At 40.1% G+C, this 144,179-nt stretch overlaps 2 protein-coding genes and 1 long non-coding RNA gene across 4 annotated transcripts in view; all 3 read left to right on the top strand.

Moving 5' to 3' along the window:
• The window catches only part of LOC142104580 (uncharacterized), a 19,964-nt gene extending 19,883 nt beyond the window's left edge, over window positions 1-81 (top strand). Inside the window, exon 3 of the long non-coding RNA XR_012679603.1 lies at window positions 1-81. This exon is cut by the window's left edge and continues 350 nt beyond it. This is a non-coding gene — a long non-coding RNA (uncharacterized LOC142104580).
• Window positions 82-76,757: 76,676 nt separating this feature from the next.
• LOC142104572 (uncharacterized) lies at window positions 76,758-83,742 on the top strand. Of its 2 annotated transcripts, none has more exons than XM_075189332.1 (12): window positions 76,758-77,425; window positions 77,507-77,578; window positions 77,689-77,742; window positions 78,216-78,278; window positions 78,366-78,428; window positions 79,162-79,224; window positions 79,387-79,455; window positions 79,627-79,726; window positions 79,848-80,646; window positions 80,978-81,049; window positions 81,274-81,331; window positions 83,686-83,742. In XM_075189332.1, exons 8-11 carry the CDS (start codon window positions 79,690-79,692, stop codon window positions 81,308-81,310), a joined length of 945 nt encoding a protein of 314 aa, XP_075045433.1. In that variant the 5' UTR covers window positions 76,758-77,425; window positions 77,507-77,578; window positions 77,689-77,742; window positions 78,216-78,278; window positions 78,366-78,428; window positions 79,162-79,224; window positions 79,387-79,455; window positions 79,627-79,689; the 3' UTR covers window positions 81,311-81,331; window positions 83,686-83,742. The 2 variants fall into 2 exon arrangements, with proteins under 2 accessions (XP_075045433.1, XP_075045424.1); XM_075189323.1 differs by having other exon boundaries at window positions 81,223-81,331.
• A 7,191-nt stretch (window positions 83,743-90,933) lies between these two features.
• On the top strand, window positions 90,934-117,106 carry KDR (kinase insert domain receptor). The gene is made up of 30 exons (XM_075195756.1): window positions 90,934-91,197; window positions 92,605-92,677; window positions 93,309-93,505; window positions 94,808-94,947; window positions 95,728-95,896; window positions 96,070-96,209; window positions 97,101-97,269; window positions 97,823-97,937; window positions 98,022-98,179; window positions 98,525-98,681; window positions 100,084-100,207; window positions 101,983-102,091; window positions 102,465-102,797; window positions 103,472-103,618; window positions 104,799-104,930; window positions 106,584-106,690; window positions 107,083-107,218; window positions 107,378-107,482; window positions 107,573-107,686; window positions 108,435-108,523; window positions 110,020-110,173; window positions 110,753-110,847; window positions 111,457-111,579; window positions 111,676-111,787; window positions 112,750-112,849; window positions 112,950-113,055; window positions 113,196-113,341; window positions 114,334-114,427; window positions 114,513-114,598; window positions 115,883-117,106. Exons 1-30 carry the CDS (start codon window positions 91,131-91,133, stop codon window positions 116,094-116,096), a joined length of 4,011 nt encoding a protein of 1,336 aa, XP_075051857.1. The 5' UTR covers window positions 90,934-91,130; the 3' UTR covers window positions 116,097-117,106.
• Window positions 117,107-144,179: the final 27,073 nt, after the last annotated feature.

The raw sequence follows: 144,179 nt of genomic DNA, 5'->3' as shown, positions 1-144,179 counted from the left end.
ATAAAAACACTTATGTTAAAGAGTTATATCAGAGACATCTATTTGTACATGTGAAAGTGATAAATGAGGTTTATACACTGACTTATATCAGTGACTCAGTCTTTGCTTTGGTCAACGATGGGCTGTCATGTCATGATGTCTCTCAATGCAATTAGTACCATGCTTTATATAATAAGGGCAAAGATTGAGGGCCTGAGTCATTAAGGAACATAAATGCAGGTACATTGCATATTTTGCTTAAAATCACTCTGCACAGACCCGGAACTGGAGCATACACCAGTCATAACACTTACACCAGCTACAGGTCGGGTGTAAGTGCTGATTACTAGTGATGGCGGCTATGTATACATGCTAGAACATGTGTTTGCAGTCAGGAGCAGCTGTAAAAATGTATTTTAGGTACAGTAGACATTTATAACATCCTAATATATGTATTTTAAGGAGAAAAGAAAAAATAACTGTTTTTTATTATTTCAGTTTTGTAATTAACGGCTATATTAATAACAGATGAGAGTCATTTTTTTTTCTTTGCGTTCTGTGACTTTATATTTCATATATGTAGTGGACGTATCCTGCATAGTATTATCTGTTACAGCAGAGCAAACCTAGACCTGCATTTATCAACAGAGGTATCTTCACATCCGCTACTTGCTGAACATGAACGTGCGTAAGTCTGATGTATGTGCGTTTTTTTGTACATCATGTTTGTTTTGCGTTTGTTAATGAATCAGGCCCTGTCTGTTGTATAGAGGTTAACAGAGTGAAGGTAAAATCTGCTGCATCCTACATTTCTACGCAGTTTATCAAGCTGGGTACACACTACAGAAATTTCGACCAACTTTTTATGCCGAGCGATTTTACATGCGATCGATGGTCCGATCGCTCGGTCCATGGACTGCATACACACTAACCTTGTTTAGAACGAGAAAGGAAAGAGCGAACCTCCCTTTAGCGACTTTTTACAGCCATGTTGTCGTGAGCAATGACTGTAATTTCGTACTCACTGTTGTGGATCGGTCGGAAGTTTATACACACTACACAATGGAAACGAGATTGGAACGAAAATATTAAACGGTACGACCAACCAAATGAGGCGATAATCGTCCATTTGGGCAGACTTTCGACCATCGTGTCACTACACACACTGACCCGACTTTTGAACGAGCGGTCGTATGTCGGCTGTTTCAGCCGATTATTGGACGAAAACAGTGTAGTGTGTACCCAGCTTTAATTGTCAGTGACTTGTGTTCTCAATTAATGTTCCAAGTAATGTGCTAATATGCAATGAACAACTTTGTAGTGATTTTATAAATAACCACAGTGTTGTGATATCCAAAGAAAGGTAAAACATAGACATTTGACCTGAGCACTGACCAAGTGGATTCATGTCACTTTATCTACACAGTGGTGGTCACTCAGGTCAACCAGCTCTATCACGAGACCAGGAACTGTGATCGGCTGATGATTGCACATATTGGCAATTTGTGGTAATTGGCAATACCAGGTTTTCCAACAAACATTAATATGTGATTTATCTGTATTAGACATTGATTGATTGCCCATACACACAGTGATCTTGGACTAATTTGGTCTCCAACAATCAAACGGACTATCCACATTGCTACATTTGTGGTTCCCTCTATATGTATAAAATAAAATATTATTAGGTGCTTTTTTGCTCATCCTGGTACACTTTGAATTTAAACTACAGGGCACAACAAGCAATATTAAAGAATGAATATCATAGTGCATTGTTCTTTTTAGTGTGATAACACTTATGCTGCTATTCACTTATTGGTGGCACTGTCTATATATCAGCAATTCTGTTTATTTGGGTGCCATTTCCCCCATTGATCTATTCCATTTCAGCTCCAAGGATATATCAGGATAGATATCCCCTATTATCACTCTACAAGATTGTTGCCTATCCTACGTGTATACCATCATAACAACAGCAGTTCTGAGAAAATATTTCCAACATCCTCACAGGCTTCATCCAGTTGTTGTCACTTGGTGACATTCAATAAATGGGAATGTTCATGTTACATATATGGGTAAATGTATCAAGCCGTGAGTTTCCGGCGGGTTTGAAAAGTGGAAATGTTGCCTATAGCAGCCAATCAGATTCTAGTAATCTTTTATTTAGTACATTCTAGGAAAAGGTTAACTAGAATCTGATTGGCTGCTATAGGCAACATCTCTGCTTTTCAAACCCGCAGGAAACTTGCAGCTTGATACATTTACCCCATAGTCTCTCATAGATCAGTGTATGAAATGCCCACCATTATTTTCTCTTCACTTACCAATATTGGCTTAAAATATCTGCAGTGTGACGACCTGCATTGACTCACTCTGATCGGAAAGATAAAACATAGCATACCTACACTCAATGTAGCAAGGGCAGCTTTCTCAGCTATTGGATTATACATGTTGGACCTCATTACCTCAGACTGAAGGCCTGGACATTACTCTGTCTCCAAAACATTGGGAGGAAGAGAACGACAAAGGCTGAGTACACACTACAGGTTCAATATTGCATTAGTGTGTACGTTCCCAAAGCACATTGTATCATTTGATTTGATCTTATAACCGATCTAAAAATCTCTATAAATCATGGAACGAGGCCGGGCAAATTCTGCAGTTTCTATGCACTCACGACCAGCAGTGTAGACAGATCTCTACAGAGTCATGATCTTTTCAGCACATAGTTATGACAGATGAAGAGCACAGATCTGAAGGTTAATCGTGTAAAACGTGTATAGTGTGTACACATGAATCGGCATGCTGATCGGGACTTCAGCCTTCTGTAAAATCGTTAACGATATCGCATCGGGAGACATTTTCTGATGTGTGTACCCAGCCAAAGAGTATCAGGCCATTGGTCAGGATTAGACTCATCATAACAGTAATCAATGGAGCATCAGCAAATCATTCTCTAACTCCTCGTTGTTCTCAGACCAGAGAACCAGAGGATCCTGCTATGACATATTCCTGAGTTTACTCAACAATTTGGGATTTTTGCAATTAAAAAAAAATCTAATTTTATTCCCTTCATCTCTTAACGCAACAATAGAGAAAACCTAGACTAATACTACACCAAGCGGTCCAGCACAGCCCTCACTAAGATACACTGTAGAGTGGGAGAGGGGGGTGGATGTTCTTACTCACCTCGTTAAGGTCAAACTGATAGATAAAAAGCTTCCTGCAGCTGCTGCTCTGGCACACGACATGCACAGAGAACATACTTAACAGATAAACATGTCAAACTGCATCTTCTATTACAATTATCTTTTTTTTTAATCCGCCTCTACATTAGCCCTTACCATACAGTGTATATAGAAATCAGTTCTAAAATAAGGAAAACAAAGTAGGAGAAGTTAATTCAGGTGTGTTCGGGGCCAAAATGACTAGTTAATCCGTACACAGTATTCCTGGGATTAATCAGACATGCCGGTGCTGTCATTGGAACATCGTATTCGTTGAGCTCCAAATAATCCTGATTGCAAATTTACTCTATCTGTGAAATTCTGTCATCCGCAGGTGTAGCCAAACTGGTCACAGAGGCAGTGGCTTGGCAATTGGGATGGCTATATGTGCCAATGTGTGGTCTGCACAACTCCAGACCACAAGGGTATACAGATAGCTAGATTGTTTAGGTATCTCCATTTAAAACATACTTATAACAGGCTTTGACACAGCTATTTTGAATGTTACACTTGCGGAAAAAAATATCCCAAAAAAATGACCTTACATTTTTATGTTCTTCTTACCTACATTTCCTCTATATGAAAATAAGTCTGAGTTGTCCTCTGTGTAGCCTAGCAGAAGGTCTGAGAAAGAAATATTGTATAGGCTTTTTATCAGTTTATATAATGACACTATTTTCTTGCATTATCCATTACATGTTCTATGGGATTTAACTGTGAATTTTAGAAACTTAAATTGGACTATTATGTAATGACCACTAGGCCTATTGCAATTTTCCACGACGTTCCTCTTCATCCAGCCCCAACTTCCTAATTTCTTGTATGTGCCAAAATATAGAAATAATGGTTTCTAAGCAATTTTGTTTAAAAAAGTGGAATTAAGGTTTCCGCAGTAGCTTATAGCAGGGAGGAGACAGAGTATGAAGGAATAAAAATTACTTCCTGTTCCAGAGATATTGGTGCTGAATTATCATTATGGGCAGCATGGTGGCTCAATGGTTAGAACTTCTGCCTCACAGCACTGAGGTCATGAGTTCAATTCCCGACCTGTGTGGAGTTTGTGTTTTTTCCCCCCGTGTTTGCCTGGGTTTCCTCCAGGTGCTCCATTTTCCTCCCACACTCTAAAAACATACCAGTAAGATATTTGGTTGCTATTAAATTGACCCTAATCTGTCTGTGTTTGTGTTTTAGGAAATTTAGACTGTAAACTCCAATGGGGCAGGGACTGATGTGAGTGAGTTCTCTGTACAGCGCTGCAGAATTAATGGCGCTATATAAATAGCTAATGATGATGTTTATTATATTATTGTTTTTTTAGTGCAATGCAATCGGGATATTATGCATTATATAAAATTTTGTTCAATAAAATGTAGTTCAACAGTAAACAAAGTACTGAAATAATTAACAAAAAATATTGTACAAACATAAACCATATTACAGGACATAAAAGAAGAATTTACAAGGATGCACATCTTGAGATGGGAACAGACTGGAAGAAAAGATAAAAGAGGGCCCTGTTCCTGGGAGCTAACATTCTAATGGAGAGCAACAAAGCTGAAACAGGAGGGACAGGTACAACATAGAGTTAGGGAATTAAATGGAAGACTGATAGGCTTCGATGAAGAGGTGGAATTGAAGACATTTTCTAGGCTGGGGAGTGCATTCCATAAGTGGAGAGTGGCACAGGAGAAGTCTTGGAGGTGGGTATGGGCAGTCAAGGAACAGGTCGATTACAGAACGAGGAGGGTGGGATGAAGTGAATAAGGAGATGAGGTTAGAGATGTAAGGGAAAGAGAGATTGGTTTAGAACTTTGTAGGTGATGGTGAAGAGTTTGGATTGGATTCCCTAGGACAGGCTTGGCTAACCTGTGACACTCCAGGTGTTGTGAAACTGCAAGTCCCAGCATACCCTTCCAGCAATAAGCTGTCATATATTGGCAAAGCATGCTGGGGCTTGTAGTTTCACAACACCTGGAGTGCCACAGGTTAGCCAAGCCTGCCCTAGCATATTGAAAGCCAGTATAAAGATTGGCAGAGCAGGAAGGCGTAAATGAGCTGGGGAGAGGAAAACCAACCTAACTACAGTGTTCAAGATGGATTGAAGCAAGGAAAGAATGGTGAGAGAAGAGCCAGATAGGAATAAGTTACAGTTGTTGAAGTGGAATATTATTAAACAGTGGATGAACATTTTGGTAACTTCTCTTCAACCACTGAGACTAGGAATAGTATAGTTGTTTGTGCTCAGACCAATGTTCCTCTACATATGGGAATGGGCAGCTTGTATTGTTTTGCCTTCCTCGCTCCTCAGCGTCAGTCCTCATTGGTTGCTGACAACTGGTAAGTCTAGAGCCCAAAGAAAGAAGCTGAAAAAAGTGGGGTAAATGGGTAGGGTCAAGGGGGGAGATAGGAAACAAATGTACTTGGCTAATAACATAATCAATTTAAATCCTAAAAAATATGCATATTTTGAATAATAGAAATTAAAATCAGCTCTTTCTTTAATCATAATAACAGTACTTTTCAATTATTAACCCAAGTTCTATTATTCATATAATTACTTAAATTGTTGTCTTTTTTTTTTTGCGTGTTAACTTTACAGGAAATGATCTGAATCAGTAATTCCATTGCGTGTGTTATAACATCTGAGGAAACAGGTCCCTTGCTGTGCAGAACATGTGATTAGGATCCACTGATGATTTGTTTGACTTACATGTATAAATTAAGCAGTGTAGCTTATCGGTAATGTTCTTTTGTATTTCTTATCTTTAAGTCATGGCTTAAACAGTCCAAACAAATCTAAATATTTTACAATTTAATTCTTGTTTGCTACATAGTTGCAGCTAGAATTGGAAAGCGATGACTGATTGACCTTGTTCCGCAGCTTGTATGAAAGCACTCAGCTAACAATATAATGTGTTTTTATCTACATTGAAATAAACAGTTATGTTCTGTAAATATCCAGAGGTGTACAGAACACATCTTTTTGGCTGAAATCCAAGTTGTATATATTTGTGAGTGTAACAAAGTGCTATTGCTTATTAGGAGAGTTTGAGATTGAATGGACCTTTAATACTTGTGCAAAAAAAAACGCCCTCTATTTTTCCATTTCCAAGATGAGCATTGCAATTATATTTTCATCTATATTTTAAAATGTTATAAGTCTTTTCAAATCTGACTCTCCCCCTTATAGAGTTGTAATCAATGTAATAAACTTCTAGTTTGATTTTATGTTGTTTTTCTTTAATATTTAGCTTATTCAGAAAGCTTTACCGTTCTGCAGAGTAACAAGATTTGTTTGCATTTTGGCTACTGACATGAGATGCACATCATAAATCTCTCCATTATACAGTACCAGGTTATGCCAGAGAGGTCTACAGAACATTGCTACAGAACATTATTCACATGTAACACTAGAAGCAGGAACATCAGTCTTGGACGTGTTTTTGCAAAACAAATACAATGCACGCTGAAGGTTCCATTTCTGCAAAACGTACAGCAGATAGGATTTCCTTCACACTGATTTGTTCCCATTAATCATTTCCATTTCCTGTCCTATCACATGACATCATCTGCCCTCATCACTGCACAGATCCTCTAATGCTGCGCAACTGGTGAAAAAGGGACGGCAACACCTAGTTTAAAATGGGACACTTTGACCCACTGAAGTTATACATTTTGCTATGGAGAGCCTGAGGAGAAGATTACCTGTGGCAGCAGATAATCATATCTATTAGACAGCTCCTAGCACCTGATTGGTGGATTGTTCCAGCCATTCACCAATGAGCATGCTTGGAGCCACATAGTTGTGGGCTGCACAATTCATAGCCATGTCTGGTGGACGAGAGGCAGGCAGAGGATGCTCCACAGTCATTCTGAATAAAACTTGTAATTGTGGCTCCACCATGAAAAATGCGGCACGGACCAAAACAGCTCCAACTGTATCGGTCCGTTTAACGCAGAGAGAGTCTGGAAGTTGGCACTAAGCAATACATCATCTATCAATCCACCTGTTCCATCTTCTCTTCACATTTAATACTACTCCAGATATGCTTCCAGATATCTCTCAGCCATTCCTTTCTCCCTTTTTCCTATTATCCATTGCAGACATTTGAACACTGCAAGATATGAGGAGGAGAAGGCTAGCGTAGTTTTGGAGCAGGTTCCATCTTGCAATGTGATGTTTTGTGCCGTGCACATCCACGATCACATCGGGAAGAGAGCTAGTCATAGAGGTACAGTATATTAGTGTAAAGTATTCTGTGCTGCTTATTGGAGAACATGACATGCAATAAAACATGAATACTTGCATTTTATTATATTGTATGAGCCACTGAGGATAAACCTACGGTCAAGAGAGCATTATCTGTACCTTATAAAAATTGGAATCCTTAGTCCCTGCCATAGAACATAATGGATGGATAGACCGAGAATAATAAAGTACATCTCCCAGTTCAATGATCCCGGTGCAGAGTGAAGAGTTGTTGAGCAGATAACAGCAGCAAACTACTATCATGTCCAGGACAGAGCCAGTCAGTAAGTGATAACAGACATTATCCACCACATGTATCACCTGTTGTAGCCAGATGGAGAGACTGAGCTGTCTTATTCACTCTGAGAGAAGACTTCACTGGGGGACTTCTGTTCTTGGTATGTTTTTATTAGACATGTAACAACAGGTACAGTAGTTTATAGTTCACTGATTTACGCAGTTCCTGCAAATCCATTTTTTATTTCATATCTGGTACATACTGGGAACCTCTACATAATATTAGTAACTACTTTCAGGGGAATAGGAAAAATTATGTGTTATTTTCCACAGCATTTTCTCATAAAAACTACTCACAAGGACCAATCAGAGAGGGGCATCCACCTCCCTTGCCGCTCCGGAGGCAATAATTAATACACCTTCACCGTGCGCCCCAGCTGTAACTGATGGCTGGGACACAGCGGCAGCAGAGAGAGGGGTGCATCTTGGCTGCCCTAGCAATGGACCGGACGCTGTGGGGTGACGTCCCGGCTGCCAGGTTAACACCCGGGACGTGGCCAGCAGGATCTCCAGTCAGACAATTGAGGCGGTGGCTCGTAACAGCCAGAATGCTCCCTATTTTATCATCATCATCATCACCATTTATTTATATGACGTCACTGATTCTGCAGCGCTGTACAGAGAACTCACTCACATCAGTCCCTGCCCCATTGGACCTTACAGTCTAAATTACCTAACATACACATACAGACAGAGAGAGAGAGACTAGGGTAAATTTTGTTAGCTGCCAATTAACCTACTAATATGTTTTTGGAGTGTGGGAGGAAACCGGAGCACCCAGAGGAAACCAACGCAAACACGGGAAGAACATACAAACTCCACACAGATAAGGCCATGGTTGGGAATTGAACTCATGACCCCAACGCTGTGAGGCAGAAGTGCTAACCACTTAGCCACTGTGCTGCCCATTTTATGGTTAGTTAGTAATTCATCTGTTCATTTGTTCATATAATCTCCCTAGGTTACTCTGTTACCACCCTCTACACAGCTAACACAAGACAACAACCCTCTGACCAACATTGGTACACACACAGCCCACTCAGTACTTTTAACTTTGCATTCTAGCTGGTCCAGTGTGCAATATGATGTAGCACATGCCCTTATGTTTCAAACTCCCATTGTCCCATAGATTGTAAGCTTGCGAGCAGGGTTCTCTTACCTCTCTGTCTGTATGTATTACCCAGTATTGTTATATTAATGTTTGTTCCCAATTGTACAGTGCAAGTGTGAATAGAGATGAGGTTGGAGATGTTGGGAGCAGTGGACTTAGCGAGGGCCTTGTATGTGGAGGGTGAGGAGCTTGAAAAGGCTTCTGTAGGGGAAGAGTAGCCAGTGTAGGGTTTGGCAGAGGGGGGAGACAAATAAGGGTTAATCCCTTATACTATAAATAGACCTCAAATGTATCCAGCCCAGCACTGAACAACCTGGGGTTGGTTGTCATTATGGCAGGAGAACCTCTGTCATGTGTCCCACTGATAAAGTGCCACCCACCTGGGCTGGTTTGCCTAGTGCTGGTTATGTGAAAATCAGGGGGACCCCATGCAATTTTTTTCCCTGATTTTTACGTCACCAGCAATAGGCTGGCAGCACTGGGGTTAATAGTACCCGGACGGGGGGACCCCACTCTTTTTTTTAAAAAACTTTTAACTATTTTTACAGTTGCCGGGACAACATTTAACAGTTGCTGGGACCTCCAGCTGAATAGGCAGAACAGTGCAACAGTGATGTGTTTACTAATCTCGCAGCTAGATGAGGACAACACAGGAGAGTTTGCTAAACACGGGAGTGTTTGACATTCCAGCAGATCGCCAGAGATTACCAGCGATTTTCAAGATCAGAGTAAAAATCGCAGTTTAATACATCAGGCGACTTTGGGACTAAAATCGCGGGTTATCACCGATTTTAAAACGCTGAAAAAATTGGACCTTGATACATTTACCCCCTGGCCTTTTCAAAACTTCCTGCATTCTCTTAATTGGCTAATTGCCTGTTTTCAAGCTATTCGCTTTCCAGGGATCTCAGTGCATCAGTTCTCTGAAGTTCACCACCTCTCAGTTGGTATCATGTGTTACCTGTTCCACGATCAAGACCTGTGTTATTATTGCAAGAACCTCGTGCCTCATCATCGGTCCAGTTCTCAAGCTATTCGCTTTTCAGGGATCTCAGTGCATCAGTTCTCTGTGGTTCACCACTTCTCAGTTGGTATCTTGTGTTACCTGTTCCATGATCAAGACCTGCGGTATTATTGCAGGAACCTCATGCCTCATAATCAGTCCTGCTCTCGGCTATTCGCTTTCTAATGATCTCTACGCTTCGGTTCACTGCTGTTCACCTTAACCTCTGCATTTATCGTCCAGTAGTCCTGCTCCACTCCAAGTTTCCATCTCACCCTTCTTTAATCCCCCTTAGAGGACCGTGACCTGCAGCTAGAGAGCAGCTAAGTCCATATTCCCTTGCAGGTGTCCCTGGTGAATACCTCTCTACCGTTAGACTAAGCACCTCTCTGGGGTGTAAGTCTATCTAGAGCAGGGATTCGAGGTCTACTACAAACTCAGGCTCCGTGACATAAACCTAGCAGCGGCACTGAGTATAGATCGAAGATGTGCGAGATGGGAGTGGGGGAGGCAGGTAAGGAAAAGGTTACAGTAGTCCAAACAAGAGATGATCAGAGAGTGGTTGAGAGATTTGGTGGCATACTGGGAGAGGAAGGGCAAAGCACGTGTAATGATGAGTAACTGGAAGCGGAAGGATTTGGCAAGAGAATGAATGTGGGGTGTAAAGGAGAAAGAGCAGTCGAGATTGACACCCAGGCAGTGGAGTTGGGGGAAGGATGAGATAGTAAAATTGTCAACAGTGATAGAGAGATTGGAGGGGGATGAGGTTTTAGATGGAAGGAAAACATTGAGTGTCGTTGGGATAGAGGTGGAAATGGAGGTCGAAGGAGCTGATGAGTTCACCCAGGGAGGAGGTGTATAATGAAAGAGTTAAGGGCCAAGAACAGAGCCCTGTGGGACCCCAATCTGAAGTGTGGATGGGGGAGGGAGAGGCAACTAGAGGTAGAAACAAGGAAGGAGTGGTTGGCAAGGTAGGAGGTAAATCAAGAATGGATGGTGCCGGAGAGGCCAATAGACTGGACGGTGTGAAGTGGGGAGGATGGCCCACGGCGTGGAAAGGCTGCTGAGAGTTTACACTACTCCTGGTAATTTCACTATTTTACAGCACTTCCTGAGTGCTGTCTTCTCTTATTTAAGTTGTTCCACCACAGCTAGGTGCAAAGAATGGGGAAGAGAGGAGGCCCAGTCTGTGGAGGCGCCACTAGGGCCCTCCTTCAGACCAACCAGGACCAATCGGAAGAACTAGGCACTAGTGGACGCAAACCAATACTCAGGGGCATAAAAGGGAAAATTGGTCCAGAAAACAAGAATTAGGCAAAAGGAAGAAAGGAAGGACAACCCAGAAAGGCAGAGGAGAAAAAAAGAGAGGCAAGGAAACGGAAGGAAAGACAGGGTGAAATGGAAGGGCAACACGCTTATCTCCAGTCCTAGATCCTAGAGTCAGATTCATTCTCAACTAAGTACTTTTATAAACTGACCCTTGACCCTCCACCAGTGACACTACCAGTTCACGTACTGGTACTGGAGAGGTACAAGTTAGTTATGAACACAACCATAGCTTTTAATTTCCCTAATGCTTAGTTCAGTGCTCAGTTCTTAAACTAGCAATAAAAGAACAACATACCTAGATATCAAGATCACTTCAGTAGCTGTTTAGTGAAGAGTTATGCAAGTGCTACAAGCTATAACAAACAAATCTGACAATAAAGCAGGAAGGAGCTGGGAGCCGCAGGTAAAGGCTCAGAGGGCCACATGCTGCCCTAGAGCCGCCTGCTACCCATCAAACTGCTAGTGAGTATTGTGAGGCTGTTGTCATACTGATGTGTGGTGTCAAACACATCTCTATAGAAAACAATGTTTATACATCCAAATTGTTAAGAAAAAAGTTCCAGAATCTACAGACAATAAAGTGAGAATTAGTATAAGTGTTCTTGTGATTAGTGTGTGAATACTTTTTGCTTTTCCAAGAAACAAAACCCCATTCTGTTTGGTACAAACTTTTGTTGTTAATAAAAATTTTTTACTATATGACCATAGTTCATCTGAATGTGAGTAAATCTGAAGTGCATTGGTAAATAAGGACAATAAAACAACGATTTAATTGTTATTTGGTAAATTAGAGAGTAGTTATTTATTATGAAGTAGATAGCACCCATTGATTCTTTGTTTAAACATGGTGCCAGATATATGCTACAGTGCTTGTTGAATAGTTTCAAAGGACAGTGTGTGATGGCCTTAGGCTAGTGACTGACACACATTCAGTAATTGGAAACTTTGTTGACCACTTGAAATGAGCAAACAAAGATGTATTAAGAAGAGTAATGAGGTAATTAAAGAAGTTTTCCAGCAATAAATGTGAAAGGTAATATTCCAGAAAGCGGATCTGTAGCAAAATACAAACCTCTGGAGCAAACGTGATGCATTTACTGTCAAACTTGAAATCGAAGGCCGTGACCGCAGCGTCGTCAGGGAACTTTATCAGAGTCCTTCCAGACCAGCTGACATTTAAGTGATTGGCAAAATATTGTGAGAGGAGCGAATAAGTTTGGTCCTTGGGACACAGCATGCAGCCAGTAGAAGTGTGATATCGGGTGTCTGATACCTCACATTTGCCAAATAGTATTCATTCCCCTTTTATATCCATCCCTGTGTTTTCAGCTTAGAGTCCTCTGATTGTATATAACACAATAATATGTTATAATGTACATCAATGAAAATACTACTAATGCCTCTCTAACCTATCTGCTGGTGAGCTGGAATTTTCAGGCTACATCAAACTTTAATAAGACAGAAGCAGGCTGTTAAAAATGTACATGTCCTATAAAGTCTCTCATGTGGTCTGACAAGTTTTGTCACTTTAGACCAAATTTGCAAACAAGTGCTGCAGACATGCAAGCTGCCCAAAACAGCTGCCAATCCTGTGATCTATCAGCCTTCAATGACAACTCTTAATAAAAAAAATGTGTAAAAACGTGCCAGTCTGTATGGTCATTGGCTGATCGCACAGATTCTGACTGTTCAGGCTGAACCTTGGATCTCCACCTGCAGCATAGAAAAAATACTGTAACTAATTACATTCACTGATAAGAATATAGAATGCCCCGCATTCATTAGCAGGAACTTGTCATCTTAACCATCCAATACTACTAATGACTTCATATTGCTATTCAACCAAAACTGTCTCATGCAGGACAGAGGGTATGTATCTATGTCATTGGGCAGCATGGTGGCCAAGTGATTAGCACTTCTGCCTCACAGCACTGGGATCATGAGTTCAATTCCCGACCATGGCCTTATCTGTGAGAAGTTTGTATGTTCTTCCCGTTTTTGCGTGGGTTTCCTCCCACACTTCAAAAACATACTGGTAGGTTAATTGGCTGCTAACAAATTGACCCTAGTCTGTGTGTGTGTGTTAGGGAATTTATACTGTAAGCAGGGGCGCACGGAGGATTTTTAAGCAGGGGTTTCCCCTCCACCCCCCATGCGCGGCAGCTCCATTTTGGCAGCACTGTACTATACAGCAGCCGCGGCGCTGTCAAAGAAGCGTCCGCAGCGGTGCTGTATACAATACAGCACCGCTGCGGACGCATCTTTGACAGTGCCGCGGCTGCTGTATAGTACAGTGCCGCTATGTAAGGCACTTTTTTAGCGGAGGGGACCCAGAAACCCCCCCTGCGTGCGCCACTGGAAAGCCCCAATGGGGCAGGGGCTGATGTGAGTGTGTTCTCTGTACAGCGCTGCGGAATTAGTGGCGCTATATAAATGATGATGATGATTTTTTATATAATTTTTTTTATTTCTGTATTATTTAATTATGTTTAACTTATTTTGTAGTCATCATCTACCACCATCATTTGCATCTACCCCATGTTATTGTCCCATCACTGTGCTACATTTTGCATTATGTAGTGTACTGAAACGATGCATGTGCTTACATACATTATAGCACAGGTTCTCAATAACCTGTATACTGATATTTATGAAGCCCCTTTACTGCGCATGTGGGGTCCTCGACAGGGTCAATGTTATGCCCCAAATTGTGCTGCAGGGCCCGGTGATGTCGTGTTCCTACATTTATCATTATCCAGTGAAACTCTCTGTACTCTTGAGATAAATTTATCAAGCTACAGGTTTAAACAAGTGAAGATGTTGCCTATAGCGACCAATCAGATTCTAGTTATCATTTATTTAGTACATTCTACACAATGACAGCTAGAATATGATTGGTTGCTATAGGCAACATCTTCACCTTTTAAAACCCGCAGCTTGATAAATTTACCCCTTGCACAGCAAAGAATGAAGGAGCAGGTGCACCAATGTCACAAAAGCAAAAACTCAGCTTTTATCAGCAGTTACCGCTACATTTTGATTACATAAAATGCTTGTCATTAACAGATTGCCCAGGTTATCATTAAGTGTTGTTTTCATGTGTAAAATACACACATTTTTCACCCTTTAAAGTAAACTTTGAAGTGTTTGTAAACATTGTCACCTATAGTTTAGTATGGGGTTTTACACCCTTATCTTTTACAGGGCCCTTCTGCTTCCCTAATTAATCTTCATTATTGTAAATAAATACTAATCACATACTGGGGTAGTAATTGTTCATTATGACATTGTAGCTGGAAATATATATACAAGTGATCACTAATTTTGCCAGTACCCTATCTTTAATATATTGCTTCAATTAAAAGCCATGCTTACATTATGTATTAAAGGGATGCCAATCAATTTGAAATAAAAAACTGTGGGGCCTGTTAACTGAATTTAGAGCGATCTCAAAGATAATGTAATTGTTTTATTGATGCTTATTGTAGTAATACAAAGTGACATATAACCTACATAAGAAAATTTGAAACAATCACAGGGGCAGCTGAGCGTTATTTAGCTGCGCTGCGCTGCTGTCCAGAGTGGCGGTAATAATTACCGCTCCCCCGTATCTGTGCCCATACATGAGCCAGCGCGCACATACACAATGGAACAGAAAGACCAGGGGCCTGATTCATTAAGGATCTTAACTTGAGAAACTTCTTATTTCAGTCTCCTGGACAAAACCATGTTACAATGCAAGGGGTGCAAATTAGTATTCTGTTTTGCACATAAGTTAAATACTGACTGTTTTTTCATGTTGCACACAAATACTTCATAGCTTATTTGTACACTGAAATTTAAAGTTGATATTTGTGTGCTACATGAAAAAACAGTCAGTATTTAACTTATGTGCAAAACAGAATACTAATTTGCACCCCTTGCATTGTAACATGGTTTTGTCCAGGAGACTGAAATAAGAAGTTTCTCAAGTTAAGATCCTTAATGAATCAGGCCCCAGATTTGGGCCTTTAGTTTATTTATTACATTTTATTTTGAGAAGCAAACAAACAAACAACATTAAATATAATATACAACATATATTTTTTGCTTTTTACATAAATTAATAAATTCTTTACTTTAACATTTATTTTTTAAACATTACTGCTTTAAAACATGCTTTAGTCTAAGAATTAAGAATAAACACTTTTTTAATGCTCTGAGATCTTGCTGCAATACTTTATAAATGGTCCTTTAGCGCCAGTGTGGTTATTGCTTATGGAATAGAACACAGGATCGCTGGCGATGCTGGTCCGCCCTTCCAGTAGCCCATTCATCGGTCTTCTAACAGTTCCGCCAGTAAGTATACTTCACTATGTGCTCAACTTTTTTCTTTTCCGCTGCTACTGAATTTCCCATGTACCAGTAACTCACCCATCATGGATATGTTCAAGTTGTTATGTGATCATATTTTCTTTATGCTATTATACCTGTGTTTGTGAATGTTAGAAACTGCTGCAAACTGAATACATCCCATTTTTTAGGCACATTACCGTAGGCTTTCCCCACCTATTACATTCATGATCACATCAATGACATCCATGTGTACCTACTTTTAAGCTGCACATGTGCAGGGATTTTTTTTTATATGTCGATAAGGACTTTATTCAATTAAGCGCACTTTCTCTGCACATTGATGTACATTACATTCACATTTTATAAGGGCTGTTGAAACAATCACTTGAAGTCCATTTCTTGATCTTAGCAGGACTCCATTGACAAAAATGCATGTAGACATCTTTGAATGCAAGTGGCCACCTGTTAGGGTGAGATCCTCATCTGCTAGAACCACTTTAGCAGCCCCCATGCAGAATAACATATTACGTTCCAAAGTACTCGGTTGCCCTCAGGACATAGGCTCGGTTATTTGCAGTTGTTGATCTAGTACCTGCCCGGTGGAGGATGGAACACAGTAGGATGTAATATTAGCAGAACTCTGAGCCAGACAGGCAATAGTTAACGTGGAGTAGTCTTGCACTTGTTTGATGAAGTGGACAGGACACGGCAGCAGGTAGTGAGCAACCAGACTGTAAATATCTGAACTGAGCCAGACAGGCAAGGGTTAATACAGATTAGTCTGGCACTTGTCTGATGGAATGGACAGCTCACGGTAACAGGTAGTGAGCAACCAGACTGCATTTGGCTAAATTTAAAGTCAGAAAACCAGGGATCTGGAGTAGAGAAGACAGCGGAATCCTATAATCTTATAAACAAGCCAGGGGTCAGGGTAGGTAATGATATGAAAGCGAATCCATTTAACAAATCCAAGAGTCAGGAGCATAGAAGACAGTAATTCCTATAAACATTCTGGGCAAAACACTGATAGCAGTACAGGCCAGGATACAAGGCACACTAAGTCAAGCAGGAACTATCACCAGCATTGGTATGCTGCCAGGAAGAGGTTTATAAAGGAAGCAGCACCAATCAGAACTGCAGGATGATTAGCTGCATGAGTGTGGTAGGTGTCCCCTCGCACTGACTCACTCGGTCTGTGTCATCCCTGTTTGTCTGCCCCTCCCGTCTAGATTGTAAACTCTCATGAGGAGGCACTCTTGTGTCCCCCACCTCTTATTAACCAGGTCAATAACACGTATTTCCCATACCTCATAGCTCCTGGTCTCCATGCCTCCTCTGTCTCCTAACCTCCTTCAGCACTGGAGCAACTCACGCTGATTTGCCCCCTGTTCTGTCCCCTCACATCTCCTGCTTGTTATAGTGAGATGACAGGCCCTGCCTTAACACCTCTTTGCTGTCTATTCATAGCTGTGTTGTATAATGCTCTGGAATATTCTATAATATATTGTCCTGTAATGTATTGCTCTGTGTTCAAAGTTACGGATCCTTTGTGGTACCTTGTAAATGAAATAATAATAATAAAAATAATCATAACGAGATACGTACATAATGTGGAACATTTTATGGAACATTGTTTGTACATCCAACTTGTGTTAAGAACAACCACGGTTGTCCAGTGTCTTAACAGAACATTTGTTCCTCGTTAGTCAAACATAACCAGGCTGTACCATTATCTCCATTCACTGTGGTGTGACAACCAGGATAACTTTCCTGATTGATAACTATTTCAGATAACTAATTGCTGTGGCCACCAAGTTAAATTGATTAATGAGAAGGAGTGAGGATGTTTTGTCATATTCTCTGTGCACCCACAGAATTTTCCTAAGCAGTGGTTTAATTATGCCTCTAGTTGTTTATAGAGCAGTAAGTTTCCAAATGCATCAGGCTGATTAGGGGGTGATGCAGGGTGGAGATGGACTGGTGACAATGTTCTACATCAAGAACACACAGGATCACAATTTCCTCTTCCTCCATCAGGGTGGTATACTGAGTACACCTCTGCAGGAAGACCTGGCTTGTAGCTGATGACAGTGCTGAAGAAGCCTTTTTGTTTGTTTTTACATCGAGTGTTAACAAACAAATGAAAATAATTAATTAAGATGCTCAGGAGCCAAGCTGTGCAGGTCAAGGGAAAAGAAGGAAAGCGCAATCAGTACAATTACTGTTTTTGGTTTGGTTTAGTTTTTTTTGGCAAAAATCGACGTCATATATCCACTGGGCCTAAATAATACTAACAATATAACAATAAAACATCACTTTTATGAATCTGTCACTTGTGAGAATAAAAAGTTTATTTAAAACTGATTGCAGTGAGGAAGTTTGTTGTACCCACAAAATAATAGTTGCCAGATTTTTTAAATCTTTTTTGAGAAAAATATGTTTTGAAACTATGGATGTAGTTGAACATGCCCATTTTACCATTGGGTTATTATTTTTTGGTGTTTGTAGTGTAAATCTCCATTTACTTTAGAATAGGGCATTCTGCGCCCTTCAACGTGACCAATTACTTTTCTTTTGGTATCTATATTGTTTATATTTTTAGTATTTACATTTTTTTTTTAATATTTTACTTTTCCAGTTTTTATTTTTTCAGTTTGATTACATGTTCCCATTCTTGACTGTTTTGATATTAGAACTCAATTGGGGTTTACAATATATTGAAATATATTACACACTTACATAATTATATCTGTATATATGTGGGACAGTGTAAATTTTGTGGACAGAGGTAAATGTTAAATGTAATTTAGTATATATATTAAATATGATGTTACAAACTGCAGGAGTACATGGGAAGTTTGACTATGTCAAAGTCAGGTGGGGCCGATACAAGGTTGAGTTCTGTAGATTTGTACAGCATACTGTTATCTGGAATGACTAGGAGACCCTGACCTTGATATTGACAACTGTTAAACATAACTGTTTAACAGTCCCACAATCCCCCACTACCACCCCCCATTGAAACTATATTTAATATAAATATTTATTTAAGCATGCCCCCCACTGTTAAATGTTAATATTCTATGTTTCCTCTTGCTTCATTTGCATCCAAGGACATTTTCTTGTACTAGTAGAATGTATAATGCTGGACTATACCCACCTGTATCTGGTTATTACACTGCCATCCTACGATCTAGTTGGAGCTGTTCTTTCTGTCTAGTTTTACTAGTAGTAGGAAATGTATCTCTGGCTGTTGCCTGTAATGTTACCAACAGTGGTGGAAGTGGCTCAGAATGTGCTTCTTGTTACATTGATACAATACAGTCTCCGGTCCCAGATTTTTCTCTAATCATTACAATAAGACATTATATTATATTCAGGCTATCAGTTAGAGTGCAGGAATTGTCTTTTTTTTGTTTTGTGAGAATCACCATATTGGAGCCTCTGTCATTTTATCACTTTGCATCATTAAGAGGGTTTTTGTAGCTTTCTATTGAGGAGCATTGTAGGCAGGGACTTTGTAAGGATCAATAGACCCATCTTCTTTACACTCTAGTTACATCCAGGGAAATTATTAAGTTATACAAATCAGCACAACTAGTTCCTCTGCTGACCATACAGACTGATAGAGAATGAGTTGTCATTTAGCTTCAAGTCAATTAACAACTCCTGGTACTGTTCATCATCATCATCATCATCATCATTTATTTATATAGCGCCAGCTAATTCCGTAGCGCTTTATAATTGGCGAAAAACATATTAGTAATAGATAATACTGGGTAATACAGACAGACATAGAGGTAAGAGGTCCCTACTTGCAGGCTTACAATCTACGGGACCATGGGATACATGAGGTTAATTCTACATATTGCATTTTGGTCCAGCCAGATTACAAAACAAAATGTGATTAGTATGTTATATGATCCAATCACACAGCAATGTTGGTTAGGGTGTCAGAGGTTTGTTGTCTTATGTGATCTGTGTAAATGGGGTAAGTAAGGGGTGAGAGGAGCGTGGGGTAAGTAAGGGGTGAGAGGAGCATGGGGTAAGTAAGGGGTGAGAGGATTATGGGGTAAGTAAGGGGTGAGAGAAGCATGGGGTAAGTAAGGGGGTGAGAGAAGCATGGGGTAAGTAAGGGGGTGAGAGGAGCATGGGGTAAGTAAAGGGTGAGAGGAGCATGGGGTAAGTAAGGGGTGAGAGGAGCATTATTATCATTATTATTATTATTATCGTTTATTTATAAGGCGCCACAAGGTTTCCGCAGTGCCGTACACAATACAAACAATACAGTACAGGGAATAACAGTACAGTACAATAAACGAGTAGTACCAAGACTTCAGAGGCTCCAGGCAAGGCAAATGTATGGAGGTTGGAGCAGAAGAGCAGGGTCCTTCATATCCTTGGTTTTCATGTCTGCATTTATTTTGTCTACCTTGTATGTCCGTTTTATGTATGTACTGTTTTCCTGACTGTGTGGTGCTGCAGAGCACTGTAGCCCCTTAAAAATCTACGATAATAATAACAATCCCAAAGTCAGGTCAGGGCTAGAAGATTATTTTTATATGTCAGGTAGTTAGCTTCTGTTTTTCCCACCTATCACAAGCTGGGTAACGCCCCTAGTCTGCCTACCATTAGCTACGCCAGCCTGGGAATATTGAGGGGGATATAACCGGTGTCACATGTGTATGCTGTACCTGCAAAGAATCGCATCTGTCTGATGATTGTATATCCGCATGTCTGTTTTACCCTCTATTGAAATAACTTTATTTACACATGCTGTGGACACTGACCAATTCTTTAGTAAAGGTAGGCTATTGCAGTAGGAATCAAAGACCTGGCTGCGTCCCCAATGGCTCTGCTCACTAGGCCAAAGAGTAGAGATAGTCACAAAATCAGGCACCTAGAACAACTGGAACAAATCAGGGCATCCTGGAGACAGCGGGATAGATTCTGGACTCCCTCCAGACAGACAGAATCTAGACCTCTGGACTGGATCTGGACTTCTTCTGGATCTGGACTCCTTCTGGACCTCTGACAGCTTGTTCTCTGATTCTGACAGATGTCCCTCTGGAAATGACAGCTCTCACTCTAACACTGACAGTTATACTGGCATCTCTCTCTGTAGGACTGGTAGTTTGCTCTGTTAGACTGGTGGCTGTTTCTACCAGAATAGCCGCCCTCCTCCTTGAATCTGGTCTCTCTGTACTGGAGTTGACCCCTCTGGCTGTACCTCTCTCTGCAGCTTTTCCCTCCACAGAAGTCACTCTCACCGTAGTTTCTGTGCTCACCGGCAGGCTTACTGGATGCAGCTGCACTGTTTTTGCCTTTTCCATCCGTTCCTCTCAGTCAGGCCGTGAACCTGGAAATGACCAAACTTTCTTCCACTTTGGTGCATCTCTTGCGCCTCACTCTCTGTGGTACCAATCTTCTCACTAGTGAAGGAGTCCAATGTCACTTCCGCCCTATCTGCTCCTTAGTCATGCTGTAATGTACAGATTTCCTGAGCAAGCACTGTACTGCCCGCAGCCACTGTCTCCTCCCCTGTCTATACACTCCCAGGACATGGCCTCCCTAAACAGATGAGACTTACACAGCTTACTGTTCCACACGCATACACAATGGTACATCTATGGTTCTCTCGGTAATCTGGATATAATGATGATGACAAAATGTAAAGCTGGGTACACACTACAGAATTTTCCACCAACTTTTTATGCCGATCGATTTTGCATCCTATGGATGGTCCGATCGCTCGGTCCATGGACTGCATACACACTAGCCTTCTTTTAGACGATAAAGGGAAGAGCGGACGTCCCGGTAGCGACTTTTTACAGCCATGTTGTTGTGAGCAATGATTTAAATTTGTGCACACTGAAGCATCATTTGTGGGGCATGTAGCGATATACCAAAGACATTAGCATAAAGGGGCAGAGCTTTCACTATAGTTAACTCCCAAAACCGCATAAAAGAAGGCAACACTGTCTCTTCATTCATTCCTATTTTTTAACCTACAATGGATACAGTAGAAGAAGAAAAAGCGACTGCACTTCTCCTGCTTGCTGTGGCAAGAAGACTGCAGGTACGGAACCAAAGAGAAAGGAGAAAGAGTAGATCTTGTTGGAGCAGAGATTGGCTCAAGAGGAGAGACACGTTCCTCATATGCCCCTGCTACAGGAGATATGGGACAACAACCCAGATGACTTTAAGAATTTCCTTCCAATGAATGATGCCACTTTTCAGGAACTCCTCCAACTAGTAACCCCTCTCATCCAGAGGGAGAACACCCATTTAAGAAGACCCATACCGCCAGAGCAATGACTGGTGGCAACACTAAGATTTTTGGCAACAGGGAGGACACTGGAAGATCTGAAATACAGCACAACTATTTCCCCTCAAGCTCTTGGCATGATAATACCTGACACTTGTGATGCTATCATCGAAGGTCTCTGTGAACAGTATATGAAGGTTGGTAAAAAGCAATAGTATTCATTATAAAAAAAAAGGTTTATTACCATACAAACAATTTAAAAAATGTTAAAAATACATTTAACTTGTAAAATGCAATGCAATAATTATTTGTACCAGAGCAACAGTTTATAATTGTTGGTAGTGCACAATTTCGCTTGTGTCCATTCCATATGTGTCCCCAGCGTTATGTGGCATCCTTCCTGATGCTATCGGTGTGGATGCCATACACGGTTGAGACATTACGCTTTGTCCACCCATGGCAGCATGCTGCAACTGTGCTGTGTGAAATGTGTATGATTGTTTCTGCGGTTAGATGGGGAAATAACTGTGTCCGGCCACGAATCTTCAGCGGTAGCCCTATACATGAGGTCACACAGCAGCCGCTCCATTTCATCTTGTATGCGTTTGCTACTACTTCTCATTTTTCTAGCTATTGTTGCTCCCAGGAAATCAAATGTGTCCTGTTGGTTTCTTTTTGTCATCAAAGTGTTAGCGCAATCAAACATCTTTTTCTGCTAGTGCATCACTTTCTTGTATTTCCCTTATTCTACGTCTCTTTTGCTTCTGAATGTTGTTTGCTAGTGTATCAGCGTGGGTCACGTCCTGGCTGTCAGCAGTTAGCTGGCTTTCAGGTGCAGTGCTATTACTTGTTGTATCTTCCTGGCCTGCAGCATCCAGCAAGAGGCCTTCAGACAGGAGTGCAGGCTGAAAAATACCAAAATAAAAATAATGAGAGTATGCAATTGCGTATATGTTCAAATGTAACCTATTTACACATCTTTTATGTTTCAGTTTCCGTCAACAAAGGAAGACTGGAAAGTGATAGCAGAAGTCTTTGAGAGACTATGGAATTTTCCAAATTGCGGCGGAGCCATTGATGGCAAACATGTCAGAATTATACCTCCTTTAAACAATGGATCTTTCTACTTCAATTATAAGTGAGTAGCATGTGTAGTGTCCCTGTTTGAAGGACTTTATGTATTTCATTCTAGTTTCAGACGAAGCAATGCAATAGGCTGATTTGCAACATAGATTTTTTTTTTGTCAGAAGGAAGAATTAACGGTGAGAAGACCTGTTTAGATACCACTGATACCACTAATGTAACACCTGTTATCAAACAAGGAAAAAAAATGTGTTGAATACCAAGATATAAAAGAAGTTAAACACAAAGGTATTTCAATAAACATGTGTAGACAACTAATACCGCTTTCATACTGCCGCCCCGGCAATATCCCGGGCTTTTCAAGCCGGGTTTTTGCCGGGGCTCGGAGCGTCCCAGCTCAGAAACACCATTCATACTGCACCTCGGACCCGGGAATTTCCCGGGTTGACCCCATTCATACTGCACAAGTCTGTGCCCTGGCAATTTGTGGGCGTCATCACCAGAGCAGTTTTCATTGCCTGAAAAATGGTGATGTCATTGAAAGGTGACTGGTTTTTTGACGCATAAAGATGATGCAAAAGTGTGTGGTGATTGTTTACCACATTACTTTTCTTCATGCCCGACGACTCACTTTTGTGGGATATCCACGGTGTGCACTCTAGTGCATGAATTCACCAAGGCATTGCTGGAGGCCCTGTATCATCGCTTCATCTTCTTACCGCAAGGTCAGCGCCTGGATGATACAATTGCATCACGGCTCCCACCGATGACATCATCCTCCAGAGACAGGCAGACAGCCAATCAGCTTGTTTTCTGTGCAACCCGGGTTGAAAAACCCGGGTTGCACCATTCATAGTGCAGGCAACCCGGGTCCGACCCGGGAATTACCCCTCGATAAATCCCGGGTTGAAGACCCGGGTTTTTAGACCCGGGATTTTTGACTTGTACCATTCATACTGCACCAAGACCCGGGTCGTTTGAGCTCGCCCCAGCAAAAACCCGGGATTTTGGTGCATTATGAATGGGGTATAAATGCTTTGGGCACATACCTGTACCGTTATAATAACCAAAATGGCGCCTGTTTTCCAAAATATATGGAGGTTAAGCCTGCTATTGTTGCGATTGTGCCAGAGGAACCACAACATAAACTGATCTCAAGGTGAGCAAATGGGACTATTTTTGGTGTTGGATTAAGACTTTTGTTAACTTTATTACAGATATAGAAGTTTAATGCTAAATATTTTTTATTTCCTTGTTTCATAGATACCATCGTCATATCCGATGTAAGTTCTGAGGAAGAAAAAAAATGTTCTAAAGCTCCTGGATTTTTTTTAAAGAAATCAAAGGGAACATAAGCGACATCAAGAAAAAAATGAAAAACCTTGAGAATAATTTTGTTTAAATGTGTATGCTATTTCAAACTGTCCTGTCACAAACCACTAGCACCTTTAAAGTGTACTTGTCATATTCTACAATAAAAATGTTTGTATTTTTTCCTGCAATAAAACTGTTGCATTAACACTGTGTGGTTTATTCTGGGTATTTTACAAATATTAGTTAATAAAGCTTAATATGACTTTATAAGTTAAATAGTTTATAAAGGTATAAGTGTATAAAGGGTAAATATGAATAGGTTCCCAATATAGGTGCAAACGGTACATGCTTTACACAAGCGTAATGATCTGCAATCAGACAGGTATAATACACATGTATACAAAACACACGCCTGTGATGTGCGGATACCGCACCACGTGGGACAGGTACAGGCATCACAAATTTACATACAAATGCCCCCCAGGTCGAGGAAGTATCGGAGGATTGTCATGGATCGGTCGGAAGTTTATACACACTGCACAACAGAAAGGAGATTGGAATGAAAATATTGAATGGTACGACCAACCAAATGAGGCGACAATCGTCCATTTGGGCAGACTTTCAACCATTGTGTCACTACACACACTGGTTGAGCCGATTATTGGACGAAAATCCTGTAGTGTGTACCCAGCTTAACATGTACATTGTAATCACAATTCATTGTAATCACATTGTAATCACAATGAAGTACACGTACAGCAAGAATTTTATATAATTAATTATTCTGCTTCATTTGCTACCTCCAAAACCTGCTGTGGCAACAATAGCTTCATTACTAACTTTATTGTCATTGATTTATCAGGCACTACAGTGCTCTGCAGCAGGCAATGAGGAGAACAGAGCATACATAAAACAGGCACATATAAATTGGACAAAATAAGTGAACACAATGACTGGGGAGGGTGCTGCTCCCGAGAAAGCTTGTAATCTAATGGAAAAAGGGCCGAGCTGAGATAAGAGGAGTGAGTGTGGCTCAGAGTGGAGATTAAGGCTGGGTACACACTATAGAAAATTTCACCCAAAGTGTTATCTATAATGATTTTACAAATGGCTGATAAAAAAACAGATGTTCCGATCAGCATGCTGATTCATATGTACACACTATACATGTGTTACACAATTTACCTTCAGATCTGTGCTCTTCATCTGTCATAACCATTGGCTGAAAAGATTGTGACTCTATAACCTCTATGGAGATTTGCCTACATCAATGGTGGATCCAGGGGGCCATCAGGGCAATCACCCCCCCCCCCGGAGCCCCAAACTATATACAGTACATATCACCGTCAGCTGAGAGGCAGACAGAGATCCTGCCCAGTCATTCTGATTGTGTTTTAAACATAATCACAGTAGCTGGGCAGCATCTTCTGCCTGGTATCTGTCGACGGGGGCATGTACATATTGTGATGCAGGCAGCCCGCAGCTGGTAGAAGAGAAAAAGGGGGAAGGGCACTAAATGGCTCCCCCTAAGAAAAAAACCTAGGTCCGCCCCTGGCTACACTGCTGGTCGTCAGTGCATACACACTTCAGAATTTGCCTGACATTGTTCCATCATTTATAGAGATTCTTAGTCCGTTTATAAAATCAAATCAAATGATACAATGTGCTCCCGAATTGGAAAAAAGGGGCATAGCCACACTACTTTTGGGGTGTGGCCATGACAGCGAAGGTGTGCCTACACACAGGGCTGCCGAGAAGGGGGGGGGGCGGGTACATTTTACCCGGGCTCGGCCTTGCCAGGGGGCTGCTAATTTTTTTAATTTTTATTTTATTTTTTTCTATTTTGCAATTCTTTTTTATTTTTTATTTTTTCGTGCGGGGGGGGGGTGTCAGTCAAGCTCGTCGGTGGGGGGAGCTGGAAGAAAAAATCATACTCACGTGATCGCGGCACCAGCGCCCCTCCTCTCCTCTCTGCTCCATTCACACTGACTGTCGCCATCAAGTCACGCTCGACAGTCAGTGAGGAGCGCCGCAGAGAGGACAAAGCATGAAGAAAGAAGAGAAGACAGAAGAGAAGAGAAGAAAAGAAAGAAGCTAACAAACGGTAAGTAAACAGAGAGGCAAGGGGAGGAAAACAGAAAGGGACAGTGCTATAAAGAAGGGGGAGTAAAAAAACGGGGGAGAGAGACACAGAATAAAAGAAAAAGGGGAGAGAGGCTGAGAGTAAAAAAAAAGGGGAGAGAAGCACAGATAAAAAAAAAAGGGGAGAGAAGCAGAGATTAAAACAAAGGGGGGAGAGAAGCACAGATTAAAAAAAAAAAGGGGAGAGGCACAGAGTGAAAAAGAAGGGGCAGAGAGGGGAAGAGTAAAAAAAAAAGGGGGAGAGAGGCACAAAGTAAAAAAGAAGGGGCAGAGAGGCATAGAGAGAAAAAGAAGGGGGAAAGCAGCATGGAGGGCGCAGTGTGAGCATAAGGGGGCACAGTGTAGTTGTGATGAAGGGGCACAGTATTGTGTGTATGATGGCACAGGGGGCTTGTTGCAATGTAGTGTGTGAGGTAGGTGGTGGCTAATTAATGGGCGCTATTTTGTTTGTAGGGTGATGGTGAGGCAATTTAATAGTGGGGACTATTAATTTAAGATGGGGTGGTTTGGGGGCTATTGAATATGGGGGTGAGTTTGGGGAGAATGAGGTCTATTTATTAAATGTGACTATGAATTAGTTAATGGCAGTGATGGTTGCGGGACATAGGTATTGCTGTTTGCAGGAAAAGAATAGGTTTATATAATAAATGTTAATACTATTATTTTAATGTTGGGGCTGAAGGAAGGCCTAATTATTAATCGTGGGTGCTATTGATATAACGCCGGGGCTGGCTGTAATTTTCTAAATGTAGCCATTTTTTTTCCAAATAGGTCCTTCAACATTTCTGGATCCGGACAAGCTACAACTAAAGAAACCAGCAGCCACAGGTGGAGAAAGTGAGAAGAACAGGTAGGAGAGAGCAGCAGAGTGTGTGAAATGTTGTGATTCTAGTAGGGACAATGCCAATTTTTGGTGAGTGTTGTGCCCAATGTAAGGTGCAGGCCAACACTGAACTCTTTGTGTACACCCTGCATTCTTTGTATACTACACTGTAGTGCTAGATGTCCTGAAAGTCAGGAGTGCTTGGACATATGTGACGCTTCGGCGAATTGAGAGCCTAGTGATTTTGATGTGTTAGCTACGGCCCAAATGGCGCATTTTCCACGCCCCTAAATGCATGACCATATCTCCGAAAATTTAGCATACTCGACTATAAGGGGGGCCCAATGAATTTGTTGTACCGGGGCCCTGAATTCCTCTTGGCAGCCCTGCCTACACCGCAAGGGTGGGTGTGACATCTTGAGGAGACTGCTTTCCCCCTGGGTCACCCTTTCCCCCTGGTGCCCGAGGGCCCAGGGGGAAAGGGGACCCAAGGCAATGAAAAAAAAATCCTGTAGTAAAAAAAACGAAAAAAAACCCAAACTTACCTTTTGTGGTCACCAGTTGGCGATCCGGCTCCCTCCCTGGTCTCCTCTTCCGTGCGGTGCTTGCAGTGAATGTCGGGCGTGATGTTACGCCCGGCATTCAATGCGAGCACAGCACGGAGGAGCTCATCCAGCACGTAGGACTAAAGAAGTAAGAAGAGAAGGGGATTGGCGATTGAAAGGTAAGTTAAGGGGGCCCCTATAATCACTTTTTTTACACACACACACTCACACACACACACACACACAGATATGTATATATATATATATATATATATATATATATAGGGGACCCGGTGCACTGCTTTGCCCGGGGGCCCAATGTTATTAACATGGCCCTGATTGTTAGGCCTCCTCCTCAAAACACCCTTAAATTGCCATGAACGCCATTGTTTTTTTCACTAGTTATAAGACAATCAATTTTTGGAACTAGAGTATAGTATAAAGCTACATACAGGATCTGACTGCTAACGCCCCTCCTATAATTCTGCACTGGCTATATAGTAAGCCAAAATGAAAGAGAGAGTTATAGGCATACTTGCCAACTCTCCTGGAATGTCTGAGAGACTCCCACATCCGCATCTGCCCACTTCCTAGTGAAGTGGGCAGTCGCAGCATTTCGCCCGCTGTAAAATGACGCGATTTTCTGAGGACCCCCCCTGCACAACCACCTCCCCCTGGCAGCTCCTGGACACCGACTGACATAAGTTGGCAAGTATGGTTATAGGGAGTTGCTGTAGAGTAGCTGTAGATCTAACAGAAGCACAGTTTAATAATATTAATTGTATTTATAGACTGTAGGTGTGTGTCTCTATGCACAACATACAAAGCTTAATGTAATGGAAGCCCCTGCGCACAGAACCAAGTGCAGCCTCTTTATCCTTTTGGCACAAATCCCCTTCCTGTGCTCAAAGTACTGATACATGCAAAATTAAAAGGAACAAGATGGCGCTATTGGTGCACTATAAAGCACAAGTCCATAAAAAGTCTCATATAAAAAAAGTCAATGCTGATGAGGTTTTCCACTTTACTTCCAATTCACTTGTTTCTCATATCAGTCCATTGAATATGAAACGAAAAAAACATCCAGAAATAGGGTCTTAGAATAACTTTGATAAAAGCTTTTAACAGTTGCACTCTTTATGGTCCCCCTAATCACCGGTGGAGTATACCATACAACATGCAACACCCCGTGTTAAAAACTGGAAGTTTGAATAAATAAAATGTACACTTACACTCAAAACAGATGAACAAGTCCAGTTAGTGACTTTTTTCTTAAAGTTGCAGTTTTAGTGTACACCTCCTCCTTGCCAACGCGTTTCGAATACCAAATCTTTACCAGCTGTTTATAAGACCATTGGTATCCTTATATTATATGACTAAACCGCTATGTGAGAAGCGGCGATTGTATGGATTATCAATTAAGAGAACACTATTTAAGATCGTGGGAATGTCTGCCTATCATGCCTTGATAAAGATTTGGTATTCGAAACGCGTTGGCAAGGAGGAGGTGACGTAAGCAGAACGTGAAAGGGAACTCCCCTCTACTCAGGAACAGCGGGATCTGTGAGTGATAGAGCCGGTGATCCGGACCCGGACAGAAAACATCTCCTTACGGGCCCGTTTTATCTCTGAGTGAGGGTAAGAGTCCACCTTCACAAGAGAGTCGTGGATTGTACAGTAGATGTTTTTTATTGTTTTATCGGGATGTGCGCCCGTTGTTGAAATAAATGTATCTACGTTTTTACACATGAGGAATTTTCTTCCCTTTTTTTCTATATTGGTACGGTGTACACTAAAACTGCAACTTTAAGAAAAAAGTCACTAACTGGACTTGTTCATCTGTTTTGAGTGTAAGTGTACATTTTATTTATTCAAACTTCCAGTTTTTAACACGGGGTGTTGCATGTTGTATGGTATACTCCACCGGTGATTAGGGGGACCATAAAGAGTGCAACTGTTAAAAGCTTTTATCAAAGTTATTCTAAGACCCTATTTCTGGATGTTTTTTTCGTTTCATATTCAATGGACTGATATGAGAAACAAGTGAATTGGAAGTAAAGTGGAAAACCTCATCAGCATTGACTTTTTTTATATGAGACTTTTTATGGACTTGTGCTTTATAGTGCACCAATAGCGCCATCTTGTTCCTTTTAATTTTGCATGTATCTATGCACAACATAACTGTGATTTATGGGATTAGTTGTTTTGCTGAGTGCATTATACAGCCATCATTATACACGTGATGCATGAGTCCCAGGGCTTCCTGTGCTCTTATCATGCTCTGCATACGCTGTGGGAGTAGCAGGTTTTCTCTGGAAACAATTGCTTGATATTGGCTGCTGTCTCCTTTGGACTGATAACACTGTTAGAGAATGGGCAGCACTGAGCAGTGTAAGTGATAACGTTGCAGACATAATAGTGCTTTGCTGTCTTTAACATGTTTCAATGATATCTTAATGAGACGAGAAGGAGAGAGTGAAAAACACGTTGATTACAGCAAAACATCTGAAAGTACCTGAACCACTATAAAAAAGTTTTATTTTATTATATCTCTCGCAAAATAGCATCCAGTCGGTTTATAAAAATACAAGACTGCTAAAAGCCTCAGTAAAAGGTAACACAGAAATGCAGACACCATTTACTAACGGGCAATTCTATGCCACATATTCCACTGACATCTGTGAGAAGGGTGTAGGTGAGCACAGTGTAGGAATGGATTGGTCTTTTGTTGGCAATATTTACACACAGACACAATCAATCCACTCATGTGAATGAGAACTAACATAGAACATTAACACTTAAGCTCTGAGAAAGAGATATTTGCTGAAATATGCTGCTTTTTCCTTTATGCTCTCTTAACTCTGGTGTTTTCAGTGCTCTGATGCTCTTCTAGATGTGCAAGCTTCTGCAGGAATGTGGGTCTCGCTGTAAATACACATACTGCGGGCCTGCTATAAGAACATACTTGCCAACTCTCCCGGAATGTCCGGGAGACTCCCGCATTTTGCGAGAGACTCCCGGGTGAGTGTGGCAATCTCCCGAATTCTGCCCACTTCACTAGGAAGTGCCCACTTCCTAGTGAAGTGGGCAGAATTAGTTCCCAAACGCCGCGATTCCCGGGGAAAAAGTGGGGATGTTGCCTATAGCAACCAATCAGATTCTAGCTTACATTTATTTAGTACATTCTGACAGCTAGAATCTGATTAGTTGCAATATGCATCATCTTGACTTTTTCAAACCCGCAGCTTGATAAATTTACCCCCTGATTTCCAGGATCTCTGCTTGTCAAAAAGACAAGGAGAAAAAGGCTGTGCACCATCTCAACCCTTGCAAAGCGAAATCTCATTTTTGCATTTTGGTGCAAAAGTTGATGTACTCATGTGCCTAAGCCGTACCCAGCAAGAAACTCATTAAATCTGCAAAATTCCTCCTATTGTCTGGTGCAACATTTTTTTCATTAATCCATGTTTCCCCATAAAAGTAGGTATAACTGCTAAAAAGTGATTTTGTAGCATTAGGAAAGAGCATTTGCTTTGCATACTTTGCAACCCATAAGAGTTTGAGTGCCATACGGCCACAGCTGCATCTTTAGTGGTGATGGAACTGTATCCATATACAGTGTAAACCTGCTGCCAATTGCTGTTACAAGTGTGCTCATCATCAATTTGAGAAAATGTTATAACATAGTTACCAACTTTTTAAAACATTTACCAGACACTCTTGCTGCTGACGTGGTCCATCCATGCAGATTAATGCGGGGTACACACTACAGAAAATTTCCCCCGATGCGATATAGTTAAGAATTTTACCAACGACTGAAAAAAAAATAGTCTATTTATTAGCCTTGCACGCCGCTTTTCTGTCAAGTTTGGAAGTGTTAATAAAGCTGTGGCCAAAATAATTTTGCCAAATACTTGTCTCAGAGTCTTTCTTTATTAGCTCACTGCGTGGGACGCCGGTTGGTCGACCTATATCCCTTATACACAGTTTCCACGATTTACCTTCAGATCTGTGATCTTTATCTATTATAACCATCGGCTGAAAAGATTGTGACTCTTTGGGGGGTATTCAATTGTTTCTTTTAACGCGCTAAAAGCAAAAAAAACGAGCGCTCTAAAAAAACTTCATATTATACGGTAATTTTGCGCACGTAAACAGTTAATACGGTACTTACTCGCTGCCAGCGGGCTGAATTTCAGGGAGCTGCGAGATGAAATTTAGCGAGTAATTACCGTATTAACGGTAATATTTTTAGAGCGCTCTTTTTTTGGGTTTTAGCGCGTTAAAACAAACAATTGAATACCCCCCTATGAACTCTTGATAAACCCTGTATTGAAAAACACTGGCACAGTCCCCTCCTCCTTCAAACATGCCCTTATCTCTCCTATTCTCCAAAAACCTAATCTTGATCCCACCACCCTCGCCAATTACCGCCCCATTTCTCTTCTCCCCTACGCCTCCAAACTTCTCGAGCGAATTGTTTGCAACCGCCTCACCTGTCACCTCTCTGACTATTCCCTCCTTGACCCACTTTTTCAAACCCGCAGCTTAGTAAATCTAGCCCTAGGTCTCAATTCTTTAAATGGGATTGATCCAGTTGTGGAAAAGCACATTTCTAAGCACAGTTTGACCAATGCAATAAAAATAAGCATGTTCACAAAGTGACACACAGTAAAGAGAGTCCCATTGTCTTCTCACTTTCATGATTCATTTAAGTCACAAATGGAGCTAAAGTGAGCAACATTTCAGAGAAACAGAAATGGTAAAATGGTAATGGGTAGGATGGAAAGTGCTGGTGACTTGGAAATTACCCTGACGTTTCACTTTTTCCATCATGTGCATTTTTCTGTGTATCCGCAAACCCACAATCCTAGAAGCATCCTGATTTTCCCAGGCCGGTTTCAAGGGCTGAGCAATGGGTGTGCACCGTGAAATGCGTTAGTCACACAAACATACATAGATGTGTCACAATAATGTCAGTGCAACTGGTGACGTCTAAAAGATAAAGAGATGTGAAATATATGCAGTGAAGATGTTATGTTAAATATTGTATTTGAATATGAAAGAAAAAAGCAAAGATTTGGATTTTCCATTTGTTTCAGTTTTCTCACAATATTGTAACACATGTAACACAAACAAATAAGTATAATTATTCAGACATGCCAGCAGGTGTTTTGCAACAAGGAAAAACTTGGGAACCGCAACACTTTCACGTAAAGGTGATGGAAACACTGTAGTTACCAGATATAGCTTAAATCCTTCAAATTGTCCCATATGAACAGGAACATGGGAACTTCCCAATCTCTCTAGTGCAAATTTAATGATTTGTACCAGAAAAAGTATTTATTTTTTATTCAATGACTTCCCCTTCTGGGAGATAAGCATATTATTTAGTTAGAAAACTGACCATGAAATATTTTGGTAGTGTCTGAAGAACCGATGATTGGGGTCTAATTCAGGAAGTTATAGGCCAATCAGTCTGTGAAACGCTGCCCACAGACTAGCCTGTCGACTGATATATAACACAAGAGCCAGCACCAAGATAAAAGCCTCTGCTCTGACCCTCATTATGTACCTCCTAGAAACTCATTCTGTTGCCAAAGTGCCCTAGAGAAGAAAAGTAACAGTCTCCAATCTATTATAAGAATATTTCCACGTACAAAACAAAAACGGGTCCATACACTCATTTCCTGAGCAACTCCTTCTCACTTCAAAAGACAATAAGTCACAACCAGCTCCAATCTGTTACTACAGATAACAAGAAATAATAAATGGAAGAAAATACATTATAATACAAATCATAGGTGGCAGAATCTGGTACAAAATAGTGTTGTTTCATAGGTTTATTGTGCTAAAAAAATAATATAACTAGAAATTATTATTATTATTATTATTATTATTATTATTATTATTATTATTATTATTATATTTTATTTATAAGACGCCACAAGGGTTCTGCAGCACCATATAGGGGTTTAGAAAATACAACAAAATTAGAAATATCATAAGTACAAAGGGATCATTTTGAATGAATGAATGATGAATGATGATGAATGATGAATGATCATCATCATCATCATTTATTTATATAGCACCAACATATTCCTTAGCGCTTTACAATTGGGGACAAATATAATAAACTAATAAACAAACTGGGTAAAACAGACAAAGAGGTGAGAAGGCATTTTAAATATAAAAATACAAAAACACATTTGCATTATTGCATTTAAACCCACAAAATTACATAATTACATAAGCAAAGCACCGAGGGCTTGAGTCATTAAGGAGAAGGAAAAAAAGAAGTAAGTTTGCTCCTGGATAAACCATGTTACAATGCAAGGAGTGCAAATTAGTTTATTATTTTGCACATAAGTTAAATACTGACTGTTTTTCATGTAGCACACAAATATTTGGTAGCTTTATTTTTACACTGAAATTTAAAGTTGATCTAGGACATGTCCTACCCTAACTATAAATCTGTCTCCACATTTTAAATTTATCTCCCCCTCCAATGCAACATGGTTTTGCCCAGGTGCAAAGTTACTCCTTTTTTTTTTGCTTCGCTCTCATTAATGACTCAGGCCCTGGGAGAGAAATATATTTATACTTTCGAAAGACCAACTATTCTCATTATATTCACATTGGACCTTTGGAAACAGCAATATTTATTTACCTAAAGGGTTTTCAGCTTTAGTATTACCGTCCTTTACCAACTATTTAGGACCTGCCTAATCTGTTGCTGTAATTACAGCATACCTTCCCTGACACAGCTAGAAACTGCTGAACTCCTGGGCACAGAATAGTTTACAGTGGGTGGTTAATTTGCACAGATTTCGTCATTTGGCCTCTCTCCAGTTGTGGTTTGGTCACCAAATGTATCACCAAATCAGCCAGAGATTTGGTCAGTCAGGGATCACAGGCAAAAGTAAATGCAAATTCAGACAGTTATCTGCTCAGATTAAATAAATTTGAGCCCATATATAGTAATGTCAGTATACAGTAACAGTAATGTCAGTATACAGTAATGTCAGTAATATACAGTAATGTCAGGGCAATCTGGCCTCAACTGTCCAAATTGTTCTAAGTAATCACCAGATGTGTTTTCAACATATGCATTCACAGAAGAGTACAGTACAGTATACACTAGTCAAGAGAACTAGAATGAGGCATTGCGCCAGTATGACATGAACTTATCGACCATCAGATCTTCAGTGCAGCTCTCAGGTAGAAAGAAATCCTCATCATCATCACCATTTATTTATATAGCGCCACTGATTCCGCAGCGCTGTACAGAGAACTCATTCACATCAGTCCCTGCCCCATTAGGGGTTTACAGTCTAAATTCTCTAACATACACACACAGACACAGACAGACGAGGATCAATTTTGATAGCTGCCAATTAAGCTACTAGTATGTTTTTGGAGTGTGGGAGGAAACCGGAGCACCCGGAGGAAACCCACACAAACACAAGGAGAACATACAAACTCCACACAGATAAGGCCATGGTCGGGAATTGAACTCATGACCCCAGTGCTGTGAGGCAGAAGTGCTAACCACTACGCCACCGTGCTGCCCAAATCCGCATGAGGAAAGGGTATTCTGTGTAAAGCTCTCACTTTGTGTCCTGTGGGTATATTTCTGAATACTGAGGCTTTCATACCTGCCTCCAATGCACCTGACATGATGCCTGCACCGTGGGTGGTCTGTTAGACCGCTTCTTAAATTATTGCATCTACAGCCTTAATCATGTGTGTCCTTAATTTTAAAACAGACTATAAAGACCTACAATATAGTTTAACAGAAATGACCCCCAAACTTGACCAAACGTTTGGAAAACAATCTGTAGGCTGAGTTTTAGAAGCCCCTAGTCCACTTTACATTTGCTGAGAATAAAGCTACAAACAGTACAGACTGAGCTATAAATCCTACACACACCTTGCTTGGTCTGTGAGCGGCACTAGAGGACCTGCAGGACATGATGAACAAAAGTACATCTCTCAAAAGTGAAAGACATTAGAGCTAATACTGGGATGAATTTCTGAAAGTGATACATTAACACAGAATAATAATTGCTATCGAGTATGTTTGGTCTGGCTGCTGAGGATTTAGGTTTTGTGACTTTAGAAACCTTGGGCAGCAGAGAATCAATCTAGTAAAGACATATAAGTCTTAACGCTTCAGTATCCAGAGTCAGAATAACAACTGATGGTATCTAAAGGAAAGAGCTGGGTACAAGTTTATAAAGCATGGGTTTGTCAGGGACAGTTATTCAGCTTGGGTTTGCATGTACAGCAATGTATTTGGTGCGACATTATTGGCTACCACCCAAATAACTTTCAGTCAGAAAAAGTTGGAAAAAGATCCAATTGAGATTAACAGGACTTGTGCAGGCTAACAGTCAGGCTACAGCCGGTCATCCAACAGCTGAGCACAACATAGTTACAGAAAGAGAAGTGTGTCATAACTTTTTGGCACAGGTGGGGAATTTCAGCCCATAATCCAAACTAGTTCCAGGATTGCATAACAGTGAATTATTGCAGTGTTCTCCCCACCCTGCAGCCCCAAGTCCAAGAGAATATCTGTGGGTTGCGATGGAACTAGTCATTTGGAGTAGAGATCCGCTGCCAACCAACATGCAACAATTATGGGACAAGTTGAAGACATGGGCCAGCATTCCTGCACCATCCTTGTTGTTGATTGTCCATTGACCACAGGCTGTTCTGAGGGCCCATGGGGGAGCAACTTGATGTCTATGGCTGGCTATGCATGGGCTTTTCTTGCCGCAATTATCGTTCAGTTTGACCACAGACATGAACGCCTTGGGCCAAGCAGTTGGATCCTTACTGGCTCCTTTGTAGCCTGCAGAGGTTGTGGCAAGTTCACCTGTTTCACTCTATATTCCCCAACAGCCTAATAGGGGCTATCAGCTGTCTTCTCCCTTCTGCATTTACTCAGTTTTGAGAGGATTGCTATCAGAGATCACTGCCATGCTGCTTAGTATCCCTTCTAGATGTATCTATAGTAATGTGGCCTAGAACGCTCCAAGAAGATCAGTGGATGGGTGGAGATAGAAATATCATCTTCCATCCTATGTTAAAGAAACAGGCTGATAGTCTAGCAGTAGTTATTACTACTGGAGTATAGGAGGAAGCTCTGACTCATGCAGCCCTAGTATCTGAAGACTGTGTGAGAACAATCATGAATTACTAAGCACCAGCTGTGGAGATTAGAATTTGTAACTCTGTGAAACAAAATTTATTCATCTCATTTGGTGGAAATCAGTGTACACTGCGGGCTATAAATTCTTCAACCCACTCTGTGGATGATAAATTCTTCATATACCCTGGGACTGCAGAATTTTATTAGTATTGGAAGTTGAACTACAGATGACTGAAATTGCATCTTCATCATCAGCTATTTATAAAACACCACTAATTCCGCAGCGCTGTACAGAGAACTCACTCAGTCCCTGTCCCATAGGAGCTTACAGTCTAAATTACCTAACACACACAGACCGGATGACACCAAGGTCAATTTAATAGCAGCCAATTAATCTACTAATATGTTTTTGGAGTGTGGGAGGCAATCAGTGCACCCGAAGAAAACCCACGCAAACACGGGGAGAACATATATGGTCAGGAATCTAACTCATGACCCCAGTGCTGTGAGACAGAAGTGCTAACCATTAAGCCACCGTGCTGCCCCATCTGACCCAACTATTACAAGTGCCCAACCACAAGTATGGAATATGCTGACATTTGTAGAGACTTTCCAGTAAAACATATACATTCTATGTCACAAGTCTGTTGGTAATTTCCAGTTTGCCACTGACATGGCTCCTCTGTGCTAATCTAATTCTGTGAACACTTTTGTGTGTTATTGTTAAAGTTTACGTGTGATTACCATTCATTTTGCCCTAACCCTTTGTGTCCATACAGTGCTGAGTTTCAATTTAGAGAATGGACGGCTCACTTATGGAAACTACAGACCTGCACTGCACTTTTTATTAAAGTGCCTAACTACGTATGTGAAGATGGACGCCTACTGCCTAGGCTTTGGCTATACCCCTGTAACATTAATTCACACCTACATTTGTGCTTTTGTGGATACTCTGGAAAGTGCGAATAGTGGAAACAGGAGAAATGTCAAATCAATGTCCAATCTACTTTTACTTTAGGACCTATAGCTTATACCTTTAGCTTCATTAGTCTGAAAGATTCAATTTTTCTTTTAAAATACTGTTCAGATTAGCTTAATTTACTTCTTAACGTAATCATGGGAGAGGGGACGACAGGACTCCTGCGTCCCATTAAAGAGGTTGGGTTTCTGGCACTTTTGACATGTCGGGGAATTTGAGTCCTTTTTCTTACCCGTAAAAGGGGTCATGTAGAGTTGGACGCAATTCACACTTACAACCAGGGCCGGTGCAAGGTTTCTTCACACCCTAGGCAAAATTTCAAACTATTGCCCCTCCCCAAAACACACCAAATACCCACTTCATAGACCCTCACACACTTCACTTTTGTTTACAAAAAAGAAAAAAGGAGAAGCTTTACCTCCTCCAGCAGTCTGGATGCAGTGATGTTTCATGTAGAATACTGTCCAGACTCCACTGCTGTCCAGTGGCAAACACAGGATTTCTAGAAGGGAAGTATCCAAGTGTTAGATATGGGAACAAAAAACTTTTGAGAATAACCCATCACACTGCTCCCCCTGCAACACACTGTCCCCCCTGCTTGACCATGTCCCCCCTACAGCACACCTCCCCCCTGCTTGAGCATGTCCCCCCCCCACAGCACACCACCCCCCCTGCTTGACCATGTCCCCTCCACAGCACACCGCCCCCCGCTTGACAATGTCCCACCCACAGCACAACACCCCCCCTGCTCGACCATGTCCCCCGCCCCCGCAGCACACGGCCTCCCCCCCTGGTTAAACATGACCCCCCCCCCCACAGTACAACACACACACACCTGTACTTATCAGAAAGTTTTCTCCATGCTGCTGCTCTGCTCCCTGCTCCTTTCTGGCGGGCGCCTCACTGACTGTTGGGACGTGATCATGACATCACTCCCAACAGTCAGTGAGTGAAGAGAGGCCCCCCCATCGTTAGGGGGGGCGTTGGCGATCAACCACCCCACCCCCACCATGGATCGGATGAAATCGTGCACATCTATAAAGCTGTGCGGCAGCCGCTGAGTTTAACTTACATGGCCACCGCACAGCTTTATAGATGTGCACGATTTCAGTATTCAGTACTACATGCACTTTGGAAACAAATTACGATAGATCTGTTTTTGAATTGCACAGTTCTGAGCAGATGGAAAGTTAATAGCACCTGAATAGCTATATGGAACCGCATAGTCAGATGAGACTGCTATACTAAGAGGGGTCAACGACATCTAAACTTCTAGTATAAGTGAAAAATTATTTTGCATGTACATGCTTCAATAGGAACATAATGGAAATCCACCACATGTTCTTATCACTATATGTGGAGCCTGGCGTATCCTGAGGAACGGGTGCAGTAAAGGATAGTCTATTCAAGGTTCCTAATGCTTCTATCTTGGATAAATACTTTTATGATTCTGGATATTGTACTTTGGGGCTTTTAGTTTCGTTAGATGCTACATGATCGAAAAGATTTCTGACTTTACATGAGCCGCATATAAAATCTATTATTGAAAAGCGGCCCGTCTGTAATTAAGGATCAGGTGGATACTGTGCTTTTATATGTTATTGGTGACTGTCTGATTTAGTAACGTATACACAGGGGCAGGCTGGGCTGGGGGGCAGGGGGCCGATCCCATGGTGGGCTGCCTGGGCTGGGTCACTGGGCCATCTGCATTTTTTTTTCCTTTAAAATGTTCCTAATAGGCTGCTGAGTCCAGTCTTCCACCTAAAATTTGCCAGGGCTCCCAATCACATATACATGCGCTGATGTAAAATTTGTATTGATGTTTTAGATGGTTTTATTTGGTGACTTTTAATAAATGTATAAATAACTGATCCACTGACATTTTCAATATTATTTAGTAGCTAACTGATATCTGCAGATTGTGCCGATGAATGCAAGTATTTTTTGTGGTTTTCTTTAGATAATTTAGAGGATTGCAAGTCTTATTTCTTCAGCAGTATATTGGGGATTTTTTTATTCACTTTATTTGCAGGCTTTATTTTGAGCACTTACAATATGGTTTTTCTGTTTTGAGCAAGAAAAACATAATAGGGATACATTTGTTAGTCTTTAGTAAAATAAAATGAATTATATAATTACTGTTGATAATTTTCCTCATTAGCGTTATTATATATACAAAGGTTTGCTCCACAGACTGATCCTCTTCATGAACAAGTTTAGGTTATTAAATGTTACTACACAACATACTGAAGGGAATAAGCACAATAACAAAACACTTATAAGTTTATGTGTGGGCAGCACGGTGGCTAAGTGGTTTGCACTTCTGCCTTACAGCACTGGGGTGATGAGTTCAATTCCCGACCATGACCTTTATATATGAGGAGTTTGTATGTTCTCCCCGTGTTTGCGTGGGTTTCCTCCAGGTGCTCCGGTTTCCTCCCACACTCCAAAAACATACTGTTAGGCTAATTGGCTGCTAACAAATTGACCCTAGTGTCTGTGTGTGTGTGTGTTAGGGAATTTAGACTGTACACCCCAATGGGGCAGGGACTGATATGAGTGAGTTCTCTGTACAGCGCTGCGGAATTAGTGGCGCTATATAAATGGCGATGATGTATATGTAGATGATTTTGTGAATGAATGCCTATTAATGTGCATGTTCATTCTCAAAATGAAACACTCTAAAGCTTAATCTGATAATAATAACAACATGTAGAGCTTTAATGATAATACATTGTTCACTGTAACTCAACTGCAATTAAGTTTTTCCAATGAATTCAGACACTATGTTTTCCAGATCAGCTTACTGGAAACATTGGTGCTCATGCAAAAACAAGAATTGATCACCCGTCTTAGGAAGTGCGTTCATATTTAAATTCTGCAGAACTACTAATACAAACTGTTGCTCAGACGCCAGAGAATAGTCTAAACGTTTTTAAAATAAATACATCATAATATCCTGTTCGGAGAAGCTATGAGCTGGAAGGCTTGCCAAGGAGGACAAATGCACACAGCACCTGTGGTGGAAGGAATATAAGTACAGGTTTGTTATAGCTTTGATAGAGAAGTGGGAGTAGATGGTGCAGACAGGAATTCAATTGTGAGAGGAGCAAAGAAGATGTCTCAGAATACATAGATATTATGGAATAAGAGTGCAGTTCAGTAAATAAACATGAAGAAAAAGACTTTATACAGTCATGGCCAAAAGTTTTGAGAATGACACAAGTATTGGTTTTCACAAAGTTTGCTGCTTCAGTGTTTTTTGGACCCTTTTATCAGATGTTGCTATGTTATACTGAAGTAAAATTACAAGCATTTCATAAGTGTCAAAGGCTTTTATTAACAATTGCATAAAGTTTATGCAAAGAGTCAATATTTGAAGACCTCTGCAATTTGCCCTGGCATGCTGTCAATCAACTTCTGGGCCACATTCTGACTGATGGCCGCCCATTCTTGCCTAATCAATGCTCGGAGTTTGTCAGAATTTGTGGGTTTTTGTTTGTCCACCCACCTCTTAAAGTCTTCTTCACAACTATTGAACCTCTCTTCTTGAAGATACGATAAATGGTTGATTTAGGTGCAATCATATTGGCAGCAATATTCTTGTCTCTGAAGCCCTTTTTATGCAAAGCAATGATGACTGCACGTGTTTCCTTGCAGGTAACCATGGTTAACAGAGGAAGAACAATGATTTCAAGCATCGACCTCCTTTTAAAGTTTCCAGTCTGTTATTTTAACTCAATCAGCATGAAAGAGTGATCTCCAGCCTTGTCCTCGTCAACATTCTTACCTGTGTTAACGAGAGAATCACTGACCTGATGTCAGCTGGTCCTTTTGTGGCAGGGCTGAAATGCAGTGGAAATGTTGATTTTGGGATAAAATTCATTGTCATGGCAAAGAGGGACTTTGAAATTAATTGCAATTCATCTGATCACTCTTCATGACATTCTGGAGTATATGCAAATTGCATCATAAAAACTGAGGCATCAGACTTTGTGAAAAATAAAATTTGTGTTATTCTCAAAACGTTTGGCCATGACTGTAGATAATGGAGTGAAGGATGAGAAGTATGATGATGTATGAGCCAGTAGAAATTTTGGGGAGAGTGACATGACTGATCTGCAGAGTTTATAATGGATTGTAAAGTAGAAAAGGAGCAAACCAGAATAAAAAGCATCCAAGTGATCATAGGAGATGAGAAAAAAAGGTGAAAGCAAGACATAGAAGTTGATCCTTCTTGAGGATGGGCATACATGCTTAAAGGGAGAGGAGAAAATTACATAAATATGTGAATGAATAAATTAATAAAGGTCTGAAACTTGAGCTTGGTGAAAAGTACAAATTATTAGAGGAGAGGAGAAAACATCAGACTTGTCTAAGTAACAAAACATAATGAGGTAAATTGGGATATGGACGTTTTTGACAGGAGATTTACAAAGTCAATCGGTGGTATTGAAATCTGTTTATGAATATCTTGGTTCCAATGTAGTCAGCAAAGGCCTATGGGAAGTGGATGGAGGAAAAAGAAGAGGCAGTAGAAGAAAGACATATCAAAAGTTGAATATATAAAATATATTCAATGTAACAGTAGCAAGCAGCCTGAAATGAGGCAAGAAAAGAATTGTGTTGTATTTCTTCTTAGTGTCACAGCTTTGCATGTCTGAGAGTGTAAAGTATGCTGTGTGAATTTAACAAAAGACAAATGATGCTGATCTAAAGGAAGCATATGTCCAGGCTGGAACTGTCAGAGCAGTTCAGTCACTTGCAGAAGAAATGATTGTCTTGTAAAAATGAACCAACAGTCAGAGTGAGAACAGAGAGTCTGGTTAGTAATGATATAAGTAGCAATGGCTTCAGAGTTAGTCTGGGTACACACTACAATGTTGTCAGCCAACTATTGGGCCAATTACCCAATAAAAGACCGTTCAGTCTGATATTGCATTACTCTGTACACTTAGACGATGAACAATAGTCATTCTAAAGCATAAACCATCGTTTGTTTTGATTGTTTAGCAGAACTATAAATCTCGTTCAGCTATGGAACGACGTACTTCCAATTCTGCAGTATGTATACACTCACGTTCAGGATCTCCATAGAGAGTACAGAGTCACAATGTTTTCAGCCGACGGTTATGACAATTGAAGATCACAGATCTGAGGGTAAATCTTTTAAAACATGTATATTGTCTACGCATGCTGATCAGGACATTTTTTCAGTCGTTCGTAAAATCGTTGTAGATAACACATTGGTCGGAAAATTCTATAGTGTGTACCCAGCCTTAATGGAATGGGTTTTATACAGTTAGGCAAATCTGACAGTCTCCTTAATACTGTGTGTTTGTGAAGGGGGACTGGGTCCCATACAAACTGTATAACAGAGGATTTCCACCTAAAACAGCTGTTCAGTGTTACGTCAGCAATCAAGTGGGCAGGGACATGATGACAAACTTAGCATCATTATATGCCTCGCTCTGCACATATAAAGTCATCAAGTCACACCCACCTCTCCTTTTCATTACTTTACTACACATTTACAGGAGAAATAGGCAACTGTTGGTAGTATGGGGAAAGGTATAAAGTATGAGTTAAGGTATTTAATAAAAGTAACCAAAACTCGGTGAAGTCCCTGTACAAGTGAAACGCATAAGCCTGCCTGACACATTTTTCGGCAGGCAGGAAGAGCCCTCCTTTTTAATGTTACATGCTTCCTAGTTTGATGGGGATCAGTGGAGCAAGTTGTTTTCTGCCCCCTTGTGGCTGCGGTGCTGAATTCTAAACTATTCTCCAACAACTGCTGATAACTGAGTCACACTTACCTCTTAATCTGGGTACACACTGCAGGTTTTTCGTTCAATAATCGCCTCAACCAACCGACATACGACCGGTCGTTCAAAAGTTGGGTTAGTGTGTGTGGTGACACGATGGTCGAAAGTCTTCCCAAATGGTCGATTGTCGCCTCACTTAGTTGGTCGTACCGTTCAATATTTTCGTTCCAATCACCTTTCCATAGTGTAGTGTGAATAAATTTACGATTGATCCACGATGATCCTCCGATACTTCCTTGAACTGGGGCTCAATTGGGGGCATGTGTATGGAAATTTCAAATGCCTGTACCAGTCCCACGTGGTGAGGTGTCCGCACATCACTGACTTGTTAATTAGATGATTGCAACGGAATATCAGTAACAGTAGTCTATTGCATAGATGCGTCTAGCATACGGCAGCCAGTTTACTAAAGTGTAGTGTTATACCAACCCTTTACATCTATATTGGCAACCTATTCATATTTACCCTTTCTAAACTTATACCTGTATAAACGAATAAACTTCTAAACTTTATAAACTAATATTAACATTTATTATCTAATATTTGTAACATACCCAGAATAAGCCACAGTGTTAATGCAACAGTTTTATTGCAGAAACATTTTCAAAAATATTTAGTGCAGAATAATAAAAGTTATAATAATAGTACTAGTACATTGTGGCAGAACCGTTCCAAACAGAAGAGACATTTCAACAAAATTCTTCACAAGCTTTTTAATTTTCATCTTGACGTCACTTATAATCTCTGTTATTTCTTTACAATAATCGTTGAGCTTTACCACAGGTTTTTCTCCCTCAGAACTTTCATCGGATATGACGATGGTATCTAGGAAACAAGGAAATAAAAAATGCATTAAAATTCTATATCTTAAATAAAGTTAACAAAAGGCTTAATCCAACACCGGAAATAGTCCCATTTGCTCACCTTGCACACTGCTCGAGATCAGTTTATGTTGTGATCCCTCTGGTACAATCGCAACAATAGCGGGCTTAACCACCATAGGTTCTGTAAAATAGGCGCCATTTTGCTTATTATAATGTTAGAGGTATGTGCCCAAAGCATTATGTTGCCTACACATGTTCATTTAAATACCTTTGTGTATAACTTCTTTCATATGTCCGTATTCAATATCAATGTTTTCTAGTTTGATAACAGGTGTAACATTAGTGGTATCAGTGGTATCTAAGCTGCTCTTATCAACATTAATTCTTCGTTCTGAAAAAAACAACCTATGTTACAAATCTATCTTTTGCATTGCTTCATGCTAAATTAAAATGAAATAAACTCCTTCAAACTGGTACACTACACGTGGTACTCACTTTTTTTTTTATGTTTCTACGAATTCGCACCAGTCTCCAGTGGTCCAGTACGTTTACCATCATCTCCACCTCTCTTGGGCTCATTGGCTTTGCTCTTTTGCTTTTAACTGCTGTAAATTGTATTTATTCTTCTTCTACTTGACCATCTCCATCCCCAACCACAATTTCTTCATAATTTTTTGGGCCTTCTAGCACCATCTCCACCTCCATTGCTCCAACCCCCACCGACACCTGCTCTTCATCCTCCATCTTCTCATTCCCCTCGGCGCCACACAGGCTCCTCGGTAATATTTTACACTCACACATGGGCGTTGGTTTCAGTTGTGGACCAATCAGAGATGATGCCCGACAGAGTGGAGCATTGTGGGTGAAGACTATTCGTGCATAATAATCTCGTGTATGGAGAATTTTAGCTGAATTCTGTTGTCTTGTTTATTATGCGTTTTTGGGTGTTAACTATAGTGAAAGCTCTGCCAGAAAATGTCACTTTAGTGTGTATGAAATGTAAATCATTGTTCACGACAACATGGTTGTAAAAGTCGCTACCGGGATGGTTGCTCTTCCATTTATCGTCTAAAACGAGGCTAGTGTGTATGCAGTCTATAGACCGAGTGATCGGCCTATCGATCGAATGTTAAATCGATCGGCATAAAAAGTTGGTGGGAAATTAGGCAGTGTGTACTCAGCTTTATTCTTGTCACAGTTCACAGAGAAATCAGGTTACAGTTTTACCTTTGAGAATGGAGAATGGAGCCAAAAATTCCTCTGAAGCTTGTTTCAGCTCTTGTTAAAAAGCCTTTAAACTAATAAAATTGCATTTATTGCGGATTGTTGTTCCCTTTTCAAGTTTTATACGTTTTTATAATTGTTATTTTTAGCATTCTTATAATTGGGCTTTCTTTTCATTTACATTTTTACAGGTCAGCTGCAGTAAAACTTTGTAGCAGTCAACAGTTGTTTGTATCGATTTTCTAAGAGATTTATAGCATCTCTCAATTTTCTGTTGTATTACAATACTAGGTGCTTGAATAGTTAACTATAATGTCCTCTTTAACCTTTGAAGACAGGCTGTTAGGTTTATACAGTCCAACCTATGTGTCAGGCTACCGCATATTTGTCAACAGTCTCCAATTTCCAGAGACAGTCCTTGGCTTTAAAGATTTGTCCCTAGAAATTTTTATCCCCTGGAATGTCCTTATTTTTCAGTACTGACCAAATGCATAGTACAATTCCTCCTATCTCTATATCTATCACACATTATCAATATCTATAAAATGCACAGTGCGGAAGCTCATAGTGTTTACCATAATACCTTCTAAACCAATAACGACACGGACACCAGAATAACGTTGGAATTAAAATATATTTATTAATATATTTATTAAATGGATATATTAAACTAAAGGGGCTGAAGGCGGACGAGAGCAGGGCAGATGGCAAAAACAAAACCAATAACGGTGGAAAGGTCAGACCATTGAACCACCAACACAGGATTTACATTATCTATTGGCCAGTGCGAAATATATGTCCAACGGCAAGACTACACCCCCCAATATAAACCGCCAGCGATAATCAACATACTGGCCCAGAGTCCCATTCACTGGACCCAACACACGTGATGACAACCCCATACTAAAGGGGGAGTAGTGACCTATGACATATAAACCAAGCACCATATGCAAACTTACCAACTGCACTGCTCTCCCACCGAAAGAGACGAAACCATTTTAAAAAACAGCCGGGTGGGAGGGAGGAATCCGGAAACAGAGAGGGGAAAATGGAGGAAAACCCTAACCTATATAAAACAAAACCACCCCCCCCCTCTCTACCTATTGGTTCACATATAATACAAGCCCATAGGCTAAACACCTAATCACTCACCCACGTGATTTTAACTGCGTTCAGGCTGATGGCCACACTTCTCTTCTTTTTCTCTGAGCTTTATGTTTAAAATAAATAACTAAGATGAAAATAAATGACATTATAGTCAGAGACTGTATCGTGTGTAACGCAGTTAGATGCACCTGCCTAGCAGCAAAGAGTCCCTGAAAATCATTTTAAAATGTTAACACCTATGGTATCACATTTATTGTACTATAACAATGTTTAACGTATCATATGAATACTGAGCCCATAGGTGGGCTTCTCTGAAATTTAACACTCAGGGCTCAGATACGGATAAACAGGCTAGTGGTGAAAGTCTTATATTCGACAGTGGAACATTTACCCCCAGGTTTTTTTTCTCCATGTTAGTATTTACACTGTAAGTATTTTCTCCATGACGATATTTTCATGTAGGTTATATTTCCGTCGGTATTTCCACTGTCAGAAATTCATACCCAACCCAAGGCAAGGGAGGAGAGGGCGCAGTAAGAGTAAGTACTAGAATCCTGATAAATAGTGCAAAAGGCGCGTGTCCCGGAGAGGTACCACGACTGATGAATAGAACGGGGTGTGGATAAAGGCAGGAATTCAAAAACATACTAGGGTGGTAGAAAATACCTTTATGTGCTACACTAAATAAAAAGTGAGCCATGTAAATATTTATTTTTTTATTACAGTTGACTATGGCAGTAGAACACCCCACAGGCTCTAACTATTGTAGACCAAATTCATACACTACTTTAACTTTAAACACGATGAGAAATAGAATTTCACTGGTCATGTCCCCTGTAAATTAACAACATTAAAGCTTCGGAAATGTGTTGTGCCACTCCTATTCCTGTTATTAGTTCTCAGCCACCATGTAGAGTTGAGACATAGCAAGATTTATTTTACTTTCTGGTTGTGACCCCTGACACACTCCCAATTAGGCTATGAATAAAGTTTGAAGATATTCTCAAGAATAATGGCCCCATTGTGTCTCAGTCATAATTTTTGGTTCAGCCAACAAAACGGGGGTCTACACCTTAGGTCATTAGTGCAGGGCACCTGATGCGCACTGTGAAACACTTTGGTTCACCGAGAAGGTGTGCCCAGCACTCTGCAAGGTGCATGTCTACTCTGCGCTCTCGAGACATGCCTCTGTAAAGCAAAGGTGTGCATCAGTGTGCAGAGAGGTGGCAAAATCTTCAGAGGTGCGCTGTGCAAAGGTGTAACTGTCACATCTTCTGCCCCTTTGGTACCACCCCTTTCAATAAAATAAACTTTTCTGTTTCTCTCTGAAAATAGTGCTTGGTTTAGCCTCAGTTAAATCTATTATTCATTACAGTTGCAATAATATGGGCACTGTCTTTATAACACGTGGCAATTTTGTGTGTGTGAAGTTTTTTAAGTTTTACTGTACCTCTGTGTGTAGAGCAACATAGACGTGAAAAATGTGTACAATTAAGTATACAGGTCCCGAAGAAGCCACCTCTCAGTTCATGCAAAATTCAAGTCTGTCCTCTCCTCACATTAAAGAGAACTGCTACAAATTCTTCAACCCTTTTATCTCATTTTAATAATTTTAATCCGCAAAGGAAATCTTGTCTCTACACTTCTCCACCAAATGAGGAGCACAAGCGCTCTTACTCCATCTGTTAAAAATGCCTTCTCTCCACCCAACTTCTCCCCCTTAATCTGTGCCCATGGCCCTTAGCTGCTGGGTGCACAATTGAGGAGCACAGTGTGTCCAAAGCAGGTATTGAACTGCACAGTCAATGTTATGCACTTCATAAATTAGCTCCAATATTGGTCATGGTGTGCAAACAAATACAAACTCTAGGCAGAAAGGTGATGACCCGAGGAGCCAGCTTGCTGAGTGGGGGCAACTACCCCTTATCCCGTTCTTCTACACAAAGGCTTAACTTAGTTGGATTTGTTCTCTTTAACTCAGGGTTCCTAAATGCAAAACAAAGCTACATCTGGAGAGGAAGTTAGTTATTGCTGAATCATTACAACAGCTGAAAGCATCCCCATCATGAGACTTTGATTAAGGCCAGAGAGTTGCCATTACTGCACATAGATGATTCACAATGGAATTTGAAACTTTGCTTCTGTGTCAAACTCTGATATATATTTCATAGAATTTAAAGGGGAAAAAAGAGTAAAGAAAATACTGTGTATACACTAGCTAGTAATTTTAGTCTTTGTTGGACAGATAGATGGAGATATCAAAGCTGGCAATAAATCTTGACATGTAGTGCACCTTTAAGACCAATTATAGTGGTCTTCAGTTCTTCCATCCATGTAACTAGCAGGCCGTGCTCCCTTCCGTTGTCTGCGCTCAGAGCAGAATACAGTGGTGTCTGCAGTCAGCGGGTAGCTTAATGCGATATTGACAGCTCCAGAATGCTTATGGCATTAAGCTCCCTGTCCACTGCTTCAAAATAAAACTCTGTAGATAGGGGAAGGGAGGTCTGATATTCTCTTCCTCTCTGAGCAGGCAGTACCGAGCTCCGCCAATCTGCAGGGCTGTAATTAGGGCTGTGTGAAAGGGGTGACCGCCCAGGGCGCAACGCTGAAGGGAGGAGCAGTTTATGAATGTTTTAGGTTAATTAGGTTAAACTTGAGGGCTAGGGGGGGCAAAAGTTTTCCTTCTTGCTCCAGGCGCAAAAGTTTTAAGTTTAGGCTGTGCCAATCCGGTGCTCCTCACTAGAAACTTTTTAAAAAGGTTGTGATGGGACCCACAAGGTTCTAGTTACATTCTTGATTTTACTCTTTTATTTCCAAAAGTTACTTTGAACAGTTTTCCCCCATATTGGAAGCACGTATCAGCTTAGCTCTGTGTATTTTACTACAAATAACAAGGGACGCGGATTACCAAATACTATTCCATCAACATAAGATGCACCTTACTGATCAGTCCTTCCCAAAATTGTATGATTTATTTTGAACAAATACCATGTTGATTGCATAGCAATACATTAAAAGTAAGGAAAAAAACACTCATAGTCCTCACTAATAAGTGAAGTACAAGCTCTGGGTGACCTCAGACCTCTTTGTAGTTAGAACACTGTGTACTAAATGAACTTGGTCAAAGTGCGCCATACAGCACAGGATAATCAGTGGTCAAACTTCACACCCCGCCTCCACAGATGGGATGTTTCTTTGAAAAGATCTCATTATTCCCTTAAAAATGTGCTGAGGTTGTCCAACTAACAGGAACATATTGTGCTCTGTTTCCTATACATCTCTGACCGTCCTTAGTCTGCTGAAGCTACCAATTAGTTTTGATAGAATGAGGATGGGTAACTAATATTTGAACCTAAAACAACACACTTATTGGTTTAATGGATCATAAAAATGTGTGATGCACTTTGATAAAGCATGTCAAAACATTGCCACTAAACCGCAATGTTTGACAAACAACATATTAGGGTGGTTGACATAAAATAGATAAGATGAAGCAGTCCAATAGAATTTTAAAACCGATGCTCACTGTTTTCTCTTCATTTGTTCTCACTTTTTCCTCAACAAAATATGTTGCCAGATGCAAAGTGTATGTCTTCAAAGCCAGAATCAATTTGCATAGGGGACAGCTAACATAGTTCTATTCAGCTTTGCATGAAAATACTCAGTACACATATACATGTTCTCTCTGTGCTGGTAAACAACAAATGTGATTTAGTGAAGATGTTTAGTTAATACAGTGTCTAAGGGGCTGATTTATCAAGGGGCAATATGGGTTGATTTTTCTTCGCCCAATACATAAAGGGGCCTATTTATGTAGCAATTTTATGGCCCAAAACTACACTTACCGTGAATCCACCGCAATTTGAAGGATACTTGAAATTTATGATCGTTGCATCGCAGCATATATCGTGGATGTCTGCTGCTTTGCATTTAATTTCCTTTTCTGTGCAATCCCCATAAAAGAGTAAGGGGACTACTCCTAAATGCAATTCAACAAGTTTAAAAAAAGAGACATTTTTGGAATCTTGTTATGTTAATGTACGCTAGCTGAAGATGGCGTACATTAGCGTAATTGAAAACTTTCCTAGCTGTGTGTGGAGGGATCGTGTGATCCCTCCCTGTCACGTTAGTCAGTCGTCGGTCAGTGCAGTCTTTGTGCGCATGCCCGATACTTCCGGTCGGCGCATGCACACTAGTGGCTTCATTTAGAGTCGTACGCAAAGTCCATTTCAGGCGCATCCTACACATTTCCACTGATGGGACATGTGCAATAAGCTACAGTTCCCTACAGTTCAGTCTGCTTTTCAGATGCATTATACACTGCGACAGCTTGTGTCTCAGTATGAGGGAAAGGGTGGAACACGGAGTTATGTAGGCGTGACCATGAATAATTCAGATACTATGGTCGTCTACCCGCAAAAGGTACCCTAGTCGGATTAAGACATAGGCGGAACACACGTCAAACAAGACTGAAAAAGTGCGTCAGGAATTAGGTGGCACAAGCAGTTAGCTAGCTGTGAGAACTGGTCGCAGCTTGGTAGGGTATTACGAGTGGGACGCAACTAGGGTTGCATACCACTCGTAATACCATACCCAGCTGCGGCACACTCCCACTCCTTCATGTACGTCTTAGACGCACATGGCGTCCGACTCTAAATGAAGCCCTAGGTGTTCAGGGGAAGATCCTGTCATTGGAAGTTTTTTCACAGTGATCAGCCAGTGTAAAGGTAAGTGATAAACTGCATAGGGACAGCAGTTTATCGTAACTGCTGTCCCTGCTGAGGTTTTTTGATAAATATGAAAGATAGTTCAATCCTTATAAATGCGATAAGGATTGAAAACTATCTTTCATATTATGTGGTGCTACATAAATATGCCCAAAGAAGAGTTACTGCAGGCAATTACAGCGCCTTTACATGGGGAAGCCGACATAGAAAGTATTACAGCGATATGTGTTCTCACGGTGGCAATAACAGAACAAAAGTATTTCAAATAAATTCTCAGAATAAAGCATTTTTTTTAATGCACTAATGTTTGAAAATATTGTTTATAGTTTTTTAAAAAAAATAAAATCTATTTTTAAACTATATTTATTTTAGTTTTAGCAGTGGTCGAGGTAGAAATTTGGAAGTGCTGGTATAGAACTTTTGCTTTGAAATGAACATCCGGAGGCCTGGGGGACGGCTAGGTAGCCCAAAGTTTTAGGGGTTTTGATAAAGTAATATTAATTTTAGATGTATTTTAACACTATATAATATAACATAAAACACATTAAATAATACAATGCTGTCCAGCCTGTGTCCCCCACCTCTACTGAATCCAATTACCTTTCCTCTGTGTCCCTAAACCTCTCCCTCATGTCTCCTTTGTGTACTTCCTTTTCCCCTTATATCTCCTTAATATTATAATAACACTTTCCAACATCTTCCATGCTACACTTTATCTTTCCCTTATGTTTCCTTTCTCTGTTCCTATGTGCCCCTATCTTCATTGCAGGTATTCCCCTCTCTCCCTCCCTCCCTGCTCTCCTCATGCCTCACATCCTGATTCTCTCACACCTCCCTTCCCTTCTTCATCCTATCTATCATCATCATCATCATCATTTATTTATATAGCGCCAACATATTCCGTAGCGCTTTACAATTGGGGACAAACGTAATAAACTAATAAACAAACTGGGTAAAACAGACAAAGAGGTGAGAAGGCCCTGCTCGCAAGCTTACAATCTTTGGGACAATGGGAGATTGACACATGAGGTTAAGTATACCTTTTGCATCTTGGCCCAGCCAGACTGCAAAGGTAAGGTGACTCATAAGCTAAATGATCCTGTCACACAACAATGTTGGTCCGGGGGTAGTTGTCTTGTGTGAAATTGTGTAACAGGCTAAAGGTAGTGAGGTTAAGATGGTGGTTGAGGAATATTATAAGCTTGTCTGAATAGGTAGGTTTTCAGAGAACGCTTGAAAGTTTGTAGAACAGAGGAGAGTCTTATTGTGTGAGGGAGAGAGTTCCATAGAGTGGGTGCAGCCCGAAAAAAGTCCTGTAACCGGGAATGGGAGGATGTAATGAGGGTGGATGAGAGACGCAGATCTTTTGCAGAACGGAGTTGCCGAGTTGGGAGATATTTTGAGACAAGAGAGGAGATGTATGTTGGTGCAGCTTTGTTGATGGCCTTGTAGGTTAGTAAAAGTATTTTATATTGGATTCGGTAGAAGACAGGCAGCCAGTGTAGAGACATACAGAGTGATTCAACAGAGGAATAGCTATTTGCAAGGAAAATCAGTCTTGCCGAAGCATGCAAAATAGATTTTAGGGGTTTGAGTCTGTTTTTGGGAAGACCAGTAAGGAGGGAATTGCAATAGTCAATGCGGGAGATGATTAGTGCATGAATTAAGGTTTTAGCAGTGTCTTGTGTGAGATATGTGCGGATTCTGGAAATGTTCTTTAGATGTATGTAACATGATTTAGATATAGAGTCAATGTGGGGAACAAAGGATAGGCGTGAATCAAGGATTACACCTAGGCAGCGAGCTTGTGGGGTGGGATTTATGGTCATGTTATCCTATCTATCCCATGCTATCTATCTATCCCTGTTCCTGCTCCTATTATTCCCTCTCACTAGTGAAATCACATGTTTGCCCCTCCATCATCGCAATGCACCCTCCTTCACCACACTGCACCCTCCTTCACCACAATGTACCCTCCTTCACCACAATGTACCCTCCTTCACCACAATGTACCCCCCTTCACCACACTGCACCCTCCTTCACCACAATGTACTCTCCTTCCCCACACTGTACCCTCCTTCACCACACTGCACCCTCCTTCACCACACTACACCCTCCTTCACCACAACATACCCTCCTTCACCACACTTCACCCTCCTTCACCACAATGTACTCTCCTTCCCCACACTGTACCCTCCTTCACCACACTGCACCCTCCTTCACCACACTGAAACCTCCTTCACCACACTGCACCCTCCTTCCCCACACTGTACTCTCCTTCCCCACACTGTACCCTCTTTTACCACACTGCACCCTCCTTCACCACACTGCACCCTCCTTCACAACAATGTACCCTCCTTCACCACACTGCACCCTCCTTCACCACACTGCACCCTTCTTCACCACACTGCACCCTCCTTCACCACACTGCACCCTCCTTCCCCACACTGTACTCTCCTTCCCCACACTGTACCCTCTTTTACCACACTGCACCCTCCTTCACCACACTGCACCCTCCTTCACCACAATGTACCCTCCTTCACTACACTGCACCCTCCTTCACCACAATGTACCCTCCTTCACCACACTGCACCCTCCCTCACCACAATATACCCTCCTTCAGCATACTTTTGCCCCTTCATCACATCGAGCCCCCTTCATGACACTGTATCCCCCGCTGTTCTTTATTTACCTTCTATTGACTTCTTTTCTTCCTCTTCTTCGGTCTTCTGGCTCCTCTCTGCGCCGCTCCTCACTAACAGTGTCGGGACGTGATGAAATCACGTTCGACAGTCAGTGAGAAGGGAGGAGGAGGAAGGAGGGTGACTCTAAGGAAGAATAAATAATAAAGGGACCCTGAGATTAAGGAGATGGAGACTGTTCCTTACATATCAGCTGACCCCATTGATATTGATATCACCACATAAAGTCACATGACCACTATAATGAGAGCTCTTAAATGACCTAACAGATTGACATCTATCTACCTAATTGGTTGATAGCAGAAGGGACTATAACATTTTATGCCATGTGACTAATTAAGGATTTGGAGGAGTGCAAACATCTGCCCACCTTACTGTTTGGTATAATTGCATTGTATTCATACAACCATGTAGCATTATAACAGTGTCTTTGTTGTTCATTTATTTCTGAATCTACTTTGTCTCCCCTATTGTAAATTTGTGTTTCTCTGTTTACCTTTCTTACTGTATGTACAAGTTCAGCTCATGTAAATCATATCTAACATAGAGTTAAGAGTGATCTATGTCCAGTTTATCACAGAAGGACTACTAAGAGGACACAGGCAGCACTAAGCACAATACCAGCACTCAATATGTCCAGCCACAGCGTCAGATCTATATCACAACTACTTCTGATTAAATTACAGTTTCATACCATAGACATCCTGCCCGGTGACCCCATTAATACGTGAAAGAAAATAAACATTGTTTAAGGTAGTCAGGAAAGAACTGCCCTGTCTTCAATCTAACCAATTTACAAAATTTGAAGTAAAGCATTTAAAAAAATCCTGTAAAGGGGTTGACCCCAGATATTTAAACCACCCTAATATCCTGCTGCTGAATGCAATAATCTCATACCGAGAACTGTTGCAGTTCCCGTCTTTATTCAGCATGGGTGCCTTCAACATCTTTAACCTATCCTGTGCTGTATAGGATGGCTTCATTGTTCAATAAAATCATAAAAGGGCACATGCTATGTGATAAAGAAATAAAATAAAGGTATAATAGAGAGCAATAGAGAAATGAATGCCTATTAGAAAAAATAGGCACAAAATAACCATTACCAATAATTTGTTTAGCAAACTAATATTTGGCTGTTTTTTATTTAGTCAATTTAATGTTCTTTTAACTCTTACTTTACTCAGTTACATTTTCTCCATAGTACAGGAAATATAGACGAGTGTAAATACTGGTAGAAAAAAGTTTCTAAACCAATCAATACTTCAATACTTCCTGCCTGAGCCTGATATAAACAAATAAATAGCAAGCTCTGCTCTCCACTTACTTTGGACACATTGTAAAAGCTCTGCTCCTCAATACACAGGAAGACAGTCTTAAGCATGTGGAGACATATTAATCTTATCAGCACACAAGTGTCTTTCACTGGCTCCTCACTAGACTTACAACCAGCACTGCTGACACTTGGGGCTTGTTCACACCTATGCGCTTTTATTGCGCTTTTCACATGGTAATAAATGCATGAAAAGTGCATTATTAATAGGACTAATAGGAGATGAGCGCGCTGTAGAATGTTAGAAGGTAGCTCTCCCTATTTCTCCTGCCTTAATGCCAGCACAATAGATTGGTAAAAGCACAATGCAACGAAAACTACATGGACAACACTTTAAAAGTGCAAAACCAAAACTCATCTAAAGACTAAAGCAGAGGTTGTTTTTTATTCGTTTTTATCCATTTTCCCAGCTTATGTATAAATGAGCTCTCACAAAGTCACCAGCAATTCAATCTGGTGCAATATTAACAGTTTGTATGTTAGACAAACACAGCATTTTTAGCTTTATCTCTTTACCCTTCATGTAAAATGGTACAATTTTGGATTTTTAGCTTGGTTTCTTTTTTACGCCTCCTCTTTATAATTTCAAAATCTCATAGTGGCAGCACTGTCACATAGATTTATTAATACTATTAGATTACTGGTGAAATGATGCCAATGAAAGTGTAAAAAGATTAGCTTTAGGGTCACTATAAACTTCTGTGTGACAAATAGCTCTATTGTGTCTAGAAAAAAAAACACATTTTTGTTACTATATCATCATCTTTTCTGAATGTACTAACATGCTTCAGTGACATACCTCCCTAACGTGTCTGTCCCCACCAATGGGAAAGGGGGAGGAGTCAATACAAATGGGGGTGTGGTCATGTCATGATGGGGGCATGGCCATGCCCCCATAGGGCTGCCTGGTGCTGTAAAGAGCTAGGCTGCCCATTATATTCCTCCCTCCCCCCAACATTCCCAAACATGTCCCCAGGTGAGACAGTGGATACAGCCCTACAGGACTGTGCCGATGAAAGTGGGACAAGTGGGTGGTATGCGGCAACTTCAGAAGGGAGCGGATTGCTGCACCCAAGGGGCCGAATGGCTGGATGTCATCCAGTTAGGCCACATACACTCGTGGCCAAATGGGACAATTACTCTATTGTTCAGAGTGGCCAGGTTTATTCTTGAACCACATGGGCTCCCCATGATTATTGGGGTAAACAATATCAGTAATAGACAAAAACAGACACTTTTTGGAGTCAGTGAAGGGGTTAATTCAAACATTTCTATTCATGTGATCCGAAAGATGGGTAATGGAAGAGTTCAAAAGAGGGACCCTCTCCTCTAAAAACGGGACAGTTATGAGGTAAACTTGCCAAACTGCTCCTATGGAAAGGTAAAAATCAGGAAACACTAACATCTGGAAGTGGAAACATTCATCCTTTCTGTCACTTTTTACATAGACTAAGGAAGGCAAAGGGCTTATATAAACAAACTTACAACAACTATTTCCTATTTTAAATTTGTCACCGAGTTTTTTACATGCACATAAATAGTAAAGAATTACAAAGTCCATAAACACAAATGACTGCCAATAAATACACAATGTGGACTATCTGTTGCTGCCTGCAGGCCCCTGCCAGAAACCCTATTCCCTTGTTTTTTAAGGGATGTGTGACACTAAAGGTCATTTCTGTCAACTTCTCACTACACTGTATTGTGTGCTTTATATTTCATTAGGAAAATTCAATGTGGCAGAACAGTGGCCTAGTGGTTAGCACTTCTGCCTCACAGCACTGGGGTCATGAGTTCAATTCCTGACCATGGCTTATCTGTGAGGAGTTTGTATGTTCTCCCCGTGTCTGCGTGGGTTTCCTCCCACACTCCAAAAACATATTAGTAGGTTAATTGGCTGCCATCAACTTGACTGTAAGCTCCAATGGGACAGGTACTGATGTGAATAAGTTCTCTGTACAGCACTGCAGAATTAGTGGTTCTATATAAATTTAATTTCATACCAGTATTTATAGCACCTAGTAGATGCAACTGAAGCACTTGTAACTATAACTGTAACTGGTTTATAACATTTTGTAGTTATTATTATTATTATCCTTTACATAGCCGCCCTGAACGTCTGTTGGGTGATGTAGGTGCCTTCTCCCTGGCATCACCCATGGGGATCATCATTACTCACCACCTGCGTCTAGCCGAGTTCTCTTCTCTCCAGTGGGTAGAAAATTGGAGAGGTGACCTGAGTAACACAAAAGCCAGATGTGGAGCGGACACAGGCATGGTAGAGGATACTGTTACAGGTGACAAATGACTGGGACAGACCAGATCTCTGATGAAATACAGAATCACTTTTAACGCATATTTTCCTCCTGCACTGTTTTTGGTAGCATAAAACACAGACATACCACATCTCATTATTTGTCCCCAGAACTGACACTCTCTCTGATTGGGATTGTCACCGTCTCTCACTCTCCAGCTTCTGCGCTCCCAGAGTCCACTTGCCCTGCTCCCACCACACTACATGGCCTCTCTTACACATTAGCTTTAGTATTCTGCCCCACTCATAAGGGACGTAACTAGAAAAGTCTGAGGCCCCACCACAATGTCTGCTCCATCTCCAGTCTCCATGCAATAGAGTTCTAACTGCATTAGTCTGAATTCCTGTATATTTACAGTTATTAATTGCTCATTTTCCAAATCCTATAACTGCCTGAATGAATTATGATGCTATATTAAGTTTGTGCTGTAAGCCACATTCTTTGCTGGGCCCCATGTTCCGCTGGGCCCCTGAGCATGAACTGGCTATAGTTATACCATTGCCACTCGGTACTCACAGGTGGATGGTCTTTGCACACATGCTCCTCTTGGGATGCCTCTTTAAGAGGACACCCACTCTCTTATCGTCACTAACAAGTCAGGCTGACAGGAGAGAGATCTCTAACTTTGCCTCATAGTGTATCATAGACATCTTTCTGCCTCTCACTGGGTTCCAGAGACTCCCTCTCGGTACTCACAGGTGGGGTCTTTATGTAACGCCCCCTGCGGGGAAAGACAGGGACAGACGCAACACAAAAGAACTTACCTTGTAAACGATGGTCACCTCCAGTCCGCCTCCAATATCCCAGCTGCGATCCAATCCCAGCAGATCCGCAGCCGCAACCCGCCACCTCCAATCACGTCCCTCTACGGAAGAGACAGAGATTACGGCCGTGCCTACCAGGTAAGGGCTGTCCGAGACTACGGCAAAGAACAAGGACACGGTCAGTCCAAGCTCACTTGCCGCCTCCTCACTTTGTTCTTGCCAAGACGCGGGGGACTACAGGCACTGAAGGCCAAGACTAGTCCGAGGACTAATCCCGCCTCAAGTACCTCACACACCTGCCGGTGAGGGCCTAACCGAAAGGAGGAATCGAGCGTGATACTCACCGGGACACTCCCACTTCCGATCCGGTTCTCCTGCACCTTCCCGACTCCTGCGGATGACAAGAACACACAGCCTCCCTCTACGCTCTCCGTGAGACTAAGATGGCACCCACAAAACTGGACTGACTACAACAGCGACCCGACCCTAACAACGTTCTAATGGTCGGCAACGCAACTAAGTCAAACCACTATGACTAACTAGGTGTGGTGCACTAACGGAACTACTCACTTACACGCTACGGGGAACACCAGCCGGTGTTCACAGACTAAACCGGAGGGCGGTTCCTAACCCCCTCACCCAGGTCGTACAAAGAAGCTGCCTTCTTGCTATGGGGTCACCCACGAACCCTAAGGACCGGTTCTTTAAGCCCGGCTGAGGCTCAGTAGAACAGCACACTAACCCGCGGGCCGACTGCCGCACGGAACAGCCGATCGAACTGAACCGCCCGACTGCCTGTACTCGGGTATCTCACACGTGTCCCTACGTCCGGAACCACAGGTCCACCTGCACGGAACCGGCCTTGAGGACCCTTGATCAGAACCACGGCCGCCCCTGGAACTGCCTCGAGGTGTGCTGCGCTGCCACCGACTCACTCAGCCACCCCCTCTGGGTACCAGTGTGACCCCGGGGACCTAAGGGACAGGGAAACTACGTGTGTTCTCCCCTGACTATGTGTATGCTGGTAACTACACTTGTCCCCACAACACGGGTTAGCACAGGAAACACAGGGAACAAGAGCCTACCTTTAATGGGGGCCTGACGTCTTGCCCCTGGACACAGTTATGTAGCACACCCCAAAATACCGTAATGTAAACTATACTCGCCGCACAGACAGAATAAATACAGTATACAGTACTTTGCACGCTACTTACCAGAGCACACCGTTGTTAGCCAACCAGCAGGTTGCTACAGCACCACAGGAGCCTCCGCTCTACTGTACCTCCTAACCACGTGTGCTCACCTCACACAGGACCGCGCCTACACTCACGAGGCTCCCACGCCTCTACCTCATCACCACCAGGGCCTTCTGCCCTTCACACCATAGGCCTCTGCCCAGCTACAAACAGAGCCTTGTGCTCTGATTAATGGGCCTCAGCCCCCTCTCTACCTCAGGGCTCTGAGCCCACTAACTAGGGCCTTGTGCCCTACTACCTAGGGGTCCTAGCCCCTGCCTACCGAGGCCTGTGGCCTCCCTAGCTATCTACTAGGGCCTTGTGCCCTTAATAGCCTACGGGCTACCAGCCCCTAACCAGGCCCTGTGGCCTTCCTATGGCCTCTAGGCCACTAACTACCTAAGGGCCTTGTGCCCTTGTACCTGGGGCTCTCACGCCCCCTGTCTAACTAATAGGGGCTTGTCCCCTTTATCATCAATACTATGGCCTACTGGCCCACTAACTTTGTTGGGGCCTAGTGCCCAGGTCCCTGGGCCTTGTGCCCCTAATTTCACGGTGCCACGGGCCTTGTGCCCGACTGTGCCCACGGGCCTAGTGCCCGAATTAACGCTGAGTATACTTACCTGCTCTGCGCAGGATACTCAACTTGCTACGCCGTCTTCCGCTTCTTTCTCCGGGTCTTCCAGACCCTCCAGCCGGCGGCGCCTCTTCTCCTCTTCGGCGCTGGATCTCCTGTTGCTGCTGGGGCGGGGGCGCTCTCAGCCCTGACAAGGGCTCCCCGCCGGCGATCACTGCTAGATTGTAGTCTTCGGGCGGCAGGGTAGCTCACGGCCCTTACAAGGGCCCCCTGCCGCCGCTGCCGCTGGTCCTGTTGCTGGACGTCTTGCAGAGACGTCCTCCCTCTTCTCCGCCGACGGACTTCTGGCAAAATGGCGCCACCCGGCGACTTATATAGTCGCCGGCGTGACGTCATTAGCCGGCGCGAGCGCTGATTGGCTCGCGTCGGCGCCAATCTTTTGAATGGCCGGGCGCGAGCCGCGATTGGCTCGCGCATCCGGCCGCTGATTGGCCAGCGGGGAAAGATGAGCCCTGATTGGCTCATCCTTCCCCCGCGCACAAGACCTGCAAGGAAGAAGCCATACTCACCGCCGCTGGATCGCTGGACGGGTGAGTAACCTTCTTTCTTCACCCGCTTGCAGGGCTCAGCTACCAGGAGACTCTTCACCCCCTTCACGGGCACCAGGAACGTCTTCTGTCCCTCCAGGGACACAGCGATGGCGGGTACCTTCGCCCGCTTCTCGGGCACCATCTCCACATTTACACACATGCTCCTCTTGGGATGCCTCTCACTAGATTCCAGAGACTCCCTCTCGGTACTCACAGGTGGAGTCTTTACACACTTGCTCCTCTTGGGATACTCCTCTTGGGATGCCTCTCACTAGGTTCCAGAGACTCCCTCTCGGTACTCACACGTGGAGTCTTTACACACATGCTCCTCTTGGGATACTCTTCTTGGGATGCCTCTCACTGGGCACACCAAAGAAAGACTATAATGGCCACATCCACATGAGCAGTCCACTTACCTTCATGCTACCCTTAATCTCAGTAACAATTTAAAACAATATATATCATTCAAAAAACCCCCACAACATCTAATAAATCTCAAACGTACTCCGAAACACCCTTCAGGTTTTCTCACATGCAACTCATACCCCATCACAATGCCCATTCACCCAAATCACCCATATATATATATATATATATATATATATATATATATATACATGAGTGATATATATAGATATATATATATATATATATATATATATATATATGGGTGATATATATATATATATATATATATATATATATATATATATACATACATTGCAGTCATTGCACAGGGATTCTTAATATACTCTTGTTCTCTCCCTAAGGTCGGACAAAAGGATCAGTTAATGACTCCCCTGACCCATTTAACGTCAATTGCTGGTGGAACCTTTCTCAGTAATGTCCCTGGGGTTCTCATTACAAAGCCTATTGATTTCACTGATTTTTGGTAATTTAAGGGAATGAGTCTTAAATGCAATGGATTGAAAAACTTACTGTTTTGTATGACTGCAGGAAAGGAATTCTTAGACTGAAATTTTCCTAAATAACATGCTTGTTTGATTGTTTTGTTTTTTTTTTACCAAGGAGAGAATCATTTTATATATAATGTTTTGATAATTATTTGGTATATTACCAAGATTTTACTGTAGTTAACTGTTTATTTTGCTGTCAACAAGTGGAATTTTAAATAGTTTTGACCTATAAAATTTGATTCCCTGTGGATTAATGATCTTTCAGACTATAATAATTAATAATAATTGGATTATTTATATAGCACTTTTCTCCCAATAGGACTCAAAGCACTTTACATATTTCATACTTGCCCACTCTCCCGGAATTTCCTGTAGACTCTCGAATTCTAGGTAGGTCTCACGGCACGCCATTCTCCTGCATACCACGAACTCCCTAGTCAAGTGAGTGAGATGGGGGCCTCCATGATGTGATTCGGTATTGTGTTGCTAGGGGGTCTAAATGATGTACTCCACCTCCCCGCTGGGATCTGGGGAGAAGAAATAAGTTGGCAACTATTACATATTTTGAAGAAAGTGAGGCAGCCATCTTGGGTACGCTCAGTTGTTGACCTTAATCATTCATATCAGTCCCTGCTCCATTGGAGCTTACAGTCTGAATTCCCTACCACACACACATACTAGGGAACATTTTTGTCAGCAGCCAATAAATCTACCAAAATGTCTTTGGAGTTTGGGAGGAAACATGGAGTACCTGCATAAAACCCACACAAACATGAGGAGAACATATAAACTCTATACAGATAAAGACCCTTGTTGGAATCAAACCCAATTTAATCCTACCAGAAAGATTTAGCACTTGTTGCCAATACTGTTCATGCAATATCTCTCCCACTGGGAAGAGAAAAGTGCTGTCAACACTCCCTTTTCATTGCAAAGTTTGTTAAACATCCAAACTGTGCAAGCCATAAACTAGCATGAACAGATGTTGGTTGCAAACAATTTAATTGTAAAGGAGATAGTGCAATCCTAACTGGACAAGGAGCAGCCTCATGTGTTGCCTTGTGTCTGTGTTTGTGCTGATGGCAGTGCCAGTGACTGGGTTATAATGCAATTATGGCATAGAAACGAGCCAGTCCATATTAATGTATGCGCCTGACGCTTAAACTCAGTCAAAGAATATTGACGGCTTCACAGATGACTGTGGTGCTCATGGTTTGGTCTAGGTATGACATTTACTAATTGTATTTAAAATCTGGAATAAGAAGTGTCCAGAGTAGCCCATTTTAACAAATAGATCAGAGTCCAGCCCAACCCACTAATACTCTAATGGAACAAAAGGCAGCATCTGGGATAATGCAGATCATTTCTGGAAGCCGGTTACACCACAACCGCACTTAATCATTGAGATATCAGGTGTATGAAAGTTGAAGTTATTTTTATTAATCATTAAGAGGTGGAAACAATTTAACAAAATGACCAACAAGTTATAAACAGTTTTTTCACAGTTAATTTTCTAAAAGGATATCCTCTATATGAAACTCATAAAAGTCATTACTATGGGGGACGTGATTTGCCACAAGATGAAAAGGTTACCTGAAAAGTAAGCTCTGAACTAATTGTACCCAGACATTGCTACTTACTATTGTTCTGGGTGAGCTTGTGTTGTTCCAGAAAAGAATCCTACTAGTGGAAAGTTATTTAAATGTCTGCTAATACCTAACCCTAGACTTATGAGTAGATTTACCTTCTGAATAGGAAAAGTGGGAAAATCAGAAAAGAATGAATTTGACTAGAATCTGACTGGTTGCTATGGGCAACACTTCTTCTTTTTCTTTTTAGAAAGTTTGATAAATCTACCCCTTTAGAGTCCTCTAAGTAAAGGAGGTAAACAAGCTATGCCAAACAGCTAGCATAAAGTTATTATAGTCACATCTAGTGGACAGGGATTATACCTCGGGAGTCCACAGGTCATAAAGTAGGAAATATTACAGACCATGCTCTGATTAGCATTGATCTGTCCTCCCAAATATATTGATACTGGAATTATCAATTAGACGACATTCTACTAGAAAGTCTTGAAGTAAAAATCAGACAATCAGATCTTACATTTTTAGAAATTAATCATACACTGAGGTCTCAGACTTACTTATATGAGTGGCAGAAATGCGTAATTAGGTGAGAACTTATTAAACTTAATACATATTTAAAGAAAACCAGAAGGCATGATTTTCATTAACCATTAAATAGGATTTTTACGTTAGAGAAAAGGCATAAAAAAGCACAGGACATCGACACCACTACACGGTTTTCTGTTTTTGGCAATAAGGTAAAAGTACTAATGTACACTAAAATAGCAAGTAAACAAAGACACTACAAAGGGCATAATAAATGTGCAAAACTTGTAGCAAAATATACAAAAACTGTGACGCATAAAACACTGGAAGGCAATAGGGAAGGGGAGGCAGATTCAACAAGGAATTATAAGGCTAATGCTAAACTTTACAAAAAAAAAGAGAAACTGTATAACTTTCACCAGCCAATAGCCTCCGGCAATCACAAGAATCACTACATCTCCCAGAGCTTAGTGCAGCTCAGTCTCAGATGTTGGTGGTCCTATTACAGATGAAGAAATATGCGTAGCCAACAAACGTACATCATGTGGCAACAGGGCCTCCATCAGGGGTTAGGGCAGGCACCAGAGTACAGGGTCCGTAATTACCAGGGGACCTGCCTTCCGGGGCCAGTGTTTGGTAATGGGCATGCGGGAAGGATATCACCTCCCAATGGATTGGCAGTTTAAAGCTGCCTCCACCATGGATATGGAAAAACATAACAGTGGCCTCATACAACTAAGGGTGTGCGCCGGCCACTTTTGGTGTTTTGGGTTTTGGGTTTTGGGTTCTGATTAGCTTGAGGTTTTGGGTTCTGATTTGTTTTGCCAAAACACCCCACGAAAGGTTTTGGTTCTGATTTTGGGTTTTGGGTTCTGATTTTTTTTTTTAAAAGCATAAAAAGTGCTAAAATCCATATTTTGGGTTTGTTTTCACTCCTACACTATTATTAAGCTCAATAACATTCATTTCCACTCCAGTTTATTGTGAACACCTCACACCTCACAATATTGTTTTTAGTCCAAAAGGTTGCACCGAGGTAGCTGGATGTCTAAGCTAAGCGACACAAGTGGGCGGCACAAACACGTGGCCCATCGTAGGTGGCTGTGTAGGCTTGAATGGCCTTTTGCTGCTCCTCCATCCTCTGCAGCATATAGAGGGTGGAGTTCAAGCGCGTCACTACCTCTTGTTTTAGTTGATGGCAGGGCAGGTTCATGCTTTTTTTATGTAGCAGGAATAGTGAACGTAGTTTAATGTCTGATACTAATATTTATGCACTGCAGGAACAGTGAACGTACTTTAATATCTGATATTAATATTTATGCACTGCAGGAACAGTGAACGTACTTTAATATCTGATACTAATATATTTATGTACTGCAGGAACAGTGAACGTAGTAATATAGATTGCAGTTACTATTTTTTGGGACTGCTGAAACAGTGAACGTAGTAATATAGATTGCAGTTCCTATTTTTTGGACTGCTGAAACAGTGAACGTAGTAATATAGATTGCAGTTCCTATTTTTTGGACTGCAGAAACAGTGAACGTAGTAATATAGATTGCAGTTCCTATTTTTTGGACTGCAGAAACAGTAAATGTAGTAATATAGATTGCAGTTCCTATTTTTTGGACTGCTGAAACAGTGAACGTAGTAATATAGATTGCAGTTCCTATTTTTTGGACTGCAGAAACAGTGAACGTAGTAATATAGATTGCAATTCCTATATTTTTGGACTGCAGAAACAGTGAATATAGTAATATAGATTGCAGTTCCTATTTTTTGGACTGCTGAAACAGTGAACGTAGTAATATAGATTGCAGTTCCTATTTTTGGGACTGCAGAAACAGTGAACGTAGTAATATAGATTGCAGTTCCTATTTTTTGGACTGCAGAAACAGTGAACATAGTAATATAGATTGCAGTTCCTATTTTTTGGACTGCTGAAACAGTGAACGTAGTAATATAGATTGCAGTTCCTATTTTTTTGGACTGCAGAAACAGTGAACGTAGTAATATAGATTGCAGTTCCTATTTTTTGGACTGCAGAAACAGTGAAAGTAGGTATTGCAGTACTAATATTTCAGGACTGCAATAATATATTGCTCTAGAATTTTTTTATACTTTTTAAATAATTTTTTAATATTTTTTTTAAAAAAAATTTTTACATTTTTTTTATTTTTTATTTTTAAATTTTTGGGGGAGTTTTTAATAATTAGAAAATTACTATGGACTTAGCACAAAAATGCCCAGGACTAAAGCACCACTGGACTCAGCAGGACAGGCACTGGCCAAAGCACCACTGGACTCAGCAGGACAGAGCACAGGACAAAAGGACCACTGGACTCAGCAAGGACAGAGCACTGGACACAAGCATAAAGCACCACTGGACTCAGCAAGGACAGAGCACTGGACACAAGCATAAAGCACCACTGGACTGATCACGCAGGAGCACCACTACCCTACAACCTCCCTCTACCCTGATCACAGCCTAAATGAAAATGGCGGCCGCTAGCAGGGAATTTATGCAATCCGAGTCTCGCGAGATTCGACGCCAGAGCCTCACTTTCATTTTTTTTGGCGCCGGAAATACCTGAACAGTGCTCGGATCCCGTTGGATCCGCACTGTTCGGGTGGGCTCGGAGTGTTTGGGAACCATGGGTTAAGTATTCAGAATAAAGAAAAGGACCTGTATTAAACAAACTAGTGGAAGCTAAAATAATATCATTCATGCTTTCTAAGGGGTTTATTCATGACGCTTCACATTTTTCCCTGATTATGTATAATTTCTTAGCTCAGTGATAAAAAATTATTTAAGTTTGTCATTTATCAACATTGTTCAGCCTAGATAGTTGCTTCGATTAAAGCCTCTCCTGGCCAAGAGTCTTTAGTAAAGTGTTTGCAATCGTGAGGACTTTACCTCCAGGTTCTTACCAGGGATATGCATCAGGGGACGCATATTCAGAATACATTTAGTTATAGGAGGGAGGAGAAGAGCATGACGGCTGCCAGGGAGGGATCAGAAGATCCCTCTCCAGTGACACTCTCCCCTTATTATATACATATGCTAACACCATCTTCAGATGTCGATAACTATCGGGCGAACTCCAAGAAACCAAGCCGTATGCTGCCGTATGTAGACAGACAGGACATAAGTCCCAGCAGAATGCATGCAAAACAAAAATATTTTTTAAAATATTTTTCACATTAAATACATTAATCAGGATGTTCTTAATGCGTACTGGACATATAATCTATTTTATATTGTTTCCCTTTCTTACATACACATGTTCTGTTCTATATAGTGGCATGTATATGTGTAGTCATCACTTACACCTGCCCTGTAGCTGGTGCATATGATACAGCTAATAAACATGTATGTGCAAGATGTCCAGAGCATGAATAGCCCACATCTGCATTAGCACACCCTCATCATTATTATCATTTATTTCTATAGCGCCAACATATTCCGTAGCGCTTTACAATTGGGGACAAACACAGCACACCCTCAGCACGCCCTTACTGTACATTGCCTACGGTCATCCACCTCTTTCCTCCCCATTTCCGCCCTTCAAGTAGTAGGCAGTAGTGTCAGTTGCATTCAGACATGAATTGCATACAATTGCGTTCATTGACGTACAGTCAGTTTCTGAGCATGCGTAGAGCTATTACACACAAGATACAGCACTCAAAGAGACTTATGTCCGAAGATGAATCTTGCCCATAGAGATTATGTGCTAAATTGGAGAATTTGCACAAGCTAGCAATATTGGTGTTCATGGGTATTACACTCACATACTGGTTATTACACTGACTGCATGTTAATACGTACACAACAGTAGGATGTGTAATAATACACATCTTACTACTGCAATTGCCTAGCTGCTTTACTATAAACTACATGTTTCTGTTGACATAATCTCTTTGGAATCTCAATTGAAAAGACAGCAAGTACACCTATTTCAGCAGCAGTAAAAAACATCTTTAATGTCAAAAGATAAGGTTTGAGTTCACTATATTATTATTATTATTATTATTATTATTATTATTATTATTAATAATAATAATAATAATAATAATAATAATAATAATATTAACAACATAGTTTATTTTTATAGCACCACCATATTCCACAGCGCTGTATAAGGAATATTTATTATTCACATCAGCACCTGCTCCACTGGAGCTTATAATCTAAATTCCCTAACAAACAAACATACACACACTCACCAGGGTCATCACTCCTAACTGTCACCTCAATAGTGCTGAGAAGTGGTTGTGTACACATAAGCCAGGATTTGGCATGCTATTAGGTGACTTCCCCAGTTCCAACTAACCACTAGGCCTAGGCTGCTTTCAGGAACACCTAAAGCTGGGTACACACCTATGCAATATTATGCAGATCACACGATACACGGCTATTTGGTCAGACATTAAGGGCTAGATTTACTATCAGGCGTGATGCATGGCGGCTTCAAACCGCCATGCATCGCGGCGGTTTTCCGGCGTGTTTGCATTGCAAACAGCCGGATTTACTAATGGGCGCATTTCAGCTTCAATTTGAAGCCGCCGGCGATGTAACGGCGGGATGTAATGCTCAAAGCCGCCGGCGGCTTTGAATAGAACATGGCGCTTTTGCTTTAAATGACGGCGCTTTTGTGTAAAGGCGGTTTTTTTGAAAATTACACCTGTCTCCTGGCCTGTTACTATTGGCTATTTTCAAACTCAGGAGATTTGACATCACAAGCCCTATATAAACCACTGGCCTGACACTTTTTTCTCTGATAGGGTTTAGAGGAGTTTTGTGAGAGGAGTTTGGAGGATAGTGGTTTGCTGAGAGTTGGTGTTTGGTGGATTGGTGGAGCGATATCTGATTGAAGTGTGAGTAGTCCTGTGGTTTTTTCCTGTTTTGTACATTTATTTTCTCATTTATTTTCTGTCTTGTATTTTTTGTATTTGACTTGTCCTCTGTCTGTGTTACTTGTGTGTGACTGTGTGGAGAGTGTGTCTGTAGGCAGTGTAGTTTGTTCTTTGTGTTTGTAAGTCCTTCAGTGTTTTGTGTTTTTCTGTCTTCTGGGTAAAAATGTCCAGAGATAGGAGGGGAGCAGAGGCTGAGGAGAGGGAGATGGAGGTTGAGGGGTCAGAGGAGGGAGAGGGAGAGGTTGAGGAGACAGGACAGAGCAGGAAGACCAAGACAGGGAGGAATGTGCGCTTCTCACATGATGAGAATTGTGTGTTGGTGCACAATATCATTCCCTGCTACGAGGTGATCTTGGGGAACCTGGCAGCCCGGACTCCGCTAAGGCGGCGCCACCAATTGTGGGGGAGAGTGTGCGACGCTGTTAACGCGGTGGGCCCACTAAAGAGGACAGTGGCGCACTGCCGCAAGAGATTTTCGGACATTAAGAGGAGGTTGAAGGAAAAAATGGCCCAGGAAAGGAGGTCCACAAGACGCACGGGTGGTGGCCCCCCTCTTCGCGTTGAATATACCAGCTATGAGGAGGAGCTGCGGCAGATAATGCCCCGTGAAATAGTGGAGGGAATTAATGTGCAAGACACAGATTCGCCCTCGTTTGCCCAAGGAGTTGGTGAGTGATTTGTCCTTTTTAAGCTAACAATATTGAAAATGTTTTTTTATTGCAAAAGTGTCTTTTTTACTCAATCAGTATGTAAAGGGCAATAATTTTGTTTATAACTGTTTTTTAATGTGCAAACACATGTCTTCCAAAGATTTATTATTTGTAAAAGGCTTTTTGCTGCAAATACATTGTATGCTTTTTCTAATACATCCAGATTCACCTGGACCACAGTTGAGTCCCATTCCTACAGCTACACCTCCACCTTCAGTCAGTGATTCGGCCACAGAAGAGCAAGCAGGTGTGTGATTTATGTTTTTGTGCTAAATAATGGAGTTAATTGTTTTTCTGTGGAAATGTTGCTGGCAAATTTTTTTTAATTAAAATATGGTGTGCTATGCGACCTTAGGGCTACATTTACTAAACTGAGATGTTGGCTAGAGCAACCAATCTGAATATACCTTTACTTTATTTATTGCATTCTACAAAAAGAGAGCTCAAATCTGATTGGTTGCTATAGGCAACGTCTTCACTTTTTTACACACGCAGTTAAGTCAAAATACCCAGCATGTACTACACAGAGGGAGGACTGAAATAGGATTTGTGTACCCCAAGGCACGGTCTAGCCAGATATTGCGTAATAAATCACAATATTTGTAGGTTACAAATACTATGCTTTTTTAGCCCCCTCAACCATACATAGTTCATATGATACTGGGTATTAAAAGGATAATATGTGCATCCTTAAGCAGGTAGCATAGGACAATAAATCATTAATGCAAAAATTGTGAAACAATCTGTAGTTTGTAAAGATTATTCTTTCCTATCAAGTGTTCAGAATGCAATATACAAACATATTATATCCTATATACTTACCGTCATTTTCATACACAGGGCCCTCTTCATACCAGGCACCTCAGGTGGAGTCCCTCCAAATGTCCCCTGAGCCAGATGAGCAAACCATAATCACCCTGGAAACAGTGGATGCCCCTGTGTCTGGTTTCCAGGATGTTGCACCTGGCCCTGCTGAAGCCCCAGCACACCAGCAGCCGGCACCTCAGAGTATGGACCCAGCCCGTGAAATGGCGCAGTCTATTGGTGCTTTCCAGCAGCAGCAATCAGTCTTCATGGAGAGCCAAACTCACAACATTTCCCAAATTGCGGCCCAGTTGAGGCGGATACACCGCACAAATAGCCAAATTCCTGCTGCAATCAATCGTCTGGCTAATGCCTGGGAGCAATCCAATCTGCAGATGGCCCAAATGACTGGGGCTGTGGAGGCATTAAATTCCTCCGTTCGCGAGGGGAATGCGAACCTGACCCGGCTGGCAGGCCAATTGCAGCAAGAACTCATTGCCCGCTTGCCTGCACCCTTTTCCTCGGCCACCACAAGTACCGCTAGTACGCCAAGCACATCGGCACAGAGTACTCCTCCAAGGAGAGGTGCTCGCACCAGGGGTGGGCCAGGGAGAGGACAGAGTGGGGCAAAACATAGCGATATGCAAGCAAAAAGGCGTCGCTAGCGCTAACACATGACTATTGCCTCATGCTTTTTTTACTTTGTATAAGCATTATCCTTTATTATTTATTGTGTTGTACTGCAATAAATGCAGTTAAATTTCTATGGTGTCAGTGTTTATTTTCTGCTAATTAAACAAGAGTATAGTGATGTTTTAAAAAACTAGGCACTCAAATCATTTACACATTGCGCTCTGACTGTCACAAACATTGCACTCACATCAAACACATTTTAGAGAAATAAATGTTTTTCCTATTGTGTAGTAGTTTGTAATCTGCCTTCCGCCCTCTGTGCTCTGCACATCACCAGATGTGACACAGACCCCTTCTGCTTCAGTGTGTACTGCACTAATCGGTGGGGTAAATTGATGTAATGCTAGATTATGTATAAAACAGCCAGCCAGGATAATATCAGACCCCTTTTCAGGTGCATACATAACCACCCCACCAGATTATTCTAGTAAGCTGAACCTGGTTTACCAAAGTACAAATGTACGCTATAACACACCTCTACTAGTGGGTTTGTGCCTGAATTTGTGCTGTGCAGATGTGTGAGGATGCAGCAGAGGAGTCATCAGCCAGAAACCCATTCTTTATTGAGTACAGTTAAAATTGCTTTTACACTCTGTTAAGGGATTTGTTGCAATATTAAACAAATGTTGAACTTAGTAAAAAAATTGCATCGTGGGAAAACAGAAGAGAAAAAGAAACCCAAATTACACTGCCATTACAAGACACTGGCCTTTTAACATATACAATCCCAAAGGGACAAACTTTGCACATGAAATGGCCCTTTCCCTTCTGTTCAGATTGACCAAATACCTCAAACAGCACACTGTTTGAACAATCTCGCCGCTCACAAGCAGCGCTTTCATTTTGGTCTTTTGAATGGCGGTTTTCCGGCGCCTTTATAAACCCCCTAATAGTAAATCCGGCTGTTTGTATGTGGAGCATTGTTGAAACCGTCACGGCGCTTTATACAGAGGCGGGTTTGAAAACATCATTTCTGGCCGTTTGGATGGCGGGTTTAGCGTTAGTAAATCCGGCGATGGCTAAACCGCCGGCAAACCCGCCGAAAGTCGGCGGCTTTACAAACACGCCTGATAGTAAATCTAGCCCTAAGTGTGTATACGCTGCCAGGATCATGTTTTATCTTACCAGAACATATCGCATCTGTTGATATGGTTTTAGAAACTTCCTAAAAATCAATAATGGAGTCATGTGTTTTCAGCAAATGGTTATGAGATGAGGAGCACAGATCTGAAGGTAAATCGTGGAGGTGTGTACACATGAGCTGGCATGGACTTTCAATCATTGGTGAAATCATTAGAGACATTGCATCTGAAGTATGATTGTATAGGTGTGCAGAGCTGAGCTCTATGGGTCCTTTGGTAACACTAATGACCAACCTGAGCCTGGTACACAACAAAAGAAAGAAAATAAACCTACTAACTTGTATGTAACAGAAAGCAAACATGTCAGTTTTCCTGCCTACATTGTTTATCATTCATAAACAAAGGGGATGTCTACAACACCACAGCTTTATGTTCTAGTCCTGAGACTCAATTGTAGATGACCTGACTGAGGATCCGTGTATCAGATACAGGGAGCAGTGGAGATATGCACTCAGTGGAGTGACTTTAGATTGTCATCACCGCCTCCTCTATGCAAACACAGCCTTGGAGTGCTCTTACTTCGTGCAGCTGAAAAGGTGGTGACTGATAGTATTCTCTGCTTCGACCACCAAGGGTATGTGTTGAACACTGTATTGATGCACTGACCAGATACTGACGGGGAGAAGAAAGGTAACTGTCTATAGTAAGTGCCACTGTTGGTTCCTATGCAGCCATGCAGAATGCATCTTTCATGTGCGCCAAGTTTCAAAATAACATGGTGACAACACTAGTCAGAAGGTTGTAGGTGTGTAAAAGCAGCTGTCCTTTATCTTTGCATCATAGGATAAGGGAAACGTCAGGGATATAGAAAGTGTATTGTGTGGGCTGCTGTCTGTAGATGGAATCAATACAGCTCATTTACAGATTCAAAACTAGTGTTGTGCTCTGTTGCTCACGCAGGGGCTCACGTAGATTTGGATGCAGCTACTATTAGGGTATAATGCGCTTTTTTACTTCTGCGCATCCCATAAAGGTCTAGTTATGTTTACAGCCATATATAGACTGAGACGTATGATGCACTGATGGCAGCTTGTGGTCCATTATGAATGAAGAGGCTGAACGGGGGGAGGAGGGGGCATGTGAGGGGGAGTTGGAGCAAATTCGACTTATGTAGACTGAGACTCTGATACATATGCAACCGTCAGGAGACCGGGAAAACTTGTGGTTAGCAACTGATAGTGATGGCGATCAGCTTAGATGCGTCTAGCTCAACATACCAGGCTAAGATGTGTCTTTTTTTGGGTACAATTTTCGTCTGCATATTAGATGGAAATTATGTCCAACTCTACACAAGGCCGTTAATGCATTTATACATTTACAGCTTCTGTGTTACGACAGAAGAGAAACACATTTTCACATTTGTTATGGCCGTTCTGCATACTGACTTGCACTTGGTAGTTTGCAGGATCATTGTGTTTGGAGCTGCAAAGGGAGAACACACAATCAGAGCACTGCTTACTTCTACATAGAACCTTCATCCTTATTATATTGAACGTTTGCTGATATCTAACAGTCTATAGCTTGTTTGACCCTATTGTGTTATTAAAGAACTCATATTTATTGGTTTTGTGCTTAATTATATTATATTATCTGTACATAAAAGAACTTTCGATATCTTATGTACCAACAATGGGCACTTGACAGCTCACTGAAATGAATAATTATCATCATTGCCACCCAGGTAGCAGTAAACTCAGGGACATGTGTGTAGTGCAAAAAGTCCCCAACATTACAGAACCCTTTCCAGTTTGCTCTGACTCCGCCCACTGCAGCTCACTGAAATTTCACTTGTGGACTGAAATCTTGTTTTGGTGATTCAGATGCATAAACAGCCCAAAACTGCAACTAGACATAAAATACATTACTGCACAAATCCTATGCTGCATACATCAGTGCACAGTATACAAAATAAATATGTGACATCATATCAGGGGAAAATGCTAATCTATCTATCTATTTACAAAGGCGCTACTATCATAGTAGCAGGGGGTGCAGCTACAATGTGGGGGTGGGGGGTGCCCTTTTTTCATCCTTGTGCAGTATATAGGGGCTCCTAAAAAAATTGCCTGGGGGCCTACAATTGCCTAGTTAGGTGTGTGTGTGTGTGTGTGTGTGTGTGTGTGTGTGTGTGTGTGTGTGTGTATGTGTGTGTAAAAATAATAATAATAATACTAATTTTATTTACATAGTGCTTTTCTCCAAATAGGACTTACAACGCTTTACATTTGCAGATTAAATGACATATGATACCAAATAAAGACATAAAGGGTTAACGGAGTACAGAAGAGAGAGATTATGCATTTAGGGCAGGGGCGCACGGAGGATTGTCGCGGGGTGGGGGGGGGTGTTTCTCCCCGCCGACCCAAAAAAAACAAAACAAAAAACCGAGAGAGAGCTGCTGCGCTTCTTTGACAGCGCAGTGGCTGCTGTATAGGACAGTGGCCACTTAGTTAGCGCAGGGGGGGGGGGTTTCTAGAGACTCAGAAACCCCCCCTGCGTGCGCCACTGTAGGGGGATTTTTTCAGAAAATTAGATTAGAATAAATACATGTAAAACATGCAAAGCAAACTAAACCAACAATAAAATAGTAACTTTAAAAACTGGCAAAGTGTACAAGATTAAAATAAACACAAAAAGCACAAATGTAATTTACACCATTGCATTCACATACTGTATACAATACATAGGCAGAACCATTTGACCACTCATGGTCAGAATCCTTGCGCTTATGAAAAAAACTCAATTGACTAAACAAACTCAAGATCTAGTTATACATTTCAAAGACATGTATGACAGTAGATCCACAAATTTCACTCATATGAGAATTATTATGATAGACAGACCAAAAAGAAAAGGGGACATTCCAAGGGCTATTGTCACAAACTAGTGTATCAAACTTGGAACAATAGCACCAAACAGTCTCAATATAGACATAGTTATGTGAAGGTGTTTTCTAAGGTAACATCTTCTTCTTTTTTTACCATTAGTATTAATATTATCATTTTTTTCTTTCAAGTACATCTGCATTCACTTTTGTTTTCCATCGTTGTTTTAGCCCATCTTTCAGGCTACCAGCATTCCCAAGTTGTTTTTTCTATAAACACTAATCTAGCAAAAAAAGCAGAAAAGTCAGACAAATAAGGCTTAGCTATACTAACAGATGAACACACAAACTGATCATATCACCAAAACAGGCACCAAGCATAACACATGACATACAAACAACAAATCAGAACCCCTGCTACAGCAACCTATAGAACCATATAGGGGCATATTCAATTGTTAGCGAGATGCAATTGTCCCCGAGGCGTTAAAAAAAATTAAAAAATAAAAATCCCGCGCTCGTTTTTACCTGTCCAAGCGACCGTTGGAACTTAACACAGCGTTACAACTTACGTAATTCAATTCAAAATCTTCCAACCACGCCCTTGCGCTCTAACTATTGGTCTGAGCGAGTTTTTGTCATAGCAGTGGAGGAGTGGTTAACACGGCCATCTTGAGTATAAAAAATTAATGCAGCCATCAGCAAACTGTCATTTGCTGATAGCTTTTGGCTGGTTTGGTGACTGCTGTGGCTTTTGACTCTTCTGCATTGCTGCATTTAGCTTGTGAGTTTACAGTGATTTTGCATACAACTACACTACACTATTTAAAAATACCTTTTAATTTAGTTATATTGCAATTTTTATTACATTTACACAAGAGACTACTACACACAGATATATACTACAGACATACCACACTACACTAACACCCTATACTTATTACACCACATACACATATAAATCTACATATATACACACAACAAAATGCAATTTTTTATTCCTCATTTTTTTTTCCCTTTAGTCACTCAATCACATTCCTATCCCAAACTGTATTATTGTCCCTATCTTTTTACTGTTCCATATATCATTATACTCCATTTTGTTTTGGTCTAGAAACAAATCGAGATTCGGGAAATTTGTCATTTAACCTAGGTCCCATATTAATGTGAGTAGTATTTTGTTCAAATAAAACTACATATTAGTTTATAAAACATATTTTTAAAATATTCTCTTTCATAAATAACCATTTAGGTCAAAGTAATATCTTTATTTGTCCTGTATAGTATTGCAGATTAGTTAATAAAACATATTTTACATAATCTCCTGTCCAAATAAGCATTAATTCAAAGTTATATATTTATTAACCTATTGTTAGATTTGGCCTGTATCTTATTTGCATATAGGTTAAAAGTATTTATTAACCTAGGTGTTCTAAATTGTACAGTAGTGTGTAGTGTAGGATAGTATTTAGTACTATTGTAGTATATCACTATATTCCATATTACTTAATAGTTTAGTTTAACCTGCAGTCTAATATATTAATATATGATAGTGATTTATATAAAAAAAAATCATATAATTACCGAAGTGTATTTTGTTAAGCTAGTTACATTTTTGAATAAAACTTTAATTTTAAAGAGCAGCCATGTCTAGGGAGCGTAGGGATTCTCGTTTTCCACAGGAAAGCCAAGAGGAAAATCTGAGTAGTGGCGAGCAATGGAGAGAGAGACGTGAGCAGCGTCGAGACGAAAGCAGAAGACCGCAGTTTGTGAGCAGCGTGCAACCCTCTACAAGCACCCAGCAGCAACATAAAGTAATTCAGATGACGATGATGGAAGAGCTGTATCACGCTCCAGGTGCTTCACACTGGAAGAGAATGAAGTCCTTGTTGCTGGGATACTGTGGCACTACGAAACGCTGAAGGGTGCACAATCTCAGAAGACCTCCTTCAAGCATAAGTCCAAGATTTGGAGCCGATTGCCTCTGAGGTGTCAGCAGTTGGAGTTCGAGTCTGAACAGTAGAAGTTTGCCAGAAGCGCTTTCGGGACTGCAAGCGCACCACAAAGGCAAAGATGGCAACTGTTGCAAGACATTCTAGGGGCAACGGTGGTGGCAAGCCACTGCGCATAAAATTTAAAGGTTGGGAGGAGAAGATGCGTCAAATTCTGAGTGCTGATCTTGTGGAAGGAGTGGAAGGGACAGTGGACACCCTTGAACCATCCACTTTCCAGCCACGAGGTATGTTTAATAGTCTATAAAAATAGTGATCTGAATAACTTTTTATTATGATTTCTAAAAACTTGTTGTACAAACCTGCAGAAGAAGATCCAGCACGAAGCAGAAGAGATGCAAAGGAAGCACTACCCCGGAAGAGAAAATCCAAATCTGGAGGTAAATGTCCAAACTAATTTAAACAAAACAATTTTTTTTTTCTCTTTTCACTTTCATTGGTAAAATATTAGTTAAAGATTTACTAATGTTGTTTTTTTAATGTATTTTAGATTTGGGTTCTTTTTTTTAAGGACACAAGGGCCAGCGGAGTGTAGAAGGAGAAGGTATGATCTAAAAGAATATACACACATGCATGTATGCATTATCCATTGATAGCATACTTTACAGTACACATTACAGTCAGCTAATGCTTTACATTTTTCATAATGAAATATATATATATATATATATATATATATATATATACATATATATATATATATATATATATATGTATATATATATATATATATATATATATATATATATATATAGGGGCATATTCAATTGTCAGCAAGAGAGAGAGATAGTGTATTGGATAGTGTATTGGATTTCTCTAGAGAAAACTAAAATTTATGTTACACCTGTTCTTATTATTGGATGCAATATTGTATGAATATCTAGCCTCATATTCTGTTGATGTAAAGGTTATTTGAATACTTATCGTGCTTGCTGTAATGTATGGAAATTTTGCATTAAATGTACACAAATGTGCGAAAGTAATATGTATTTATGTTAAAAATAACATTTGCAATAGGTGTGACATCGCTTTTGGAAAGTCAAGTCGCAGTTGAAGTAGCGGGAACGTCTTCAAATACAGGTATACATTTTAAAGTACTTGTTTGAATGGATAAGATACGGCACATGAAATGTCCAAAGCTTATTTGACTAATTTTTTTTATTACAGAACATGAAAGGCATTTAACCAGGTCTACTGTTCCTGTCCAAAGTGTTGAACTGAGTCAAAAAGGTATTTCTATTTCCATTACAACAAAATATGCACATATCCCCGTCTCTCTCTCTCCCTCTCTCTCTCTCCCCCTCTCTCTCTCTTTCTCTCTCCCTCTCCCTCTCTTTATCCCTCCCTCTCCCTCTCTCACTCTCCCTCTTTCTTTCTCTCTCACTCTCCCTCTTTCTCTCTCACTCTCCCTCTTTCTCTCTCACTCTCCCTCTTTTTCTCTCACTCTACCTCTTTCTCTCTCTCCCTCCCACTCTCCCTCTTTCTCTCTCACTCTCCCTCTTTCTCTCTCCCTCTCCTTCTTTTTCTCTCACTCTACCTCTTTCTCTCTCACTCTCCCTCTTTCTCTCTCACTCTCACTCTCCCTCCCTCTCTCTCTTTCTCTCTCACTCTCCCTCTTTCTCTCTCACTCTCCCTCTTTCTCTCTCACTCTACCTCCCTCTCCCTCCCACTCTCCCTCTTTCTCTCTCTCTCCCTCTTTCTCTCACTCTTTCTCTCTCTCCCTCTTTCTCTCTCACTCTCCCTCTTTCTCTCTCACTCTCCCTCTTTCTCTCTCTCTACCTCCCTCTCCCTCCCACTCTCTCACTCTCCCTCTCTCTCTACCTTACCTCTCCCTCCCTTCCTATCACTCTCACTTTCACTCTCTCTCACTCACTCTCCCTGTCCATCACTCTCTATCTTTATCCCTATTTCATACTCAAAACCTAGTAATAGTATTTAATTTTTATTTTATATTATTTTGCAGGTCACAAGAGGAGAAGAGTGACTGAGGGAGACGTGTCGGAGCCTGTTGCTGATGTCCATCAAGGTAATGGTTTCACTGAAGCTTTTTTTCGTTTAGTGTTTGACATATGTTTTCTATACTCTGTCCATTGTTGTTTCTTTAAAGTGTGTGTATATGTATATATATATATATATATATTGAATATGATATGTAAATACTCTTTGTACTTTTTATTATTATTTACAGAAGCCCGACACGTTGAAGAAATGACAGCAGAACGGGGAACATCAACGACGATTGCTGATAGTCCAGAAGGTATAATTATGTTAAAAACTGTGGATACATATCTATCTATCCATATATATACATATGTTTTGTAATCTATCTATATAAATATAGATAGATTGATGTAGACAGATATATATTAGATATACAGGGATCACAAATATATTATCTTGTGACAAAATATTTTTTATTTTGTTTTAGAATCCACCATCATCACCAGAACGTGTGGTAACACCACTTACCACGTCTCGTTTGCCTGATGCCATGGATGAAATAGCATCTACTGTTGTCTCAGAAATCGGTGAATATAAAATTCTTTTTATAATTGTTGTACTAAATACATGCTAATGACTTTTTGAAAATTGTAAACATTATTTAATTGCATAATAATTAATATATTTCTAACATTTTTCTCTTTACAGAGCCAATTGAACATGACAGTGATTCATTGTCATTTTCTCCTGCTGAGACTTCGGTCCACGAAGATGCTGCAACAAGATTTGAGATGCTCCAGGAAGCCTTCCCCAACCTTCAAGTTCCATCCACCGCACGGGAAGGTCCATCTCAAGGAAGGGTACTCTCCACAGGCACCAGTCTTTCACCACAACTGGTGCACGGTCTGCCAGAAGAAAGCACTTGGTTCCATTCCATCAGAAACTTTGCTAGACAGATGGAAGGAAGGCAGGAAACATCTCGCCGAAATAAGGAAGAGAGAGTTCAGAGAATGGTTGATTCGGTAGACCGTTTGACGTCTGTTGTGGAAGAGGTACGAAGCTCCCGTAATGCCACCAAATCTTTATTGGAGCGTCTGGTCACAGTCGAAGTCGACATTTCAGCAACTCTGCACTTGCACAACACCTTTCAAGCGCGAATGGCAGTCGCAATGGATCAGAATGCAACACTCCATTATCAGCTGAATCAATCCATGGCACAGATGCATATGCAACAACAGCAACAGACAATGCATCTGCAAATGATGACAATGCATCTCATGAATATTAGTGAAGAGCTGAGGGTCCGGCGAGGCCAGGGTAATGTTTCACTCCCTTTACCCGATTGGAATATTTCTGGACTTGTTCCCCCAACACCACAGCCGAGGACGTCATCGGGACTGTACACCCCCGTGGTGGACGTAAGAAGACCTGAGTCAGCAAGGAGAAGATTGCTTGTGGAAGAGCCAGAAGAGGAAATCATCAACCCCGTGTCAGAAGAGGAAGAAGGGTAAGAGTGAAGAAAGTAATCTTAAAAAAACAGGATACAATTTTTAATAGCCTCATTACCCGAAAACATATATATGTCATAGATAACATCAATCCCTTTAAATCATACATCCGTTACTTGAAAGGTTTTTTTTTCTGTGTTTGTCTATCTCCCTATCTGTAAGATGTATGCATGTAAATGTAATGTATGTATTTATATATATATATATATATATATATATATATATATATATATATATATATATATATATAGATAGATAGATAGATAGATAGATAGATGATCCATACAAATTTTTTATTTCTAAAAAAGGTTTCTCAACTTTTTTCATTAGACCCCAGGAGACTGTAAAATCTGAAGACCTTTTGGAACCACAGCAGGAAAGAACACCAGAATTATTTACTCGGTGAGTTTGTTTCAGTTTAGTGTGTTTCCTTGTTGTTATTTCACCTATTTTTTTCCCGTTATGGAAGGGGTATGATGTGACCAATGGACAATGATATATAAATGATTTATATTGAAGTCCATTCTGATCCATCCTTGTTTTAAAATAATTGTTTTTTTAAAAAACAAATTCAGGTTTCACATGCACTTTTCCCTTTTTTTTTTAGAATGCAACCGACTATCAAGTTTATACCACTTTCAAGAACATGGAACACACGAATGAAGACATCCCTAAAGATTGAAGGTAAGAATGTTTTTTAAAATTGACTTCTACATACATCGTAATGCCAGTAACAGATGGGAATGTATAGGACAGGTTGTCTCCTTATGAACTTTACCACAATCAATTTTGAGGAAGTTCTATGTCAATATGATTTTATTTTAGTTTACCCACAAACATGTTTTACTTGGTTGTTTACATATCTAATATATTTTACCCAAAGCACCCAAGAAAGTGACATAGGTGGCTTTATATCAACACCAAAACCTTAATCACCCACAATGCTTGTTTAGAAAAACCTGTGTAAAGCTGGGTACACATTACACGGTTTTCGTCAGCCGACATACGACCGCTCGTTCAAAAGTCGGGTCAGTGTGTGCAGTGACACGATGGTCGAAAGTCTGCACAAATGGACGATTGTCGCCTCATTTGGTTGGTCGTACTGTTTAATATTTTCGTTCCAATCTCGTTTCCGTTGTGCAGTGTGTATAAACTTCTGACCGATCCACGACAATCCTCCGATACTTCCTCGACCTGGGGGGCGTGTGTATGTAAATTTTTTGATGTCTGTCCCAGTCCCACGTGGTGCGGAATCCGCACATCACTGACTTGTGTTTTGTATAGATGTATATTGCACCTGTCTGGCTGCAGACCATTACACCTGTATAAAGCACGTGTGTTATTACCCTTTGCGTCTATGTCGGCAATATATTCATATTTACTCTTTATAAACTTTAACCTTTACTACCTATTAAATTTATATTACTCTTTATTAACTTATAATTGTGAAGTACCCAGAATAAACCACACAGTGTTCATGCAACATTTTTATTGCAGGAAAAAGGTACAAAAATGTTTACACACACAGCTGTCTGAACGATCCGCATAAGAAGTGAGCGCTCCCATACCAATCAGAGCGCAGAGTACTTCAGAGTATTATTTTTAGTATTTGGTATTTTTAAAGGTGCTACTGGTTTGTGGCAGAACAGGTCTTGATGTCGCTTGGGTTTCTATGCCCTTTGATTTCTTTATCTACGATACAAGGAAATAAAAAAAAGTTTACCATTTAACTTCTATATCTGTAATTTATATTCAACGACATAAGTACTCTCATTTTCTCACCTTGCACACTGCTCGAGATCAGTTTATATTTTGGTCCCTGTGGTGAAATCGCAATAATAGCGGGCTTAACCTCCGAGCATTCTGGAAAACAGGCGCCATTTTGGTTATTATAACGGTACAGGTATGTGCCCAAAGCATTTAGTTGTCTACACATGTTCACTGAAATACCTTCGTGTAGAACTTCTTTAGTGTATTTTTCTTTTTCAATTTTTTCTTGTTTGCTAACAGGTGTAACATTAGTGGTATCAGTGGTAACTAAACAGCCCTTCTCACCGTTAATTCTTCGTTCTGACATAAAAAAATTAGGTTACAAATTAGTTTACATTGCTTTATGTGACACTAGAATGAAATAAAGTCTTTCTAGCAGGTACACTACATGTGCTACTGACCTTTTTTAATGTCGCTGTCGTCCTGGTCCAGTACTTTGACCATCATCTCCACCTCTCTTGGGCTCATTGGATTTGCTCTTCTTGAGTATCTCCATCCCCACCTTCACTTTTCCAACATTTTTTGGCCCTTCCAACACCATCTCTGACTCTGTCTCCGTCTCTGTCTCCATAGCTGCAACCCCCACTGACACCTTCTCCTCACCCCCAACCCCCACTGATACCTTCTCACTCGCCATCTTCTGACGCTCCTCTGCGCCAAACAGGTTCCTCTGTCATTTTATACACTCTGACATGGGCGTTCGTTTCTGCTGTGGACCAATCAGCGATGATGCACGCCGAGAATGGAGCATTCCATTACATATGAAGGGATTTTTTTATTATGGAATATTCACTGCATTGCACTTTAGCAGTTAAATGATTTTCTAAATTTAATGTATATTACTAAACTTCTATTTTATAGAAATGAATGAAGAGACAGTGTTGCCTTCTCTTTTTATGCAGCTTTGGGTGTTAACTATAGCGAAAGCTCTGCCCCTTTATGCTAATTAATTTGGTATCTCGTTACATTTCCCGCAAATGTCGCTGCAGTGTGTACGAAATTAAAATCCTTGCTCACGACAACATGGCTGTAAAAAGTCACTAAAGGGACATCCGCTCTTCCCTTTATCGTCCTAAACAAGGCTAGTGTGTATGCAGTCCATGGACCGAGCGATCGGACCATCGATCTCTTGTAAAATCGCTCGGCATAAAAAGTTGGTAGAAATTTCTGTAGTGTGTACCTAGCTTAACTCCTCAAAATTGTGATGGTTACTGTTTAATTTAATATTAATCACAGCTTTAACATATTGTCATTTTGATATTTTGCAGAGATCAGGGAGGAATACGTGGATGTCACTTGAAAAAGACTGCAAGAGAAGCCAAGGGACTGATTTTTATTTTGAAAAATGTCATATTAATTTTTTCCTATTCAATAAAAATTTTACAAAATACTGTTTAATTTTTTATTAGATAGATACACCTTCACCAAAATGCGTGACACATTACATTCTAATTGTAATCAGGTAGAAAACTCACATAGGTTTGGGTGGTACACGTCTTCACTGTGTATCACCCCAACCTAAGTGAATGTGTACAAGTGTTTTTTTACGTTCACGTATTCAAAGAAAGTGTTTGTTGGGCACTGCAACTAATAACTAAATAGCGTTCTGATCAGGAGGTAAGTCTTGATGGTTAAAACAAAAATAAGTAGGGGTGTAAATAATTTTACTTGCCATATAGGTGTAAAATTGTTTTTATAATAATTTGTCTCAACTAAGGTTCTATTTTGGGTGATAGACCACATTAGAATTAACACACTTCACATAAGATTGGTGCATTTATAACACCTTTGGACCTCACTGTATTGGGATAAATAAATCTCATTAAAGTAGTACTAATTTACTTTGATCAACATATCTTCAGTAATATCTAGTGGCTGTTTAATTAAAATATTACATAGGCCTGTAAACTATACTCAACCGTTTAGATATATGTGTACCTAGAAAAAAAAAATAATTTTTTTTTAAATAAAAGGTTAATTTTTATTGAAAAATTCAAACATATTTTTAAATAAAACAGATGATCCATGCTGATCTGTTTGGTGGAGATCTTAGAAAAGAAAAATGATGTCAGTAACATATTTTTATTATTTAACTACACAAATTAACTGACTTGTACCTTATTAAAAATAAAAAATACTTACATGAAAAGAAATCTTCGATTACACGTTAACGGACATGAGTCGCAAGCTCCTCCATCTGTCCTACCTCAGTAGAAAGGTCCAAATCCAAACAAATATCTGGATCTATATCAACCTCCAATCGGTTTGCAATACAAATATTGTGCAGAATACAACAACCAATAATTATATCACAAACTTTGGAGGGTGAATATAAAAGCACACCGCCGGACCGGTCTAAACAGAGAAACCGGCTTTTAAGTGCACAAAAGGTTCGTTCAATAACACCCCTGGTACGAATGTGTGCTGCTTGGTACCTTTTTTCTGCGGAAGAGACAGGGTTGCTTAATGGAGTCAGCAACCAGGACCGGTTTCCATATCCAGCGTCGCCTAAAAAAAACCCATCACAACACTTTTTAGTAGCACTGACACATCTTTACATTTTTGGGGGGGGTTTTGCACTAAGCTTGGAATATACATTTAACAAAAAAAAAAAATTACCAAGCAGCCAGCCATGTGGAAAGGATCTTGCTTCGAAATTCCGGAACAAGGACGACTGTTGCAAGATGAGGGAGTCATGGGATGAACCTGGAAAACCAACAACAACATTGGTGATTTTTTTGGGTTGCATCAACAAACCATCTGAACATTTATGGAATGGAAGTGTTTTCGATTACGAAAACTTTCTTCCATTTGGCGGGGTGGTGTAAGGGCAATGTGGGTGCAATCAATTGTACCCAGCACACTGGGCATTTGAGATAAAGCATAAAAATCAGCTTTGACCTCACGCCACTCATTGGCAGACTGCAGGAAATTAATAAACGTTGCAATGTGCTTTTTGAGGGCATTTAGGACCTGGAACAGGATCCTAGAAAAAGTGAGTTGGGAAAATCTGGCAATAACTGCCAAGGTGGGCTAAAATGTCAAGGGACTGCACGGTTACTAGGGTAATGAGGTTCCAGGTCCTGTTTTACAATCTAATACAGATTGTAAATTGCAGCAGAGGATAGGCGATAAAGTCTTCTCACCTTCGTCTCGGGCAATCCATCAAGCAAACGCCTGTTGCGGTACAGACGTGGCCTGGGGATTCTAGTCCTACTTGCCGCAATTGACAATGTTGCCATTGCCTGTCCACCATTCTCTCCCACAGGCTCTCCCTCTTCCATACTCACATTCACACCACATACATCAACATTCTCTCCAGCCACTCCCACATTTCCATCACCTTGCATTGCATCCAAAGCAGTCTCCTTCATACATGCAGCATACATGTACATCCACACTGTGTCCAAGAATCGCTCCATTGAAAAAGAGACAATAATTAAAAGGGATAATTTAAAACTAAACTATTATCTTTTTTTTAAAAAAAATGTAGGGAGAAGGCCTGTTTGTGCAGGGGAAGAATGGGCCTGTGAGAAGCACTAGTTTACTATGATGTTACTTTGGGTGAAAGTGAAAAATGTATATGTTTATTTAGCTAATTTTTAGGACAGACAACACCAAACAAACAATACGTTAGGAAATCCTCGATAATCCACCAGGAAACACTTCAGTTAAATGCTGGAAAAGGTTGTGTGCACCCAAAAAAAAAAATCACTCAGCCAACAGTAATTTCTCCACAAAGCCGCCCTGCACCACAGCCTGTCCTGCACCACTGTCTGTCCTGCACCACTGTCTGTCCTGCACCACAGCCTGTCCTGCACCACAGTCTGTCCTGCACCACTGTCTGTCCTGCACCACAGCCTGTCCTGCACCACAGTCTGTCCTGCACCACTGTCTGTCCTGCACCACAGCCTGTCCTGCACCACTGTCTGTCCTGCCCCACAGCCTGTCCTGCAACACTGTCTGTCCTGCACCACAGTCTGTCCTGCACCACTGTCTGTCCTGCACCACTGTCTGTCCTGCCCCACTGTCTGTCCTGCTCCACAGTCTGTCCTGCACCACTGTCTGTCCTGCACCACAGTCTGTCCTGCACCACTGTCTGTCCTGACCCACTGTCTGTCCTGCACCACTGTCTGTCCTGCACCACATACTGTCCTGTACCACTGTCTGTCCTGCACCACTGTCTGCCCTGCACCACTGTCTGTCCTGCACCACATACTGTCCTGTACCACTGTCTGTCCTGCACCACTGTCTGCCCTGCACCACTGTCTGTCCTGCACCACAGTCTGTCCTGTACCACTGTCTGTCCTGCACCACTGTCTGTCCTGCACCACTGTCTGTCCTGCACCACAGTCTGCCCTGCACCACTGTCTGTCCTGCACCACTGTCTGTCCTGCATCACTGTCTGTCCTGCACCACAGTCTGTCCTGCACCACTGTCTGTCCTGCACCACTGTCTGTCCTGCACCACAGTCTGTCCTGCACCACTGTCTGCCCTGCACCACTGTCTGTCCTGCACCACTGTCTGCCCTGCACCTCTGTCTGTCCTGCACCACAGTCTGTCCTGCACCACTGTCTGTCCTGCACCACTGTCTGTCCTGCACCACAGTCTCTCCTGCACCACTGTCTGCCCTGCACCACTGTCTGTCCTGCACCACTGTCTGCCCTGCACCTCTGTCTGTCCTGCACCACGGTCTGTCCTGCACCACTGTCCACTCAAGTGATTTTGAAAAAAAAAAAAAAGTGCGTCAGTTAATTTAAAATAAAAGGACTGAACCACTGAAGTTATTTTGAAAAGGGGAAATTTGTAAACTTTATTATTTATTTTGACTGGATTTTTAAAGAAATATTAATCCTTTTTCATTTTAATGTGATTGTAATGAACTTGTATAACTTTTTTTTTTTATCTTTAATAGCTTTTTCAGGAACTTTACAATAATTTTAATTTTTTAGAGGTGCGAGATGAAACTGCATAATTGAACTGCGGGTAAAGTTTACGCGCTCGAAAATGAGGGAAAAGAAAAAAAGATGGACTTAACACGCTCTAAAAAAACAACTCGCTAACAATTGAATATGCCCCATAGAGTGGTATTAAAAAAATGAAGCCTTTGTTCACTGAGGAAACCAGAGATACTACCTAAATGCGTCTGAAACATCCAAGCACACGTCATCGCTTCAGTTGCTAGTACATTTTCTACCCAAATATATACATTCATTTGTTTACATTTATTTTTACTTTTAACCTATGTGTTTGTTTCCACTTTATGCCTTGTAGGATGTCATATCTTGTACTTTATGTCTTGTATTATACTAAAATGTATGAATGATTATGTTTCATGGTGTACTGCGTACACTTGAATGTAATGTATCGTGTTGTTTGTACCTTTATACAAATAAAGTTACTTTTTCATAAAAGTAGCTCTGTATACTGTGTGATTATGAGGACATCAGCAGTAGCTCTGTATACTGTGTGATTATGATGTCATTACCCAGCTGCAACAGTAGTGATGTATACTGTGTGATTATGATGTCATTACCCCGCTGCAACAGTAGTGATGTATACTGTGTGATTATAATATCATTACCCAGTTCCGTTGTTAGTGGAAGAAGATGCATATGATGAAAAAGACTAACTACCAATTACCATCCCTTCAGAAACACCCCCCTCCTCCTGCCCCACTGCCCAAACCCCGCCCTCCTCACCTCCTGCTCCCCCCTCTTCACTTATATAATAGCCCCCTGAAACACCCACAGCCCCGTCCACCTGCCCCGCCGCTTCCCCTGAATCCGCCACATGCTGGTACATGTTGGCGTTTTCGCAAGTACCTTTCCAGACCTCCTCCTCCACTTCCAACTGTCCCCATGTGTCCCCATCCTCCCCTGTATCCCTGTCCCTCTAAAACCATGCAAATAAAATATCGTCCTCCACCTCCAACTTTCCCCATGCTACCCCATTCTCCCCTGTATCCCCGTTCCCCTAAAACAGTGCCACTCAAATCTCCTCTTCCTCCTCGCCCACTTCACCCAATTCCCCGAAATCCACCACCCCCTGCTCCTGGCCCCAAACATCGAATCCCCCCACCCCCCACTCTTTTCCCTTCATCACTCCTCGTACAAAGATACTTTCCCTGGAACTGGAACCACCCTCCACCTCCCCCTCCACCTCCTAGCCCCATGTAGATATAGCCCCCTGTAGATATAGCCCCCTGTAGATATAGCCCCCTGTAGATATAGCCCCTTGTAGATATAGCCCCCTGTAGATATAGCCCCCTGTAGATATAGCCCCCTGTAGATATAGCCCCCTGTAGATATAGCCCTCTGTAGATATAGCCCCCTGTAGATATAGCCCCCTGTAGTTATAGCCCCCTGTACATATAACCCCCAGAAGAACAGCCCGTCTGCACCAACAGGTTAGTATTGCTTTTGTACTCTATTTGCATGTTAAGCATCCACTCTGTTCAGCACAATAACCATGACTACTAAGCATGGAGACTAAACTATTTTATATGCAGGCTTGTAATGCATGTCACATAAGTAATGGTTACATTTGAACGAATTTGAGCGCTCTCACCAGACAACATTGAAGTAGAGATGCTCACTGACCCTCGTGTTTTGGTTTTGGATCTGGATTACCTTCGGGTTTTGGTTTTGCCAAAACCGCCCTCGGGTGTTTTGGTTTGATTTTTTTGACAAAATGCCACTTTTTGGGCTACAATCACATAATTCAGCTATTATTTTGTACCTACATTATTATTAATCTCAATAACACTAATTTCAAGTCATTTCCAGTCAATTTTTAGCACCTCACAGGTCACAATATGATTTTCATATAAAATGGTGTGTAAAAGGGGTAGATTGCACCAAAAATCAGCTGCTGCTGAACCACCTATTGGAATCACACAATATTCCAGATAGAGTAGATCAAAAGTATATATATATATATATATATATATATATATATATATAGGAATAATTCAGCGCTGCCGACTGTAATCACATGGATATATCTCAAATTGGAACAATTTAAACCAATACACATATAGAGATAGAAAATAGTATATTCTATCTTCTTATAAACATACACAAGTGAATAAAGTAAAAAATACTTATATTTTAAGAGTAGATCCGTGGATCACACTGTTCTGATCTTTTCCTCCGTTATATATGATGGCAGTGTAACGTGAAAATATATAAATAAAAACAAAAAACACAACATAGTATAATAATGTAACAACAGGTGATCTGTAGTGGAATAAATAATCAACTTCCATTCAAGGTTTTCTTCTTATGTGAATCCACTCACCAGATGCAAAATATATAAATGCCTTGAATGTTTAAACGTATTCAATAACATGTGATATGTGTAGTATCTTCACCCAACTCCTTAAGTGATAACAATTACAAGATGGAAAGATATAGTAAGCCTGGTTTCAAATTTCTTTAGGGTCCTCCATAGGGATACTCCAAAGTTCCACCCAAACGGATTCTCAATGTTGAATGCAAAGGAGAAAAAACAAGCGTATCTAGTGTGATAACATCTGACTATAAATATTTATTGCACATACAGAGCATATAAAACAAAAAATAAAAATTGCATATAAAAAAACTGGACCAAAGGATTATGAGGGTCCCTACCAGACAAAAGTAGATAGAAAGCTTGTAGTTATAGATCCCCGGGGTCCACTTTGCTGGTTATTCAGATGGTATAGATGGGGTCCTCATAGATTCCAGATCCAGTAGCCCTAATTTTCCAACGCGTTTCAACCTCTTAGTGTAGGTCTTTTTCAAATCCTTGAACTATAACTACAAGTCAGACGGTATCACACTAGATCCGCTTGTTTTTTCTCCTTTGCATTCAACATTGAGAATATCCGTTTGGGAGGAACTTTGGAGTATCCCTATGGAGGAGCCTAAAGAAATTTGAAACCAGGCTTACTATTTCTTTCCATCTTGTAAGTGTAAACAAAATTGCAAACCAAAACCAAACAAAACCAAACCCAAAACACGCAAGGGTGGTTTTGCCAAAACCAAAACACGAAGCTAATCCAGATCCAAAACCAAAACCAAATCCAAAACACGGGGGTCAGTGGCCATCTCTACATTAAATGCACTATATGCACCAAAAAAAGAAAAGCAGTTGAGTGAAATGCACCCACTGTATATACTGTATTTAAAACAAGGGGATGTCATTTCAAAAGAAAACATGTAATAAGATTAAGGAGATTCAGTAGCAGTCATAATACATGTTGCCCCAGCAAAATGATGACATTGATTACTATAAATTAGAGGCTTACTGTCATTTCAGTCATAAGTCCAGCAAACTAGTTTTTTTTAACCAGCGAATTAATATGTGTGAATCTTTGTTTCAGCAATACCAAACAATCCACAGGTTTGCAAGGGCTAAAGAAAGTCTGCAGAGACTATAGTAATGTAGGAGGGGCACTGTGTCAGGAGGCGTGGCCCAGAGATAAGGGAGTAGGACAGCAGCGCTGCTCCTGCATCATACACTAATGTGACTTCAGTGGAGGAGACGACCCCACCTTGTGTATTGGCATCTAGTAGCATCTGTACGGCTGAAAGCACCATCAGGATACAGGAGCAGATTTACTGCTACTCACAGCCATTGGTGGACACTGTACATAGACGCTGTCCATGTCTCTGGGAGCTGGAGTCTTCTGAATACCTTCAAGGATATTACTGAACCATCGCAGAAAATGAGGACTATGCTGATGCTGATTGTATTTCTGCAGTGCTGTCTGGCAGGACTCATGGCAGCATCAGGTGAGAATCACAAAGGATCAGAACTTTTGGTTTTGCAGAGGTGTATACCTGAGCAATTAATCCTGCACTGCTATGTTGGCAATGACAAACTCAAGCACATGCTTTACACAGAAATAGTAATATATTGTGCTTATTGAACAGGACATTGTATCCGTTTTCTTAGGTTGCCTATAAAATAGTAGCCTTCGAGTCTCCTCTGTACTTAGCTGCATTTCTACTTTTGTAACCAACTGATATGCTGTTACTCTGTAATTTGCATTAAAAATTGAGAATATGAAAATATATCAATATACATATATATATTTATTTATTTATAGTATTTGTGTAATGTGATTGCATATGCATCTTGATATTATTCAACTGTTACATATGAATAAATAAAGGGATGAAAATTGGGATAATTTGCTGTCAATGTTAATAGAACATTGTTTACAGGATACAGCCATAATGAGTGAGTGGAGCATATAGTAAAAAAGCTGTTTGTTCATAGCCATACTCTTGTTGTTTTATGCTGTTATCTAGGCATGGATCTAGATATGTAGATTGTAATCTGTAGTTGGATGAATGGCTGCATGCCTCCTGTAGATTTCATATAACACAGAAATAATACTTTTGCTGGTAGCTGAGGACCAATGTATCTGCCCTATCAACCAACTTAAAAATACACTTCACCACAATCTGCTGCTCTGTTACAATTACTTTCCTGTATTTGTTTCCAGTAAAATTTTGGCAGTAGATAGTACATATCCATAAATTACCCTATATCAGGAATATAAGTATTTTCTAGCCTGACTTTTAGATTCTGCTGAAATTGAGGAATATCTGAACTAATGGTACGTGTTTGTTGTATTCTAAGATGATTAATGCATTGTATTGTTATCCCTAATTCCTCCAGTGTATTAGGCAACCTTACTGGAAAAAGTGCGTCCACAGTACAAATTGTTCACATGTCACTTTTTATAAGAGTACAGAGGAAGGGTGTTGGGGAACAATACACTGTGACACAACAAGACGTTGCCGTTTGCTATCTCATTATGGCACTAATGCCAAATCAAACTGGGAGTAATCACTAGTTGTGTAAATTATACACTTAATTTATTATAGTCAAAGCATTTCAGTACTGTCACGAGGGGAGGAAGATCGCCAGATAAGGTCTCGCTTATTTCAATGTCCCTCATCCTTTTAGAAGACCTTGAATCTAGCCTGGAAAAAAAAACAGGAACTCCACCCAAGACTGAATTGATTTGCTTTGCATTTTACCCCAGGATCTTCTGCACAATCTTCCTGTTATTATAAAATGTGTTACTACAGTATACAGAAAAGAGCTTAGCTGTGTAATTACAACTATGTTTCGGGCTATTTTGTATAATATTTATATTACACTGTGCTATTTCTGATTCTTTGCAGATATTCCCAAATTAAGCACTAAGGAAGATACACTTCTCATAGATTCCAACAATACACTAAATATTACATGCAGGTACAGTATGTTAACGTTCTCCCCCCCCCCCCCCCCCCCACCCAAAGCACATGTTTCTGAATATGTTTTTAATGTGTTTATGTTTTTGTAAGTTTTAATATATCATGATTCTTATTCAATTAACATTTATGTATCACATTATGCAATATTTACAACGTATTAATATCTATCTATCTATCTATCTATCTATCTATCTATCTACATTTTAATTTATGTGTGTACATGATAGTCAGTGCCAAAACAATGCTGTGTGTTGTGTTAAATACAGACCAATATATTTTATAGAACTAATATATTTTAGTGTACTTTTGTGTCCAGGATAAAGCTTGTTGTAAGTTATGGTAGCATTATAAAGCAGGATCATTTTAAAAAGATAATATTGTGCGTTTACATTCATAGACACGTACACATGTACATACACACACAAGCATGCATGCAATTATTCAATTTAAAGTAAATTGTGCTGAAATACTCATTAAGCAAGCGACCTTCCATATTAATTAACAGGTCTTAGGTGTGACAAGTAGCACATTTCAAGTTTACACATCATCTTGTATATAAATGTTTTCTGTAAAATAATGGGTAGAATATGACTGAATTAGTATGCAAATACATGTCCTTTTTACCCTAGGGGGGAGCGACCAGTGGTTTGGTCATGGCCCGCGACCGCTAGTACTGTAGAAAACCGCACATCAGTGAGTGAGTGCAATGAAAGCGCTTATTGCCAGACTCTTGTTGTGTCCCAGCTCACAGCAAATAACACTGGAATTTATAAGTGTTTTTATGAAGGCAGCAACAGAACCTCAAGTGTTCACGTGTATGTTGTAGGTGAGTGGACCTCATTTATATTTGTATGTCATTGAAAGGATAGGTCTAGAGCCTCCAACATCCTTCCACCCAGTATAAAATACTCTGCTATCAAATTTTACACCTAATTTTGTACTGGGTTGAAGTGGTCAAGGAGGTTCTGTGTGTGTGTTATTAAAAAGTAGACAGTCTGTAATTCTCCAGCTATTGTTGATCTACAGCTCCCTCAGTCAGCTTACAAGAATTGGATCAGTAATGCTGAGTTTGATGAATATGCCAATAAAAATAAAAATAAAACCATCATTTTGATCAAGCAAAATCCCAGTAAAATTCAAAATCTATTCCCTATTAGTATGGGTCACCTCTGACACTGGGGGTGAACATGAAATTCTCGCTATGGTCTCTTGTTCAAATGATCTTGTCAGAATCATTGATATATAAATATTTTTGGAAAAAATATAGTTTGCCACATTTCAATATTGTCATACAAGAAATATTCTCTTTTCCACTGGAAATACAAATAAGGGTGACACAATTGACATAAATGTGAACATGAGTGTGCATTTAAAGAGACAGACTGGGGCAGCTGTCCACTGTAGCTATGTAGATTGATTAAAACACAAACATTTCCTGCTGCAAAAGTTGACATTACAATTTAAACGTGGATGGGTAGATGGTCAATTTAATAGTGACTCAAAAGATAAGATAATGGTTTCCAATATATTAATCCTTTGCTGCCAGGTCATCTAAGTACTGTCTCAGTGGACCTTGGAGAACTACAATTCCCATCACATCATGTTTTTGATTCTAACTTTTGTTGCATTTTATGAAAGAGACCGTCCCTGGAAATTAGAGCCAGTTGACAAATATGGAATATCTTTTTTTAATACGAACCACACAGTAATTTAATTCATACTTGCCAACATTTTCGTTTTGGGCTTCCGGGAGCTGTCGGGGAGGGAGGTGGGCGTGCAGGGGCCGGGGTGCCAAAAATCGCGTCATTTTGGTACCGCCCGTGACGTAATGACGCGAAACATGTAATTTTACAGCGGGGGCTGTAAAACCGAATTCTACCCACTTCACTAGGAAGTGGGCAGATCAGGGAGATTGCCACACTCTCCCGGGAGTCCGGGAGACACGCGAAATGCGGGAGTCTCCCGGACATTCCGGGAGAGTTGGCAAGTATGATTTAATTGTTTATGTTAATCTGTATAAAATTATATGTGCAGCTTTTCAGCTACAGACAAGAGAACACTAAGGCCTATAACAGTCACTCAGTATCTCTCATGTAATATTCTGACACAATAGTCATGTCATTCATAGATCACAACTCTTCTCCATTTGGGCCTTCGTCAAGTGACAATCCTCTTTCTGTGAACATCCCTGGTAGTATCACTGCCAATGACAGTGTAATAATACCATGCAGGGCCTCAAGACAGAATCTCAATGTGACGCTACGTACGGTAAGAGATGTTCAGATTGACCAACGCTCTTTAAACCCCTGGATTAAATGAATGTAAATTGCATTAAATTAGGTAAAATAATTCTGGCAGTAATAGTAATGTGAAAATAGCAATTAGCGTTTATGATTTTTCTATTCTTTAAATTATTATTATATTTCAACTATAGTTTGGTTTTTGATTTGTTGTTATACTATATCTGTCTCACTATTATGTTTGGCCAGGTATGTGTATGTTAGACAAGAGATTCATTGCATTTGCAAATTCTACCATCATACTAATCAGTCCACATCATATCTCTTCCAAGGCTGGAGTCTAATAGGAAAAAGAGGATAAACCTCTTAATAAATAATGAGAAATAGAAATTTTGTGGAATTAGCCTTCCTAATTCGGGTGAAAGGGTTCATTAGTGAGGTTTTCAGTGGAATTTAGAATGATAAATATTATCACACTAAAGTTGACGAATAGCTCACTAAAACTTAATTAACCCACCACCCCTCTTCCCTCATCTGCGCCTAATACCCATTTATCAATTGTAAAGCGCTTCGGAATTTGCTGGCGCTATATAAATAAGTGTTGATGATGATGATCATATTTGACTAAATAATGAGAAATACCACAAACATGATTTCAATAGGCCAAAATATTAATTTCATTTTTATTTCATAGTTTTTCTTCTTCTTTTGTTTGCAAATGGGATGTTTGGAAATTGGAGACACATATTATTTTAAACATGCTGATATTATCGTAGGGTGACTAATTCAGAATATATTTATCCTCTAGAAATACGCAGATAACACGTTAATTCCAAACGGCCACAGTGTGTTGTGGGATAATGAGAAGGGTTTCACAGTCTTCAGTGGATTGGTGAGGTTTTTCGATATGGTCTTCTGTGAAACAACTTGCGATGGAGAAACATACAGGTCCCCTAACTACATAATACTAGTTATAGGTAATAATGTGTATATAATATTTCTTGAGTAATAATAATGTTACATTGGACTTATATTGTACTGTTATATTATGTTGTTATAACCATTTTTAAGTTAAAATCTTAGAGAAGTGATGTTAATACTCATTGATCATAACTTTTTGCTTTTTTTCTAATTGTCTTCCTTCTTTTAGAATTTAGAATCTATAGCCTGTCTATAAACCCACACCCTCAGATCCAGCTGGCTGTTGGGGAGAGGCTGGCTCTAAATTGTAGCGCACGCACCCCATTTAATGGCAGAATCAGTTTCAAATGGGACTATCCTACAATGGCGGTAATTACACTTGTCTCTAAAAAAATTATTTATTGTTGTAAACCTGAATTTTAATAAACTTTAACATGTCATGCAATTATGTTATTAATAATAAAAGAGAAGGTGTAAGGATGTGGAGCCAATGTTAATATTAGTTAAAGGGGATAGATGGGAGAAATAAAAGTAGCATTCATATAAGAATATGTTGGGCTTGAGATTGTTTATTGGCTTTGTGTTGACTACAAATAGATTTGATTGGCTAGTTTACAGGAGTTGTCTAATACATTGGATGGTATATTTAGTAAACTGCGGGTTTGAAAAAGGGGAGATGTTGCCTATAGCAACCAATCAGATTCTAGTTATCATTTATTTATTACATTCTACAAAATGACAGCTAGAATCTGATTGGTTGCTATAGGCAACATCTCCACTTTTTGGAACCCGCAGTCTCCAGTTGAAGTTAAGCTATATGTGCTATTAGGTTTAGTCAGCCTGAGTTATTATAAGACACTTTGTCCAGCCTTGGAATAATTTCACAATATCGGCTCTGACACCAATCATTGATTATATTTAATAATGTGTTACAAAAATATCTGATCTGGTTTAACATTTCTAAAAAAAATGAATCATATGTTTTCTTTGTTTTGAGTATTGAGATGTTTGGTATTTTACAGAACTTTATTAAAATTGCAATTTATGTGAACATGTGTGTAATTTAGCTAAATAGTCCTGTACTTATATTTACTGCCCTATTGAAATTGCCCACATACGTTATAAATTGTGTTAAGTTTGTATAAAGTTAAATTGTATTTTGATCGTAATTTTCATTTAACATTAAAACTGAGGTTACATATGTGATAGGGAATTTGAAGAAACTAAAATATTGAAAATATACTTTATTTGTAATTTTAGTATAAACAAGCCGAGCTGAGATCAATCAGAAATGACTTACCGGGTGAACTGGATCACTCGGGATTTCTAAAAATAGAGGAGGTAACTTTGAACGATGGAGGAATCTACAGCTGCACAGCAGACAGCGGGGGCATGAATAGAACTAATAGCACCACAGTTATAGTACATGGTAAGTACATCCTAATGGCTCAGCCTATCACAGGACTGTAATCTTCGAAGCTCCAGCTCCAATGTTTTTCATAACTGCTTGTTTCTTTTTAAACTTGTTGAAAGCCTGATGAATCTGTCTCCTCTCTCTAATTTAAATACAGTACCATTGGCAAAGTAGATTATGACACAAAATAATAACCAAATAGTATAGTATTCTGGAACTAATGCTTACCTTTTTTGTGATGTGTTGTCGATTTTGATTCTTTGTTAATGGACGGTTAAATGTTTAGTGAAATCCTGAAATAATTTTGGAATGCTTATGTGCTCTATTGTTATGTGTACAGCAATGCTGAACATTGGGAGAACATGTAAACTTGGATTCAAACCAAAGACTGAGAGGTTGTGAAGGGCCAATGTATAAGGGGAACACCACATAGATGATGTCTGTTTAGTTCTACTTATAAAATAATCAGATGATTGCATGAAGTTGTTCACGCCTTTGAAATTGAAATGGAGTATTCTTGAAATCTGAGCTTAAAAACTAATACACCTTCTATACTTTGTACTTTCAGAAAAGCCCTTTATAATAATTGATGGCACAATGCAAAAGGTGTTCAATGTTAATGCTGGAGACCGTATCAAGATACCTGTGAAGTTCACAGCATACCCTGCGCCTGAAGTCGAATGGTGGGTTTGGTTTAATAAGGTTGTTGTTGGTACTTTGTTAGGTATTTAGTCATTTAGATGTTACATTGTATTATTCATTGACAGGAAGAAAAATGGAAAACTACTACACCATAATTCCCGATTTCCATACCTCCTTTCAATCAATGAATGCAGTGAGAAGGATGCTGGGAATTATACCATTATTCTTACTAATCCACGGACAAGGGGTTATGAGAAGCACACGTTCCAACTCATTGTACATGGTAAATTGTATTCCGGTACTTTGCCCTTTCAACAATGAATTTTGCAGAATACATTTTATAGGGCATATTCAATTGTTCCCGTTTTCCGCGGCGTAAAAAGTATTATCGTTATTACGGTAATACTAAGCCAGATTTCAGCTCGCAGCTCCCTGAGCCGCGAGCTGAAATCCAGCGTGCAAGGTACCGTAATAACGGTATTTACGTGCACTATTACCGTAATGACCGTAATAGTGCACTTTCCGCGTTACTTTAGGCTGTAACGCCAACAATTGAATATGCCCCTATTAGTCATAGAAAGGAAAAAAAAAAAAGCAAGTAAAAGATTTGTGTTTAATCGCTTCACAGTTCATCCGCACATATGTGAGAAGTCGGTGTCTGCCACTCTGGAATCGTACAAGTTTGGCAAACGTTCCATTCTTACCTGTACGGCGTCTGGGACTCCGGCCCCGGTGCACATTCAGTGGTCGTGGCAGTTGGAGGAGGAGTGTACCTTTTCACCGCAGTAAGTGGACTGCTCGGGTGTCTTTGTATGCAGACATACCAGACATTTTACTGGTGGGGACATATACTCAGCAGTTTGAGAGTATGCTGCCTCTCATACTGCTTACTATATTAATGTAAATGATTGCCTTGATGGGAAGGCCATTCTCTATAGGGTTAATCGGTATATGTTTATCTGCAGGAAGATTATTTATGTACATATGTGTGAGTTGGGGCTGCTGTACCTGTTTCCACTGCCAAGAGGTGCAATACTATATTTCTAAAATCCTAAGCATGTAAAGCACAGTAAAGGTGCAGTGATAGGGTTATGTCCCTACGATAAAAGTTACCGAATTACTATTTCCTTGGAGATAATATTACTCAGAGAAAGGTCATGCAGTGTTATTAATTGGTAGCGAATTGTTCATGTGCTATACAGAAGCCCAGTACTACATCTGTTTCTTTATGTCGCAAATGCAATTGTAATATATTCTAGTTGCTGTAAAATGGATATTGTTATTTAGAATTAAGTAGAATTGCAGTGTAATAATGCCCATTGATCATATCTTACTAGTACTAGGATAACCCGAGCATGGCCTGCCTAAGTACACCTGTCCCCGCAGCAGAGTGACCCAGGAAATTGTGTTCAGTAATGACAGACATTTCCTAATAGGTTTGAGGTTGACTCAGCACAAGGGGGACATTGCAGCTGGGCTTCTCTTATCAACGTCTGTAAACAAAAATGTTCCCTCCCATAGGATCAACTCAGAGAGTTCTTTCTGTAGCACACAGTCCACTTCAATGTGTCTGTGGAGCTCTCTGGATGAGCCTGTTATCATGTCTACATTGTTACAATATTTTCAGGCACAGTACAGTATTTAGCGTTATCTGTGTGAAAGGCCATCTGAGAGGAAGTGTGCTGATTGATGTATGGAGTGATAGACAGAGATCCTGTGCTGAGTCCACATAGGTTCCCTTATCAGCCCTCCACACAGGCTCCGACTTCCTGCGTCAGAGACCAGAGTATTCCGCTTTCCTGTTGTTGTTGTTCAGATGACTTCCTTTAGCGTCTTCCTCTTAAGCTTAGAGTACTTCCTACCGCCCCAAAGAAAACCTTTACTCCTCTCCCTGGGTCCTGTGACCAAGCTGCTTCCTCTGAACCACATAAACCTGAGAATTAAGAAATTATGAATGAAAATATGTTTTTTTTTTCCTACTAAGTATCCCCTCCCCCGTTTCCTCTCTTTTCCCAATATCAGATCTAATTTTAGAAAGGATCTAGGGAATTCACCTTTTCACCCGGAAGATCTTATTTATTTGCTATGTATTCATCTCCCCAGTCTCTATTGATCTAGAAATGCCATATATTGTTTATGTGTCATTTTTATTTATTGAGATTGTTTATTGTGTTTCCTTTCACTCAGACTGTATGAAATAGGAAAAAATCCTTACAGCTGCTTAAAATGGAGGGATATTACTGACAAACACGGAGGGAATGTGGTGGAAATACATGAAAGTCGTACTGATGTCATAGATGGAAAAATTAAGGTCAGTCTGGTTTTGCGTGTAAGTCTTAGGGTATAGGGTTATTCTGTAAAGGTGGAGTAGCAGGAAGATGGAATTAAATATAGTCAAATGTTATGTAATAAGTAACATACAAGTAAAGTAATGTAATATTTAAACAAGTGACTTATAGGTTACAAACCATTTGTTCTTATAAAGAAATTTATTTGGTGTTTTTTCAAAATGTCATTAAAGTAATAAAGACTTATCAAATTGTTCCTAATGAAATCGCTGTGAAAACAGTTATGTTTTAAGTTAACAAGCAATTTATTAAGACTAACATAAATGTTTATAATGGCAGCCCGTGTAATTTCCATATCAGAGTAACCTTTTGTCTCTAACTTTTATTACAATTTGTTAGGAGTTTTCTAGAAATGTTAAAACTTCTCTGACTTTTTGTATTTTCTATAAAATTTGGACTTTCTGGTGCTAAATTCGAGTTCTGAGCATCATGTAATGAATATTAATATTACTAATATTAGGCTCCCATGAATGGCTGCTTGCATAGATTATTGCACGCATGCTGTGGCACATTAAGGGGGAATTCAGTTCCCCCCAGAATACCACCACATAAAACCTATTACCGTTAATACGGTAATTTTAACCCTGCTTAGTGCTTGTGGCAATTATGTGCACTATTACCGTAATATCGGTAATAGTGCGCAGGTCACGTTACTTATTACAGTACTGCGGCCAATTGAATTCCCCCTTAAGTGGCCTAATAGTTTGTTCTTAAAAAAAATTCTCTGGATGACTAACATCAGCTTTGTGATGAATTATAAAGTTGTCAAAGTGACACTTGTGGGGAAAGCAGGTAGCAGATATATTGCGATGTATACTTATCTGCTATGTGATTGTGTGTCTTATGGTAACTTTTATAAACCCTATGCTAGTTACACATCTAAAGCTAAAACACGCAAGCAACATTAATTTGACTGTGCTTGCACAGAGAACCCACTTATCGAAATGTTTGCTTGGTTACTTTATTGAATAACTAACCCATTATTATTATTATTATTATTATTATTATTATTATTATTATTATTATTATTTATATAGAGCCAGCATATTATGCAGTGCAATACACTTAGGGGTTAATATGTCAAGCTGCGACTTTCCGGCGGGTTTCAAAAGTGGAGATGTTGCCTATAGCAACCAATCAGAGTCTAGCTATCATTTTGCAGAATGTACTAAATAATGATAACTAGAATCTGATTGGTTGCTATAGGCAACATCTCCACTTTAAAAACCCACCGGAAACTCTCAGCTTGATAAATTTACCCCTTAGGGGCATATTCAATTGTTGGCGTTACATGTAAAAGTAACGCGACGTGTACACTATTACCGTCATTACGGTAATAGTGCGCGTAAATACCGCTATTACGGTACCTTTAACACTGGATTTCAGCTTGCAGCTTGGTGCTGCAAGCTGAAATCCGGCTTAGAATTACCGTAATAACGGTAATATATATAACGCTGCGGGAAACACAACAATTTAATATGCCCCATAGTGTTTATTCATAATTCACACACTTAGGTTAGTAGGCCTTTGGATAAAGTTGGTATATCATGTTTTTTGGATTGTGGGTGGAAGCCGCAGCGCCCGTAGGAAACCCAAGCAAACACTGGGAAAACATACAAACTCCACATAGCACCTTGGTTGAATTGAATCCAGGGCCCCAGCGTTGCTTGACAGCAGCACTAACCACTGTGCCACCGTACTATGGTCAATTATGTTATTTCTTCTTTATTTTCTTTAGACTGTGAGCAAGCTGGTTATTCCAGCCGCCAATGTGTCTGCTCTATACAACTGCTCTGCCAGTAATCAAGCTGGAAAAGATGAGCGCATCATCACTTTTCATGTTACACGTAAGTTGAAGTCAGTCGATTTTTCCTGTGTTCCGTCTAATACAAGGTCGGGTACCCGTTATTTAGTGGAGACATCTATGTCGCTGTGTTATCTTATTTGGTACCTAAAATGAAGTAGAGGGTGGGTTTTATGGCCTGGGCAACTGTCAGGTCAAATTGGTGTCCTGGGTTTTTACTTTTCAAAATGATGGGAACCTTAGGTAAATTATAAATATGTTTTGTTTTAATACATTGCTTGGTGTTGTTACCATTGCATTTCCTGGATATAAAGACACAAAAAGTGGATCTAAAATTATGATATAGAGTAAATTAAAATAGTAGACGTTTATATGGATTACGTCATTCATATACGGAAATACAAATTGTTTTCTAGGAGGCCTGGACGTCAGTGTGTACCCTAAGAACCAGCTCACTGAACATGACAACGTGAGTTTGAAATGCATCGCTGATCGGTTTACATATGGGAACCTGACGTGGTACAAGCTGAGTCCTCCTATGTCAATGAATCGGTTAATGCCCATCTGCGAAAACCTGGACACTTTCATGAAGATGGATTCTACCACTACGTACATCAGTGCATTAAATGTCACCTCGGAGCTCAGTCTGCGGGAGATCTCTATGTATGACCAGGGGGACTATGTCTGTGTAGCGCAACACAGGAAGACCCAGAAGAAATACTGTTTGACCACAAAAATAACTATTAATGGTATGGAAAGTTGTATTCTCTATGCTCATCTCGCACCGTCACATACAGATAAGGGCTGTAATTCAGTTCAAAACTAATTCAAGAAAATATTTTCGGGGATAAAGTTCGCTGAAAATATTTCTCTAGTCTTTATCTATGGTCTTATCTATCATCATTATCATCACCATTTATTTATATAGCGCCACTGATTCCGCAGCGCTGTACAGAGAACTCATTCACATCAGTGCCTGCCCCATTGGAGCTTACAGTCTAAATTCCATAACACACACACAGACAGAGACAGACAGAGAGAGAGAGACTAGGGTCAATTTTGATAGTAGCCAATTAACCTACCAGTATGTTTTTGGAGTGTGGGAGGACACTGGAGCACCCGGAGGAAACCCACGCAAACATGGGAAGAACATACAAACTCCTCACAGATAAGGCCATGGTCGGGAATTGAACTCAAGACCCCAGTGCTGTGAGGCAGAAGTGCTAACCACTGAGCCACCGTGCTACCCTCAAAATACAAATATACAAATATAATTAAGATACCTCAACAGATTCCAGTGACATATTGATACTGCTCCATGTGTAGTAGTGCTGGATAAAGTCCCTCTCATACACATATGTAACTTATATGTCTAAATGTACATGACCTAACGAAAACATGGATGTTATATATTTACACACAGCCCAGAAGCCTCCTGTTATTCACCAGGGACTGAAGAACCAGACGACCAACGTTAGTGAAACTTTGGAGGTGCGTTGCCAGGTCACCGGGACACCTGAGCCACAAATTCTTTGGTTTAAAGATTATGATGCGCTGGTTGGAGACTCAGGTAATGACTGATACAATATGTGTTGTTAAATAGGCTGATATAAGATCATATATGATACAAGTTAACCCGTGCATGATACTCATGCATTCTAGTCAAATCAAGCTACTTAAGGTGTTAAAAAGGTTCTTGTCATGCATTTGGGCCATAGCCCAGGCCTCCTCAGGGGAAGAGCGTTACTTCCCAACGCAAGCGCCCTTTTTTAACGTGGTTTTGTCCACATGTCACCACCTCATCATTTTTCTCCATCACCTCATCCTTCATCTTTATCGCCACATCCTTCATCAAGCTACTTAAGGTGTTAAAAACTCCCCACTGTCACCCCCGGCAACCACCAACCACTCCCAACTGTCACTTCTCCTTCAAGAAATATATAGGTCAGTGTATAACTCTGCCCAGCAGGTGGCGCTGCAGCTTGGTTTTTTTTTTTTTACACACACGCCACTAGGCATTTATATAGTAGATGATCAAGAATGCTTTGTTTTATTTTAGAAGACCAAAGTACAAAAACAAACTTTTTTCCATTTTAAATTTCATCTACAAATATAATTTGTATATTATAGACATTTATATCAGGATATACTTAGTGACTTAAGCAGCTATTTATTTTTCTTTTAAAAAGGATTAGATTAAGTTGTGGCTAATAAATGAAAATTATTTTAAAAATCTTGGGCCTGATTCATTAAGGATCTTATCTTGAGAAACTTCTTATTTCTGTATCCTGGACAAAACCATGTTACAATGCAAGGGGTGCAAATTAGTATTCTGTTTTGCACACAAGTTAAATACTGCCTGTTTTTTCATGTAGCACACAAATACTTGATAGCTTATTTGTACACTGAAATTTAAAGTTGATATTTGTGTGCTACATGAAAAAACAGTCAGTATTTAACTTATGTGCAAAACAAAATCCTAATTTGCACCCCTTGCATTGTAACATGGAGACTGAAATAAGAAGTTTCTCAAGTTAAGATCCTTAATGAATCAGGCCCCTTGTGTTTGCAGTGTCAATAAATATAACTTACACATGATAAAGTGACTGTACATTAGCAGTAGCACCAATGTATACATCCCAAAGTATGGGTGCTTATTGCATTGTGTTGGTTATTCAAGTAGGTGTTTCACCTTATACTAAAATACATAAATAATTATGTATAACACATCATTTTATTCTGTTTTAAAGGTATTATATTAAAGGACCAGAATAGAACATTGACCATCCAGCGTGTTAGGAAAGAAGACATGGGGTTCTATTCTTGCCGAGCCTGCAATGATTTGGGATGTGCAGAAGCAGAGATGTACTTTACAGTGAATAGTAAGTATGATCGGTATGTAGCAGCACAGATACAATGAATGGCATATATAAATAAATTCCCCTGTTAATACAATATACTGCTAATTACTCATTTATTCATTTTTATATGTTGATCGATGTTAAAAATGCTAAATTTTGTTGATAAATGACATGATTATCTACAAACTTTCAAGCGTTCTCTGAAAACCCACCTCTTCAGACAAGCTTATAATATTCCTCAACCACCCTCTTAGCCTCACTACATTACCCTATTACATCCGTTACACAATTCACACAAGACAACTACCCCATGACCAACATTGTTGTGTGACAGGATCATTTAGCTTATGAGTCCCTTTTACCTTTGCAGTCTGGCTGGGCCAAAATGCAAAATGTAGACTTAACCTCATGTATCAAACTCCCATTGTCCCATAGATTGTAAGCTTGCGAGCAGGGACTTCTCACCTCTTTGTCTGTTTTACCCAGTTTGTTTATTAGTTTACTGTGTTTGTCCCCAATTGTAAAGCGCTACGGAATATGTTGGTGCTATATAAATAAATGATGATGATGATGATGATGATTGATAAGAGTCTTTATTGATGCATTTGACTCTACAGTCCATATTCTTCAATTATTTTATACTCTTTTATATTTACCTTGGCTTAGATTGGTTACTTAAGTTCCCATTGGCTTCTCCTAAAACTACTTGGGTCCAACCAGTAATCTTCACATGGATAGAAGGGGAAAATTGGCATTATATTCTCTTTAAACCATTCCCTTAACATCTATATATTTAGAATAAACAAATGTGCCTTTTACAGTACATATCAATATATTTATCTCAACAGTGACAGATTAAGATTTTCAAGGCATAATGTATAATAGAAATGTACATTAGCTATTCCGGTTTCATTGACTATAATTACATTCACAAATATTATGGGAACACAGATAATACTCTTAGGGCTAAATTTATTGAACTGCGAGTTTGAAAAAGTGGAGATGTTGCCTATAGCAACCAATCACATTCTAGCTGTCATTTTGTAGAATGTACTAAATAAATGATAACTAAAATCTGATTGGTTGCTATAGGCAACATCTCTACTTTTTCAAACCTGCAGTTTAGTAAATATATCCCTAGGAGTAATTGCGAGTGTGATTGACTTTTTTTTTATAGAAAAATAATTTGTCAATGATGTTTCTATTTACTAATAGTCTATAATAATAATAATAATAATAATAATAAATAATAATGCATAAAAGGCTATTTGTTTTTAAGAGTTTAATAGGCCTGTAATTGAAAAATATAATGTTCTTTTTCTTATCAGCGAGGTAGTTTGTGATGTCCTACTCTCTCCAAATCTGTGTTATTAGTTGTGTTATTATTAGTAGAGGGATTCCCTCTCAAACTATTTAACTGTTCCTTACATTCCTATGAACGTGTATGACTGTACCTAAGCAGGGAGCCCACCTTACTGCAGAAAATGCAGACAGCAATGATTGGGCCTATTGGTCAGTCCATCCTTGGGACGGCAGTTCTGTCACCTCCCTATGGCCCCATATTCCTCAATAATCCTACATGCTTGGGATTAATGGACCGTGTTTGGTGATTTTCAGTTATTTATAAAAATTGAGCTGGAATAATCTGGCAAATGTCCAATTTGTTCCCTCCAGGCTCAGAAGAGAAAACAAATCTGGAGCTCATTATTCTGGTTGGCACCGGGGTGATTGCCCTGTTCTTTTGGATGCTTCTTGTAATCATCCTCCGGACCGTAAAGAGGGTAATGAATCAAGTTTCTCTACTGTCCCATTTGTATTTGCCCAGCATGACAAATGAAAACTGACGGAGGGTCTTTTGTTTCTCTCTCTTCTCATTGTACTTATGTCAACAGACACATTTTCCCTTTCAATACATTAAAACTCTGCGTGGTTTACTAAGGCTGTATTAATTTGATTTTAATTGCAATTGCACATAAAGAAAAACATTCTTGGGGCATTCTTTGCTTGTTATGGGTAAAGAGATGAATTATGATCCGTGTGAACGCTCTTTGGGAAATGTGTAGCGCTGTAGACCTGATCGACTAGAGGTCTCTGGTATTACAATGTAACACTAGTTTTTTTTCCTCAACACTCTCATGTAGAGTTGACCAGAAGTGTTGTTTATTTTTTCCAGCCCAATGGAGGGGAACTTAAGACCAGTTACTTGTCTATAATTATGGACCCCAGTGAAGTCCCACTCGAAGAGCAATGCGAAAGACTCTGCTACGACTCCATGAAATGGGAGTTCCCTAGAGATCGGCTTAAACTAGGTGACTTTTCTCAGTACTTGTAGCACGTACTCCAACAGCAACAACTAACTGTTAATACACATTTAGCATTGCACTGTTAAATCAACTTATTTCATGTAGTCAAAGTTTTGCATGAACAACATGTTGAACTGGCTCTCCCTAACATCTTGTGTTACACAGGGAAACCTCTAGGCCGTGGGGCTTTCGGACAAGTCTTGGAAGCTGACGCTTTTGGAATTGATACAACCGGAACTTGCAAAACAGTGGCAGTGAAAATGCTGAAAGGTAAATGCGGATGTTTTATACAAATATGTATTATTTTATTATATTATATATAATATATATATATATTACATATATGGTCTTCTTTTACAGAGGGGGCAACTAATAGCGAATACACGGCATTAATGTCGGAGCTAAAAATTCTCAGTCATATTGGTCATCATCTGAATGTTGTGAACTTGCTTGGAGCCTGCACCAAACCAGGAGGTTGGTAATCCCATTTCTTGTAAGACCTTGTAGGCAGGGCTCCTGGACGTCACACTTTTCCCTGGACAATCTCTTTTTTTAGATCTTCACCCCATGATGGTTTCCTATAAATCAGACCCCTAATGCACCCAAATTAACATGATAAGCGGGGATAGGGTCCTACAGGTATTTTACCCAAAATGAAGTATGGGATGGATTTTATGACCTGAGTGGGGCTTCCTACTTTCTTTGCAAGTAGTGCCTACTTGCAGAGAATATATGTGAGCATATGTAACCATTCGCTCTCTAGCAAAAAGGGAGGGACAATACAGCTGGCATCTCCTCAAATCTCATAAAGGGCTCCAGCAAATATCCATATGACCATTTCATTTTACCCCATTGCAGTGATGGGCAACATGATGCTTGTCAGGAGCCTCACAAACGACCCTTGGTCCCCAAAGAGACAAATCACATTATGAGATAAGATCTAACCTATGGCTGTTTTGTGAGCCTGGTGAGAAGAAGTCACTATTCAGCCATATACTGACCTGGCTATGTAGGCTAATGCCCTCCAATGCTCATATAGAGGCCTCTGATCTGTTAGCTGTGTCTGTCATCTATCATTTGTAATAAAGCTTTTTGTGATTTGATTTTTTTCCTTGATTTGACTTGAAGGATGTAATGTTCTGAGTTACAGCTTTAAATAAGTAATAAACAATAATTCCAGGTGTTGGATTTTATAGAAATCTGTTTTACTTGTTGATTTTAGGTCCATTGATGGTGATTGTTGAATATTGCAAGTTTGGAAATCTATCTGCATATTTAAGAAGCAAAAGGAATGAATTTGTTCTGTACAAGGTGTGTATGGTCCATGAAAATATGCACGTGTCATTTTACCATGGCATGACAGGCTCTGGTACTCACAAGAACTGTTTACATTTTTTAGTGATTTGAACACATTGCAATGCATTGTTGTAGGCTGAGTGCTGTTCTGACTCCTTCCTGTCTCCACTGCTTGGCCTCAGAGACAAGAAACACAAAGTAACACACTGTCACATACTGCAGCAGTCACAACACTACAGAAGTGATCATCGATATACAACAACTCCTTCCAGTCACTAACTAATCTCAGGTCATCAGTGATCTATTTATTAGTGGACTCTCCCTTATGTTACTCTAGTCATGAAAGGTCATGTACAAGCAAAAGTGCCCCCACTCACAATACATTTATATCTGCACGTTGCGTACACATAGGCACACACCAGTTTTGGATACCTAGACTGTCTGTATTACATGGGTATATGTGTGCTTATAAATGCATGTCCCTGCATCAATTGCACCTGGATGGGAAAAAACGTTGTTCTTTTTAAAGTATATAATTACTAGCACCTAATGAGCACCCATAAAATTCAAGTCCTTTTGCGAGGAGAAAGAGCCTCTGCAACAACCCACAAACACTGATGTGAACGCTCTACTTCACCCCATGGATTTCATTTACATGTCTGTCTCCCAAATTGGAATCTCCTTTTTCCTTACGAGCATAACACAAAGTGCATTCATTCTGAGTTTGATTCCTGACCTTGGACTTATCTGTGTGAAGTTTGTATGTTCTTCCCCTGTTTGTGTGAGTTTCCTCCAGGCGCTCCAGTTTCCTCCCACACTCCAAAAACATACAAGTAATTGGCTGCTATTAAAAATTGGCTTTAGTCTCTCTCTCTGTGTGTGTGTGTATGTTCGGGAATTTAGATTAAGCTCCAATGGGGCAGGGACTGATGTGAGTGAGTTCTCTGTACAGCGCTGGGGAATTAGTGGCGCTATATAAATAGTTGCTGATGATAATGATGATTCTCTCAGCTCTTCCCAGCAGAAGATGCAAGACTTTGCATCCGCCACCGCCTCTTCCATCTTGGCGCCCAGGTCCACGCGAATTTGTACAAAAACATTTATTATTATGACACTTACTGTCTTTTATTTAGCAACATGGTCAAATGTATTACATTCGGCTGACCCGGCTTGTGGGTCTTCAGCTATTCGCTGGCAGATCATGCTGTAAATTGTAGCTGTAGCTGATGTCAAGTTGTCTCTCTGCATATTAGGTGATTATTCTGACAATATGATGATATGTAGTTAGCATTCATCTCTGAAATGCTGCTATAGAACACGGGTACCCTTATCACTAGGCTATTATGGGTATTATATGTAGAAAACCCATGAACTTTTTATTACTGGTATGTATTTTCCAGCTGTAGGGGAGTCATATGTATGTCCTTATATGAATATGAATATTCTCAAAGATAGTTGATATCTTATATGAAGCATGAATATACAGTTACATCTATCTATCTCCATTGCAGACTAAGTCTGTGCGGTACAGACACGGTAAACAGCATTATGTTGAAACCCCCAAGGATCTGAAGCGACGGTTAGACAGCATTGCTAGCAGTCAGAGTTCCGCAAGTTCCGGCTTTGCGGAAGAGAAATCTCTCAGTGATGTTGAAGAGGAAGAAGGTAAGACTTTTGTATCTCCAAATATTACTCATTAGTATTTACTCCACATTAATTTATTTGCTATTTAACATCTCAACCATGAGATCAAAAAATGCTTCTTTCCTTGAAACAAAAGCTTATATTAGTGTTTTTTTACTTAATTTGCAGATCGAATAATGCTTAAAAATAGCAATAATAAAGGCGAGACTGTTCACATACAAAAATTTGTGATAGTTTTTATAATGGATGAAAAGGGTGCTATTTTATTTACCTGCTCAGGCAGAAGAATGACTTGGCACACCCTGGAGTCCAACTCCCATATTTGGGTTCAATATCCCACATTATAAAGAGCTTTGCTATCCAATATCTGTATGTCATATTATTGAAGACAACACCACAGCCATATACAGTATATAACCAACATTACTGTTCATGCATCCATATGTGTTTTAGATGGAGAGAAGAATTTATAATGGACACCAGTTTGTATAGTACTGGTTACAAAAATGTGTCTTAGAAAGTAGGCTTAGCTACATTATATACACATACTGTAGCAGAGAACCTCTGATTTCTAACGTGATGGAATCTTTCTTTCTATAGTTGAGGAGGTGTGTAAGAACCCGCTCAGCATGGAGGACCTCATCTCATACAGCTTCCAGGTGGCTCGAGGAATGGAATATATGTCCTCACGCAAAGTACGGCGATCTGCATGAATCCCTTATACTCACTGATCTTTCCTAATTTCAGAATATGTATATGTTAAAAAGCAATGTCAGTGCATAAACATGGAATATGTCATACATGCCAACTTTTAAGATTTCTCCACTGGGAGATCTGGGGGAGAAGTCATGTGACATGGGGTAGGAGGAGGGCATATGGAGGTGGCGGATCTTAATGACCCAATTAAGCCCCGTCCCCTCCATTCAATGCCGTGAATTTCGGCAAATGCAGGAGCTTTGCTTACTCTTCCGGGAGTCCCTGAAATTCGGGAGCCTCCTGGGAATTCCGGGAGAGTAGGCAAGTATTGAATATGTCCTATCCTCAGCTGTACTTTTATGTTTTAATTCTTAAAAAGTGACAAAAGTTAATATAGCCGGAGCACCTAGATACCTATAATGTACTATCTACTTCTGATTATAAAAACAGTAAACATATTTAGAAAAAATAATTATTTATGTTTCCACTAACACTGCCGGTAAAATAGTGTAACATTTTGCTATTTTTAATTTTATTAAATAATAGAAACATAACCAAAAGAATAAGATAGCAGCTAGTTTAACATTATTGTCTCTTCTTCTTTCCAGTGCATCCACCGGGACCTCGCCGCTCGTAATATATTACTGGGCGAGAACAACGTGGTTAAAATCTGTGACTTTGGTTTGGCACGAGACGTCTATAAAGACCCAGATTATGTCCGCAAAGGAGATGTAAGTATAGTGCTACGATTCCTTATAATTAAAGTTGACTAAATTAGTTGGCTATCTTTTGTTTGTTTTTGAACCCATCCACTGTTTCTCCTCTAGGCTCGGCTTCCTCTTAAATGGATGGCGCCAGAGACTATTTTTGACAGAGTATACACCACACAGAGTGATGTGTGGTCATTTGGGGTCCTGCTTTGGGAAATATTCTCATTAGGTGAGTCACTTATGTAGATTTCCGCTTTTCATGGGGAAATAAATGTACAGGAAATCCTTATAATCTAATATGACCCTGATGACTGTCCTTACATAAAGACACACAATCATTTTATTCAATGTAGACTGGTTAGCTGACTGTTTATTTCAATGTTATGCTGCTTTCTATATAAAATAAACTTAAATAATGACTACGTTGCATTAAATTCCTGACCAGGGTTTATATGTGCTTCCTTTGGGTGCACTGGTTTCCTCCCACACTCCAAAAACATACTAGTAGGTTAATTGGCGGCTGGCAAAATTAACCTGTGTGTGTGTTAAGGAATTTAGGGCCTGATTCATTAAGGATATTAAATGAAGAGGATCCTTATTTCAGTCTCCTGGACAAAACCATGTTACAATGGAAGGGGTGCACATTAGTTTTCTGTTTTGCACATAAGTTAAATACTGACTGTTTTTTTTCATGTAACACACACATATAAACTTTAAATTTCAGTGTACAAATAATCTATCAAGTATTTGTGTGCTACATTGTAACATGGTTTTTGTCCAGGAGACTTTAATAAGGATCCTCTTCATTTAAGATCCTTAATGAATCAGGCCCTTAGACTGTAAGCTCCAATGTGGCAGGGACTGATGTGAGTGACATTCTCAAATTACTTGCTAAATGCACACATGCCGAGATCTGCTCCAATCTAAAACAACAAACAACTTTATTGACCTCTTCACTAATCTGACACAATTGCTTGAACTATATTCACATTCCTGTGACCCATAATACTTTCCAAAACCTTAATAAACCCATATGCTGTCAATCTTAGGGGAATTATATTTTTAGTACTGTTCCCATCTCCTGGGCTCCTTATGTTTCCTCCAAAATTGTTTCAAGGAGCAGACTTAAGCCTTTGTGTTAGAAACAATTAAAGAGACAATGGGTACAAATCGCGAATGTCTTTCTCATAGGAGGGTCCCCATATCCTGGAGTACAGATTGACGAAGAGTTTTGCAGACGACTAAAGGACGGAACACGAATGAGAGCTCCGGATTATGCAACAGTTGAAATGTAAGTCTCCAACACGGTGGTGGGGAAGTCTGATTCATAGTGAGCTGGAATCTACCAGGAATGGAATGTGCCATTTACTGACATGATTTTGTCATTCTAGATATCAGACAATGCTGGACTGCTGGCATGGGGATCCTAAACAAAGACCCACCTTTTCCGAACTAGTGGAGCATCTGGGAAACGTGTTGCAAGCTAATGTACAACTGGTAAGCAATATATATTTAGTTGTGTATGTATGTAATGAGATTAATTGATATCTGCACAAATGAAAAAAAGTATTTAATATCTGCTAATGTCATGATACTCTAGTATCTGCTATTTGTAAGTATGTTCCTTTATTTACTAGGATGGAAAAGACTATATTCCGCTTACAGTGTCTTTGAACATTGAGGAAGATTCTGGACTCTCTATGCCGACCTCACCTGTTTCCTGTATGGAAGGAGAGGAAATATGTGATCCAAAATTCCATTATGATAACGCAGCTGGAATACGGTACTGACCTATATATAGTCTGTACATTTCACAAATCTTACATGCTGCGGAATCAGTGGCGCTATATAAATAAATCGTGATGATGATGATGATGATGATGTTCTACAAAGTAGAATTAGTTTTAGATTGTAGTTTCATGTTTGGAAGAGTCACCTTGTACACACTAACTATATAGACTTGTTTAGATGTGGTGATTGGGGTTAGATGAATGTATTAGCTGGTTACATAATTAATGAATTTGTGACTTTTTTTTTATCATGTATTGGTAAAAAAGGATTTATTAAGTATTGAGAAAACATTTATAGTAAAGGTTTATATTACAGTTGATTATATAGAGAATTAACATCACTATTAAAGAGGTTCCATACCCGAAGTACTGTAAACAGTCATTTGTGCCATTTGCTGTATTTAAGAGCCGTCGACCTGTGAAACCCTTATGGTTTGGGTGGTGGTGACGATGAATGCAAATGATTGGATGTGAGCCAGAAAAGAAAGTGTGCAATTGGTTGGCTATGAAAACATACAGTCACTTGGGGACTTCTCCAGACCAGTTCTTATGTGCTAATCATTTTCTAAACAGTGCCTGGCTCTTAATGCTACCTACGGTATATAACCCCTTAGAAATAATAATACATAAATAATATATAATTCAGGACATCCATGACACAAAGCATGTATGTATAAATGAATGTATTCAGCATCGCTGGATACAGAGACAATTCAATGTTCAATGCTGGCATCATGATCATCCATTTAAGGTAAATTACCTGTAAAATATCTGTATATCCTTTAATATACCGCATATATGTTGTGAGTACTTGAGAAAGATTAAGCAGCTGCTTTTTTTTCCCCGTTTTATGTCTACGACATTTTACAGACAGATTAATTTAGTTTGCTTTTACACTTATTTTTCCCTGTGACAAATTAAATATGATATTTCTTTTTCTTTAAATGAAGTGTTTGATGAGATATCTTACATTTATTGCCTTTAGGTTCATTCAGAACACCAAGCGACATAGTCGACCTGTCAGCGTAAAGACATTTGAAGATATTCCCGTTGAGCCCGCAGTGAGAGTGGCCCCCGACGTAAGAAAGATTTTAATTAACTGTCAAAATACATCAATTTTTACTAATAACCTTCAAAGTATTAACACTGTTGTTCATATATTAGGACAACCAGACGGATAGTGGGATGATTCTTGCATCAGAGGAATTGAGGGCATTGGAGAACGCACCAAATGAAGCTCAATTCTTTAGGTAGATAAATTGATCAAATAGCTTCTTCTTCCATGACTTGGTAATGATACAATGTTTATCTCTTCCAGTTGTTGTTGTTGTATTATAGCTCCTGATGAGCTGTGTGACCATAAAGAGAGTGGTAGTTGGCTTTCCATTTGCTTAATATACTTCATTAAAATGGCAATAACTCAGTTACATTGTGTCTCTTAAAGGATTGCATGTGTCAGTCACTGTGCTTGTAGCTCTGCTAGGTTGGTGGATATGGGGATAAGGATGGAAGACATCTATCCCTAGATCAGAAAATCTTAACTTTTGTAGCCAGGACCCTAATGGTGTTGTCAATAAGCATTTTGGCCCAATTTAATTTTTTGGATTAATAATATACTTCGTTAATTACTTTAATGGTGTCTACAAACTAAAGCATATTCCATTACCTGAAGCTGTACCATAGTGATGTTGCAGCTCTGCACTGGTATAGCAAACCATCCATACTTCTCCTTTGGAGAAGTATGGATGTATGGATGTATCAAGCTGCGATAGCAGCCAATCAGATTCTATCTGTCATTTTATAGAATGTACTAAAGAAATGATTACTAGGGGCCTGATTCATTAAGGATCTTAACTTGAGAAACTTCTTATTTCAGTTAAATACTGCCTGTTTTTTCATGTAGCACACAAATATCAACTTTAAATTTCAGTGTACAAATAAGCTATCAAGTATTTGTGTGCTACATGAAAAAACAGTCAGTATTTAACTTATGTGCAAAACAGCATACTAATTTGCACCCCTTGCATTGTAACATGGTTTTGTCCAGGAGACTGAAATAAGAAGTTTCTTAAGGTAAGATCCTTAATGAATCAGGCCCTAGAATTTAATTGTTTGCTATAGGCAACATCTCCACTTTTCAAACCCATCGGAAACTCGCAGTTTGATACATTTACACCCTAAAGTTGCACTATTAAAGAGGTATGGGGGAATTAGACCTACCACACTTTGCCAGCATCATGATCCGCCATCCTGTCTTGCTCTTTATAGACCAGGTAAAATTAAGGAGGGTTTAATGAATAATAAAATTGTAAAATTAAAAACAACAACATTAAAAATTATTAGTAATTAGTATGTTAGTTGGTAATACACAATTGACAAAGAGAAGATCATTCGGAACAATGCTGAATGGCTTGAGACTCATGTTTTTGTTCTGACCCACAAGATAATAACCTCTGCCTGTCTAATGAAATTGCAGGGGACAATTAAACAGCATTTTTCAAATTAATTCAGTTTTCTTCTCTTATTCATTTTAGCCTTCTGATGCCCAGTAAAAGCAAGGAGTCAGTCACATCAGGATCTTCAAACCAAACCAGTGATTATCAGTCGGGGTACCACTCGGATGACACGGAAACTGCTAATGATACAAATGAAAAAACTCAGCTTCTTAAAAGAGAGAATTCACCTGAGATTTGCTACGTGGAAAAAAATCCACACCAGGCTGTCATCCAGTTGAGCACTGAAGTTTAGATACCCAGAACTTATGCTGCTCCCATCAAACAATGCACTAATGTAGACTGAATCTACGTAATTCCATTCTGCAGGAGAAGACTATTCACAGACAGTATTATGGTTCTGCAGAGAAGGAAGACACTTGGATATGTATCTACATTACAACCTATGTTGCCTTAAATGTATTAAGAGTATTTTTATACTGCTATATAAATAGGGTATGGACTTTTGGGAGCCATATTTCATATTTGGACACTGAGTGTCTGACAGTTAGGTTTCCTGAAAACTGAAGAGCCAGCATTGAATTTTCCCTCCCTCCAACAATGCAGTGGCTGATGGTAGACCTGTAGCTTGGTCGTTGGCCACGCCATGGACATACTCGGCAGGCCAAGAGACATTGTGATGAACTGTGGCAAGACGTATCTTGGCAATCTACATATAATAGTTCTACATGCACTATTTTGCATTTCATTGTTATCTTGATAATGTGCCTGACTATGGACAAATATATGTCCGATCTAGCAATGACTATGTAGAAGAGCAATAACCTTTGATCTAGAAGGGGTATATTATTAACAAATATAGAGCGATTCCCCTATTGGTCGAAGACAAGGCACCGCTGTCATACACTGGGTACATGTTTCTATTTATGTGAATGAACAAGGCTCTATGCCTTTTAAAAGAGGCAGCCTGTGGTTAATATTGGTAGGCAGGGCATAGTGTAGTTCAGTAGAATCTGAAGTGTTACTAGTTTAAAGCCACACTGCACTGACCATTCTGGATGTTTGCTGTACACGGTAACAGTGTATGTACATGTGCCCATTCCTGCCAGTATAAAGCTCATCCTATAAGATTGGTTTCTTGGTGCAATTTCCTTGCACATTTATTTATGACATCAAAGTATTTCTGGGGTATTTGTGTGACATATTTAGATAATGGTGGAGAAGGTACTGTATAACTTACAGTACTCTTAAGAAATTACATAAATGAATACACTGTATCTATGCAGAACATAAACAAAGTGAATTAAGGTTGGAGAATGGCAAATGCGTGAGAAACCTTAGAAAAACATTGCACAAAATGTATGCAATTAAATTACGCTTGTGTCATTGCTAAAACACTGACATGACATAAGACTGCATGCTAGTCTGTATTACTAAAGTGTTTTTACCACAGTGAAGGGCCTGATTATCCAATAGGCTGACTAGGCTGCAGCCTAGGGAGTAAGGCATTTGGGCGTGCAAAATTGTGACAGGAGAGTTATAAATTAAAACTGATTTTAAAAAATGTAGTAAGGTTCTAATCTTGTCGTATTTCCATGGTAACGGCTGAAGACAATGAGTCATCCTCAGACAGACTTTCTTTCCGCTGTAAAGTTCTGATTTGACTGAAAAACAAAATAATGAGTGGCACAGATTGCTGTGACCCGTTTAAAAAGTTTAAAAAAAATTAAGTATGGGTGGGTTGAAAGAAGACAGATTGTAAATTAAGTACGAGTTCGAATTTTACTTGTAGCCTGCCGTGGAAGACGAGGGGCGCTATGAGCGTATTAGCCTTCATCATGCCCAGGGGGGGGCTGGCAAATTTTAGCCCGGGCAACAAGACTCGACCCAGCAGCCTATTAGGAACATTTTAAAGGAAAAAATGCAGGTGAACCAGTGACTCCGCCCAGTTAGCCCACTATGGGACATGATGCCCCCCTGTCCCCCAGCCCAGCCTGCCCCTGATCATGCCATACCAGCTTATTGGATTGACAAACAAGGTACCTATAGGTACAGTACACATTTGATGGATTTATTAGTAAAACTAGAAGTAATGACATGGATGGATATTATCAGAGTCAGAGTGGGCGCTCTTATAGAAATAATTCAGTCATTTGGTTATGAAACTAGTGACAAAGGAGGAACTTGTATGGATGAGGAGCTACTGCCCTATAGGTGCCTCTATGTGTGTGCCTTATATTTCTAATTATAAAGACAGCCCTGGAAAAACATAGATACATAATCACAGCCTCACACAACCATCTCGTTATGTCCGACATTGTTAAGGACAAGGTATATCTATATTAATGGCTGGATAATTGTATATAAACATAAAATCATCTTAGGGAGTTTTTACAGTTCTCTAGATCAATGTACTAGATAAGATACTGTATGTAGTATATGTTACATAGCGTTTTTAAAATAAACAGTGTTATACTTATTTATAGTCCAACGTAACAAAAACAAATGTAATATATAATATTTATAAATATCAGGTCTACAATTTGTTTTTTTTGTGTATACATTGGAAAAGTCTTCTTTGTTAGCAGTATTAAATGCCAAAATGTTTTTAATACCTAAAACTGATATTTTTATTGACGGTATTTTGATTATAGGATCACTAAATCTAAACAGACAGATACATTATTTTTTTAAATAGCAGCTAATGACTTTAACAACTATTTACTATATGTAAAAGTTCAGGAGATTACCAGATCTTAAGGTATTAGAGATATTTTTTTTCCAAATGCACGTCAGACTTCTGGGGGTATATTTACTAAACTGCAGGTTTGAAAAAGTTCAGATGTTGCCTATAGCAACCAATCAGATTCTAGCTGTCATTTTGTAGAATGTACTAAATAAATGATAGCTAAAATCTGATTGGTTGCTATAGGCAGCATCTCCACTTTTTAAAACCCATAGATTAGTAAATATACCCCTCAGACTGAAATGGTTGATAACAGAGAACAGTAGCATACATTCAGCTGTATAGCAAGTATAAATAAAAAATCAGACATTTTAGATCTAGTCATGGCGTGGAAACTTTTATATATATATATATATATATATATATATATATATATATATATATATATATATATATATATTAAATGTGAAGTCATAAATGCAGAATATTCAGTGTTTTATATTATTTCACATTATGTGAAATGTTGATGCTACATTTCAGGTAAGCTATTTAGCAAATGTTTAAGCTAACTACGTAAAAACTGTTTACTTTCTATTGTTAAAACCTTTGTACACGTTCTTTTAATACGTTTATTTCAAGATGCATAATTAGGTTGAATTCAAATAGTACATAATAAAATATTTTTTACAAAGAATGTCCTCGTTTCTATTGATTTTGTATCCCTATGTCTTGGGGTCCAAAAGTATAATTGCTGCCTTTTCCTAAATGACAAAATCATCTTAGGTGTATGTACAACCATTAGCAAACAAAGGACTGTTTTACTATATTGCATAACTTTCCGTCTGATTGGTGCATCTGCATTTATCGCCATCCTGCCCAATCGGCATTGAAGAGAGAATGTAAAAAAAAAGTTGTTCACCTGATTGTACATGATAGGGTAACCTTGGATCAGAAAGTTACCTATTTAGTAAATTACCCTCTTAGGGTCTGATTGACAGATGGAGTAAGTCAATTAATGCCTTGTAAAAATGTAACTCCTGTAAGATATATCACACTATTGTGGCAAAAAGAACCATTCACCAAGACAGTCCGTGCTGAAAATAGTGTATGACGGTACAGTGTGTGGAGATAGCATTACATAGACATACACAGAGTGTAAACGCACACAGGTGAAAGTCCTATGATAAATGGGTCATTAGATTAGTGCTTGGGTAGAAGTAAGTTATTTAAGTGTGTGCTTTTGTTGGGGGTGGGGAGACTGATGCCTAACTAGTGGCCCAGTGACTAGACAGTGTGGCTGTGTTAGTCAGTACTTGCGTTGCAAGATTGTTTGCCTTATGGAGAAAAAGTTTACATTTTCTGCTATCGTGATAAAATAAAAGAAGAATAATGAACCAACTGAGCTGCATCCTGTCAAATACCTGGTGTCTTTATCACACTGCGCGTAACTATTTTGAGTTGAACGTTTCTTATACTTGCGTCCATTTGGAAAGGAAGGTCAAGGGTGTCCACATGTAAGGTCTGGAAAATAAGTGCATGGAGATGCAAATTAACCAAGACCCTTAGAGATGCATCCAATTTTGACTTGCACATGTCTTTTAGGAGATGTATCTCAGCGAATCTCATAGGCTTGGTGCAAGTTAGATTAAAGTTGCATGTAACAAGATACGTACAGCTCATAATACAGCCGTAGAAACATAAGTGTAAAGGCACATTTTTTCTATTTTACATTCAACTCCAAGGCACTTAGGGCTAGATTTACTAAGCTGCGGGTTTGAAAAAGTGGGGATGTTGCCTATAGCAACCAATCAGATTCTAGCTTTCATTTATTTAGTACCTTCTACAAAATGACAGCTGGAATCTGATTGGTTGCTATAGGCAACATCCCCACTTTTTCAAACCCGCAGCTTAGTAAATCTAGCCCTGAGTGTTAAAATAACCACCAGAACGTACACTTACTATTAAAGACATTGAACAATCCACATAGTGAAACAAGCTTAAGCTTTGCCTGGGGCGCCGATCAACCTTGCACTGGCCCTGTATACAGATGTAAATGTGAACGGAGTTGCCTGAGTTTAGTGCAAGAGTTTTTTCGAGATTGTGTTGGTTTTAAAGGTTAGACTTTGTTTTGGTATGGATAGTGTTACATAACTGCATGCCTTGTAATAATGTTGCAATGCTGTGTAGATATAACATAAGTAATTGTATGGTGTTAGTCTGATTACAAGCACATGTTATTAAGATGACTGACAATGTGTTGATTCCTGTAATATTATACAATTCCTGGAGTTCCTGTTATATTTAGGATGGATTGTTGGTTCACATGGAAGCATTTGTGGTTTTGGCAAAGGTTATTCTTGGAAGGCTAACGGAAAGTGCAAATGTTGTGTTATAGTAAGTGTATGGAATTGGTAGTGCATAGTTTGTTTGTTAGATAGAATGGTGGTGTTGGAAAGTGAAGAAACCGCTTAGATGGTATTGGAAAGTCTGTTATGCTGCTGTTGTAAATGCATAGTAAGTGATTGGATTGTTCAGGAAGTGGTTAAATTGTTTAATATAACATTTTTTGTTATAATGTTGGTTTAAAGTTTGTAACTCTGAATCTCTGAAATAATGTGGTTTATTGCTGGAAATGTTGATGTACTTAATACGGCAGTAAGGTTAAATACCATGTGTTTCAAGCATGCTCAGTTGAGACAATAGAGAAAATGGATCTAGTATCGGGCATGCTTATAAAATGGCTGCCATCTAGAACCCTCATGTGAAGGGAATGGGGATAGTGAATAATGTCTGTTGGACTTTGACTCAGATAAGTGAAATGAAATGAAAGAGGGACAAATGCATTCACACATCTAGAAAAATATACACACACATTTATACACATTTAGACAATAGTTAGTCAAAATACACATACAGTGACTTGTATGTTTATATAACAGGCAATAAATATAATGTAAGGCACCAAAATCTATACTTTGTGTAAAATAGTGTTACACTGTTTACTGTTTTATAATATATACTTAAGTTTTACAATTAGATATTAATAATATAACACGTTTTAAAGGAAAACTATATTTTGTGCGGTTTTTCTTGAAGCTATGAGCATAAGGTATTATATGAATATTGGTCCTGTGGATTTAAGGGAAAATAAGAATTATATTTCTCAGGTTAAATCATAAGTACCATTGCGAGGAGTTGGTTGCATAATTAATGGTATTAAATAGTCATCCATACATTTGCCAGATTATTAAGGAGATTAAAACCCCATAATCACTCCAGAAATCCTTTTACAGTTAGTATATCATTTAAGCAGTTAATTTGAAATTTTTAGCTTTACATTTCACTTGAAACAAGGGGTCTTGTGTCTTCCTAGGATACAAGGAGGGTGAAATATAAACTCTTAGATCTTCTTCAGTATATAGTTTATTTCTAGGAAAAATAACGGCGGCTCCGGGTGGGGTACGTGATTGCAATGACTGCAAAGCCGACAACAGTTATATGCCGAACTCTATAATAGTAACATGTTCAAAATACACGCTTACTTAAAAATGTGACAGGCAACATCTCCGAAATGTGTGCTACAAACGCCGACAGCAGAAAATGCCAGCAGTGTGGATTGACGTCACTTAAAGCGGCAACACTCACATGGACAATGAAACGTTTTCAGGATCCTTAATGACTGACTGAGATTCAATTGGAAACATTCAGGGTTTATCTTTCTAACAATTCTAAAAGGACCAATGTATTTAAGCCTGTAATAAACTAATGACTCCTGGAGTCTAATGAGTCTGCTGCAGCAGAGTTGTTTTCTTTACGACGTTCCTTATAACGTCTATCAATTTTGAAAGATAACTGCATTAAAACTTCTAACGTCTCTAGCACTGGGTATTGAATCTGTGCATTTCTGATATGGTTAGAAAGACCTACACTAAATTGACTTCCGAGGACCGGGTCTTTCCACTCACACTCGGAAGACCATCTCTAAAACCCTGTACAGCTTTTTTCCATTGATCTGTGCCCTTGTTTGAGAAATCGGAGATGTAACTCAGCTGAGGCCACTGTCAGGGTCATTATAAAGGAGGATTAAGGCATTATCTGAGTCAAGTTCAAACGCTTGGATCTGTGGATCCCCTTGCTGGAGTGATATCACAATACCAACTTGCTGTTTCTCTGAAAGAGACGAGATTGGCCTGAGTTTGAAATATAACTAGCCTCTCACCTGGTAGTTCCGGAATGATTTGAAGTTTCTGAAGAATCTGTACGGCAGAGTAATCTTGGATTTCTTTGGGAGAAGGACTAACTCGTGCTGACACCACTTCCTGGGCTGAAATTCACAGAGATAGATACTGGACTACCGGCGAGAACTTGCAGCTGATACCTCATGAACTGAACAGAAGAAGGTGGACCTGCCTCTACGGGTGTCAGGTGCAAAAGGTAGGCTGATTATAATGTTATGGCAATATTAGTTGAAATAATAAAACACCTGGAACCACTTCACATGATATTCACCTTTAACAGTCCATTTTCCAATATGTCACAGGGTACTAGGTTATACCCAGGTCTTACCTTGTAGTTGTAGGGGCTCATTAAGTCAATATATTAATAAGTATGGTGGACAGGGGCAGGCAGAGATCAGTAACAAATCTGGTAATCAGGCCGAAGTCAGGGCGGGCCGAGTTCAATGGTAAGTACAGCAATCGGCCGAGGTCAGGGCGGGCAGAGTTCAATGGTAAGTTCAGCAGTCGGCCGAGGTCAGGGCGGGCAGAGTTCAATGGTAAGTACAGCACTTGGCTGAGGTCAGAGTGGGCAGAGTTCAATGGTAGGTACAGCAATTGGCCAAGGTCAGGGCGGACAGATATCAGTAGCAAGTCCAGTAATCAGGCCAAGGTCAGACCACACAGAGCTTAACAACAAATCCAAAACAAGCCGAGGTAAAGGTCAGAAGAAAGAAGAAGAGTCCAATGCACAGTCCAGGTCATAACAGCAAAACAATACAGAATAAGCAGTCACAGCACACTGGTTCAGACTGAGCACAGAGAGAGATTGCCCCCTGCCACCTACATTCCAAGATGCTGGTTGCCATTAGTAAGCAACTGGCTCAGTAGACAGCGGTGCCCGCAGCTAACTCTAACACTTATGTTACTTAGGACTGAAAGGAAGAAAATTAGTAAGCTGGTCTTTTTCGGATATAAGATGTAGGGCAACTGTACTGTATAACTATTGTGCATTTGACAAACCGTGCCAAAGGGACAGGTGGAACCAATTAAAAACTAATATATATTTTAAATAGCAAATTTCACTATTGTGCAGCTGGAAGCCGCTCAGTGTCCACCACCAAATCTAGAAACTACTTTGTGTTGAGCTGATGATTCTGAATCATTCATGTGGTATACCTATAATACTATTAACACATTATAATACTTGTACTTAAATAATAACAGTACAAATTAAAATGCTCCTAACAGGAATACTGGTCAAATGATTTACAGGAGTGTAACAGGAGAGTATGACCTGTGCGCAGATTCTTCATAACACTTACTGCAAAGTCAAGGTCAAGGTCATTGATTGAGGATGTATAATGATAAGAGTACTAAAACGTTTTGCTTACATTGCATCAATCTGATGGTTTATAGCTTCTGTCAATGTTCTTTCCCTCCACACTAATGCTCCAATTTCTACGCAAAATAACTAAGGGTTAATAAGTGTTCCACACATGCAGCAAAAACAAGTCCAAGCGCAATTTCCTTGGATGTCATTATAAAATGACATAATCCATTAAAACACCTGGATATAGTTACCATCCAGCTGCATTTCTAACAGTAAACATCTGTCCTCATCAAATGCTTTTCATTCTTCTGCTAGAGTGTACTACAGTGCAATATTAATTTTAAGAAAATGAGATACATATTAGTAAATGTAGTGGGATCTAGTACTGAAAAATTAACCTTGAAAAAGATTGCTGATTTATTTTAGAAGATAAGGTGCAAGTTAAGCTATTATTTGGTTCAGGATGGAGATAACAGATGAAAATGGCACATGGCTATTAAGGAACGCCTTTGGAGCACTACTTTATCAGGATCAGAAGAAAGGCAGATAAGTGGTACCACGTCCTGGCCAGCTGGACTAGCTCATATGTGTTTATAGACGTAAAAACAGTCGCTGCACACTTAAGTAGCTACCCCTGTCTAAGGGATCTAGGGCCTGATCCTTAATGAATCAGACCCCTACTTATTAAAGATCGAAAAGCCCTGAAAACACCGTACACATCTAGGATTCGCAAGCGATTGCTTCCCATGAGGAAGCCAACTTAACAAGGATTGTGACGATACGTGTACTGATGCAACCCTTTATCTGTTATCGCCATCATGAGTAGAAAATGGAGTAAGAAATGCTTTATTATTTGAATAAACCATTTTTCAGTGGGCAATAGTAATTTTTTTTATATTTTAAAAATATTTTAACCTTTTTTTTTGTAGTAAGAGGAACTAGAAAGCCAAATTCCACAGTGCTAGCTGGTTCACACATACTCCTATTCACTGAGACTGTCCGGGAAAAGAGGTAAGTTAACCCTTACTGCTCCAGGTCAGTATGGGTAAGGCTGCCTAGTGTCGCTCAACTGTCTCAGCAAAATTCTAATGATTGCAGCAATTTGGATAAATAGACCCCTCTGTCAGATCAAATAGTTGATGCTCTTCTACGGCCACAGAGTCTGGACTTAACATATGGCCTACAGCACCACAAATAACATTTCAGAAGAAGTTGATTGAGAATTGTGTTTATGTTTTCATAGAAGCGTAGTTTAGAAGTAAGTTTTACTTACTGACTTGTGTTACTAACTGTTAAAGAAATACCTTGAAAGGTACAGAGGATAAGAAAAATAAGTGATTTATTATACTTTTATGATTAATTCCCTGTTATACAGTGTACCCTAGTACTCCACAAGTGTATCCCTAATCCCTGCCAGTCCCATCCTTTCTTTAACTATTCCTAATAAAAGTCATGCTTTTAAAAGTGCATGTTTATTGGCTCCTTTCTGGGTGGGAGCTGGTCTCTCTCTGCATTGGGATCTGCCTCCTCGCTTCAGAAGAAGGAAGACAAAGTTGCTACTAACTCAAATTCGAGAAAGCACCACACATTAACAATATAAAATATATTAATTAATGCTCAACAGGGCCTGATTAAGGGTTCAGGCCACCCCAGGCTTATAAGCTTGTAGTAGCCCCTCACCTTCCACACCCGGCTAAAAATGGGCAGCACGGTGGCTTAGTGGTTAGCACTTCTGCCTCACAGCACTGGGATCATGAGTTCAATTCCCGACCATGGCCTTTTTCTGTCTGGAGTTTGTATGTTCTCCCCGTGTTTGCGTGGGTTTCCTCCGGGTGCTCTGGTTTCCTCCCACACTCCAAAAACATACTGGTAGGTTAATTGGCTGCTATTAAATTGTCCTTAGTCTCTCTCAGTCTGTGTGTGTATGTTAGGGAATTTAGATTGTAAGCTCCAATGGGGCAGGGACTGATGTGAATGAGTTCTCTGTACAGTGCTGCGGAATTAGTGGTGCTATATAAATAGATGATGAAATAGTCGGTAGGTAAAAACAAACTTGCCGTCCTTCATCCCCCCACCCCCCCACACACATACACCAATATTTGTGTTCCTGTGTTTTCAAAACTCGGTTCCACTTAACTTTTTAAAGGGTCACGGCAATCTTTGTCACTCATTTCATTTTTAATACAATCAGAACTGTATAGCAGAATGGAGGCATGAACGAGCGTTACTGAGGGTGATGACATAAAGGGGGAGGAGGCTGCCACGCACCTGTTACGTCATCCTTTTCTCTCCTACTTGCTTATCCTCAAGCACCCGTCTAAGGATGACTCATTGTCTTCAGCCTTTACCATGGCAATAAGTCAAAATTATATCCTTACTACATTTCTCTTTCATGTTTTTTAGTTTGAAGAACAACTATTCTCTTATAGTTTAAAATGCATACAACACTTTATTTAAGAGAGGGTACACACTTGAAAATATACAAAGGCAGTATAATTTGAGACTTGAAACAAATATAGCACATTTTTTGTACATTAAAACGGGAAGACGTCTAACATGGCTTGCTGTCTCCGGGGCTAATTTAGAGCAGTGACAGTGTGCTGCCCAGCTGCTCTGATTGTGTTTTAAACACAATCAGAGCAGCGGGGCAGCACACTGTCACTGCCGAGCGGACCTGCACATACTGTGCAGCCGCTGGCAGCCTTAGAAATTAGAAAGGGGCGGGGCCTAAATCCCCCCCCCCCCCCCCCCTAAAATCGCCCGGGGTATAGTAATAGTCTGGATCCGCCCCTGATTTAGAGTTAGCAGGAAATCCAGCTACTGGGCGCAAAAATTGTACCTAGAAAAACCACTTTGTGCTACAGGAGGGAAACATTTACAACATGATTTAGAGTTGCAAGGGGGGCACAGACTTATCAATTCTAAAGTGCAGTGTAAAATTGAGCTGCAGCATGTAAGATCTTACAGTATTTGCTCTAATTAGAAAACAAGTTGCATTTGCACCCCTTGCAGTACAACATGGTTTGCTTGGCTGCACATTCTGCACCTAGGCAAAAATTTGCACCTAACCCTAAAATTAGCTTCTTGATGTGCAAAAGTTATAACCACTCAATTTATGTATACTATCGAGTGGAAAGGCTGACAGTAGGAATACTACTTTTTGTCCCCTTTGAAGGAACTGGCAGTGGCTTCAACTGGTTCATCTTTGCTGTTAAAGTTGACCAATGTCTTATCAAGAATTGGCAACCATGTCAACATGTTTTCGCAGTATGACTTATCTCAGAGTATTTGTAAACTATTACAGGATTCTGCAGAATCTTAAACAAGTAATGTGAGCTTAGAATACAACAATATTACCAGCAATGAAGTTATAAATAGTAAATATAGCCTTGCAGCGCTTGACTTTTCCCCCTAAGATTTAACACATTCACCAGGACTTTAATTATTTCTCAGGAAAAATAAATATGTAGGTGAGTAAATGAGAAAGTATGTATGGTAGCCAGACCTGCAGGAAGAGGAGAAGAATACTGTGCAATGCCTCGGAAGGAAGAGGAAATGTAATCCTGTCTGCCAAACAAAACCAATCACACATTACAGCTTTACAAGAAAGGTAGAAGACTTTCCCAGGACAGTTAAATACTGTTGTTAGGATACCTTACACTGTTTGCAACCTACAGCCTCTTCCTGATTCTTCAAATGCTTCTGTGTCCTGTTTTGCTCCCACTGCTCACCCATGTTGTATGCAAAATGACCTCCATGTTTTTATTATGAGGTTGGGTAGGAAATGCTGACAATGGAATGCCGACACTCTTCCCGTCGACATGAAACTAGTTTTAATATTTATTACTGTTTTATATATATTTTTTTGTTATAAGTGTTTTGTTTCCACCAGACCCATGACTTGTTTCATGTCAACATTGTGACTGTCAACATTTCTACTGTCGACATTCACAATGTCTACATTTTCAGCATGCAGACATTATGGCGGTGTCAGCAATTATTCTGTCAACATTTTCATGTCGACATGATTAGTGTCAGCCGAATTTTGGAGAACTCTGTACTCATTTACAAATTGCGAAATTGGTGAAATTTGGTCAAATTTTAGAATTGGCCAAATTGATGTACCCGTCTCTAGTCAGGAGACAAAACATATTGGTCTTAAACCAAAGAAGATGTGAAAGAAGATGTATCACATCAGTGCGGATCTGCACCTATTTGTTCCTCCGTTCAATTTGCAAAACAGTTGACATGTATTAAAATTAGGGAATAAGGCTACAAAATATTACGGAAAATGAAAACAGTTAAATTAATTGTATTTAACTTAACTTTTTTAGCTGCTTTTAAATACAAAGGATTTTAACAATATAATCTATAATCATCTATTATATGGATTAAACATAAACATAAAAAAATTGTTTTAAACTATAGTGTGTCATGTATTATAACTGATAATATAAAATTATAAAGAAGGTTATTTTATTGACAATGCATTAGTAATCATTTTGTTACCCTTTTCATTTCCAGTTTGTGATAAAGCAACCAATGCCAGGACCTAGGGCAGTAGAATTGCAGGGTTGGCAGCTTATTTAATTTGCATCTGTGTTTTTTTCCAGTTATGCGGGAGCAGGAGGTTTTGGCTCCCAACATAACAATTTTCATGACCATGAACAATAAGAGCAAATGCATCTGGTTAATTGCTGGTAAATTCCATTATCCTCAATAAATGGTCAGCTAATCAAAAATCAAAAAATGATGTATTCAAATGTTCTGTATCACTTGGATGATAAGTGCTATAGTCAGGCGCTTGATAACTTGTCACAGTTTGGTTGTATCCAGATCAAATATTGGGATAGTTCTGCTACAGTTTTATATACATTTTCAAATTTTCATTAGACTTTGTTTAGCACACGTAGCTCTAGAATTGTTTTGTTTTGTTTTGTAAATATATCGTTTCATTGCTTAGTGCCTATTTACTAAACAATGACTGTAACTTATTTATTTCCCACACGCCCTAAAATGTCAATCTATTAAAAGTTGCACAGTGCACTGGAAAATATTAAATCACTGGTCTCTTGAGAAGCTGAACACAGAACCAGAGTACTGGTGATTCTTGGTATTTGGCTACCACGGAAGTCTAATTAAACTACATCCTCTAAAAGTTAGCACCTTCTTGTCTATTGTGTTTAGTCTTCCTTTGTCTCTCAAACACAATATATCCATGATTTATGAAAATCACACAGCCAATTACCAACTTACAGGTCTGAAATAAACAGCTATGCTATACTATAGCAAAAGGATCCATTACTGGGTCTTCAGGACTGTTTAGTTGCTGTCATAGGCAAGCGCAGGGAGGAGGGGGGATTAAAGGTGTCCCGAAATTCCTCCCTGAACAACAATTAATGATTAAACAAAATGTAAAAATTGCTGCACTGCCACCACTGTCCCTAGCACTGCACAAGCACCTGCTCTGTCTCAGGTAATATATATGTATATATATATATATATATATATATATATATATATATATATATATACAAGTTAACCCGTGCATGATACTCATGCATTCTAGTCAAATCAAGCTACTTAAGGTGTTAAACAGGTTCTTGTCATGCATTTGGGCCATAGCCCAGGCCTCAACCACCAACCACTCCCCACTGTCACCCCCCGCAACCACCAACCACTCCCAACTGTCACTTCTCCTTCAAGAAATATATATATATTTTTTTAAATCTTTATAAACACTTTTAACAATTAACAAATTAAATTAACAAATTAAAACCATCTTAGTATACCAAATTTCAGCCCTTTCTGAATTTTTTTCCCCACACACACTAAGAATTTAGTAGGTCAGTGTATAACTCCGCCCAGCAGGTGGCGCTGCAGCTTGGTTTTATATTTTCCACACACACACAGACAGACTAACACACGCCACTAGACATTTATATTATAGATAGATATATATATATATATATATATATATATATATATATATATATATATATATACTGTTGGCCACTTATACAGTATGTAGTATTAGAAGAGTATGTATACATATATATTTTGGTGATAGGAGAAGTTGAAATTGCCCCTGTCAAAATTCTGCTCTTAACTCAAGACTTGAGAGCAGTTTCAAACTATCTTGCCACAGATATCACATCTTGTTTTCTGACCACAAGGGTCCAGGACAACACTCTCCATGTCATGTACTGATAAGACTTTGGCCTTTTAACTCAGATTTCCACTACAGTCTTTAAATAATCAGACACATAGATCATATTTCTAGTTATATCTGAGTGACTAGACAAGATCTTGATTGATAATTACTTTGAATAATAATCATGTCACATATAACACAGGATATTGTTGAAAAATACTTTCCAATACAAATACAGAAAACCAGCAACAAATATGAGTGTAAAAGCTGAATTACTTACACTTTAAGGTCATGATATATATGAATATATATATATATATATATATATATATATATATATATATATATATACTGTCTGCTCAGATTCAGCCAAATTCAGCAAAGTTGATTTAACGGTTCTTCGCAGTACAGATGAACAATGACCCAAAACATACTGCAAAAGCATCCCAATGTCTTTAAAGCCATTGCCACTTTAAATTTACCATGCAAAGTCCCTGGATATCACTGTTTCGCAAAAATCGCTATTTGACACATTTACCCCCCCGGAGTTTTCAACACAAAGAAGTGGAGTATTCTGCAATGGCCGAGTCAATCCCCCGACCTCCACCCGATCGAGCGTGCATTTCACTTGCGGAAGCCAAAACTAAAGGCTGAAAGACCCACGAAGAATCAACAATTGAAGACAGCTGCAGTAAGCGGCTGGCAAAGCATAACGTAGGCGGAACCCAGCACTTGGTGATGTCCATGGGTTCCACACTGCAGGCAGCCATTATCTGCAAAGGATTTGTGATAAAGTATTAAAAATGAACATTTTATTTATGTTTGTTAATTTGTCCAATTGCATTTGAGTCCCTGAAAATAGGGGACTGTGTATAAAAATGGTTGCAATTCCTAAACGTTTCATATGATATTTTTATCCAACCCTTTGAAGTTGAAAATCTGCACTTCAATTGCATCTCCATTGTTTCATTTCAAATCCATTGTGGCGGTGTACAGAGCAAAAATGATGATAATTGTGTTACTGTCCAAATATTTTCAGACCTAGTTGTATTTTTAATATGGTTACTATACTTTAAATAAAACCCAATGGACCTGATTCATTATGGCATGCAAAATGAATGCAAATTGCATATTTATTTTTTTTTTAAAAAAAAAAAACACACGCAGGGGTGGTGGTGTAGCATTAGGGAGGGGTGCGGAGTCCAACGGGAGGCAGTGCCATCACCTGAGCCACCTAATGAAATCAGTAATTACAATTGGCACACATCAGCAACCACAGCTATAACAGCTATTGACCTGATCAGTCATTGGGTGAGTTGCTAAATTGGAGAGATCTATACAAATGGAGGTATAATGTGACCAGATGTTCTGGAGTACCAGAACTGATTTCAGGTTTAAGGTAAGTTCATATTGTTATATATGAGTTATGGACCAAGGAATAGAAGTTATAGTCCTGGGTCAGTGGCTCTTCACTTTCCTCTAGGAGTCAGCCTTGTGCAGAGAAGTAGTTACAGAGTTAGATTTATCCTGGGTGATATACATGATAGCTGCTATACTACTATTAGATCACCCCAAATATAGTATATAATGTATAGCGTTAGTCCTCCCCAAATACAATATATAGTGTATAGCATTAGTACTCCCCCACTCTCCGATTCTATGAGAGTGGCACTGTAGAAAATTATTAACCTGCTATACAGGGTTGGTGATGTCATTGACGGTCGTAATGCTTAAAGGGTCATAGCACCCAGTGTCTCGTCTGTCTGTATTGTCTGCCGTAAAAGTAAATTTGTAGAGCACGGGCTTTGTCGTAGAGGGCGGGGCCATCAGGTATTAGGACCCACCAGGGATATCCCAGGCACCCCGCTGGGCCAGTCTAACACTAAGGGGAGGTGGAAAGTGTGAAGGGATGTTGTATACCTGAGGTGGGTGCAGACACATAGGGAGGGAACAAGATGGGAGAGGGAGGTAGGATAGGTGGTCCAGACTAAGACTACTATCACTGACTGTGGGGAAGAGAGCTATATGCTAGGTAAACATAATTTTAAAAAATAAAAAATATTTTTTATTCTCCACACATAAACACAATGGGGGCAGAGAAACACACATGGGAAGACAGAGAGAGGTGCACTTACAAAATTGGAGAAAATGTTGCAAGTCACTCACCCCGGCAAATCTCAAGGGCAAGTGATGTTCTTATGTGTCTGTGTGGATAGATCATGCACAGAGATCAATAAGCACATGTGCCCCTTATGGCGTGTTATGCCAATTTAACCAATTAACATATTTAGGCGCTAGGTTTGAACTTTTATTACTTGGAAATTGCCAAATTAGCAAATGGATAAATATAACAAAATAAAGTCGGATCACAAAAACAATAAATTGGAAAATTTTGAGGCCCCTTGCCAGTCGGAGGCCCCCTATCCACCCCCTCTGAGAGGGCCTGTCGACAACCCCACAGACCTATGGTCCATCAAATTTCTAGTCCTTTCTTTCTCCCTTGGTCTTCACAACGGACCTCTTCCTCCACCCACTGTCTCGGTCACTTCAAAAGGAATGCCACTGTCAATACTTCAGGTATACGTTGCAAATTATTTATCTATGTTTGACCTACCCACTTATCTACCCACTTATTTCATTTTAAAAAGAAATGCTTGCTCAAACCAGGCTTTACCCATTACTTTCTATAGTGAGACTGATTTACTGAAAATCATGGACAAAGAACTATTATTGTAGTCAATGGATCAATTTTCAATGTAGAATACAAAATAATTTCAGTTGTTTTTTTTAATTTTAACAATTGTAATTGTTTTCTGGTTGGATAAAAATATATTTTCCTGTGGATAATTTATGTTTGTTTAAAATGGCCACCAGACTTTCCTTATTTTCACTTTCCACCTGTTTCCTTGGTTTACGCAGGAAGCCGAATTTACACCATCGGGGAAGATAGAAAGTCTGTTTACACAGAACTCCGCACAGCATTTGGATAACTTCAAACTCAGTCGATTTCACTGAAAATACTTTAGATGCTTCTTAAATAGGTGAAATTCGGTAGTTAGTGTTAGATGTGGCAGTGAGTAGAATGGAAATGACTAACTCTGGGCCTGATGTAGAGTTGGACACAATTTGCATAAAAAATGTAGACATAATGTGCATCCAAAAAAAGATGCATTTAAGGTCCAGAGCTTTCATGTGGGGCTGATTTATGGTAGGAGTGTGTTAGGATCTTACCTGTTCCTCGCTCCGCTGCGCTGTCGGGTCTGGCAGCTTGTCACCTTCAGCGGTGAGCGCTCCCTCCGATCGCGCCGCTGCACTTCCGGATTCTCGCAGCTGGTCATGTGACTCTGGGCGGGGAATTCAAAAACTACATATTCCCTGCTCTGACACGCTATCTGTGTCAGAGCAATGTGTTTCCTGTTCCTGGCTACCTGTTCCTGTGTATCTGACTCCTGTGATCCTGCTCCCTGTGTGCTCCTATATTTCTTCAGATTCCTGTGTACCGACCTGGCTGTGGCCTGACTATTCTTTGGCTAATCCCTGGCACCGTGTATTGGACTGACCATTCCGTGTACCGACTCGGCTGTGTTCTTGGCTACTCTCTGGATTTCCCTCTGGCACCGTATATCTGACAACCTTCTGTGTACCGACCCGGCTGTGTTTCTACTTCTCTGGACTCATCTCCTGCTAAGGCATACAACAGATACCGTGCACCAAGCCGGCTTCTGCTTCAGACCTTCAGACCCTGGAATTCACGGTTAGTGCCTGTATTTGCATCACCTTGTCATATTGCCTGTTGACTATCCATCACTTAGAGCCTTCTCCCTTACGTCAGTAGGCTAACCTGGGGGACGCGACCTGCGGTTCTTCAGCAGCAAAATGCATCCTCCCTTGCGGTGGTTCTTGGTGAAGACCGGAAGGGCGTTAGACTCCGCGCCCTAGGTAAGCCTGCGAAAATACTGACTAAGGTACCTGAACCGTAACAGAGTGATGGGGGGGAGGGGGTACATTTTTGTGCAGCAACCATTCCCCTAAGGAATTCATTCCCATTCTGTGGGTTTCCTTGCTACAGTGTTACCAGCCCAACCTGTCTAAGGCAGTGGATTTATCAGGAGGACCTCAAGCTGTTTTTCCAATAGATTTTGCTGCTACCAGTCTAGGCTGACAGCACTAATGCTGGTAGCACTTTTGGCAGGGGACATTTATTTATTTAAAACATAATCATCAGCAGCATGAAAGACAGGACAGCAATATTTGCTGACTCTTCACCTCTGAAACACCCAACCCCATCCAGCTTCTCTAAGGGCCTGATTCATCAAGGCACGCATCTGGCGATTTTGAGCGTATCATAAGTACAATCACTCTGCGCATGCCCAGAACTGGACCATACGCCAGTAGCGCAAACCTGTCTTCATACGCAAAGAACACTTACTACAGCTTATGATTTTGCGGAGTGAATAGGGCAGAAATGGGCATCTGGCCATAGTCAATTTACAGTATAGGCAATCCAAGCTCGAGCGCACACAGCCATGTTCCTGCTGTATCTCTTGCTTCAGCTACAGGGCTAGTTTCAGTCCTGATCAGTAGTGATGACAGTCTCGTATGCATGCTATAACATGTGTTTGCAACCAGGAGCAGCTGTAAACATGTATTTTATGTTCAGTTGACATTAAGAACATCCTAATAAATGTATGTTATGGGATTTTTTTGCTCCTTTATCATTAATGCCTATATTATTACCAGGTGATAGTAATTCAATATTTTTTTTTTCTTTTGTGAATTTATAATCCACATAGGTATTGGATGTATCCTGCAGTGTCTTGTAAGGTAGAGCAGAGCAGACCTACACCCGAATTCATCAACAAGTTCGGGAGTACACAGAGCCGATTTACATGCATTTTTAAACAAACACACGTGTTGCTCAGTCTGCGTGTCTTGATGAATCAGGCCCTAAGTGTACTCAGTACTGAGTGTAAGATGTGCCTGAGCCTACATAGGGGCTTTAGATTTTCTTGTGCACATGCACAGTAGGGAAATGTGTATTTTACGCAAATTGAATGGACAGTTGTCAATCTCTACATGAGGCCCTCTATATTTCTGATGCTTCACCAATTAGTGCATAACAGTTCACACATTGTTAGACTTTTATGTGTGTGTGGAACAAGTCAACAAGAAAAATATAGTCAAAGGTACTATAAACAACAACAACATAAGACACCAAAAGGACATGTAATTCTATGGGTTCCGGCATTCTGTTATTTATATAAAAACAAAACACCTATTGAAGTTAATAGTAAAGTAGAGCTCTAGTGGGAGCTATAGGAGACACTGACACAGCAAATAAACTGAATAAGAACATCAGTGTTAACTGGGGTCATCTTCAAACACGGTTCACAAGCTACCAGCACAACAATTACAGCGTTCAGTAACAGACTTGGCTCATTAACCAGGATCACTTGCTACCTCTTATAGTTACATGGAATGTAGTGGTCTCCTGGGTAAACAGCAACTTTATGTTAGTATATAAATAACTCTCCACAGCACATAAACACATCGTAAAGGAAGAACAAATTTTATATATTATTTCCCTTTTGTGTCCAATAAATGTAGTAGATATTATATGCCTAGTTCATTGTGCTAAACTACTAAGGGGTTCATTTACAAAGGCACAAGCACAGTACAGATACTGTGGGCCTGATTCATCAAGGCATGTATACTGAGCTTGTATAAAAATGCACGTAAATCGGCACTGCGCACTCCCGAAGTCAACAAGGAGCGGATGTGAAGATACGTGCACTGATGAATACGGGCTGTAGGTCTGCTCTGCTCTCCTACACAAGACACAATGTCTATGTGGAATATAAAGTTGCAAAAGATTGCACAAATAAAAAAAATAACTATTGAATTAATGCCACCTGGTACTATAATAATAATATAGGCATTAATGACAAGATAGTTAATAACAAAACATATTTTATTTTATATCCCCCCCCCCATGAAATACATTTATCAGGATGATCTGAATGTCTACTGAACATAAAAAACATTTGTACAGTTTCTCCTGATTGCAAACACATGTTATAGCATGCATACAAGATTGTCATCACTAGTGATCAGGAGTTAGACTAGCCCTGTAACTTTGAGATGCCCACTTTGAGATGTAACTTTGATTCGGACGTTTCTGTGTGCACTTGAGCTTGGCACGCCCGTACTGTACATTGACTACGAGAAAACACCCCGTTCACTCCCAGAAATCGTACCCTGCAGTAAGTCTCCTTTGCGCTCGAAGGTGAATTGAATGTTGCTGAGTTCTTTGGCGTATGGTCCGATTCTGGACATGTGCAGAGTAATTTTGCAGATTGTAATGAATCAGGCCCAAAATATGTAATCATTCAAATCAGTCCCTGCGCCATTGGAGCTTATCCTTAATCCCTACCACATACACACACTCTAGGAGCCATTTTGTCAGAAACCAATAAAAGGACATACATACTCTGCACACATAGCGCCCTGGTCTTAATCTAACTCATGAGCCTGTAAGGCAGCAATGCTAACCACTGCGCAACCATTTACTATTTTACAGTGTATTCATTCACAACTATGGCAGTGTTAACTCTAAGAGGTATATTTACTAAAATTTGAAAAAGGGGAGATGTTGCCTATAGCAACCAATCAGATTCTAGTTATCATTTATATATAACAATCTACAAATCGACAGCTAGAATCTGATTGGTTGCTATAGGCAACATCTCCACTTTTTTAAACCCGCAGTTTAGTAAATATACCCCTAAAGGTGGCCGTTACAAGTTGTCACAGTCATTAAACTACCTGTAAAATATCTACCCACTAAAATATAAAAATCAATATTAATAGTTCAGTTTTTACATTTTGTGAGGAAATCCTTTAAGATTTTATTCATACTCATGTTATTGATGACTGGAAGGAGCTGATATCCCAGTCCTGAATCCTATAGGATTGATGGACAAGCTTTACTGATAAACTGAAGCATAATGTCATTATATGCACCCAATTACTTCTGGGGGTAAATGTATCAATCTGCGGGTTCTTCAACACCCGCGTGTTCAGCCTCTTCCGTGATTAAATTTCAAGCGGCGCTGCATTGTAATGGGTTAACTTCCCTTTACAATGCAGCGCCGCTTGAAATTTAATCGCGGAAGAGGCTGAACACGCGGGTGTTGAAGAACCCGCAGATTGATACATTTACCCCCTGATCTGTAAAAGAATGACCAAAAGCATCTTTCTTCTCTATTCTTGGCTAATAATACACACTGTGAAATTGTACTTAAAATGGGTAAAAGAGGAGTGCTTTAAACAACCTCTTTCTATAAGGATTCCTTTCCTAATGGAGTGACAGAATGATGAGAAGGGGTCTCCGGGTAAACAAGATATAATGTCTTGTCTTTAAAATCAAAGCTTGTCATTTAGTTTGTAAATGACAAGGCAAAGATTCCTTCTTGGCTCAAAAGGTGTTATTTGTATTTAGTGATGTTACTTTAAGGATCGTCTTTCTACAGAAAAACAATCTTGGCATGAAGCCACTTTGTGCAATGTTTATCCATCTAAGTGTCAGGACGGGGTCTGCATCACCCGCGAAATCCCAATTTCACGGAGGTTATCTGAAAATACTACAACTCGGAGGTTATATAGCGACCTAGAATTTCTATTTGTCATTGGTAAATATATTAAAGGTATAAGCAAAGTAATGACTCCCTTTTGTTTTGTAATAAAGTGTATTAGCAACTAGTTTTTATAAAGTGAGGTCACATTAATACACACAGTTGTTATTAGTTATAAATGACCTAGTTCTTATAAAGCAGCATTGGCACATATAAAATAAACCTACATCTGTATCTGCAACAAATTGGTGGATACGGTGTTGGAAATATAACGTTAGTACTGTGTAGTGCATGAATACTGGGGTACCACAAGAAAAAAGTGCACTTCAAATTGCATTGAATCCCATTGAATGGGTGTTTTTTATTGTTGGTTTAATTTAAAACTAATATTATATTTTTAATATTGGTTTAAGGATATGTCATATTTTAAATATTTTTCTTTTACCCAATTAAAAGGTAAATTATAGTTCATAAATATAAAATCTGGGATTAGCAGAATTTGGCAGAATTAGCAGAATTTGGGGCAGCACGGTGGCTGAGTGGGCAGCTAAGTGGGCAGCACTGGGGTCATGAGTTAAATTCCTGACCATGGCCTTATATGTGTGGAGTTTGTATGTTCTCTCCGTGTTTGCGTGGGTTTCCTCCGGGTGCTCCGGTTTCCTCCCACACTCCAAAAACATACTAGTATGGCTGCTATCAAAATTGACCCTAGTCTCTCTCTCTCTCTGTCTGTCTGTGTATGTGTACATTAGGGAATTTAGACTGTAAGCTCCAATGGGGCAGGGACTGATGTGAGTGAGGTCTCTGTACAGCACTGCGGAATCAGTGGCGTTGTATAAATAAATGGTGATGATGATGGCTGCCCTATGTACCAGGCAGTGGTGCATATGTGCAAACTTGAACACGTGTATCGTATTTGTGCTGTCCAACTTGACATACGTCTCAATTGGTGCTCAAAGCCTTTCTAAGCCCAGACCAGGCACCAGGTATGTATAGGTTACAGGTTTAGTATTACTGACCTGGCTGCATTTTTTTATTTTAATAGTCATTACTCAACCTTAACTTTTTTTTGTCAATTGAACCATTACCTTTGTCTTCTTTCTGTTTCTGACCCTGTCTTTACCTGACGTTTTTGTCTTGCTTGTCTGTCTACATTAACCAGTCTTTTCTGCTGTGTACTCATATTAACCAGCAGCTATAGATTCATGCTCAAGACCCGGGGGACAGCTAAGTGAATACATTTCTATGGGAAAGGGGGCTTCTAAAGGTGAAAGCAGCGACTAGCCTGACTATTGCTGCTGACTTGATGCAGTACAGTGAGAGCTATACTCATGTTATATATTTCAATAATTGATTATATTTGTCTTCCTGCACCTGTATATTACCAAAACTCTGAAAAGTCTGTGCCTCCCCAGTGTTTGAGGCGCCTGGGCAGCAGAGTGCGAGGTATACAGGAAGCTGGGGTGGGAGGGAGCTCTCTCCTCTCACAGAGTGACCAGCTTTCTGAGCTGCATAGCTGCCAGTCCCAGGTTTTAAAGATTTTTTCCTGGAAATGTCCCAATTTTTCAATATTGACCAACTGAACAAGAGAATTCCTAAATTCCACTTTTTCTGCATTTTAGATGCAATGCTTATCGGGTATTTTATGCTCTTGGCTTTATATGTTAATATTTGTTAAAGAGAAGTATTCAACCTGCAGAATAATACCTTAAAATTAAATTCAGCTCACATGACATGATAGGGATTGTAGTGCTCCAAGGTCCATCAAGACCAATATTATACCCCATGTACTCAGATTCACCAGATCTGCAGGAAATCCCTGGAAACTATTTTAAATTGTTGGCGACTATGGCATTAACTCTCAGATATTGTAACTCATATGTACTGTAATTGGCCTAACAGGAATAAAGTATGAGTGAAAAGTGCTCATATCAACCCAAGAGGATGCCAGATGAATAAGTAGAAATAGTTACCGCTGTCACTATTTTAGCTAGATGCAGGAAACACTTCATAATACTATTTAACATTTCCTGTTTTTATGAGTTTCTGGATGACACAAAAGGAAAGGAAATACTTTGTCTAAAAACTATGAATATTTCTCTTTCCATGTTTATTCAGTAGGAAGATGGCGCCCAACTCTCTCTAGTGGTGGGTAACCGAAACAGCATATAACCTAATGGTCAGATGGGGTAACTTACAGGCCCATAGCTATGAGTTATGTGTGTCTTATACTAACCAAAGTATTTGGCACAGTGGTTTTTATCTTGCAGAGCCAGTCATAGCAGTGTAGCACCTTTCCATACATTTGACAAAATAGGGTGTGAGGAAATCTGTTTCCGTGTATGATTTTGAGTGGTGTGACTGCCTTCTTTTTATCCCAGCACCCCACCCACCCTATCCATAAGTTGTTTAATAAGAGCAGCATAGAGCCAGCATTCCTGGTAGTATGTTGGTAATGGCCATAGATAGAGCAGCATGAATGGGCAGCTGACAATTCTGCAGTAACTATGTGATACTCTCATGTCAACATGGACCAGAATCTCCAAGGAATGTTTCCAACACCTTGTGGAATTCATGTCAGAAAGAATTTGGGCTGTTATGGTGGCAAAGAAAGACTTACCTAGTACTAAAAGGGTTTAATAGAAAGGTGAGTTATTTGAGCCCCTGACACTCCATTTATCTTGATGACACAGTTGTTTCCTGGTTCACTTACTACCTATCAAATTGTACTTTTAGTGTCTCTACCTCTGCACATCCTCCTCTCCATTCCCAATATCTGTTGGGTTCCAACAAGGTTCTATTCTCGGCCCTCTACTTTTTTTCACTGTACACATCCTAGTATATGTACTAGTTCACTCATTCAACTTCCAGTACCACTGATGCTTATGACACCCAAATATACCTCTCCTCCCCTGACCTCTTCCCTTCTGTACCATCTCATGTAATCAACTGTTACTTTGCCTTCTACACATGGATATCTCAATGTTACCTAAAGCTCAACATGTCCAAAACAGAGCTTACCATCTTCTCTCATCCAGAGTCACCACCTCTCCTCAAATCCTCCTCACCATCAAAAACACCACCATTTTTTCAGTCACCCAGTACCTCCACCTGTCTGGCATTCCCATTACTATTGCTGCTTCAATCCATCTTAAATGCCACAGCAGGACTAACCTTCCTCTCTCACAGCTCCACATCTGCCCCACCATTCTGCAAATCCCTACACTGTCCTCCAGAATCCAATTCAAATAACTCACCCTCAACAACACAACTCCTTCTTACATCTCAAATCTCATCTCAAAATATTCTCCCTCTTGCCTTCTTAGATCCACCTACCTGACCTGTGTCTTACTTGGTCTCTGGTCGCCACCTCTCACTTCTACCTACAAGACTTCTCACGTGCTTCTGCTCATTTATGGAATTCCTTGCCATGTTCCACTCTCAGTCAGACAACCTTCTATAATACCCACATTAACGGGCCCCCACACTTGTACCAATCTCCACTCAGAGCAACACTCTCTACTCTCTTTTCAGCTGCAAACTCTTCCACTTAGATTGTAAGCTCTCTCACGAGTAGGACCTTCACTAGCCTTTGTTTTCATGTCAGCATTTATTCTGTAAACCTTGTATGTCTCTGTTTTATATATGTTCTGTTTTCCCCACTACTTGTCACTAGAAATGCTCAGGTTCAGTTTTCCGCAAACCGAACCCACTTGAACATCATTAATCTGAGTACTGAGCCGAGACAGCTCAGTACTTTCCCACTTCCTTGGATCTGAATCGAGGCAAAACTTAATCATTGTGTCATCGGATTCCATAAGTACCTCCCTCCCCAGGAGATTCAGCGCCATTGCTCACACAGAAACACAGGTAACAGTGTTCTTGTCACTCTTCACTCTCCAGTGATATTGCTCAGTGCCATTGCTCACAGAGAACCATGGGTAGCAGTGTTCTTGTCGGTCTGCAATGCCATTGCTCATGCAGAAACAGGAGGGGTAGTAGTGTTCTTGTCACTTGCCAAAAATTGACTGGAAATGACTGGAAATAATTGCTATTGGGGTTAATAATAATGTAGGAACACAAAAAAGAGCCAAATTATGTGATTTTAGCATTTTGTAGCAATTTCTTTAAAAAAAATAAAAATAACTAAAATACAGAACCAAAACCAAAACCAAAACATGTGAGGACAGTTTTACCAAAACCAAAACACAAAGTTAATACAGATCCAAAACACCGGTGTCAGTGAACATCTCTACTTGTCTCTGCAGAGCTATTACAAATCAAAGATAATAACAATAATACATCACATAAATCCTTTTATTGTTCAAATGTTTTCTACTAACATTGCCCCAAAATATATAAAATATATTCATTGATATAATTAGTAGTATTATTTTCTGAAATAACATTAAACATTTGTTTATTGTCCCTATTCCTCTTGAAACTGTAACTGACGTCCTTTAATAAATGCAAAACAAAAAGCTCAATGGGAGGTTAAGTAGCGTCCAGTGTACTTTGGAGATGTGTGTAGTAAAGTTTGGAGCAAGTATTTGTTTATTCTATAAGGTTCCTGCTGGGAGTGACAGAGCTTTAACTTCCAAAATAAGAAAGTAGGGTGTGTAATAACATGCTTCAATTTGTTTTCAACATTTTGACATTAAGCATATTACGTTTGTAAACCTAGGCCAGGTTTGAAGTTGCTTGTTTTCAGTTATATAACTTCCTTCCTAAAACACGATTCACCGGATTTACATGCTGAAGTAGAATGAACTTAATCATTTATTGCTAAAATGAAGTATGCTTGTAAAAAATGCAAGGCATTCTGGGAAAATTATTTACTAACTGTTACATACTGTGTCATAATGTATATGATGTCCTGAAATGTCCGTAATTGTCACCTAAATAAATAAGGTGTATCTTTGGACTTGCGGGTCACTGACTATCACTGGGTGATAGTACCAGGCAGGCACTAAATCCAAACTGAATCTTCTTCCTGAAGTAGTCTATAGGGCAGTGGTTCCCAAACTTTTGCAGTTCGCGGCACCCTTAGAGTCTCCATCATTTTTGTAAGGCACCCCTCCAAAATAATTACTGAGCAGTCCTGTTTTAGAAGTAGTTGGGCCAAAAAATGTAATAAGTGTTCAGGTCAGGACAGAAATACTTATTTAGTTGTATGCAAAAATGCCCCCTCTGCATCCAGACACGCTATCGCCTCTGCATCCAGACACGCTGCTCCCTCTGTATCCAGACACGCTGCCCCCTCTCACACTGCCCCCTCTGCCCTCTCTCACAATGTCTCCTCTGCCATGCTGCCCCCTCACACTGCCCCCTCTGCCCTCTCTCATGCTGTCCCCTCTGCATCCAGACACGCTATCCCCTCTGTATCCAGACACGCTGTCCCCTCTGCATCCAGACACGCTGCCCCCTCTGCATCCAGACACGCTGTCCCCTCTCACACTGCCCCCTCTGCCCTCTCTCACACTGTCTCCTCTGCCATGCTGCCCCCTCACACTGCCCCCTCTGCCCTCTCTCACGCTGTCCCCTCTGCCACGCTGCCCCCTCTGCCCTCTCTCACGCTGTCCCCTCTGCCACGCTGCCCCCTCATGCTGCCCCCCTCTGCCCTCTTACACTGCCCCCCCCCCTCTGCCCTCTGTCACGCTGTTCCCCTCCTCTGCCCTCTGTCACGCTGTCCCCCTCCTCTGTCACAATGTCCCCTCCTCTGCCCTCTCTCACGCTGTCTCCCTCCTCTGTCACGATGTCCCCTCCTCTGCCCTCTCTCACGCTGTCCTCCTCCTCTGTCACGATGTCCCCCTCCTCTGACCTCTCTCATGCTCCCTCTCACTCTGCCCCGCGACAGCCATAGAAAAAGCAAACAACACATAAAATTACCAATCCGCAGGGCGCCAGGACATAGCATCCTCCTCTCTCATGCAGCTTGTCAGTGACAGCTGCTGCGTGAGAGAGGAGTATACTGGGTCCCGGCGCCGCGCGGATTGGTAAGTTTATGTGTTGTTTGTTTTTCCTATGGCTCGTCCGCGGCACCCCTGTGACAGCACTTTGGGAACCGCGGCTATAGGGAGAGAACATAAAAAACATGTAAGACGAATGGGTCTTGTTCCTAGTGGTGCTGCAGCAATAATGAATCAAGGCAAATGACCTGGGGATTGGAATCAATACGTGCTCAGGAAACCAGAGCAATTTTCCCAAGCACAAGCCAATCAGATGCAAGCTGCTCTGATTGGCTGAAAGCTTTTTGACCCCTTTATTCATTCTTGTTGGTTTGCATTTGTCTTGGTTTAAGATGTGTTTTTTTATTTTCATTGGCTGTAGACTGCTTCAGAAAATATATTTAATTTG

Source organism: Mixophyes fleayi, chromosome 1 (genome assembly GCF_038048845.1).
Source record: "Mixophyes fleayi isolate aMixFle1 chromosome 1, aMixFle1.hap1, whole genome shotgun sequence".
Taxonomy (NCBI): Eukaryota; Metazoa; Chordata; class Amphibia; order Anura; family Limnodynastidae; genus Mixophyes; species Mixophyes fleayi.
The sequence above is the reverse complement of the archived record's forward strand: the minus strand, read 5'-3'. Positions and strand labels throughout refer to the sequence as shown.

Bases quoted from the DNA above. Each gene is read 5' to 3' on its own strand.
- LOC142104572 (XM_075189323.1), top strand. From the start codon at position 79,690: ATGGATGAAATAGCATCTACTGTTGTCTCAGAAATCG. The intron at 80,647-80,977 runs GTAAGAGTGAAG...TTTTTTCATTAG, and splicing joins GTGTCAGAAGAGGAAGAAGG to ACCCCAGGAGACTGTAAAAT. The intron at 81,050-81,222 runs GTGAGTTTGTTT...AAACAAATTCAG, and splicing joins ACACCAGAATTATTTACTCG to GTTTCACATGCACTTTTCCC.
- KDR (XM_075195756.1), top strand. From the start codon at position 91,131: ATGAGGACTATGCTGATGCTGATTGTATTTCTGCAGTGCTGTCTGGCA. The intron at 96,210-97,100 runs GTAATTACACTT...TTGTAATTTTAG, and splicing joins GGGACTATCCTACAATGGCG to TATAAACAAGCCGAGCTGAG. The intron at 100,208-101,982 runs GTCAGTCTGGTT...TATTTTCTTTAG, and splicing joins TCATAGATGGAAAAATTAAG to ACTGTGAGCAAGCTGGTTAT.